The sequence below is a fragment of the Corythoichthys intestinalis genome, chromosome 9 (assembly GCF_030265065.1).
Source record: "Corythoichthys intestinalis isolate RoL2023-P3 chromosome 9, ASM3026506v1, whole genome shotgun sequence".
Taxonomy (NCBI): domain Eukaryota; kingdom Metazoa; phylum Chordata; class Actinopteri; order Syngnathiformes; family Syngnathidae; genus Corythoichthys; species Corythoichthys intestinalis.
This window is the reverse complement of record NC_080403.1, coordinates 5,218,292-5,353,496: the sequence shown is the minus strand read 5'-3', so window position 1 is coordinate 5,353,496 and position 135,205 is coordinate 5,218,292. Positions and strand designations below refer to the sequence as shown.

Here is a 135,205-nt window from a genome sequence, read left to right as displayed (position 1 = left end):
CCTCCTACTTCAAACGGATTGAACGTCTATGGCTGTCAGTGGCAGCCAATGCGGCAATGAGGCAATTTCGGGCCGTTTAAGGTCGTTTACCTGTTGATTTTCAGTTACTTCCGGTTGATTTTGGGGTACTTTATGGATCACTTCCTGTTAATTTTGAGTTACAGAGCAGGAAGTGACCTAGGAATCACCCAAATGAATAGGCAGTGACTCAAACTCAACTGTAAATGCCCTAAAATGAACAGCAAGTGAAATTCCCCGAAAATCGGACCGAATGACTGTGAATGCTCAGGTTTTGAATGAACATACGTTCCCAGTCTAAATGGATTGGGCATCGAGCACCGTCAACGGCAGCCTTAGAGTTAACTGAGACACTATTATGGTAGAAGATTTTGGTAGCAACTTGATGGTTCCTTTTTTTTTTTTTTATTTTATTTTTTTTTTAAACATTGACACCCTTTTAAAACGATATCTCGATTCTTGACAGGAGCATATCGATAACCTTTTGGGATACAAAGTATAACGATATACCACCATTTCGATATTTTGTCACACCCCTACTACCTGTTAGAACCCACTGCAGGCCTGTATGCCTTTTCCTTTTTTTTCTCTCCCAGTCATTAACACTAATTCCACACACCTGTCCTGCACACCTGCTCATTACCTCAGTCTCCCTACATAAACACCCTCAGCCCTCTAAGCCATTGTGAGTTTGTTAGCCCTCACTGCAACATACGAGCACTTCTAGTTACCCTGTCTTGCCTGATTTTGATACCTTTTTTTGACCTTGTGGATTTTTTGCCTCTAGCCTGCTCCTTGTCTGTACTTCTGCCTCGTTTCTGCGACCTGCTACAGGACCGGATCTGGATCGCCTTTGCCTGGGCCCTCGCCTTGCTCGTACCCCCCAGCTCGAACAGTCGTCTGTGCCTCACCAAGAGCCAAGACTTCTTATTCCGAGATCATTGTCAATAAATCTGCTCTGAGCACTGCAATATTGGGTCCGTTTATTCCATGATCTGTGTCACTACCAAGTATTAGGCTGAGAGTGCCAATACTTTTGTCCGGCCCATTTTTGGAGTTTTGTGTAAACTGACAATGATTTAATTTTTTTTCATTCTCTTTTGTGTTTTTTCATTGCAAGCAAAATAAATGAAGATATTACTACCAAAGCATTTGTATTTGCAATCATTTTCTGGGAGAAATTGAGCATTATCTTGCAGAAATGCAGGTGTGCCAATACTTGTGGCCAGCAGTGTACATAGAAAACGCGTCTCTTCTTACAGAATTTTCAAGTTACGAAACTACTTCCAGAACCAATTAATTTCCCCCGTAGTGGTACCACAACATATTAATCTTTTAATACTTAGTCACATATAAATGCAACAACTTCTACTAGCACTAGTGTCATAAAAAGCAATTTAGGTTTGTAATGTGATAAACCTGGAACCAAAGAAAGACAAGGAGCTGAGCATGCCATGTAGCACATTTGGCATCTCTTGAAAAGATAGATGACATGATTCATAAATGTTTCCGTTACACTATTGTGGATCACTATGACGGGTTAAGACATTCTCCTATGAGTACTGAAATAACACAAGAATGAACTTTTACCTAGCAAAACAATAATGCGTTTATTCTTCAAAGTCAAATAGGAACGGCTTCGGGAGCACAGTATGATTCAACTGATGGGATGGCATTTACATTTAAAGAAGTTAACACATGGACCATGCCATGGAAAATTGACAATGGCAAAAAAAAAAAAAAAAAAAAAAAAAAAGACTAGGGAAGCTTCTCAAAACATTGTTTTAGTTCATTAACCTCATTTGTGAGTCTGTCTACTCTTGAGAAGTCTTACTGCAGAGAACAAGATTTCAAGATGAGATTTGGTAAAGATTCGGTCATGGTTTGATGGCCCCTTCCTGCTCTGGCGCAACAGTGTGTAATTGCACAATACAAGGTTAGTAAAGACATGGATTAGTGCCTATATGGAAAAGATTTAGGCCTACTCTACATAAATCTCATAAAATAATCATATTACCTTTGTCTGATACTTACATGTAAAGCGTACAACAGTTAAATCAGATATAAAATCTTGAGTCAAATTGAACAAAATCAAATTTGTATGATTTATCTGAACATTACACCTGTATGGCCTACAGTTCCCTTAGTAGGGAAATATCAATAATATCAAACCTACTTGCTGTATATAAGCTGGGCAATCATCAGGGAAACTGAGCTGTTGCAAATATTGCAGAAAATTCTTTCAAATGTTACTCGTGGTCCCACAAATCTGAACATTTAGATAAACATGATCACTTGTGCCAGTAGGTGAAACCTACAGAAGCGCAAGTTACATCTTCAGTTCCGTGTTTCTGTTTGCCTTATGGTTGTATTTAAGATAACAAGGAATAAAAGTATTATTATCAAACTTGCAGAATAGGTTTGTAATATGAAACGAAAGAGCTGACTGAAATTTGACATTATGAGGTCAAACGTCACCATTTGTGTTTAAAATAACTCTCAAGGGATTATTTTCAAATTGGAGGGGTCATGTTTGTAATATGAAATGGAAGCGGTAATTACATTTTGGTGTAATGAGGTCAAAGCAGTGGTGGAACAAATGTGAACTAGGCTCAGGTGCGATGAGCAGTGGAGGGTCCAAAGGGGTCGGAGGCAAGGGGGTGCCGTGCAAGTGGACACGTATTCGCGGGCCCCTCCACACTTTCGCAGGTCCTCAAGACAATGGCATTATTTCACGTACACATACCTCATAAGTATTACTTGACCTTGATCAACCATTACTGAATGTTTTTTGGACCCTTATTGTAAAGTGTAGCACATGTGTCCCTTAACTAAGAAATTATGAATGCTTAAGTTCTCCCCCTTAACCTTTATTAACCATTACTGAATGCTTTTTGGACCCTGATTTTAAAGTGTAGCACATGTGTCCCTTAACTAAGAAATTAGATAACCCTATATATATTTTTTTAATTTTACCAATTTTACCAATTGTTACTGTTTGGTTATGCATTAAATCATGTTAATTAATATATTAATAAATGTTAGATAAGCAATTATATTAATTATTGTAATGTTACTTAAACAGTCGTTATTGTCTAAAAATGCATTAACTAATGTTAATTAAGGGACCCTTATTGTAAAGTGTTACCAAGGTTTCTTATGTGTCGATGTAATAAACCTTGGCCCCAACAACACAGCACAGGTTCCGTAATTGTCGGACTATAAGCCACTACTTTTTCCCCCTTGTATTGTAGCTGTACTGTGGCTTATAGTCCAGTGCGGCTTATTTGTTGATATATTTGGGTTAATAGGTAACACTTTCTTTGACAGCGGGGTCATAAGACTGCCATTAGACCATCATAATTATGACATGACACGAGCTTTAATTAATGCTTACGACAGATGTCATTAAGCCACTAGTCATTATGTCAATAACTCCATTTATGTCCAGCTCGGATCTTTTACATCCATTCAAAAGTGAGATCATTTCCCGGATGACACAAAATGATTTCGGTCATAAGCATTCATGAATGGTCATGGCAGTGTCATGTTATAATTATGACGGTCTTATGACAGTCTTATGGCGCCACCTGTTACCAAATACCATATCTAGCAATTAATGAAACAACTGGAATAGTAACTGAAGAAATAATTAGCACAGAACATGAATTTTGATTGTTATTTGCAACTGTAGCACTGCAATGCATGCTTGGAGGCATGATGGACAACAGCAGTGTTGAAAACAGGTGGCAGCAGAGGTTGACTGTCTCCCCCAAGGCAGCAGCGATGGCCAAATGAAGCTTCTTGAAGCAATGAAGCTTTGCAGCCAATTAGTTCACCATCACCTCTCTCCGGCCAGATATAATCGTGTGGTCAGCCGAGGCAAAAGCAGCGTTCCTTATCGAGCTCACAGTACCCATGGAAGAGGGGATTGAGGCCGCCTGTGAACGCAAGAAGGACAAGTACTCAGAGCTGGTTGCTGAGTGCCGCGAGGCTGGCTGGAAGACTGCCATCTACCCAGTGGAGGTTGGATGCCGAGGCTTCTTGGGGACGTCAACAACACGCCTCCTGAAGGATGTGGGACTCACGGGCAGAAGACTAAAGAAGATAATAAAAGACCTGGCAGAAGAGGCTGAAAAAGGGAGCTTTTGGCTCTGGCTCAGGAGGAAGGACAAAACTTGGGGGAAGAACACCTAACCCCCAGACAACACCCGCAGGGGACAACACCCATCAGCTGCAGGGGGTGATAGGGAGACGTCCCTGTCACTGCTCCGCCACCAGGAGACGTACCAGAATTAAAGGAGCGAAACGTTGGTGAATTGTGGTTTCTGGCTGATGACCCTGCAGCTGACTGATGGGCACCGGAGGAGGTGCGACAGGCAGTAATGCCCAGCAGAAAATACCATCTTCCTGTATAATCCTGAAGTTCAAAGCTTCATTGGGGTTCATTTGGTCTTATGATAGCTTTACGATGCCGCTGTCAAATAAATTGTTATTGGTTAATACTTTTTGTTGTAAATATCCCATAATACAGTGAGGGCAGCTGCGGCTTATAGTCCAGTACGGCTTATCTATGAACAAATGCCGTTTTCGTGTCAAATTTGGTGGGTGGCGGCTTATAGTCAGGTGTGCCTTATACAGTGATCCCTCGGTACTTCGAGCTTCAAACTTCGCGCCCTCAGTCCATCGCGGATTTTTTTTTTCCAATTAAAAAAATAAATAAATAAATACAGATGAGCTGTCCCCAGCTGATCGCGTAGGCTCACTCTCCCTCCCTCCCTGCTCTTTGTTCATCAGGTAGTGCGCTGGAGTTACTTATTAAAGTTAATGATGATTGACAGATGTTTGGGTTTGATGTTGCCAGAGAAACTTCAAGAGCCGCATGTGTCAATCCTTGTTTAACTTGTTAAACCTTTGCTGTGGCAGCTCATTGTGTGTAAGTGAGCAGCTTGTGTGGATTTGAGCTGACTCACTCAATGAAGTATTTAATATTCTTCTACTGCTTTATACTTGTTTAAAAATAATTCGGTGGGACATTAACATGTTTAAAACTAATCATAATTATTATACAGGTGTACCTAATAAAGTGGCCGGTGAGTGACTCACCGACCACTTTATTAGGTACACCTGTCCAACTGTTCGTTAACACTTAATTTCTAATCAGCCAATCACATGGCGGCAACTCAGTGCATTTAGGCATGTAGACATGGTTTAAGACAATCTCCTGCAGTTCAAACCGAGCATCAGTATGGGGAAGAAAGGTGATTTGAGTGACTTTGAACGTGGCATGGTTGTTGGTGCCAGAAAGGCTGGTCTGAGTATTTCAGAAACTGCTGATCTACTGGGATTTTCACGCACAACCATCTCTAGGGTTTACAGAGAATGGTCCGAATAAGAAAAAATATCCAGTAAGCAGCAGATCTGTGGGCAGAAATGCCTTGTTGATGCCAGAGGTCAGAGGAGAATGGCCAGACTGGTGCGAGCTGAATAAAAGGCAACAGTGACTCAAATAACCACCCGTTACAACCAAGGTAGGCAGAAGAGCAACTCTGAACGCTCAGTACGTCGAACTTTGAGGCAGATGGGCTACAGCAGCAGAAGACCACGCCGGGTGCCACTCCTTCCGGCTATGAACAGGAAACTGAGGCTACAATTTGCACAAGCTCATCGAAATTGGACAATAGAGGATTGGAAAAACGTTGCCTGGTCTGATGAGTCTCGATTTCTGCTGCGACATTCGGATGGTAGGGTCAGAATTTGGTGTCAACAACATGAAAGCATGGATCCATCCTGCCTTGTATCAACGGTTCAGGCTGGTGGTGGTGGTGTAATGGTGTGGGGAATATTTTCTTGGCACTCTTTGGGCCTCTTCGTACCAATTGAGCATCGTTGGAATGCCACAGCCTACCTGAGTATTGTTGCTGACCATATCCATTCCTTTATGACCACAATTTACCCAACTTCTGATGGCTACTTTCAGCAGGATAATGCGCCATGTCATAAAGCTGGAATCATCTCAGACTGGTTTCTTTAACATGACAATGAGTTCACTGTACTCAAATGGCCTCCACAGTCATCAAAACTCAATCCAATAGAGCATCTTTGGGATGTGGTGGAACAGGAGATTCGAATCATGGATGTACAGCCGACAAATCTGCACCAACTGTGTGATGCCATCATGTCGATATGGACCAAACTCTCTGCGGAATGCTTCCAGCACCTTGTTGAATCTATGCCATGAAGAATGAGGCAGTTCTGAAGGCAAAAGGGGGTCCAACCCTTTTACTAGCATGGTGTACCTAATAAAGTGGCCGGTGAGAGTTGTTGACAAATGTTTATGGACTAAATTCTTCACAGATATTCAAAAATTACAGTGTATATCTACTTTATAAAACCTATCTTATAATATTGTATGATTTGCTTTCCACTGACAACGATTGATGCCCAATTCATTCAAACTGGGAGTACGGGCTGTGAACGGTCATTTTTCAATGCAATTAACAGCTTCAGCTGTCCAATCCATTTAGACTGGAATGAATTGAATGGATTGGACGTCTAGCACTATTAATGAGTATTCATTTATTTATATATTCTAATGGTGGCAGTATTAGTCAGAAACAAAAGAATTGTGTCATGCTACAATCCCATTAAATGAATGTAAACATATGTTGCCTCCTATGCTTTCAGTAGGAGCCACCTAAATCTTTGTGTGAGAGTGGCTATTGTACCAGTAAAGGAGAGACTAATCCGAGGGTTCAGGTTGCTGGTTGTTTATTTAAATCAGGTCTTGGAACGCAATGCGGACAAAACAGCCAGCTGAAAAAATTAGTAATATATTGTCAATAACCTTTAGTGGTACATAAAATGCCAACATAATATATAGGACTGTCTCAGGAAATTAGAATACACAATATTCTAATTTCCTGAGACAGTCAGGAAATTAGAATATTGTATATTCTAATTTCCTGAGACAGTCCTGTATATATACACAGGACTGTCTCAAAGAATTAGAATATTGTGTATTCTAATTTTCTGAGACAGTCCAGTATATGTCATTGCATTTACTACATTCTAAAAAATTAATACATGTAGGGCATCTTTTCTTCTCACAATGTACTGTAAGTCTGTATCATAACCTAAGAGAAATTGTTGTTAAAATGGCCTCTGAGTATCTGGTACACTGTACTTGGCAACCAACACTTTTAAGTTTGACCAAACCCACTAAAGCACTGTTCCATGTGTAGGGTGACATAATCTTTGCTATGTAACTGACCCAACCCAGATTCAGATAATGAAACACCAAGTGGTGGCTGAGCAACAACAGAAGCAAGCAGGCATGGTACTGTGCAACACACATACACACACACCCACACACAAACACACAATGGACCAGATCAAATCCAGGTAGCCTACTTATTTAGAGGTCTGCACATATGGATGTCATGTAGACAAATAACAATGTCACATGTTATCCTTTCTTTGTTTATAAATGGCGTTTCAGGTAAGGTGACGGTCATCATGTCAACATACCACAAGGGAATGATAAGCATTTCCTTCTGTAGGCATTAAATTTATTGCAATGGATGGTTCTGGTTGTGCCTAAGAAGATTTCCTCAGTTCAACTGCTCAAAGTTAAGAGCCTTTAATAGACTTCTTTGATCAGATTTTGTAGCCATATTGCCGCTATGTTATGGAAGGTATGTTCTTCCTATCCCTGCATTTTCATGTGTCCGGTGCTTAAAAAAATTAAAGCAAAAATCTTGCGCATGAAACGACTTGTTGCCTTTGATAGTGTTATTATGATGATCTTTAATATTTACTACAAATACTGTATCTGCTGCTAGCCTGTTGCTAACAGTACATGTTGGCTCCACATAAAGACAAGTATTTTGTTCGTTTGTTTACAGGTGGAAACGCTGTTAGTGATCTACTTTGGATCTAGCATTGCCTCTCCGTCGTCTGTTTTGCCTTGCATTTTGATCACTGTCGACAAATAAATTGTCAACCTGTTTTTGGTGAGCCTTCTTTAAACCGTTCTAAATGGAGTCAGTACGAAGGGTTAACACTGGAGTGAATGCGCGGGGTTTGGCCTTCCCGGCCGACCTGCTGGTGCTGCGCCAGCGGGACGCCAACTGGTTTGGCTGTCGCGGTTCCGGTGGCTTGGCTGGGAGGCCGAATTCCTTTACAAGGGAAGATACGTAAGTTGATGAACATCGCAACAACACTTACTGTACGTTGATGGACATATATCGAGACTACGTGCGGCGGCGGCCTGGAGACGGTGGCTGACCTCACAGCGGACCGTCAGCTCGATCCCGAGATCCAACTTCGACCTTTTTAACTGCAGCAACTTTAAGATACGCTATTGGAGCTGGAATTACCAAGGACAGCGGAAGAAAGCCTGTCTGGATGCCGCCGAGGGTCTCCGTGATGTCCGGTGAAAGTTTGGAGAAGCTCCCTTAAACTCTGCTGTCTGATAACACATTCCTCGTATGCTCAACCTTCGTTAATCTTTTTCCAATAATTTTATAAATTGTGATTTATTGACCTGTTTTGCACATGCACCAATCGTTTTAAATAAAACAAGAAATTGAATCAGGTTGTCCAAATGTTTTGTTGCGATCAAAATCTGAAATAAAAAAGAATGACATTCTATTTTTGTTTATACTGTATGTACATACCTTGTAGTATTTCCTTGTAACAAAAAATCTGTGTCAGCCCTTCTGCATTCGGCAAATGAAATGTAATTGTAATTTCACCTCATTTTGGCCACTCAAGTGGCCGGCATATCAATCTTTACGTAACGTCAATACAGGCCTACAGGTTGTTATAATTTTGTCCACGAATGATCAACTAAGTGATAAGAACAGTCATACAATCTCATCGTCTCATCTACGTCGTGCTGAATCCATTTTTGGAGATTCTGTGGCTTGATTTTGCAGTTTTAACTTTGTCAACACACTGCTAACTTTAACTGCAACTCATGAGGCTTTTTCTAAACCGGACGTTCAAAGCAGAAATTTTCCAAGATGGCGCCGCCCATATTTCGCTCAGGAAACTTGTCTATATCCTAACTAAGAAGTTTTTCGGTTATATTTAATTTATTTATTTACTTAGGCACACGATGCTTAGTGGTCTCAAGACAAATTGTTTGCATTCCTGGATTGTTAAGAGATTATGAACAAGTTTGTATTTATTGTGTATGTATATGATTGAAGTTATGTTCATATATTGCAGTTTAAATTTGCTAAGAAAATCCAGACATTTATTGTGGAAGTTTTCAAAATGTTTTTTTATTCGTTTTTGAAAACAAAGGTTTGAATCGAACGGTATATCATCTGAACCAATACACGTGAAAGTATAACTCAATACAGATTTATTGTGCATTGATCATTTAGCCTATCAATTAATTAGGTTCATATTCCTGAGAAATGTACCCCTGACCCTCGTTCACCCAATCGACCAATTTTTTTGGTCTTATAAATGTCCCGTCCCCAGCAAAAAGTGTACATGCAGGTTATGCTGTCATATCGTCACGACCAATGTTGAGACCAAACCTACGCCCTTGATTTTAGGGAGCAATTTCTCTATTTAGATTATAGTGTATATCTTGAGGTTTTCATGGTAAACTTGAATATTCTCCCTCTACTGATCAAGAGGGTTTTTTGTTTGTTTGTTTTTGTTTTTGCCTTTCCAGGATTATATTAAGCCGATGCTTTCATGGTGGAATGTAGGTGTAAGTTTCTTTTAAGAATTCAAGGAATTTTTATTGTCATGCCATTATATATTTCCACATGTTATGGCATGAAATGATACCTGAGGCCTCAGGTAAGTCAGTCCTAAGACTTATAAAAGTAAGAACAGAACAACAAAATAAGTTTTGTAACTGTAATATGATATACTGTAAATAGAAGTGCAGGTGGCTAGAATTTTACCTACTATTTATGGGTGGTTGAGGCTGCATCTCAGGTTAAACCTGAGATGGTTCTGGTATTATTCAACTGCTTGAGTTCAAATTTTCCTTTTTGTTTTACTTTGAATTCACTAATATTAAGGGAATTTCCACTCAATGACTTTTGATGACAGACAATCATTGGCTCCATCCATGACAACAACCACTGTTTTTTTTTTTCTTCGCAGAAGAAGGACACTATTCATAGTTGGGTGTGCATCCAATTTGACCTAAACCTACAACTACCTAAGCTTGCTTGTACAACCCAATAGGCAACAATAGGCAACTTCCTGTTAAAATTTACGCATGGGTCCTTGAATGCTCTGGTTTTTGCACGTTCTGTTACAATAGTTACCTTGTCTGGGTATTTAATTGTTTTCAGGTGGACTGTTCTGGTTGTCTTCGAAGGTGTTTCATCTCTTATACAACTCCTAGCAAAAAGTATGGAATCACCAGTCTCGGACGAGCACTCACTCAGACATTTTAGTTAGTCATCTTTGTGAATCTCACTGGAACAGCACCAAACAAAAGTTCCAGCATCATCGCCTTGTCCAATGCAGATTCTTGACTCTTGACAAGGTGATAATGCTGGACAGATGACTGCCTGAAGACAGCATCAAAATTCCCTCAGTCCATGATGATATGGGGCTGCATGTCAGGCAAAGGCAGTGAGGAGACGGCTGTGATTAAATCTTCAATAAATGCCATGTTTACATTGAAATTTTAGACAGTTTTCTTATTCCTTCAATTGAAAATATGTTTGTCATTTTCCAAGATGACAATGCATCATGCCACAGAGCTAAACCTGTTACAGCATTCCTTGGAGGAAGACTCATCCAGTCAATGTCATGGCCTGCAAATTGCCCAGATCTCAACCCTATTGAAAACCTGTGGTGGACATGGGAAAAAAATGGTCCACAGCAAGGCTCCGATCTGCAAGGATGATCTGGCAACTGCAATCAATGAGAGTTGGCACCAAATTGATGAAGAATACTCATCAAGTCCATGCCTTAGAGACAGGGGCGGACTGGGACTAAAAAGCAGCCCTAGACTTTGACTCAGCCCAGCCAACAAGAATCGCTGTACAAAGGGAGACACAGACCCTCTAGGGGGGTCCGGGGGCATGCTCCCCCGGGAGAATTATTATTATTTCTTTTTTTACATGTTATTGTAAAATGCATCAATTTTGTGCACTTTGAGAGAAAAATGAAGCGGCTATGAAGAACTACACATTGCATTATTATGCATTTTAACTTGAATTCTCACTGAGAAATTAACAATTTCAATGAAATACAATAAACATTTAAAAAAAAAAATCCTGTATACATAACCTTCATTGGAAAGTATTAACCAGAAAACAAAATGATTTACAGTATAAATGATTAAAAAATAAATATCATATCAATTTAACTACCTAAACTTTAATGTAAAACCATTCATTTTATTAATATTTTGTTATATTTCTTCTGAATTAATATTGCTGCTGCGTGTGCATACGTTGTTTTACAGCTAAAATATTTTTTCTTAGGAGAGGGATAGTAGGACTAGCATACTGTAACTTGACACGATTGTAAACGGGGGCATGGACTAGCCGGCACTAACCCTGTAATTGCCATTTATTTCATTTAAACTGTAGCTACCTGGTGGATACCAAATGCCAATATACCTAGCAAGTAACGCTTTTCATCCCTACTTACTTGCCCTGCGCTTGTCTGGGGAACTTCCACCAGCTCATCATTACCCTCTCCCTCGTCTGTTGTCTCTCCCTGCACCAGCTGCACGTGGTACCGGCTGCCGCTCCCACTCTCACCATCGCCGGGGGCCTGGCTGTTGCTAGCCGGCGTGGCCGTTGCAGCCAGACTGCTGCTTGTGAACATGTGTGTCAACTTTTCGATACTATGCTCTCGAGTTTTTTCAGTTTTTTTCTCTCTAACCTTCTCTGCGCCACCCTTCTCTTTTTTAGCTACCGCCATCCATATTGTTTATCCACGCTCGTCGCTATTTTGCTTCCACAAGGATTAAGGTTTTACCAAAGTAGGCTACTCTGTGCTTTCTTCGTTCTTCTCCTATCAGATTGGCGGTTAACAGCCAGGCGCATTGCTGCCACCTGTCGGATTGGATGCGAACTTTAGATAATCATAGAGGATAGGGGAGACAAAAACAGTGATGTATGTATGGTGGCCATCGGCCCTCTGGACGGCCGGTGGTCATTCTGTGATCCTCCAGAAGCTCCAGATTACCAGCCCGCCCCTGCTCAGAGACTGCAAGATGTCATAAAAGCCAGAGGTGGTACTACTAAACACTATAGATGTGTTTTGATTGTTATTTATTTGTTTGTTTCTCATGATTCCTTATTTGTGTCCTCGGAATGGAATTCAAACTTTTTATCTGAGTTTGTTCTACATGATAAAATGTCTGAGTGAGTGCTCATCCGAGACAGGTGATTCCATACTTTTTGCTAGGGGTTGTATAAGAGTTGAAACGCCTTCGAAGACAACCAGAACAGTCCAGTTGAAAACAATTAAATACCCAGACAAGGTAACTATTGTAACAGAACATGTAAAAAACAGAGCATATAAGGACCATGCTTAAATTTTAACAGGAAGTTGCCTATATCGTGCTGCAACATTTTTGATAAATTCCAGACCACATACTTGTTATGTACTTCCTTAATCTAAGTAAATGTAAGGCTGAGACTTGAGTGGAACAACACTTCTTTATTCAATGTGCTTCTGATCATATGTGCCCCCAACACATCACAGAGATTCCTTTTATACTGTAATACCACGCCCACAGGACGTGCACACTATGGCAACAGCAGTGTGACATATATATGTTACAATACTTTTTTTTTTCAATCAAATGAGAATCAAATGGACCTGATTTAAAACTACGCATATAACATCGCCAAACATTGTTTTCCTACACCACATGGCATGGCATTAAAGCTGACCATCATTATAAGAACACACTATCTAGAAGTCAGCACGAAAGTTCATTGCAGCCCATGCATTGTCGGTACTATTTAAAAAAAGGAAGAGACTATTTGCATAGTTCCAAAATGTTCCAGAATGTTATTACTACAGTATATGTATTTTATTAATAACAAAAGTACGTTTAATCTTTTTTTAGTACTTGAGTTCCAGGAATCTACTGTAGTTTCATTAGAATGTTTAGATACAGACACTGACATTCACAGTGGTCCTTTCCCTATGCGGTGTCTAAAGAGTCAATAAAGTATTAAAAGTTAATACATCCATACAGTAACTTAGCATCGAATTTTAAAACTTTCCCATGTACACATGAGATGGATTATGAAAACAATGTATCTCTTATCGGGACTTGAATAGCTCAGGGTGAATTGTCAATGAAATATCACTTGATTATTTTTTTCTGCTGCACAGACTTTGAACTGAGTTGAACTCTTTTCTGGGCACACCCTCAGTACAGCAATAACTCCATTGTGTAAGTTTAGTATTATTGAATTCTTGATGATTATTATTAATGTTTTTATTTTGGAAAATCTCCTTTTGTTAGACAAGGAGTTCGGTTTAGCTAAAAAAAAAAACATTCCATGCACATTTATTTTCTCATCTGCCAGTAAGGAGGCCTTTTATTTACTTATTTATTTATTTAAACCTGTCATGTTCAGCTGTTTGACATGGAGAATGGAAGTCTAAGTGTCTGGTTGGTCTGAAGAGTTTTAATGTTTCACATTGAGAGTATGACATACTCCCACTGTGATAATTCAACATACCTCATTTATTATGAACAGGAAGGGGTTTTGGGGGAACAGAAGAAAAGAAACACAAGAAAAGAAAGAAAAGAAACACAAACAACAACACGAAATACAATGAACGCCTAAACCAGGGGTCCCCAAACTACGGCCCGCGGGCCGGATACGGCCCCAGCCACATTTGGTCCGGCCCCCTGAACAAAAAAAAAAAAAAAAAAATTTGTAAAAAAAAAAAAAAAAAAAAAAAAAAATTTTTTTTTTTTTTTTTTCCAATAGAGTTATTTATGTCCTGGCTTTTTTCTGTGAAGAACTGAGCAATGGTTATTTGGTTATTATCTATTTAATTAATACAGTATTATTATATTATATTACATGACATGATATTATATTATATTATATTATATTATATTATATTATATTATATTATATTATATTATATTATATTATATTATATTATATTATATTATATTATATTATATTATATTATATTATATTATATTATATTATATTATATTATATTATATTCAGGGGTGCACATAAGTGGTCCGCACATGCGTACTGGACGTAGACAAACGCGCTGGCCCTCAACGGCTTCCATACGCTTTTGCAGAGACGTCACCGGAGCTACCGAAAAAAAGGACTTTTGCTGAAAAGTGGCTACAGGAGGTACCATGGCTAGAAGTGAATGATGCTCGCACGGAAATGCGGTACAAAATGTGCCGTGAGAATCCCAATGTCGCCGATTAGAGCAACGCATTTTATGTAGGGTCAAAGAATTTCAGCCATCCAAACTTTGAAAAGCACGAAAAAAACAGAGAGCATGTGGCAATTAAGCAAACTATCGATGTCAAACAGGACCCCACTCGCCCTATGGACATGTGGCGGAATAGGGCGGAATAAAGGTAATGAACAGCGACATGCACTGACAAACGAGTTTTTGCTCGCATTTTACAAAGCTAAACATACACGTTCAATGAGGTCTTATGAGGAGGACATCCCACTTTTAAAAAGGCTTGGAGTTAATGTGGGAGCCGCATAATGCCCTTTATTTTGAATTGGTGCTTTTATGTTTATTTCTTTACATTTCACTTCAAAGTAATGGCAATTTTGTTGTGCCAGTTGATGTTAATCAAGCATTAACTGTTAATATAATTAATCAAAGTTAATTGGCTCTAAGTAAAGCTTGTCATAAATTTATCGCATCAGGTGGGTCGGCTCTCAAGCTCAATGAGGACCAAGTCACATCTCCAGGTCCTCCTCTGAGAACCTGGGCAAAAAAATTATGTGCACCCCTGATTATATTATATTGTATTATATTATATTATATTAAGGGCTGTCAAAGTTATCGCGTTAACGGGCGGTAATTAATTTTTTTCATTAATCACGTTAAAATATTTGACGCAATTAACGCATATGCCCCGCTCAAACAGATTAAAATGACAGCAGTGTCATGTCCACTTGTTACTTGTGTTTTTTGTCTCCCTCTGCTGGCGCTTGGGTGCGACTGATTTTATGCACCATGAGCATTGTGTAATTCTTGACATCAACAATGGTGAGCTACTAGTTAATTTTTTTGATTGAAAATTTTACCAATTTTATTAAAACGAAAACATTAAGAGGGGTTTTAACATAAAATTTCTATAATTTGTACTAAAATCTATCTTTTAAGAACTACAAGTCGTTCTATCCAGGGATTGCTTTGACAGAATATTAATGTTAATGCCATCTTGTTGATTTATTGTTATAATAAACAAATACAGTACTTATGTACAGTATGTTGAATGTACTGTATATATCCGTCTTGTGTCTTATCTTTCCATTCCAACAATAATTTACAGAAAGATAAGGCATATTTTAGAGATGTTTGAATTGCGATTAATTACGATTAATTTTTAAGCTGTGATTAACTCGCTTAAAAATTTTAATCGTTTGACAGCCCTAATTATATTATATTATACTATATTATATTATATCATTTTTATTTTATTTACTTTGGTTCCGTGAAGAATCCAGAAAGGGTTATTTGATTGTGGCTTTCTGAAAAACAATACATTTTTACATTTAGGCACTCCTGCAATCGTCACACTTTTTCTGTTACAAACTGACCCCGGCCCCTCATCAGAGAAGAGAAGGGTTATGTGGCCCTCACAGGAAAAAGTTTGGGGACCCCTGGCCTAAACTAACTGTTAATATGTTGGTGTTATCATCAGCTAGATGTATTTCCGGTTGACACCTTGTGGGGGAACTCTTGACCAGGGAAAGAAGGGGACGGGGGTGGGAAAGTCTATAAGCTAAATGATTGGGAGCGGTAGAGTGTACACAAATCAGCTCTAGAACCCAGTAATCGTGCGAATCCCTTGTGAGTAGAAGCCTGTTGGCAACCGACGCCTACGCCCAAAGCCTATTATTTATATGCATTATTGGAAAATAACAAAAAGCAAACAATTATACTAGTGGATAAATAACAATATGCAACAACATGAAAACATTTGGCCATAGTCATGGTGCCCAAAATTTTTGTATACTACTGTTGCCATTGGTCTCCTATTGGCACCATTGGCATGCCTAAACATTTTAATGCCTCTGTATTAAAGGGCGACCAATATAGGATTTTCAAATGCCGATGCTAATACCGATATCTAATTTTTTTTGGTACTCTTTTTTATGATTATACACACTAAGCATGAACAGTACATTACAGTATTTTCAAATAATTAAACCCACCGGAAAGTCACAAGATGTAAACAAGTGAGATTGAGCGTTTGAAAGGATGCTCGCCATGCTAATGCTAATGGTAACTCGAATGCTAGGCTAATGCTACGAGTTACATTTAGAGGGTAAGGATCACTCAGTAAACACCTTCAAAAGGCTAAAACAACATTACATGTTCTCTCATGCAAGATTAAAAAATCTTACAATATTTGCAAAACAGGCAAGTCTGAAACTTCCTGGAGCATCCTGCCTTAAAGCTGCTGCAGGTTCCTTCCGGGGTCCGACCATCGGTCAGCAGCAGAGACAGTTGCCCACACGGATGCCTGATCTTTTTTATCGGCTTTTTTTTTTTTTTTGCTAAAAAAGTCCATATATCATCTTGATATATGGGCCAGCCGATATATTGGGGGACCTCTGCTCTGTATGCCATGTGAAACTGGTCCGAAACGAAATGAATGACAAAATAAGGTATACTAGACAGACACAGGGTCTCTACAGGTTTCAACAAGCCAAATTTAAGACTTTTTTTAAGACCATGATGAATGCAATTTAAGGCCCATTTCACATAAATACCAGAAAAAAGTACAAAAGACGAAGGAAAATTGGAGCCCCGGAATTACTTGCAAAGTATAGTATAGTACATGAACTTATTCACAGCTGTTTCACATTGCAATACAAAATACTTAACATAACTGAAAACACCAGGAATTTCTCTGTTGTGAATCAAGATTTGTAAATTTGTAATCTTGTAATCTACAGCCAGTGGCCCCTTACCCATGGATACAAGTGCTGTAATCCGGTTCTGTTTAAAGTTTTCTCCGCTGCTATGCCAACTAAGCTGTCAACACACAAATGCACATGCATAGCAATAGCTGTTGGTGTTCGATAAATTCTGACCGGGCAGCACAGGTAGTTACGTTACGCGCTTTGGAGTTACGTTATAGCGTCCCCCAAAATCCAAACATTTAAAAACGAGACTGAAGTTCATGCATGTTCTAAATAAAAGTCATTTGATTTTAAGATCTTGCAGGGTCATATTTATTACCTTTTTTGAGATTTTAGGAGAATTTTAGACATTTTAGGGCCTTAAATTCAAATAATTGGATTTAAGACTTTTGTGGACTTTTTAAAAAGGTCTCCAACAGAGAACCAGCTTTCTCACGCTAGGCACTACATTATACTGCAAAATTTGTTGGTAGTCTTCAGACTTCATAATGCCATTCCCAGAGGCAGCAAAGCAACCCCAAAACATCAGGGACCCACCGCCATGTTTGACTGTGGGCACTGTGTTCTTTTCTTTGAAGGCCTCGTTTTCTTCCCCTGTAAACTCTATGTTGATGCCTTTTCCAAAAAAGCTCTATTTTTGTCTCATCTGACCAGAGAACATTCTTTCAAAGCGTTTTTGGCTTTCTCAAGTAAGTTTTGGCAAACTCCAGCCTGGCTTTTTTATGTCTCTGGGTCGGAAGTGGGGTCTTCCTGGTTATCCTACTATAGAGTCCCTTTTCATTCAGACGCCGACAGATAGTACGGGTTAACGCTGTTGTACCCTCGGACTGCAAGACAGCTTGAACTGTTTTAAATGTTAGTTGAGGTTCTTTATCAACCATCCGCACAATCTTTTGTTGAAATCTCTCATCAATTTTTCATTTCCGTCCACATCTAGGGAGGTTAGCCACAGTGCCATGGGCTTTACACTTATTGATGACACTGCGCACGGTAGACACAGGAACATTCAGGTTTTTGGAGATGGACTTCTAGCCTTGAGATTGCCCATGTTTCCTAACAATTTTGCTTCAGAAGTCTTCAGATAGTTCTTTTGTCTTTTTTCCTTTCTCCATGCTCAGTGTGGTAAACACAGGAACACAGGACAGAGGTTGAGTCAACTTTAATCCATTTTAACTGGCTGCAAGTGTGATTTGGTTATTGCCACCACCTGTTAGGTGTCACAGGTGCTGTTAATTACACAAATTAGAGAAGCATTACATGGTTTTTCAAAGGGTACCAATACTTTTGTCCATCCCGTTTTTGGAGTTTTGTGTAAAATGATAATGATTAATTTTTCAACACTTCAAAAAGCACTAGAAAATGTTTGAGAGAAAGCACTGGAGACTTCTAAAGTGGCCAGCAATGAGTCCAGACCTGAATCCCATAGAACACCTGTGGAGAAATCTGAAAATGGTAGTTTTACGAAGGCACCCTTTAAATCTCAGAGACCTTGAGCAGTTGGCCAAAGAAGAATGGCCTAAAATTGCAGCAGAGCATTGTAAGAAACTTATTGATGTATACCGGAAGCGGTTGTTCGCAGTTATTTTGTCTAAAGGTTGTGCTACCAAGTATTAGGCTGAGGGTTCTAATACTTTTGTCCAGCCCATTCTTGGAGTTTTGTGTAAAATGATAATGATTTTTTTTTTTTTTTCATTCTCTGTTTTGTTTTTTCATTGTAAGCAAAATAAATGAAGATATTACTGCCAAAGCATTTGTAATTGCAATCATTTTCTGGGAGAAATTGAGCATTATCTGACAGAATTGCAGGGGTGCCAATACTTTGACCAGCACTGTAGGAGTTGATGCTTTGTTTACCAGTTGAGTTAAGATTGGCACAGCAGTTAACTCTCTGAATGATACAGACAACGATATTACAGTTACTATCCATGTTTTTCCTTCTCGGAAAAGAAGGAAGGGTCTTTTAATATTTACAAGAGTAAATACACATCTTGATGATAAAGTTCTGCATCCTGGAGTGCAAATACAATCCAAGCTTTTACTGTTTTTATGGCCACTCACGTGCACTTCACAGTTGACCTTTCCCTTTCTTTTTTCTTACTTGGGTATAACAATTATCCACTTAGCCTTTTGGCGCTACACCAAGTCATGATTGTAACATAACTCATACTCACAGTCGCTGTAGTAAATGAAGTGTATGAAAAGGCAGCTTATATTTGTACTATAATTGATTATCTTTAAGGTGAATGAAAGAAGAAGAAGAAAAAAAAAACAATATTGTTGTAAATCCCCTCTATGAGTAGTCACCTTATTGAGATGGAGGGTTCTGTCTGTCCCAACAAGCTACATATGTTTCCTATAGCTCTGCGCTCCTGTCAAGTTTACCTATGGCAAACAGGTTCTTAGTGAGAAACCAAACCAAGAACAGCTCCAAACACCCTCATGAAGGAAAATGTATTTGAAAAAAAGTTTCCTAGACGTGGGTCTAGAAGAGGTGCTTATTGACCGGGCCTACACCCTGGCCTGCACCCTGCGCAAAGCGCCAGCATGGGTTTCACTTCCCATTAGCTCATCACCTGTGGGATTGGTCAAGGGGATTGTGTGAAAAGATAGCTGGTGAACAAAGGCTTTGTGGTCCGATCCTCGGTACAGAAGCTGGCTCTTGGGACATGGAATGTTACCTCTCTAGTAGGGAAGTAGACCGAGCACGTGCATGTAGTCAAGTTCCAACTAGATATAGTCGGGCTCACATCCATACATGGCTTGGGCTCTGGTAACACAACTCTTGAGAGTGGATTGGCATGCTTCCACTGTGGATTTGGCCACAATGAGAGACACCAAGGAGGTGTGGGCATACTTATAGCCCCCCCAGCTCGGTGCCTGTACATTGGGGTTAACCCCGGTGGATGAGAGGGTAGCCTCCCTCTGACTTCAGGTGGCGGGACCGTTCCTGACTGTTGTTATGTTTGTGCTCCAAACAGCAGTTCAGATTACCCACCCTTTTTAGTGTCCTTGGAGGGGTGGTGGATTGGCAGAGCGGGGTGTTGGTCCCCATTTTTAAGAAAGGCAATCGGAGAGTGTGTTCTAATGACAGAAGGATCACACTCCACAGCCTCTTTGGAAAGGTTTATTCTGGGGTACTACAGGAGAGGGTTAGTCGTAAAGTTCAATCTCAGATTCAGAAGGAGCAGTGTGTTTTTCTTCCTGGCCATGGAACGTTGTTGGGGTTAAAGGCCTCCCCTTTTCTCCTCCAAACATATTGCTGGGCATTGTGGCCAAACAGCTCGATTTTTCTTTCGTCTGACCACAGAACTTTCCTCCAGAAGGTCTTATCTTTGTCCATGTGATCAGCAGCAAACTTCAGTCGAGCCTTAAGGTGCCGCTGTTGGAGCAAGGGCTTCCTTCTTGCACGGCAGCCTCTCAGTCCATGGAGATGCAAAACACGCTTGACTGTGGACACTGACACCTGTGTTCCAGCAGCTTCTACTTCTTGGCAGATCTGCTTTTTGGTGATTCTCAGTTGAATCTTCACCCTCCTGACCAATTTTCTCTCAGCAGCAGGAGATAGCTTGCGTTTTCTTCCTGATCGTGGCAGTGACAAAACAGTGCCATGCACTTTATACTTACAAACAATTGTTTGCACTGTTGCTCTTGGGACCTGCAGCTGCTTTGAAATGGCTCCAAGTGACTTTCCTGACTTGTTCAAGTCAATGATTCGCTTTTTCAGATCCATGTATGTATATTTTTGACCCAGCAGATTTGATCACTTTTTCTGTTAACCCATAATAAAATCATTAAAGAACAAAACTTCATAAATGTTTTTTGTGACAAAGAAGTATCTGTTCCAATCACTCTATCGGAGAAAAATCAGAGTTGTAGAAATAACTGGAAACTCAAGAGAGCCATGACATTATGTTCTTCACAAGTGTATGTAAACTTTTGACCACAACTGTATCTATGGTCACGAGCTGTGGTCATGACTGAAAAAACAAGGATACAAGCAGCTGAAACTGAATGTCCTACGAAGGGTATTGGTCTTTTCCTTACAGATACTGTAGGCTGAAAGGCTTGGTCATCCGAGAAGTGCTTGGAGTAGAGCTGCTAATCCTCTGTAACAAAAGGAGCCAGATGATGCGGCTCGGGCATCTAATTGGATGTCCCACTGACTCCTCCCTGGTGAAGTATTCCGGGGAAGGCCACTCTGGGAGGAGGCTTTGTGGTCAACCCAGAACACATTGGGGAGGGTATGTCTCCCGGCTGGCCTGGGAACGACTTGGGGTCCCTCTAGAACAACTGGACTAAGTGGCTGGGGAGAAGGAAGTCTGGACTTTCCTGCTGAAGCTGCTGCCCCTGTGACCTGACCTCGGATAAGTGGGAGAAAATGGATTATTGTCACTTAAAACCGATTTTGGTCTGAATATCATGTTTTGAAGGTCTTAGACTTGTCATAGTCTTCAATCCCAGTAGTCTTAATCTTGCCTCGGACTGGCCGGTCGGGCAGATTCGGGACTCAAGACCAGCACTTCAATTTCATTATTGTCCTAAAAGAAAAATCATTTGGTCAAGAAACGAAACGACTTTAATTTTTTTTACTAACATTCCACCCAATCAACCCTTATCAATTTACTTACTGCAAACCAACGATAACCTATATCTACAGATATTTCTAAAATTTCTCGACTCTCAAAAGTCTTGGTCTCAGCTAGTTTTAGTTTTGGGCAAGTTTTGGACACAGATAGTGTGATCTTAACAACAATAATCAACACTACTGAAAAACTGGTTTAAAAAAATAAATAAATAAATAAATAAAATCAAAGCCTTTACTTTTTTTCTGTCCCATTATACACAGCGTCAGCCTCATTATCTCACATCGCGTGCAACCTTCCTTCCTGGCTTCAGGTCTGTGGCCTCCAGGAATGTGATCACGTGACCCTCACTTTGAAGTGTGTATGAATTGCACACCATTTAGGAATCATGTGCTTTTCTTCTAAGCCTGATAACACTTGTGTTAATGTGGATCACCTTTTATGATGCCATTTACAATCTACCAGTATACGCTCTCATGTTAAGATGTTATCTTACCTTTATATGCACTCGCAGTTTACTAATGAGGAAATTGCACAGTGATTCCTGTTTGTAATAAGAGAGGCTATGAATCATAGGATAAACAAGGTTGTGCAACTGCTTCGCTGTAAAGGGAAAAGGAAAAATGCATTCAAGACACACCTGTCTGTACACATGTAAAGAGGGAAATAACAAAGGAGCGAGGAGTAATTAACACTTCGTACAACAGTCCACATGAATTCCATTGTCTAACAAGTCGGGCAAGCTCATGATGCCATTCTATTTTGTTTCTTTCAGTTGTGGAAATTATGCATTTCATATCTATCCAACATTAACTAGAAAATTTGCTTATCTTGGCTTCTTTAAAGTCATATTTAATCTATTTTTATTTATTTATTTATTTATTTATTTATTTATTTATTTATTTTTAATTTTATGTATTTATTTATTTATTTTTTTGGGTAAGAATAGGCTGGTCTCTGACTTTGGAGGCCCTGGTTCAACTCCCATCATGTGTTGCCTCAGGACAACTTGCCAGCCAAATCTATCATGCAAATTGAAAAACGAATGGATGGATGTACTCAATAGAGGTTCATCATGTTAGGTGTATTTTGATCAACCAATTTAGAGCTTTTTAGATTTGGAATGTTTAGAATAGAATAGAATAGAATAGAATAGAATAGAATAGAATAGAATAGAATAGAATAGAATAGAATAGAATAGAATAGAACACCTTTATTGTCATTACACAAAGTGTCCTGAGATTCAAAGCTGCCCCATAGAGTGCACACACACTTACAAAAAGAATGGATTAAATAAAACACAATATAAAAAAAAAACTTGTAATAGTGGTACTCTTGCAGTATAGGTAAGGTGACCTGTGATAACAGCATTCAGTAATAAATACTGATTGTTAACAGTGCAAAAAAAAAAAAAAAACATTGGTAGGGACCATATAAAGGCAAAAACTTCATGTACACTTTTTGCTGGGGACGGGACATTAATAAGACCAAACAGATTGGGTGAAAGGGGGTCAGACAGTGGCGCGGGAACACCAGGGGGGAAGAAAAAACGTGTTTTGGTAGATTCTTTTTAAATTTTTTAAATAAATCAATAAATAAAACATATTGCAACAATAGCGTATTTGTCTTTGGGAATTAAACATACAGTATATGTTGAAAAAGGTTTTTGTTTATTGCAGGGTCATCACCTGACACTTGCTTGCTACCAGGTCATGTTGGATAAGGTGCTATAGGAACAGAAAAGTTAGCTACTGACAGAAGAGGAGTTAACATGGCACAAAAACGAATTTGCGATTTTTACGTTATGAAAACAGCAACATTTTCTAAAATTCAATATGAAGTCAAAAATGAAGATGATTATGATAGTTTATAATAGTGCCCAGCGAGGAAAAGTTAGCTAAAGATTTAGACCGTGGAGAACTTCAAATATCTTGCATTGTAGCCATACACATTATTCCCAGATAGCAAACCGACATTGAATAAACGTTGATTTCCCATCAAAATCATCAGTATGGTTGACATCGAAATTTTCGACGTCAAATGACTTTGAAACAATGTTGTTCTATGATATGTCAGGCGATGGTTTGGTTAACATTGTTTTATAGTTGATGAACTAATATTGACAAATAGTTGATTTATGATTGTCCAGGAAATATGACCGAAAAGTCATTAAATTATGGATGAGCGGGCGTTTTGGTCAATAACATAATATTGATTCAGCGTTGTTCCAATATTATTAATAATCGAAATGACCTTTTGGTTTTGTATGGATTTCAACATTGAAACAATATTAATTGAGGGTGCAAAAGTGACAGTGATTCAACGATATAAGATCAATAGCGGAATGTTGATCCAACATCTTTTCAACGTCGGTCTGCTATCTGGGTTGTTTGTTGTTGCTGTTGTGCTGCCACTGTGCAGAGCGCTGTTGGATATTCGTGGGTAATTTATTTGAGTGTTGTGAAAAGTGGTGTTAAACCGAGGCTTATTGGACCTTTTAGTTTTCAAATGTGTTTGTGTGTCATTGCGCTGTCTAGCTGCCGGGATTTGCATGATAATACCTGTGCGCTTTTATTTCCAATACAAAAACTCTAACACACACTGTAGGTGAAATAGAACGTTTTTGTAGTAGCCTAGTAGTAGTACGTAAACTGTCCATTAAGCATGTGTATTGCCATTGTGCACGCCTTGTATGGAGAAAAAGTGCCAGCATGACAAATTTAGACAGAAATGACTGTTTTTGGATGGGAAAAACTAAATAAGATCCTCAGCACTCTCTGCTGTGATTGACTTGCAGCTCCCCTGGGGTAATGGCTACATTTCTCACGAATATGAACCTAATTAATTGATAGGCTAAATAAATGAACAATGCAAAATAAATCTGCATTGACTTATACTATATAACTTTTACGTGTATTGGTTCGGGTGATACACCGTTCGATTCAAACATTTGTTTTCAAAAACTACTACAAACATTTTGAAAACCACCCCAATAAATGTCTGGATTTTATTACCAAATTCAAATTGCAATATATGAACATAACTTAAATTACATTAATATACACAAAAAATACAAATTTGAACTAATCTCTTAACTATCCAGGAATGCAAAAAATAAACATTTGTCTTAAGACCACTAGGTTAAACGTGTTATTTTCGTGTGAGAATGTGGGAATCCCTCCTTGCTTCATATAAAGGTAATTTACAGTGGGATTTTTTTTGGGGATGGGGGCAACATTTCAACTATACATGGAACTATATTTTGGCGTTAGCCTATACATTGTCCTTCACCACAAGAGTAATACATTGCTTTAATTAGTTGTCTCTTTCATCTCCTTGTCCCTTATTTTCATTTCTAAAGTGCATCAGTGGTTTGAGCAATTATGGGGAAAATATGATTATCCGAAAAAATATCTGCATAGGCTCCACATAAAAATATTTTAAAATAAATGATGTTGAAAATAAATTAATAAATACATTTTAATTCCTAAATAAATGCACAAGTGGGTATTTGGTTTCAAAAGTGTAGTCACAATATGCTCTAGCCTTCTTTCCTTCTAAGCCATGCCGTATACGAGAAGATTTTGACCGTCAACACTTTCCAGACTGGGAACTCTCTCTCTAAGCAGCTTCTTGCTCACGTTTTTCTGGTTCTACATTTTCCAGCAGAGTTCATTACATTTCTCACAGTTTATTCAACGTTAACCGTAGAAAACACATACAGTAAGACACTTCTCTCTAAGCAGCTTCCTACACAAGTTTTGCAGGTTAGCAAGTTCACACAGCTTAATGTTATGGTAGTTCTAATGAAGAGCGGACTTTTGGTAGCAAAATAAGTGGGGTGTTCCCCACCTCCATAACATTGACGTCTTTTTACATTATTTACAGTGGCTGCTGCTGCTGGCCGAAAAAAAAACCCCTCTCATGTCATTCCTCTTCGAAGGGGGCAGAGAAGGCGGTGTCAGAGCTGTGTGAGTGTGCGTGTGTGTGTCAAGTCATCAGCCAATCATACGTGCGTTACAAGAAAAAAAACATGGACCGACACGTTCAGCAAGTGAAAAGAGGTCAATTAAGTCTGAACCATAGACTTCATAATGATATTGACGGGAAACGGGGCGTGGAGCCGATTAATAGAGGGCCTGCATTGTTGCCGTGGCCGTCAAAGCTGACCGTGTGGACAGACAGAGATTTTTTTTTGTTGAAAATTCTTGTGAATAAATGCTTAAATTCCTGAATTCTATATAGATATGGACGCAAAACAGTCTCAATTCTTGGTTAAAAGAAAGAAAGAAAAAAAAAAAGCACAGTCAGCATTTATTTTACGCAAAGATGTTCAAGTACGATGCTAGTCTGTTGGTCAATGTGTATGTCATATGTTCTGTCATATGTAAACAGAGCTTTTCCGGTGAAAATTCTTGTGAATAATGGCTTAAATCCCTAAATTCTATATAGATATGGACGTAAAACAGTCTCGATTCTTGGTTAAAAGCAACAACAAAAAAAAGTGCAGTTAGCATTTATTTTACGTAAATATGCCGAAGTACGATGCTGGTCTTTTAGTCAATGTGGCGGCAGCCTTACAACAAATAGCTTTTTACGTTGAAAATTCTTGTGAATAAATGCTTAAATCCCTGAATTCTTTATAGATATGAATGTAAAACAGTCTCAATTCTTTTTCAGAAGACCAAAAAACCGGGCAGGTAGCATTTATTTTACGTAAATATGTCGAATAATGATGCTAGTCTGTTAGACAATGTGGCGCCAGCCTTACAACCAAGAGCTTTTTACGTTGAAAATTCTTGTGAAAAAACGAAAAATATAATAATTACCTTGAATCCTCGAACAAATCACTCCTGAGACAATCCTTCCTGTTTATATGTGGTACAGCTTTCGTGCATTTTCAACCCAGATCCGGCATTGGATCGCGGTATTTTTCGCTGCGACCAACTGCGAATAACTGAAGCGAACTGTGGGATGGCCCCCTACTTGAAGGCATGGCGCAGTGAAGGTCGAATCTGACCCGTCAAAATCATTATGAAGTCTATGTCTGAACATAATGAAAATAATGCACTTAATAATTGTTGGGTCAATTCTATCCTTACAACATATAGGTAGAAAATCTAATTTAAATAAACTCATTATATTATGCAAATAAGGTTGCATTAAAGTCGGTGGTGATAATTTGGGCATCCTGAATGTTATCTCCCTATCGCCTCTATGCAAATCTATGCCCTTGTTTATGATATACTAGTACATTTAAACAAAATAAAATAATCATCACGAGGATTGGAATACACTAATTTGACAGGTGAACCTGCATATTGTAATCATATTAAATACAGGTTATGTACAGTTTAAACAATTACCTTATAAATCAGCTTGATAAATATGTTTTTAGAAGAATAAATGCTATTCTATATTAACAATAACCTCATACAATACTTTGTTTTGTTGTGGGCATGAGAATTTATAATATCACTTTGCTGACAAACGAAGCAAGCTATCTGTAGTTTATGCAGACATCAGTCATATGAGCCTAATGACGAGTGCATGTTTATGCGCCTTATGAAAAATGATCAGAGACTTCAAAGCGCCATTAGGTAGCATTTGAATATGCAAGTTTTTCTAAAATTAGGTTTTTCATTCATTGAGCGTCAGGACTGTCCATGTGGTGCCGAAGCCAATCCCATCTGACTATCCCTTTACAGCAGAGGTGGGTAGTAACACATTACATGTACTTCGTTACATTTACTTGAGTAACTTTTTGAGAAAAATGTACTTCTAAGAGTAGTTTTACTAAGCCATACTTTTTACTTTTACTTGAGTATATTTGTGAAGAAAAAAACACTACTCTTACTCCGCTACTTTGGGCTGCACAAAAGTCATGACATTTTTCTTCTTTATTGTACATATTAGATTTTTTTCCTTTTTTGCTAGCGATGCTATATCCAAGAGTAGCGCTACTAATTTCACCAGTGAGACGTCGCAACAATAATCACATGACTCTACTACACCAATCAGACACAAGCTTGCCGTTCTTTGGCACGCATGCATTTTCAATCACGCGTCTCTAAAGCACCGTAACAAATTAAGTATTTGACATAGAGCGCTGCCCTCAACATGAATCGAAAGCGCGGATTTAAAACTCAGACAGTTTTTATTTGGCACTGATTGACCACGGAAAATCCTTTTAATTTCATAATAGTAACTATGAAGGAACTGCAGTATTCACTATTCAAACTATGAACTATTTTCTCCACTAGAGGGCAGGGCACTCATGCGCTTTGGACTAATAATGTTTCATTACTGTTTTTTTTCTCTCTTTAATTTAATGATTGTTTTTTTATGTCTTTGCCTTAATGTGGTTATGTAATGGGTTATTGTATAGTAACATTATAACAACAGTCCATATAGATAAGTTTGTGCTGAGAGAAAAAAAAAATCCATTGTTTAAAAAAAAAAAAAATCAAACAAAAATAAGCAGGTGCTCAAAATGCTAGTCATTACTTGAGTATTCTTTTCACTGGATACTGTTTTACTTGTACTTGAGTACATTTTTTGGATGACTACTTTTACTCTTACTTTAGTAATATTATTTTGAAGTAACGCTACTCTTACTTGAGTAACATTTTTGGCTACTCTACCCACCTCTGCTTTACAGTATGTTACATCCTGAACTGGTTGCCAGCCAATCGCAGGGCACATTAGGAAAAACAGCTTTTCACACACATAAACCTATGAAAAATTTAAAATATCGAATCAACCTAGGATGCCTGCTTTTGGGGTGTGCAAGGAAACCGGAGCCTGGAATTTAGCCCTTCATCTTAGAACTGTGAGGCATGTGTAACAAGATGTTCTAATGAGCTGCATCTTTAGTGAAAATGTAGTCATGGGGGAAGTTGAAACTGGTGGTTGAGCATTAACTATTACTTTATAACGTTGTATGCTGAATGGGCTTTTGTATGTGCTGAGGAATTGGGCCAAACTGTCCACCCATCAACCTTCAGCCCACCCCCATGTTACGGCCTCCCTGGCGCTTGTATCACAGTGTCCTTGATGACCTGTCATTGACATAAACTGGCTAGTTTCCATTATCCACAGCTGGACATTCCACACCATCTTTGGCCTTTTATGTCTTTGTTTCAAAACAGCACTACCTATATGGAATATTTGGGCTTTACTTATTATTTGGTCCAATTTTGCTACTTTTAAATGTTGTGGATAGGAATGGACAAGTAAGAACAATGACAACTATATTCCACACTGGTGTTTTGTTATGTGACCTTTGTTATTTATTTTGTGTTGTCACACTCAACCTTCACTTCTGTATCAAGGCTGTCAGACTTTGGACACGCCTGCTTGAATTTCTATCAGGAACAAGGATGTATTGGAGAAAATATATCGTCTCAAAATGTTGAGTTGCTCAAGTCAAAAAGTCACAGTTTTTGCTCACTGTTCTTGTTATCATTTTGACGCCACAGGGTGAGATCTTGCATGGAGCCCCAGATCGAGGGAGATTATCAGTGGTCTTGTATTTCTTCCATTTTTCTAATAATTGCTTCCACAGTTGATTTCTTCACACCAAGTGTTTTACCTATTGCAGATTCAGTCTTCCCAGCCTGGTGCAGGTCTACAATTTTGTCTCTGGTGTCCTTCGACAGCTCTTTGGTCTTGGCCATAGTGGAGTTTGGAGTGTGACTGACTGTGGTTGTGGACAGGTGTCTTTTATACCGATCATGAGTTAAAACAGGTGGCATTAATACAGGTAATGAGTGGAGCCTCGTTAGACCTCGTTAGAAGAAGTTAGACCTCTTTGACAGCCAGAAATCTTGCTTGTTTGTAGGTGAAGAAATACTTATTTTCCACTCTAATTTGGAAATAAATTATTTAAAACTCAATCAATGTGATTTTCTTTCCCCCCCCCCCACATTCTGTCCCTCATGTTTGAGGTTTACCAATGTTGACAATTACAGGCCTCTCAAATCTTTTCAAGTAGGAGAACTTGCGCAATTAGTGGTTGACTAAATACTTATTTGCCCCACTGTAAATCAATGCACTACACAAAGTAACCCCCCAATTCTCCTTCTTGTTCATTCTAAAGTACATTATTATAAGTTAAGAGGAACATTATAATAGATTGCCTTACAGTAGAATTCATCGAAAACATACTATAGATCCGTGTCTAATACCAGTTTATTGTTGAGTAATAAATAAATGCCACACAAGCTTTTATTCTCTATTACGGTATATTCTTTAATCCATCCATTTCCAATAGTAACTATCCTCACAAAGTTTTCATGGGAAAAGCAAATAAAGTAAGGACATATGAGTTCATGTTTTGAAATTAAGCTGACTGATCTTTATTCATACGACAACAGCATTGTATTGTGCATGACTCTCAAAGCTAGTGAAAAAACAGGGTTGAGTTAGTTTGAGGTCATATATTCCTTTTCTACCTTCAAAATGTTATGAAATATAAATCTCACAACAAAATAAATCTCTCACATATTTACGTCAATCATTTCCTCATTACCTAAATACCATACTTGGCTTGTTGTTTTGCTAAATATAAATCACTATGTTGCAAAGCGAGCTTTGAAACTTGTTCTTATAGTTGTGGAACAAAAATAAATACTTCCTCTTTGCTCCGACAGCTTGACAGATGGAAGGTGTGTTAAAAAAAGAAAGAAAGAAACACCGAATTCAACTTCCGTAAAACAAGCCTCCCAATTGTTCAGATTTGAAGACTTTGTGAAGCAGAAAAGCTTGTTGCTTACACATTCAGATGGTGTGAAATGAAACAACACTCAAGATAGGAGCCAAAGTGATGAACCAAAATGTCAAAAACTACTTATTTTACGCTTCCCTTTGGCAAATAGCCCAAAGCAAAAACTGTAAACAAGTTCACATACACAGGCATGTTTTTTCACATGGAAGAAGTGCACAGTTTTACTTTCTGTCACTCCACTTCACAATTTATTGCTGTTTATAATTATTCCTACAGCTACTTTCATTTTACTTTTTCCAGTTCCATGTGGAAATTTGCATTGCACACTTATCGATTTAACTAGAACATATAATCATAAGAGCAGAAAATGATCACGCTATTGAAATCAGGGAAATGTTTATCACCTTAAATTCTAATATACTACTTAATTAAATTTGATAAGTGAATCAAACTCAATTTACATCAACCTGTTGTGAACACATATTTGTGATAAGTAAGTCATAATTTGGGGCTGGAAAACATGCCTAATTTATGTATTTCTGTTAAGCCAAATCAGCACTTTTTTTTTTTTGTATCTAGTGTTCTTTGGGTGTTCTTTCTGACATGCACAGATCTGCCTCGTCTATTTCATGCTTTTCCCACACCAAAACATTCCTGCACATGTCCATGGTGAACCGAGCCGTCAACCAGAGCTCTCTTACACCCCTTCACTTACTTTAATGACTTCACATCGATTTGGTAAGTAAATATTTTACTCTTTTATAAACTGTCGTGTTGCCTTGTTGTATATGGCAACGTTACAGTTTATAAAAGAGTAAGATATTGTAGTGACTGTTGTTTATTTGTTCCTGCGCAATTAAATTGGCATGTGCTGTTCAGATTGTAGAATTTTTTCAGGTTAAAAAAAAAAAAAAAAGTTCTCGTGCACATGATTAATGAGCAGCACTAAAGATAACTTATGCATCACTTCAGTACTGGAGGCCCACAATAAATCAATTACTGTAGTCTAATTCATTGAAGTTAATTTAAGTACTTCAAACGCAAAATAAACAATTTACTATAATCCAATCAAAAGGTTGATTTGAGGTTCTTAAAACTTAAAATAATCAAGGAAATGGCATGTAATTGATTAAGGCAGCAAGTTTGCATTTAAAAACGAATAAAAATAAAGTCAAATTAGCATATTTTACAGTTTGGATGGGAAAATAAATGCATATACTGTAGCTTGCAAATGGGCTTTACAAATCAAAGATGTGTTATGAATGGCGTGACTGGGGGTAAGATCTAAAACAGTAATTTGATTTCAAAGCTCAATCAAATGTTTGAAATTTAAATTTAGGTATTGCTGCCTACAATTAAACCTAATAAAAATGAAATCCAACAATATTGTACATAAATGTAGCAAGGCTGCGGCAAGCACAATCAATTTTAGGTTATAAGTAGTATGACAGCACATCACACTATTGGTTGGTAGTGTTCTGCCCCACATTTTTGAGGATTAGGCTTTTGAATCTTGACAGTCGTGCATGTTTTCTAACTTCATTAAGTGGTCTGAATACAGTGATCCTTGTTTTTCATGGTTAATGGGGACCAGAACCTGCCGTGATAGGTGAAAAACAGCGCTCTAAATCAAGTACTTCATTTTTTACGGTGCTTTAAAGACACCACAGGATTGAAAAGGCTGCCACGAAGATAGAACAGCAAGCTTACGTCTGATTAGTATAATGGAGTCATTTGAATATTGTTGCGACGTCTCTTTGGTGAAATCGGTAGCCAACCGGGTATGGTGTCCCAGGCCTCAGGACCATAGGGGCCCCTAAATGACCCTTAATTCATTTTACTTTACATTCACATATTTCTTTTTTATTTAAATTCATTGTCTGATTAAATATTAGGTTCTACTCAATATATACTTAAAAACTTTAACATATTAAACATTTCAAATATATATTTTTTTCCTTTTTCTTGGTTAGTTCTTTAGTGGTGTTCTGTGAGATTTGGTTAATGCAAAATACCCCCATTAGCTCACCAAAGGTTGGGATTTGGGAAACACTTGTACGAAACAGTGCTTCCGGGCCACGAAAGGAGATCAGGGGTCTTGGGAGAAACAAGGGCGTAGGTTTGCATAGGGACAGTAGGGAAATAACACGGTCAACTTTTCAGCATGGGAGTTTGTTTTAAGCAACCTTATTTGCATTATTTAATGACTTGAGTTGTATAGGTCACTTAGCTTGTCTTCCCATATGTTGTAGGAGTCGAATTGACCCTACCGTTATTAAGTGTATTATTTTCATTACGTTCAGACTTACATTTACCCCTTTTCAAATGCTGAATGTGCCGGTCCATTTTTTCCCCCTCAAACGCACCTTTGATTGGCACACTTACACACGCACACACAGCCCCGACACAGACAACATCCTACCTCCTCCGCCCGCTTTGAAGAGGAGGGATATTAGAAGTTTTTTTTTTTTTTTCAGCCAGCAGCAGCCACTGTAAGTCATGTAAAATGCTGTGGAGGTGGGGAACATACCACTAATTTTGCTACTGAAAGTCCAATTTGCATCAGAATTAGCATAATTATTCAACTTTGAACTTGCTAATCGGCTCGAGTACGACGCTGCTTAGAGAGAAGTGTCCTGTATGTGTTTTTGTTAACGTTAATTAAACTGTGAAAAATGTAGTGAACAGAGTTTTACCCCTTCTCCCCAATTTTCATACCACTAATTTTGCTACTGAAAGTCCAATTTGCATCAGAATTAGCACAATTATTAAACTGTGAACTTGCTAATCGGCTCGAGTAGGAAGCTGCTTAGAGAGAATTGTCCTGTATGTTTTCTACTGTTAACGTTAATTAAACTGAGAAATGTAGCGAACAGAGGTTTACCCATTCTCCCCAATATTCATTTTTATTTTATTTATGTGGTCTTAAACAGCCCAAGGGAGCGTTCTTTTTTTTTGTAGAGTTTGGCTGTGCTTGTGAACAAAAGCAGTAGTGCACTAACTAAAGGAAGGCTCAATTTTTATTTACTTTTGTTATTCCCAGACTAAGAAGGGTTTTCAGTTAAATTTTATTTATTTAGACTGACAATATTGAATGATATTAAGACAAATGTTTATTTTTTGCATTCCTTGATAGTGGAAATTATTAACAAGTTTGTATTTATTGTGTATTTTAATATAAATTATGTACAAATATTGCAATTTAAATTTGCTAATTAATTAGGTTCATATTCGTTAGAAATGTAGCCCTGACCCCCGTTCAATAATCTATTTGGTGAGTTTGTTCTTATTAATGGTCTTATTAATGTACCGCCCATAGCAAAAATGAGAAATTTTTGAAAATCATATATTTTACTGCAATTCAAAATGGATTTTTCAGCACACAATTTTTTTAGGAACAATTTATACGGACAATGGATAGTGCATCGTAATGTATATGACGCCATTCGCAATTCACAATCGTTTACTAAAATAAAGACACTTTAACTTTATTGCTACATAGATCGTTTGTATTCTTGCAAAAGGACACTACTTACATCTAGCGGATATTTGCGGTACTGTATTTTAAAATAGCATATATAACAGTACTAAAACGCCTCGCCCACGATTAATTGACTTGTTTTATATCAACAATTTAACGTACTTTTCATTGTTTTAGCAAATGTTTTATAAAACAGATGTATTTATTTTTGGCGTTGGCGAAAATTATGGAGCGTCCCCTTTAAGAAAACTTGCCCGATAGCAACCGCCCAATCGCGGCGCGTAAACTGAAACTTGTTGTCAAGCAGTCGGCAGCTAATAGCTAAAAAAGATCTAGACTGTTTTCTACCTTTAAAGCCAACCATAGCTTTTTTGGGAATCCGATGTCACTTCTGACAAACAATTCGAAAGTTGTTACTTCTCCTGTCGTTCCCGGACCACGTAAGATGTCTCAGGCAATGGTAAGGAAGTTTATAAAGCTTTTCGTTAGCCGAGCCGGGGTGGAAGTGGCGTCTGTGATAATAGGCGACTGAGGCCCTTTGTGAGCCGTGAAATAAAGTTAAATTTACAATATGTAACATATGTGATTCAGTTCTTATCTTTCAGAGTAGACATTTTTATTTAGGTAGTGTCATACTTCAATGTATCGATGGAGGATATGCGTCATGAACGCTGTCTCATGCCACTTCTTTGATGAATAATAACGGTTGTAGTACAGCGAACTATGTCCCGTAAGGTTAATTATATTGTCACTGCAGTAATAGTCAAATACAGTACTGTTAAAGCAATAGTCACTTACAGTACTGTTAAACATAAGCAAAACAAACAAATCGTGAAAAGTTGACTGTCCTAAAGAGTCCCTTTAACTTTTACATGAATATCAATCAAATCGTTAATATCTGTGCGGAATGTTGCAACGGCTTATGATATAACAATATGTCCTAATAATGTAAGTACATCCATTCAAATGCTTTTCTAAACACTTACTCTGAGGTTGTGCTTGTTGGAAATAAGCACATGCATGTTTAATTAAAAATCTTTCTATCCTTGGATCCCTTTCACAGAAAGAATGTTAAAGTTAATGCCGTCTTGTGGATTTATTTTTATAATAAACAAATACAGTACTTATGTACAGTATGTTGAATGTATATATCCGTCTTGTCTTATATTTCCATTCCAACAATAATTTACATAAAAATATGGCATATTTTAGAGATGGTTTGAATGCGATTAATTGCAATTAATTAATTTTTAAGCTGTGATTAACTTGATTAATAATTTAATCGTTTGACAGCCCTAGTTTATAGTGAATGTGTTGATGTTGTGTGGTTGAAGACAGAAAATATGGCCTCCTCAAACCTGGCAAGACATTTCTGCCTGGAAGTCCATCACTGGACAATGAAACGACTGACTGACTTCATAGACGTCCTTTCTGGGCTAAAATATCTCACTGTTCCCTCAGTTAAAACTGTAATGGAAATGATTAATGGTGATCTCTCTCCATGCCTTGATAACACTACGCACTGAATAAGAAAAACGTGCAATGTAGTGACCGAAATATAAACCTTATTTGTTATCAAAGTCCTCCTGAGTAAGCCCAAGATATTGTGGGACCACGGTGGAGGCAAAGACATTGGACGATATTAAACGGCAGCATGCACAAGAGCTACTGGACTAAAAAGAGCCAGAAGAAAGAGAAGAAGGTACCAGCTCCGCTTCTTCCAAAGGAAATGAGGATGAATCCCTCCAACCCACAAAAAAAGAAGAGGATAGTAAAGAGGTCACCTCCATGTTCAGGCTATTGTTCCAATCCAAAGAGTGCTAGCTGAAGAAGTTGTCCATGTTCCTCCAGGAACAAACACTCAGTGTTGTTAATGATGGCGATAGAAGAGTGCTAGCTGATGAAGTTGTCCATGTTCCTCCAGGAACAAACACTCAGTGTTGTTAATAATGGCGATAGAGTATAACGGTGTTATATTTTTCAGTAGAGAGTAATCTAATTAATTACCTTTCTCATCTTGGCAACGCCGTTACCGTTACTGAGGATGTAAAGGCGTACGTTACTATGCGTTACTACGTTGGTTGAATGACGCGAGAAAAGTTTGAGAGACACAGACTCATGGAGATGAGAGAGCTGAGGGAAGGGAGTTGTGACGCCGTTGCAAAGGCGATGCTAGGTGGCTCCAATAATACTTGACTGTCGCCGATGGCCTACAAACTATGCCCAAATGATGCTACGGTAGATATCACATGTATATAGAACTACATGCGAAATGTCAGACACGGCGGCGTTAGCACATGTATAGAGAACTAGATGCGAAATGATAAGCTAAGTTTTTGTTTGCGCTAATGTTTTTTTAATGCATTCGTAATTTAGTTTATGGGTATATTAAGCCATTTTTTGTGCGAATATGTGTCTGAACCATTTGTTAAGAGAATTGTTTAAAAAAAAAAGTTACGGCATGCATGTAAAACGTGTTAAAATTGGATTCATTGTTTATTTTGTCTGTGTGAGGAGGAGGAACACAACTGGTGTCAAAGTGATTGAAGGATTTTTTTAGTACAATGTTCCTGCATGCATCTATATAAAACAAGCTGAGATCTCACTGTAGTATTTCAGCTGTTAAATTCGCCTCTGACGGGTAGGGCAATAATTTTGGCAGAACAAATGTTCTTGGGAAGCAAGTAATTAGAACCAATTCAGCGCAGCATCACCACCAAATGGGCAAACTATTCCTTAAAAGGCTGTTGTGGGTGCGGGATTTTGTCCAAACCCATCATGAGGACAGCCCTTCACCAATCTGGTGTCTAACAAGTGCAATCATTTGATTGCATTCAGGTGCTTCTTGTTTGTGCTGTAACCTCATTGGTTATTGGTTAAACTGTCTGTGCTGAATCAGTTGGAACAAAGACCAGGACACACTGCGGCCCTCGAGGACCAGTTTTCCCACCCGTTTTAGCGGAAAAGGGGCATTAGTAGTGTAATGCAAGTCAATAGTAATTTATACCCCTTTTGAGACTTTGTTTGGAAATGGAAAGAAGACTGCAAACATCACCAGTATGAATGCTCAATCTGCAAAACGGACTGTTCAGAGGGAATCCCATTAATATCCTCCCCGGCCTGACAATACTTTTAATTTTTTAAAAATGATTTTACCCCCTTACACGCGAGCTACTTAGCTGGAAAGCGTCACAGGCTCTCGTCTCCTTGACAGCACTGCCCTTTGCATTTTACGTGTGTTGGCTTATTGTCAGGCGGTCTATTGAGCTTCCCATGCACTTGAATGCGTGACCTGATATGTAAAATTTTACTGAAGAATCCGTAGGGAACTACAACAAAGCAGCTTTGATGTAGAATGTTGCGATGGATTAATAAGGCTGGATCAGAAAGAGAAAACGACAGGGATAATAAAATAATAAAATCAGAAAAAGCCACCTTTTTTGTCTTTATGGGTCCAAAACGATTATTATAATTGGTTGGTGAAAAAAAACAACAGTTTGGACATGAAGGTTATGGTGTCCTGAAAAAAAGGGACCTAACCACACCACTGTAAACAACTTTTTCTTTGAAACTTAAAGGCAACATCAAAGGCATTCAATATCGGTCTAAGTAGGCCCGGATCTTAAAGGGTTAAGCACATAAAGTAGTTTTATGTGTGAGCGTTATATTCATTTGGTGGCCACAATTTTGAAGTATTTTGTGTTCTAACTATACCCTTTTTTTTTTTTTTTTTTTAACCACAAATGAGTATTTTGTGTGTGTTGCACAAGGGCACCAAACAAGTAGTTGAGAAGCTCGCATTTCTTCAACAACTAGTTGCTATTTTTTTTTTTAATGTGACCCATTGGTTCCAAAGTTGAAGTCCTTACAGATGGAGTACATCGAGTACTGTATCAAATTTTTCGTTGCTAGCATTTACTTTTCTTAAATGTGTGTAAGCGATAATAAAAAAGGTTTTACACTGTGCAATTATTCTTACATTATTGCAAAACGGATAACATTCAAGCCATAATTGCAAAAAAAAAAAAAAAAAAAAAAAAAAAAAAGACACAATGCTAATAAAAGGCAATCTAATGCATGACGATTTTAATTAGTCTCTGTGCTTACATAGCATGATCCGACACTTGAGCATAATTTCAAGGGTCACAAGGATGCCGTAACAAGTGTGGACTTCAGCAGCAATATGAAACAGCTCGGTAAAAACTCTCAATTCTCCACCCATGTTCAAATCAGTGTTTTAATTGGACTGTCTTTTGGCACCTGTATGCATGCCTTACATCGTCATCCACCAGCCACCAGCTCCACAGACGGCATCGTGATGATCTGGAACTTAAAACCTCAGAGGCGTGCTTATCGTTTTGATGGGCATGAAGACTCCATCACCTGTGTCCAGTTTTCTCCCTCAGGACACCTGGTGGCCTCTTCCTCCAAAGACAGGACTGTACGCCTTTGGGTGCCCAACATGCAAGTATTTTTGTTGTTTTGTTTTGTTTGTTTTTTATTACCACGATACAGATCTGTTATTCCAATTTGTTTTGTTTTATTAATTCCATGTCACACATTTCAGTGCTTTGGATTTGACAAGGAAAGAAGAAAATCTATTATTTTTATTTTGTTGTAAAAACAATAAGAATAATAAAACTGAAGTAAAATGATCCGCCCATTTAAAGAAAGCTACACTGCTGGCCAAAAGTATTGGCACCCCTGGAATTTTGTCAGATAATGCTCAATTTCTCCCAGAAAATGATTGCAATTACAAATGCTTTGGCAGTAATATCTTCATTTATTTTGCTTGCAATGAAAAAACAAAACAGAATGAAAAAAAAAATCATTATCATTTTATACAAAACTCCAAAAATGGGCCGGACAAAAGTATTAGAACCCTCAGCCCAATACTTGGTGGCACAACCTTTAGACAAAATAACTGCGAACAACCGCTTCCGGTATACATCAATGATGAGATTCTTACAATGCTCTGCTGCAATTTTAGGCCATTCTTTTTTGGCCAACTGCTCAAGGTCTCTGAGATTTGAAGGGTGCCTTCTTAAAACTACCATTTTCAGGTTTCTCCACAGGTGTTCTATGGGATTCAGGTCTGGACTCATTGCTGGCCACTTTAGAAGTCTCCAGTGCTTTCTCTCAAACATTTTCTAGTGCTTTTTGAAGTGTGTTTTGGGTCATTGGATCAAATGGTGATACTTTTAGATTATTTGATTATCCCAAAATACCTTCCTTAAGGTCTCTACATGGTTTCCCGCAGCTCAGGTGGAGTTGGAGTTGTTGCTATAATGTGTAGAAAATAAGTAATGAATAATCAATGTGCATAATTTATTCTGACAGCTAGAGCAGTGGTCCCCAACCTTTTTTTTTTGCACCATGGACTGCTATGATGTGGACCATTTTTTTCACAGACAATGTGTGGCAGAAAATTGCAGTAAATATAAAATTACACGATGGCACTAAAAACGAACATTAAGTGCAAAAAATGTTTTAACTCCCCACATGCTGAATTGACCTTTTTTAACAGAGGCCTCTCCTAAAACTTCAACACCTCAGTCACGGCGGTCAACCACTAGAGGGCGACGTACACAAATCTCTACTTGGATTGGTCAAAAAGCACTTAGAAACAATTATTTATTTTTTCTCTGCAGCCCAGTAGCAAACGCACCTCGAACCGCTACTGGTCCCCGGCCCGGTGTTTAGGGATCACTTGGCTAGAGGACCTTTAAGCCAGAAATCAGGGTTCCCGCTGGTCCTTAAAAAGTCCTAAAATGTCTTAAATTTAAAATCCGGATAATCAAGGTCTTAAATTGTCTTAAATGTAATCGATCATTATAGGAATGTCATTTACAGACGATGTGTTTAATGCCAGGGAAATCACTGTAGCCTGCCGTAAAACTTCTAATTGTGTGTATTTGTTTTATTAATGGCCATGCACTAAATACGAGCGTTTGGGATTAATATGTGTTATAAGGTACGTTGCCCGCAGTCCCTTGAGTTGACGCCATGATGCTATTTCCTGGTTATTTGCGGTTACAGAGGTAAGCAGGAATATGCAGAGGCAGGGAAGTGTAAATTTTATCAAAAAAGGATGGAAAGTTTATTTGAGAGGCGGTTGGCCGCTGGTGAAAATAACAACAGTGCCTGATGCAGGGTACGGATGTGACAATATATCTTTATGTATTAAATATGTGCTTTGAGGGCCTTGAAAGGTCGAAAGGCGCTATACAAGTATAACACCATTTACCATATATAACTGTTCATTCACTGCCACCCTCCCAGTTCAAACGGATTGAAGGTCTACTAGTGATGAACTCATTCCAATTCACATCAGAAGGATTAAATACCTTGTTTTTTCTTTTTATTAGTTGATTGGTAGGAAGAATCTAGAATGATATCCTGACCCATGTATCAATAATTGTTGTATTGCTATCATCATTATCGTGAACCTTATATCACAAATCTTATCGTATCGTGAGGTACCCAGAGGTTCCCACTGGGGGTCAAAGCCGCAGAGTTGCACATCAGAAGAGAAAAACACAAGTTACGGTGAAATAAAGTTAGCTTTTTTTTTTTTCCTTATCAGAAATTGTTGTGACATGTTTTGGTTTTAAATGATATTTTTAAGGTCTTAAAAATGTCTTCAAAGGCATTAAATTTGACTTTTAAAAGGATGTAAGAACCCTGGAAACGGTCAAACTTGATGCTAAGTTTTCTTGCTCGTACAGTACTGAGCAGCCAGATCTTTGTTACAGGAAGGCTCAGTCAACAGTGTTCAAGGCTCACACCGCCACCGTGCGTTGTGTGGACTTCTCTGGAGACGGTCATACTATGGTCACAGCGTCGGATGACAAGACGGTCAAATTGTGGGCCCTCCCCCGACAAAAGTTCCTGTTCTCCCTCAATCAGCACATCAACTGGGTCCGCTGTGCCAGGTATGAAATGTTGGCTAACACGAACTCAAATCGAACTGCAAATATCAAATGTTCTTTTCGCACAGGTTTTCTCCAGACGGCCGCTTGATTATTTCCTCGAGTGATGACAAAACCATCAAGCTGTGGGACAAGAACAGCAGGGAATGTGTTCACTCTTTCTACGAACATGCAGGGTGAGTGCTTTTTATTCTACTAGTATCTGACCAAAGCAAAAACGTCTTCTCATTCGTTTTTTTTTTTTTTTTTTTTTTTTCCTTTCTGCTATCCTGTAGTTACGCAAACCAAGTAGAATTTCATCCAAGTGGAACTTGCATCGCTGCGGCTAGTACAGACAATTCAGTCAAGGTGTGGGACATTCGATCCCTTAAGATGTTGCAACATTACCAAGGTAAAGAGTCAATACACTTGATTATTTTACATAACCGTAGTCCTTTAACTTCAAGTTAAATAGTCCGTAAACTTTAAGGTAACGCGCAACTAGGTGTTTGCATTAGTTTGCATTCATGATGTCGTTTATTGTCTTTACACACAATTTAGAGGAAGTTATTTTGTCTGTCAACCACACTGTCATTTTATTTTGCTCCCTTTTAATAAGATAAAAAAACCTCCAATAAAATGGATTTGAGGTCATTAAGCACAACCACAATTCATAAATAAGGCACACTGGATTATAAAGCACACTGTCAATTTTTGGCAATAGTAAAGGATTTTAAGTACACTTTATAATCTGAAAATACAGTAATTAAATTTTATTTTGTTTAGATTGTCTTTGACTGGAAATCACACAGGGCAATCTCCAAAGTGAAAAAAACCCTAAAAAGTACATTTTGTTCAGAGTTCAAGTCAACTCTCTTGAAAAAATCAAATTATGATAATGCATAACTTTAGCTCAGTCAGCATCCAAAGCATTCACTCTAGAAGTGTGTTTTGGGACATCACTACTCACTACACAAGGGTAGAAGTGCACGATAATTATCGGTTCGGTTGATAGATAAGCGGTTCAGAAGATTAATAAATTATATGAATGTTATAGAGAGTGATTAAAAGTATGGTGATAGGGAGTGATTTAAAGTATGGCATTAAAGGTGAGACAGTGAAAAATGTGGGTGTGCCTACATTTTGTGCTAGTGCACCTTAAAGGGATCCATAGATAGAAAGGCTTGTAGTTCTTAAAAGATAAATGTTATTATGTGTTAAAATAATTTGATATAGAAACCCTTCTTGATGTTTTCGTTTTGATACGATTTGTAAAATTGAACAAGTAAGTCGCCATTGTTGTTGACGTCACAGAGCGGTGACGTCACATGGTTACGCTGCTGGGCTTCCACAGTATGACCTAAGCGACATAAACATGTCATCTGTTCAACCCTTTCAATTTGAACCCGAGAAGAACATCAACGAGCATGACATTTCACAAAACTAGCGGCAAAACCAAAATGAACAGGAAAGATGAGATGAGAGTAGGGGAAAAAAACGGGTGTTCTGCCAAAATGTGCTACACCGGCGAAACATCTACAAAAGGGGAACTTGACACCCAAAGTACTACCGTGCGCTTCCAGCTTGTTTTGTTTAGATGCATACAGACAAAACATACTAAAGATGCCTTAAGAAAATACTTAAATATAGTAATATCAAATAACGGTGGTCCTAATACGCTACGCGACGAATGTGGTCAACAGATCAACAATCTGCGTTAAAGCTACCACAACAAAGCACAATGCTCAAAAGGATGAGAGGGAAACACATGCAAAACGTATTTTGAGGCAATGAAAAGCTAATAACAGACTCAATAAAAACACAAATAGTATTGTAAGTACTCGCCGCTTTTAACCGGTGTGCGCAAGTTTTGGACGTCTTGCAGCGTAGAAGGAATTGAAGATGGGGGGGTACTGTAAAAAGTACAGTACTGTAACATTTTAGGAACATTTGTTCAAATGAAAAAAAAAAAAAAAAAAGTATTTTTTTTTGTTAGGTACCGGATCGGGACTCGGGACTATTGGCAGATTCTCAAAATCAGGTTTTTTAATTGCAAGCAAAATAAATGAAGATACTACTACCAAAGCATTTGTAATTGCAATCATTTTCTGGGAGAAATTGAGCATTATCTGACAAAATTCCAGGGGTTCCAATACTTTTGGCCAGCACTGTATATTTACAAAGGGTTGAATTGAAAAGAAGAAAGTAAGGAAGACTTGATTGAAAGGAAATCTGTCTATTTACCAAATTAACATCATGAAGTCACCAAGCTAAATCATGTTTCATTCATTCAATCAGTATTATCATCCCAAGTACCACTGTTGTTTTCAATCCCAATCTGAAGTTCTTTTACAAGCAGATTGTGCTAATAATGAAAATGAGGAAAAATAAAATCTAATTTACCTTAACTTCTTAACACCCAGCAGACTGAGACTTTGTTAATTAAAATCTCCAATATGCTTGAAGGACTTCACTGCTGAAATGTCATTTAGCACATTTACATACAGTGGGGAGAACAAGTATTTGATACACAGTCAATGGGAAAACCCATTGGCAGTGTATCAAATACTTGTTCTCCCCACTGTATATATAAAAAACACACAATTACATATCAATGACAGATATCCAGATATTTTTGCACTCTTCGTGAAAAAGATCCGAAAATGTATTTTTCTCGATGTAGGACATAGATGAATACTGTTTCACACTTTGCAACTGCATCATCATTGAGGCATCCCCTTGTCACTTTGTTCACATTCAAAATGAAATTGACATCAGGGATTCCCCTATATTCAACAGATTGTGGCGCACCGCCACACTAAAATGAAAGCCGCCACGCCTGGCAAATGAGATGTATTTTATTTATTTATTTAAATAAAAAAAAAATTTTAAGGCCGCTTCAAACTAGCGGCAGCCGAGTGGGAGGAGTTCAGCGGACACCTATTCATTGTGTATTGTAGCCTAATGTTCGTAACTATGCAGGCCCCCCCTTAAGAGACGCAAGGGGAACGAGTAGGAAGAATGGGAGAACGAGAGAGATAGCGAGAGAAAGCGGTCGCATGTTGTAGCAGCCCGCTGTTATTTTGTTATTGTTTTTCTTTATTATTGTTACCACAATAAAGTGGGTAAGCAAATACAGACTTCTCTCCTTCTTGCCCATATCCGGGGCATTACAATAATTTGGATCGGACTTTTCGGCGAAAGTGAGCGGTGGACGGCCGTCTTGGACGGAAAGCAAACTTTGACTAACTTGCGCTGAGAGACTGCGGAGAGGCGGGGCCCAAAATAAAGCCTTGCTCTATTTTCAGAGCGTTGGTCACAGTAAACGATTTATCAGTTCAAGCAGAGTAAAATGATACATATTCACGGTACAAGAACGTCGTTTCTGTGTCCATCGATTGGTAAGAAAAGGCTGTTTGTACGAGTGACGTGTGGGCGCTCCCGTCAGGGGGGACATTTCACGTGGAGTGGCTATTTTTCGGCACAACACCGGCGCGCCAACTTCAGACAATTACGGCTGACGAAACTTTGATAAATGCGCCCCCCCCACCCAAATTTCGCGAGCTCTGGGACACTCGAAAAATGACTCTCATACCTCTCCTTGCTAAGTTAATGGTACCTCGACGTGCCTTTGTGTGGAAATTTAGTTTACGAACAACGGGGAAAAAACTATTCACCTTCTCACCGAATCAAGTAAAACTCTTTACACGGCTATTAGAATTCCCCCAGTGCTCTAAATGGGTCAGTTGACAGAAGGACTGTTATTGTTGTGGTAATGTAGTACTTATGAGGGTCAAATAAAAGGAAAAAGGAGGACTACGACGGTGGTCTGCAACCCGCGGCTCTCGGGCCGCATGCGGCTCTTTAGCGATGCTTCGGAGCTTTTTTTTTTTTTTTTTTTAAATGGAAAAAGATGGGGGATGGAAATATATTTTTTTGTTTTAATAGGATTTCTAGGAGGACAAACATGACACAAACATTCTTTCAATTCATTAATATTGTAATGAAGTTAAACTTGTGGTGGCATAGTACAACAGAGTAGTCACGTGGTGCGTCATTCTCTATAGGATCCACTGCAGGGAAAACAAACATTTAATCATGAAGACTAATTACGTATTTCTATAGTAGGCTAATATAGCTAGTATCGATAATTATAAGGCTTGTAAAAGGCTTTTAATTTTTTGTGGCTCCAGACATACTGTATCAGTTTTTTTTGTGTTTTTTTGGGGGTCAAATATGGCTCTTTCAACAGTTTGGGTTGCCAACCCTGAGTCACTACGAGATGTAAGTCGTACTATTGCCACGAGAAAAAAAGTCGCATTAGTACATCGGGTAACGTAGCTGTAATCAGCTACGGATTTTACATACATGTACTGTAGCTGAGAGGTACAACATTAGCCTGGCTAATGAAATATTTCAAATATATCTTTGTTATGGTTCTTCTTGGGGGAAAAAATGAAGAAAAAAAAATTCGCTGTGGCACGACATGGTGAGGCTGTCCGACTCCGATGCAGCCCACCACCACAGCTTCAAAAAATCCTAGGGGAAACACTGGACATTTACTTGTGGTGGGCCCCCTACAACCTCCAATGGCATTTATGGGCAAAAATGGATATCTTTAATGCCCTAAACCCTGCTCTCGTGACCAACCAGAGGGGTCCATACTCAGCTTGTCTTGTGCGATGGGTGGCATCATATGCTAGTCCTCCTGTTCTTAAAGCCAGTCACTTAGGTGTACTGGCAAAGCCTTCTCCTTTTCTTTATATAATTTCTCCAAGTAAAATCAGTGTATGAAATGAGTATCCACTACACGACTGAGAACACTAGCACAATGGTGCAGACTGGGAGGCAGAATACACAAAATCAATGTACCGTATTTTCCGCACTATAAGGCGCACCTAAAAGCCTTTAATTTTCTCAAAAGCAGACGGTGCGCCTTATAAATCAGTGCACATTATATATGAGTTAATATTGGTTAATCATGGTGTAGCAGGTACCAGCTGGGCCCCCACTGGCAGATTATAGTTGATAATCCTAGTGAAGTTTGGAAAAACGGCTCATTAAATCAGGGACTTGGAAGGCGTGTGTCTCATTCTCCATTCATTTGGATTATCTTTATTAAGAAACAATTTATGACAATTCTACTGCAGTGACCATTTTCTTTATATCATTAAATAATCCTTTCAATATTAAGAAATAAATCAATGCTTCTTTACTTGCATTCTTGTGCATGTCATTTCTTACCAATTAAACATTTCACATCTGTTTTACAACTGAATTATGCCATCTTTATTCACAAAACATTCTATATGTAACATTTCCATATTTTGACTTTTCATAAAAATAAAATCTTAATACATATCTAAGTAGACACTTGATGACAGACTTAAGTCTCTTGCAGTTCAAAACTATTTACATACACAAATAGTTACAATCAATGGACACACATCATGTAACATGGCGACCGTCTCGCGTCTCAGTTATACTACGTTCTTTCAATACTGTAGTACTACAGGCCACAGCTTGCTATTAGCGTTAGCACCACCGTTAGCTTGCTACACTGCTACAAGGGACTATACTACTTTCCCAATGTTTCAGGTGACTGTATAAATTAAAATAAGCCCGCAAATGCCAAGGAGCCAAAAGGATACTAAATAAATAATACAACTTTATGAGGGTAACGGCCGTTTCCTCATGGATTGCTGTGCTAACAAGCATTGTACAGGGGTGGTCAAAACCATGTTAAAACGAAAATAACTACTTAAAGCCCAACACTCACACATCGTCCTTGTTACAACCTTGAGTAGTCATTAAAGAAATGGACACGAACCTGGTGTAGTTTGGAAAAACGGCACATTAAATCAGTGACATGGAAGGTGTGTGTCTCTTTCTCCATTCATATGGATTATGAGTTCGACCGTTGTTTTTGGCCCAATGTCCTCCGTGACTCGCTGATAAATGCTGCCCCGAGTGTCCATTTCGCCAAACAGCGAACAGTACTTTTACTGTTTTCCCTAGCATGACAAAACGACAAAATTAAATATTAGAATTAAAAAACATTTCAATATCCCAACAAAATACTTTTGGAGATGTCACAATGGCATAACATGCCCTTTAGTGCAGCACCATCTAGTGGATGTATAACGCAACCCCAACTACCACCACTACTACTATTAATACTACTACTGCGCCTTATAATGTGGTGTGCCCTATATATGAAAACAATTTCAAAATAGGCTATTCATAGTAGGTGTGCCTGATTCTCCGATGTGCCTTATAGTGCAGAAAATACAATACATACCTTATATACGACTACAACATATTACAACTGCCTCGGAAATTTTGGGTATAACCGATGTCATGAGCAATGACGGACTATCCAAAATACTTGCATTTAATTGGCTAAAACAATACTCATATTTATAAATGTCTGCTCTTAGCAATTTGGTGTAATTCCTCAAAATATTGGGTTTTATTGATGTTGTGTTAAACATCAAAAAATGACTTTTGCCTTTTTTCTTGAATTGTTAATCACGATTCTTTCAGTTAGGGTGCACGTGATCCAAAGCTTTCCTATTCTTTTAACCTATTGTAGAGAGAAATTAATCTAACTTCATCAGTTGTGAAAGCCTTGAATTGCCTGTGCCACGAAAAAGCATGTCAAGCACTCATAATACACGTGGTATTTTATGCTCCTGAATGAAATGGACCCCTTGGATGTGTGTGGAAGCGATCGCTATATTTATTTAGTTGTTTGAATCCCGCGCCATGAAAATGAGTAACTTCTGGCAACAGTCTCGAGTTGAGAAAGAGGGTGCTGTGACGTGTACGGGAAAAAGTCTTCACTATACAGCCGTACTGTTGTATGAGAAGGACTAAGAATTCAGCTGATTTTGCAGATTAATACGTTTATTTTTCGCATCACGCCAGCCAAACGGCTGCAGAAAAATCTTGCTGCACGAGGGACAGGCGTGTGTGCCTTTTTGGGGTTTCAAAAGGTTCCCATTCACCAGTGGATATTGGCCAAAACAAGCCCCACTACTGTGGGACCATTGGACTTACCAGTGAGTAAACATTGTGTTTTGTATTATGTCAAATACTAGGATCATTTTAATATGTAGGTAGCTTTCATGTTGTGGCTGACCTGTTCCTTGCCCCCTCGGCCGACGACAGGTGGCTTGTCGCACATCCCCCCGCCGGGAGAGCACTATACTCGGCTTTTTCCCCTCTTCATGTGCCCGGTGTTCTGTCAGATTTTCCGACCGATCAGAACTTGCAACTTTGAGTTAAAAATAGCCGCGAATACAGCGATTACAAAGCAAACACTACAAACTTTTTAAAATAAAGGACTACTTACGTTTGATCATGGATGGGAACGTAAAAAGCTCTCCTCATACACATTAGCTGCACATGTTAGCTGCACAACAACTGCAGCCGCTCGCCTATGACTCTCTCTGGCTGTTTACGACTTCGCGGTGTAGTAAGGCATTATTTTACCATATTGGTGTTGACTAGAGGTGTGCAAAATTTCCGATTCTTAGATTATTCGCGATTCGGCCGTGGAAGATTCGAGAACGATTCACAAACATCCAAATTCCGATTATTGAAATATGCCAAGTAAAGCGGAAGTACAACACACTCAGCGCGCCGCGCGGGCTTCGGGACGGAACGGAGCGGGAGTAGCTAAACATTATGCTTCTCATTAACCGGCCCCTCGGGTAATGCCAACGCTCAACTCACGGCTCTAGCTCAACTCATGCCACGAGATAAAAAAACACAACAACATACCTGCCTGCTGCCGAAAAGCTGCTACAAGTAAAGCTAAGCTACATAATGTTACGGTAGATATCATTTATATAGGACAAGATGGATTATAGACTCGGTAGCGGTAGCTGCACATCTGCAAAAAGCTAGATGCGGGCGTTAGTAAACGGCCGCCATCTTAAAGCAGTAAACTTCCCTGCAATGCTGTTGTAGCGAACCTTCCAAGCAAACCTAATTAACTTTTTATCTAAAATACTCCTAAATCGGTAAAATATTGACTTGAATCTATCTTTAAAATAGTTTTAAAACTTTCACATGTCAAAAGTAGACAAAAGGGAAATTATGGAATAACGGGAGCAATTTTAACAATTTTAACCGTTGATTCACAACATTAAATTAATTGAATGTAGTTTAAAGCTGCTGATACAGAATGGGGACTGGAGTTTTTTTATTTAATGTTATTTTTGTATATTTGTTTACTGCTATATGTTAACTTGATACTGAAATAGTAGTTTGGTTTAGCCTGAGAGTATTTTTGAACAATTTTGGAACTAAAGTACAAAACTTTATTTAAAAAAAAAAAAAAAAAAAAAAGGAGGGGGGTGCATCAATAATCGTTTTATAATCGAATCGGAGCCTCTGAATCGTAATCGTAATCGAATCGTTAGGTGCCCAAAGATTCCCAGCTCTAGTGTTGACCATTTGGCCGCTACATGCTCCTCCGACGTCGGCCGGTTTGTTCAGCGGTCATTGTCCAGCTGCTTCCCCGGCGAGCTCTCCTGTCCGTAGAAGCAGGGAAACGAGCTGTAAATTGCTCTCCGCCGGGCGGTTTGCCGATCGGTGAAGACAATCGACAACCCAGTCGTCATGTGAAATGATCCGGGCTAGTTATGTGTGATTTTCTGCTTCGAAGACTTTGAAACGTCACTAGGTTCGGGTTAGCATGTCGGTTAGTTGTCACGCCTCTTGGTTTGTTTATTCTCCGAAGCCAGGGAAGGGAACTGACATGAGCCCGATTTAGGTGGTATAAACTATCATTCGAGAGGTGCGACAGTAAAGTTGAAGTCGACAGTTTTGACCATTATGGAGAAATTTTGCCATGTCGTCTTGAATAAATGCAGTTTTATTATTTCATATTCCATTTAGCACAAGACTGTTATTTGTCATGACCATGCCATTTATTTAGCTATTCGGGAAAAATACTTGGATAAAAATAATATCCTGTAAAAATATTGGAGTAGAGATACTGAAACAAAGACATTTTGCGGCTCTCTTCATCATGTTTTTCCTCGTTCTGAATAATTCCCCCTCAACGGGCTGACTCGTCCTTCTCAAGCCATTTATTTAGCTATTGGGGAAAAATACTTGGATAAAAAGAATATCTTGTAAAAATATTGGAGTAGAGATACTGAAAAAATGACATTTTGCGGCTATCTTCGTCGCATTTTCCTCATTGTGAATTATTCCCCCTCAATGGGCTGCATAATAAATCAGATGACATCGTGACCTCGCTGACGTCATCCACCTGTATTATAATACTATAATGGTAGGCGTGGCTAACCGGCAAATTAAAAGACTAATTTCTTGTCATCTGTGCTTTGCTAAATTGTTGTATATAGTCGAATCGTCTCAAAATATGATTCTAATTCACATAATAATCCCATTTAAGACTTTTTTTCTCCTGTCGTACACACTTTAAGGTGCTCAGTGCATTATGATAGTGTTTGAGTCAGCAGAGAAGGCTCTGAAGGCACCAACGGAACACCACTGCTTCTGTAACTGGCAAGCGTGCTAAAATGGTTTTTAGAATATTCCATGTAGATGATGGCATGGGATAAATACATTCCTTCTACATTATTTCCTGTTGACTTTATTCATTTTAAGAGTAAAGTATGTGTTTGGAGGTTTCTGATACCTGTGTTCTTTATGTATGTTTAGCAGCCACAACCTAAGGTACATCACTTGTAATAAGAGCCAAGACAAGTGCTCCTTCAAAAATGTATGCCTCACATTTAAGAGGTTAAAACTGAACCATAAGAAGTGAAGAACCTGTGATACAGTTCATGTTTTGGTCATTACAATGTGGATGTGCTGATGTAGCTTGTGAGTTCAGTTGAGGACAGCCTTTTTGCTGTGCGCTATCATTGTCTAGCCAGCAGAGGGCGCTTCGGCTCCGTGGAAAAGCTTCTTTGCTCTGTCAAGAATCCACTCACTACAGTAGATGCCATCATGAATCAAATGTGATCATCAAAGCTTGACGTCATCGTTTGTTAGAACGTAAACATCACGTTGAGCCAGCTCTAAGTCAAAGTGCAAGGAGCTTGTTACACAATGGTGGAAGACGAGAAAACAGGCAATTCTGCAAAAATCAATTACGTACAGGTTTGCTTGCAGTTATACATGTAGGTTAATTACAACTGCTGTTCTTGTGTTGTCTGGCTGGCTGGCTTATTCAGTTGCATTTACACACGATTTACTGGGTTTTTAAATGTACATGTACCTCATACGTTAGTTTTACATTTGTTTATAAGTGTGTTCTCTTCAGTCCACAGTGGTTTTGTGAACAGTTTGTCTTTCCATCCATCTGGTCATTACCTCTTGACTGGGTCCAACGATTCCACAACGAAGATACTGGATCTTGTGGAGGGAAAACTGTTGTTCACACTGCATGGACACCAGGTACAATACACACCCACGACAAACAAAACTTCAAATTCTGGACTAATTTAGAGTTAAGCTAAAAATGCTGTACTTAAGAGAAACAGACACTTAAGTCAGGGGTAACCAACCGTTTTTCGGAGGGCTTCTTCAGAAATGATAAAAGAGGTACAAATTTGATACATGCCTCTGATATGACACACTGAGATTATCTGTTTGTATGCTTTCTAAAAAATATTAATCTATGAAAAGGTTCTGATTGTAGTTAGGGCTGCATTGATCTAATATGAATGACTTCAATTTTTAACCAAAATGCTAAATTAATCTAACGTGAACTCATTTAAATAAATAAATAATCTTTTTTTGAAAGTAAAGTTCCCTGTCAGTTAACTCCTCAAATGAACGTTTCACTATATATGGATAAATGAAGGTCTGCCATGACTCCACTGATTTTCAAACTTGGGTACTTGGAGGTGTGCAGGAGATGAGGGTGGTGGTGGTTGGGTGTTGCTCCCTTGATCCTGCAACGGAACCCTTTCACCTTTCAGTGCCCACCTTTGTCTGCGTCCTGTTCTGCTCTAAACTATGGTCGGCATGTTTCTCACTCTGGTGGAGGTAGGTAGACTGTCGCTCTCTTGGATTTGGACCACTCCTGTGTTGAGCAGCCATTTGAGAGCGGTGGTGTGCAAGTGATGGCCTGTGGTTGTAGGTGTTGGACATGGTGGTGCCAGGTCAGGGCATCTTGGGGGATCGCCCTAGGTCTTAGGACACAGATGGTATCCCATTCACTGGTAGCTTCATGGGTAGGGTTCTGCATCGTTTGAATTTCAACGGTTCCGATTCTACGTTTCGATTCCGGTTCCAAACGATCCTTGATTCTGAGGGGTCAAAAAAAAAATTGTATAGTTTCTATTAATTTCTTGAGTATTTTTAAATTATATGAACTTTTAAGTAACCTTGCTATGAAATTGAACTTGAATATATGATATGAATATGATGTTTCTTTCCACAGGAGTGCACTTTAACAAAGATTTTTTTTTTTTCAAAAGCTCACTGAGAAAACATTTACTCATATTGTTTTACCTATGTTTTAGAGCAGAAGTGTCCAAAGTTTTTGCAAAGGGGGCCAGATTTGGTGTGGTAAAAATGTGGGGGGCCGACCTTGGCTGACGTCCTTTACGTAGAACAATATATTTAAGCAAATTTTAGCAAGCCATTCTGTGTGTCACATTTGCTTTATAATTGTTCTTAATAATTTTAACAATCTCGCAACTAGCCTTTGTGGCGTTCTCTTTCGACTTTTGGGCTCTTGCAAAATACTGCTGCTGTGAAATTAAACTAGGTTCAAGTTGCTTCAATTTCTCGCTGCGTATTTTCCCTGTAATCTTGTCGTACATGTCAGCGTGTCTTGTTTGCTAATATCGCCTCACATTGAACTCTCTAAAAACAGCGACTATCTCTTTGCAAATGAGGCAGACACAAATGTTGCGTATTTTAGTGAAAAAATAGTCTGATTTCCACCTATCCTTGAAGCGTTTGCCGTCGCAGTCAACTTCCTTTTTTTTGTTGTTGATTGTCGGCATTTTAGAAAATTGGGAAGTCAAGGGTCACACGGGGTAATGTTGCTTAGAGTACAGCTGCTTTTTAGTGGGTAAATGAGGAGCAGCATTTAGTGTGTAAGCTACTTCATTTTCTGGTTGCAGTACTGTTGACCAATTTATTAAGTCGCTGTGCGGGCCAGACATTATTGATCTATGACAGAGGCTGAGGGCCGGAGGAAATTTGACCATGGGCCGCATTTGGCCCCCGGGCCGCACTTTGGACATGGCTGATTTAATGTGTAAACTACTTCATATGCTGGTAGCAGTACTGCTGACCAATTTATTAAGTCTGTGTGCTGGCCAGGCGTTATTGATCTTATGACAGAGGCTGGGGGCCGGATGAAATTTGACCACGGGCCGCATTTGGCCCCGGGCCGCACTTTGGACATGTCTGTTTTAGAGTGTATTATGCTGCAGGGATTTTTACATGTTATTGAGCCCCCACCAATGGGCTAACCTGGTGCAGAATATCAAACAAACAAAAAAACAAGTAAACCCAGTCCAGATTAGAAGTGGGTACAGTATAAAATCAGAAACAATTTTTGTTGAGGAAAATCATCATATCTTCCTTCTCAGGCAGTAAGCATGAGTGTTCTGTGTCTCCTGCATTGGAGAACACATGTTCACTGGGTGTAGATGAAACTTCAACGCATAAATATGAGAAAGCGAGATCTGACAGCGAAGGTTCAGTCTTTTGTTCCACCACAATGCAGCAGGGTCCTCAGACAAAACATCTGGTGGCTGGTGCTCACAGCAGAGTAGATAAATAAATGTCACGTATCACTGTAGTGAAGTACGTGAAAGAAAATCTTAATGGTGCACGTTTAAGGTCAGATTAATACATTTTAAAAAAGGACTACGAGATTAGTCGTACTATTGCTACGAGAAAAAGTCGCAAATATTACGTAGGGGTAAGTGAGCAGCTGCGCATTTACATGTACCTTAGCTGGGAGCTACGATGAAGTATTAGTACAAATTCTTTTGTTGATTATAATTTTATGTAGATGAGGCAAAATAATAAGGATTTTCTTATTTGTAAAACCGATTCGAAAACAAAAGATGCTTTTAATACTGTTGATTTTAATGGAGGCCGCAGCACACTACGTTAAGTACGTAGCTGCTTATATAGCTACATTAGCCCGACGTTCTATTCCTTCCAGCCATCCATTCATCATCTACCGCTTAATTCGGGGTCGGGTCGAGGCAGCAGAAGACAGATGTAATATATTGTTCTGACTGGTTAGAGGACCGGGACTGGCACGGCGTGTCAAATACTATGCTATGCACTACTCGGCACTTGTATTCCATGAAGCCGGAGGTGTTTAATCATATTGGTCGTGCAGCCACCTTTGCGTGATATAGTTGTGTTGCAAATGGTGCACTGAGCTGATTGGTCTTTTTTTTGTAAAGTTAAGCCAAATGTTTGAGCGCCGCTGCACAGTGTTCATGGTTGAAATCAAGTTGCAGTGCATAATCACATCCTTAATGCGGCTTCTTCGTGGTGTTCGGCAGCTTTTTTTCCGGCCGGCGGTCAGGGCATCGAAACTTGGAATTGAAATTAAAAAATTCGACTGGTTCTGGGAGAATCGGAATGTTAGTCTCAGTTCCCATCGATGCTCGATGCCCAATGCTATTCATGGGGTGGGTGAACGAGCTTGGCTCCCCTCGAGGTGTTTTAGGTGTTTGCCAGTCCAGCAAACTGCTTGACTAATATGCATTCAACAATGGGCACACTTTACAAAACGGCATCACTAGACATATTGTGACCTAGCTACTGTATTGGTGCCAGGATTTACAATAACAGTGAATATTAAGATGACTACTCAATAATTCTCTCAATTGAAAAGTCTTAAAGGGAAAGACAACATCTTTATCGTGCATACTATCTGAAAGAATCTTAATTATTATTATTTATTAATAATTATTATTCATATTGAAAGTTATTACAGTATATTTAATTATAAAATAATTTTTCAGTATGCATACTTACTCAGTGTGAAACTTGAGCCTGTTTAGATGTGCACAAAGCCCATATGCTTATTCTTCACCAGCTCTCAGTCTTTCTCTGTTTTTATTTATTTTTCTTTTATAGCAGTTGCACTTGAAAAAGCTCAGAATTATAAGACGGGGACTTGTCTTTAACCGCATCAGGGCCGAGCATCTCGCAGACAATGACTTTTCAGGCAGGTAGTATTAATGTCTCTGTCACGTTGTGGAACTTTTTGGATTTAGCAACAAGTTCAGCAACAAGGTAACTGGCTTTGAGGGCTTTCCCATTTAACTTTGTGGTTTTTCTGAAAAAAAGTTGCCTGTTTCTCTGTGTTTTCACAAAGGCGAACAAAATAGTCCATCGACTTGGCGAACAAAATAGTCCATCGACTTGTTTTGAAGCGACGCGTGTTTCGTTTGAAGATGACTTTTAAACTTACTTGGCACCATGGCACTGTTGGATAGCTGCTTGTGTCGCTTTCAAGAACTGCTCGGATTTCTAGCCATTAGCCACCTTGCTGTCCTCAACAATGTGTTGGAATAAAACACAGGTTGGAGGATTGACGGTGGTCACTAATGGATAAAATAGAAAGTACACTTTTGAGTATATCGACACATAACGAGTCTAAACAAATGATGTGCAGTAGACGTGCTAGGGTCCACATTGTCGCAGATAGCAAAGTTGCTGATGGCCAGAAATCTGAGCCGTTCTTGAACGCGACACAAGCAATACCTCGCTCATCCGTACGCGACCGAGAACTTTCTACCTACCCCTTCATTCCTTCCTACTGCATCTCCGCCCGACGACGTTTAAAAAAAATACATATACATGTATATATAACTGCAACATTGGATAATTTCTCGCTGCACACCTGACGATCTCTCACGTCACACTAGTGTGACTAGTGCACACCGGTTGAAAAACACTGAAATGGTTAAAAAACGTAAATGAAGAGTAGTATTTCCTGGCATTAGCAATCTGGAATCAGCTGGCAGTGAAGTTGTTTTTAGCAGCCCTTTTAATTTCTGTCTTAGTCTTTTGGACGAAAATACTTATTAGTCGGAGACATATTTTAGCCATTTCAGAAGGTATTCGTCTTTGTCTAGTTTACATCAGTTTTAGTTGACAAATACTCAAAGTTGTTGTCCAAAAATGAATAAAGGTGTCCAACAATTTCGAATGAACATTCAGATCAAATTTATTTGTATTACCCTTTACAAAAAAACAAAAGGTCCTCAAGGTGCTTTACAACAACAAAAAAATATGACAGATGAGCACATATTGTAGCATCTACAAAGTTGATGTCAATTTCCTGAAAATACACACTCGGCAGGAAAGCATTATTTTAATAAATTACACCCACTTGGATGCCACAAACTGTATATTAAAAAAAAAAAAAAAAAAAGAGCGTTAAAGAGGATGCTTGCCACGCTAAAGTTAATGCTGATGCTAACGTGAATGCTATTCTAACGCTACGTCAAGATAAGAAAACAAATCTTACCACGTGTTTTAAAACAAGCCAGCCTAGCTTGAAGGCTGCCAGTGAGTGTGTGTGTGTGTGTGGGGCAGCACATCACACGAGGGACACGACCCAAACACTACTACGATGCAGGCTACTATGATACTACACTTAGAATAAGAATATATCACATATGACAGAAACTAACATTTTTATCTCGTTACTGTCTCATCAGACGAACAACAAAGTCATTAAATATTAAACAGGTCTCCTCTCGTTCTTAAAAACTTTTACTCTCGTTTTTAAAAACACAGTACTTTTCTGTGGCCTTTAAAACATTACTCGCCTAGTATGGCATCTACACACAGCAATCTGATTGTCTTTTAACTTGTATTTCTTTTCTATGTACTTCCTGCATTATATGCAGCACTTAGGCTTCCCTCGTGAATCTTTTAAATGTGTTATACAAATAAAGCTGATTGGTTAAAACAGTATTGGCATGCCAACACAAACAATCAAATTAATCAATCAAAAGCGAGTATCCCAGATTGTCTACATTTCAATTGTTATGTCAGTAAAACCCATTGATCCTTGTGCGTCAATTTAAGAGTATTTTTTTTCACAGAAAAAAATTACTTTCATGGAGGACTACAAAATCAGAAAACATTTTCTGTTGAGTTCATTTTCAAGTTACTTCTACCACATTCCCATGAAATCACAATGTCCCATCATTATTGTCAAAGCTTTGTTGTAACAGGCCTGCAGGCAATTCTTTGGAGGATACGTTGTTATCAAATTGACCTCTAGTTTAGGTGGTAATGAGCGTTGTTCTGTACTCTGCGTGCCAACTTCCTGTACGCTTTTTTCCTTGAAAGTGTGTATACAGTATGTTCATTTTACTTTTTTCCCCATTTGTGTGGAGTTATTTTAGTACTTGCCAGGCAAGCAGCCCACTCATAATGACTCATCTCCGAAACAGGACCGTGTTTTTTCCTCTGTTCATGTGGATTCTCTCCTCCCCTTCCTCCTCCTCTGTTTCAGCTCCTTTCTTTAATCCAAGGTCAACACAACTCCTGTCTGATTTTACACTTTTGATCGTCTCACTTTTAGGACTGGCAGGCCGAAAAACCAGTGGAACTATCGATCAAACACATCTTTAGGTACCGCGTGGGATGTCTTTATAGCTGACTTGGCACTAGTCCACTCTTTGCACTGATCTTGACCAAGAATACATCATATCCCCCTTTGTCACACCTCAGATGTTGTCATTTCATGCTCATACTCGACAATTATCTCATTGTTCTTTTTGGCTCAGCACTGATTCCAATCTGTTGAAGCTAGGAGCGCATGGTGGAGTTCTTTTGAATTAAAAGGACACTGCCCTTTTTTGATTAAGAAAATACATTGTTTTAAAGTTGTCAAGAAGAACCAGTATGTTTTGTTTTATCATTTTAATGTTGTTTACCTTTTAAAAACACACACACACACACACACAAAAAAACTGTTATCTGAGAACACTTGCCACCCACACTGCATCCTGGTTGTGCCTGCTTTCAAGGAACAAGGCGGCTTGCCGGCCTGGTTTCCTGCCAATTAGCCATTCCGTCGGCTGTTAAGTGTACACTTCTTCAGTCCAGGCTGCTCAGTACAATATGATAATAGACTGGAGAATGTACGAATGTCAAAGTTTTCTATCTCGACAGCAGGGTTTATGCGCCCAGGAATACCCCTGAAAATGTATTGACTTTTTTTTTTAATATCTTGAAAGGTATTAAGAATTCACATTTTCTATTAAATCATAACAAAGACATGGAAATATCGCGTGGATAATATTTAAGATGTTTCAAATATAAAATAATTCATTCACCACCAAACTAGGGATGATCTGATCACGTGATCGGAAATCGAGTGAAAAGGATGGCCAATTGGTTCTAAGCTTCACGGTGGTTCATTTGGTATTATGATAGTCATATGATGCCGCCGGTTAATATCTTTTGGTGTTAATATCTTCGAATACAGTGAGGACAGCTGCGGCTTATAGTCCAGTGCGGCTTGTCTATTAACAAATGCTGTTTTCATGCCAAATTTGGTGGGTGGCGGCTTATTGTCAGGTGCGCAATATAGTGAAAAATTACGGTAGATTCCCATCTTCCATCACAAAGACAAAAAAATTTCTACTCGTTTTTTTTTTTCTTTATGATGTTCAGTTGCTCATAACTCAACAACATTGTTATACATTTTTGGTAGTGACTGAGTTAATATAGTTTAACCATGGTTAGAAAATCATTTTATTCTGTTATTATTTATGTTTAATACAATATCCCAACTCTTGTGGAACTGAGGTTGTACTAGTTTAAACAACTGCCTCTTACACGAAGGTCATTTAAACTTGATGTTATCTTTCCCTTCAAACACGCTTTTGAAAAAGAAAACAGAAAAAGTATGTTAAAAGTGTATGAATGATAGATTTGTGACTTTAATGCTTAGATTGGATTGAATTACAGTTTAAATTAAATGAATTTTATTTTGGACAGTATGACGCTTGATTCCATTTCAATGACCTATTATGGGAAAATAAATATAATAAGGTTTCAGTGTATTCGATGTTATATGTGACCACCCTTTTTGATGGTTCCTCCTCCATCTGAGAAAACTACAGTATATGTACAATATCCCGTAGTACGGTCCTCTGTTTTCATTTGTGTGTGGTACAACAAGCATATTAATATGTGCTACTTCTATTGTTTTAAACAATACTTAAAGCTAAGAAAGAAGACTCTCTTAAGTTTCAAATGAGTGATTAATGTCAAGTACTTTTCTGAAGCAATAGTACATGAGAATTATAACACGTGGTGCATTTTTTTAGATGAAATGTGGAGTTGTGTTTAGGGCATAAGTTGGCAGATGGTATGAGTGCCGGTTAGAATAAAGAGAAAAATGCATGTATCGTTGAATGCCTATCCTGCGAAAAGTACAGTAATCTGTTTGTCTAGCCATGCCAAGTGCCAGTCTAGCAGTAGGCATTAGTCAGAGCAGAAACAACATACTGTCTGTCACGTTGTCGCGTTGTCATAGTAACACTGTCTGCTTCGCTCAGGTGCTTCTGGGAAAGTATTCCTCACAAAAAAAAAAAAAAAAACTCAGACTGTCTGGGTGTCAGTTGTGCATAGGGTACAGCTCCCTTTTTATGACTTCCACACACCTTGTTTGTTTCTTTTGAATTCCTTTGTCGTGAGCCCCAGGTGATCATTGCTTGCTCTGATCAGTTTGACCACCAGCCCACCTGTGTATGTCCCTGCTTTCTTTATTGTTACCACCATACAGGCGCAGTAGTTAGGAGTGGAGTCGTTGGCTGAGACTAAGATACAATGTGATCTCATCTCTATTTCTCCACAGGGTGCAGTAAATTGTGTGGCCTTTTCCAGAACAGGAGAATATTTTGCCTCAGGAGGTTCTGATGATCAGGTGATAATAAAATAGGGAGAATCTGATTTAGCCTGGGAAAATGCTTATTTAAAAAAAATACTGTAATAGTGAAACTTTACAAGAAAACTTACAAGCTGCTTTTGGCAAAAGATGTAACAATGATACAATGACTTGCAGGTGATGGTGTGGAAGAGCAATTTTGACAACAGCAGTGACACACTCAAGAATCAGCAGTCCACCAACCAGGTAATGTTTCCTCATCAGAATTGTATACAGTGATCACTCGCTACTTCGCGCTTCAAACTTTCGTGCCCTCAGTCCATAGCGGGATAAAAAAAAAAAAATACAGATGAGCTGTCCCGAGCTGATCATGTAACCTCACTCTCCCTCCCTCCCTGCTCTTTGTTCGTCAGGCAGTGCACTGGAGTTGCTTTTTAAAGTTAATGATGATTGACAGATGTTTGGGTTTGATCTTGCCAGAGACACGAACTTCAAAGCGCTACATGCGTCAATCATCGTTTAACTTGTTAAACAGTTGCAGTGGCAGCTCATTGTGTTAAGTGAGTGGACTCGCTCAATGAAGCATTTAATAAAGCCAAGCATTTTTCTACAACTTTATTCTTGTGTAAAAATAATTCGGTGGGACGGTAACATGTTTAAAACTAATAATCATTACATTTGAAGTGCTTACAAAGCATTTCTGTAAAAAAAAAAAAATATATATATATATATATATATTGTATACTTTTTTAATTTGGGGGAAAAAAAGTGAAAAAACATGTTTTATATGTATCTTTCCAATGCTCAATCTGAAAAAATACATTGAACGCACTCAAAAAGATTGCATATTTTACATTACGTAGTATTTTACTTTTGTGTTTGAATATTTTTTCGTATTATGTAGCGAAACCTTTTGTAAACTGAATATTTTGTTTACAAAAGTGTGCGTATACCGAGGTACCGCTGTAATTATGGAGTGTTAAAGAGCATACGACACCAGAAAAAAAGTCTTAAATGGCATTATTATGTGAATTAGAATCATATTTTGAGACGATTCGACTATATGCAACAATTTAGCAAAGCGCAGATGACGAGAAATTAGTCTTTTAATCTGCCGGTTAGCCACGCCTACCATTATAGGGCTTTAGCGTCCCCAACAGGTGGATGACGTCAGCGGTAGACTGGGCTCATCGGTTTTACTATTCAGCCCATTGAGGGGGAATTGTTCAGAACGAGGAAAACGAGACGAAGAGAGCCGCAAAATGTCATTGTTTCAGTCTCTCTACTCCAATATTTTTACAGGATAGTCTTTTTATCCAAGTATTTTTCCCCAATAGCTATATAAATGGCTTGAGAAGGACCAGTCAGCCCATCGAGGGGGAACTATTCACAATGAGGAAAACGCGACGAAGAGAGCGGCAAAATGTCATTGTTTCTGTCTCTTTACTTCAATATTTTTACAGGATATTCTTTTTACCCAAGTACTTTCCCCAGTTGCTAAATAAATGGCATGGTCATGACAAATAACTTGTGCTAAATGGAATATAAAATAATAAAAATCCATTTATTCAAGACGACGTGGCAAAATTACTCCATAATGGTCAAAACTGTCGACTTTACCTTTACTGTCACACCTCCCGAACGATATTTTATGACACCTAAATCGGACATATGTCATTTCCCTTCCCCGGCTTCGGAGAATGTAAACAGACAAGAAGGAGTGACAGCTAGCCGACATGCTAACCCGAACCGAGGGATGTTTCAAAGTCTTCGAAGTGGAAAATCACACATAACTAGCCTGGATTATTTGACATGACGACCCGGTTGTCGAGTTTCTTTGCGGATCGGCAAACCGCCCGGCGGAGAGCGATTTACAGTTCGTTCCCTGGAGGAGGGTGGCTGGAGTTGTTGTGTAGCTAACGCGCTAACAGCTAACTGCTAATGAGCATGAGGATAGCTTTTTACATGCCTATCAATGATCAAACGTAAGTAGTCCTTTATTTAAAGGAATTTTATAGTGTTTACTTAGTAATAACTGTATTCGTATTTGACATAATACAAAACAAGATGTTTACTCACTTCCTTGTAAGTCCAATGGTCCCACAGTAAATATCCACGGTGAATGGGAACCTTTTGAAACTCCAAAAAGGCGCATACGCCTCTCCCGCATACAGAATGATTTTTCTGCAGCCGTTTGGCTGGCGTGATGCAAAAAATAAAAGTATTAATCCGCAAAATCAGCTGAATCCTTCGTCCTCATACACAACAGTACACTGTAGCGTGAAGAGGACGTCTTCTACCGTACACGTCACAGCGCCCTCCTCCTCAATGCGAGACCGAAGCCGGAAGTCACTCATTTTCCTGGCGCGGGATTCAAAAAACTAAATAAATATAGCGATCGCTTCCACACACATCCAAGCGGTCCATATCATTCAGGAGCATAAAATACCGCGTGTATTATGAAATAAACATGCTTTTTCGTGTCACAAGCGCTTTAAACACTGAGGTCAGAAAAGATGGACATTGGACACCTTAATGACATATTCTTCTTTAGACTGCAAACTTCTTTAAACTAAATCAGTAGCACTTTTTAGTTGCAACAAACAACTATCCATTGAGCCTCACTTGCTTCAAGACATGGTTATTCGACACACAATCAACAGAATTATGACTGATAATGAACATTAAAATGCCAGAAGTATTAAAAATGCTACAATTTACAGGTAAAATAAGGCTGAGCAATATGGCCTTTTTCTTCCAAAATCTGATCTTGAATTTAATTTTTATCTTCTTGCCTAATTGATATTTTAAATAACACTGACATTGTACCAAAGCAGGTCTGCTTATCCACATTTGGAAGTTGCTGTATTTCTTTCGTAACTGTTTTTCTTTCCTAGCAGATATCTGCCATTCATTATCACATCAACTTGATCCTTGATAAATTAACAATCAAAACTAATCAAGAGTCACATGTAAAAAAAAAAAAAATACTTTAATATTTCATCAAATAGCCCTGACATTTCAAGAAACTTGCCTCTTGCAAATAATTCTAACACAGTTCTTAATGTTCTTAATGGTAAATGCTAGATTTTCCCATTTTAAAAGTCAATAGTGTCAGCCTGTAAAATGAGTTGGTTTGATTCTGTTTACAACGGCTGTCCCGCCCCCCACCAATCAGCCGATGGGTTTCCACGTGGCAAACTGCGCACTTCTACCGCGAGTGCAGTGGGTCTATACCTGGGTTCGATCAAACCCCAGGAGTTCGGTGAGTAAGTCTAAGGGGTTCGGTGAACGTAAAGAAACGCAGAGCCCTATTTACGTACGCTAATTAAATCTAGGCAAAGTGGATTTTCAGACAAGGTTTAGGACTGCTTTGCTCCCAATTTACAGGCTTATTTCATTTCTATTAACTGCTAGTCCTCGATCTGATGGGAGGAGGGACTGGTTTGCTCAGTGAAAGGTTGACTCGCACTCGGTATGAGGGAATACAACAGCAATTGGGCAGCGTGGTCTCAAATTTTGAGCTGTTTATAAAACATGCTGTCAAAATTATAGTTTTGAACGGGAATTTGCTGAAATATTGACTTGCTAGCTTGGATATATCGTTTTTTAATGTAAAAAAAAAATGCACTTGTGAAATTTATGGGGTTTGGTACGTTAGGCAAGGTTAAAACCACTGCGCTAGTGTGAAAGAGTCTTGTATTGGTGCCACAATGCAACAAAACTAACTTGTTCAATTTAGAACTGTTTAGCATAACTTCGCGCAAGTGACTCCATGCCTTTTTTGCAGTAAAAGCCAAAATGAGCCCAAATTTCAGACTTATAAAGGTGCTTTGGGGAAACTCGGATTTCCATTTCCGCCATGTTGAAGCTTTTTCTTCGTGGCGCCAAACCCTGCGAGATTATAGTGTAAACAAGCCACCCGGGATAACTCTTGCAAGATCTTGTTTAACTTCAGCAAATTGCAAGGCAAGGCTGCTGCGCGCTGCCAACTAGTGGACCGGAGAAGAAGTGCAGCCACTGTTGTTTATTTCCACCAAAAACATGTGTAAAGATCGATACAGATTTTGAATCAATACGAGAATTGCGTGACGTGAATCGCAATATAGCTCAGAATCTTTTTTTTTTTTTTTTTTAAACACCCTTTTCCCCTATCTATTGTTTACACCTATTTCTGTAATGTTATGTCGAGAAGTATCACAGCAGATAGGTGCAAAAAAAAACTATGTGCAGCAAACTGTTCACATACAATTTAAATAGTATGCTTCCATATTAGCATAATGTAGCAGGTTCACATACAGGTTTATGCAAATATTTACCGACAGTGTAAAAATAAACACATAGTACAGATGCCATGGTGCTGAATGTTTTCATGCCGCCTTTCCCCTCCAAGCACATTGCAGCCTTTGAAGTTTGGTGTATTTCACCACTTCCGTATCTCAAGCAGGGGGACAAATATCTCTCTGGTCCTGCACTTTCACTTTGATGTGAAATACTTTTTTCCCTATTTCATGACCTCATGAAGTTATTTGAATATTTAAATGATCTCTGCCAATATTAGGACAACATTCTTTGATGTGATATTCATATAGACACAAGGTTGTGTAAGCCTCCTGCAATGAACACAAAGTTCCCAAAATGCCTTTATTACACCTCTGGCAAAGCAGATTTATGACAGAATGCAGTCATTTTCCTTTAGATTTGCAGTGCTTGCTTCCATCCAATGGTTCATGAAAATATTCTTTTTGTTTTCTGTAAAATAAACCGGACAAGATGCTATCCTATGTTAATTTGACCATTCAGTTGTCCGTATACCACATCAGCGTCACAGTCAATTATGCTGAAAAGACCCAGACCAGAAAGACTTTTAAGCCATTATGTGCATGTGTCTGTTTTTAAGACAACAATGCAGTTCAACTTCATTAGCTCTATTAAAAAAGTAAATGTGTTGTTGCACAAACATGTTTTTGCCTGTGGCATTGAGTGCAAATGTTTTCTGTTGCAGATGTGTGTTATTACTGGCGGTAGGGTTTCCAAGATAAGCTGAACGAAATCATAGAAAATTATTTTAATAGTTGATGTCAGTTTTTTCAGAGGCTTTTTACCCCTCCAACTGCCTTTTCTGCTCTGTAAGCGGGCCCAAAATGCACAGGAAGGGTGGCAGGTTAGATTAAGGACCGCATATAAATTTCGCTAGGTAACCAGCGGATTCTCATTTAATGGTGCGGCAGGAGTGAGTGTAGGTGGTGACTCCTTGGATCTTGGGGAGCCTGATGATGAGTTGAAGGGCTCTGCTGTAGTCTCCGAAGGAGAAGGCTTTTTCGGAGGAATTTGGAGGCACTGGTGGGGGGAAAAAAAGCACAAATAAATAAAGTACACTCACATGAGAACTGCCTTGAATGTTTGCAATGATGTTTGGCCAACGGCTCAGGAATAATTTTTAACTGGAGGCTGATTCCTGATCACCAATAAAAGACAAGGGGAGTAGGGAGCATGGCTGTAGGGCTGAGGTCACTGGGGGCAGCCACCTTGAGGGAGAGAGGAATAAAAGGCGGAATCATACTGGCAGGTCCAAATCCTGGATCCTGGAAATCTTGAAAGGCCACAAAAACTGGCAGCGAACTTGTACGACTGAAGATGATAACCACAGTGGGGAGAACAAGTATTTGATACACTGCCAATGTAGGCAGTGTATCAAATACTTGTTCTCCCCACTGTATACTGCCGATCCAGCCTGATACTTGGGAGCTGGGTAAGGCTCAGACATCTGCATTTACACACCTCCAATTCAGCAAAGATAATCAGTGACAACCTGACCATCACTTCCCACTCCTGGACTGGGAAAAAATGCTGGATGAGAGCCATTACAACCTATAAAGGATGACAGCTGGTGCTGAACAGGTGAAAGTCTGGGTAGGAGTGTGACAAATATCAAAATGGTGATATATCATGATACTTTGCGTTACAGGTCACTTCCTGTTGAGTTTGAGTCGTTACTTATTCATTTGGGAGATTCCCGGGTCACTTCTTGTTCTTTAACAGGAAATCAACAGGAAATGACTGAAAATCGACAGGGTAATGACCTGAAATGGCCCAGAATTACCACATTCCCTGGCATTGGCTGCCACTGATGGCCATAGAATTGGGAAGGGACCGTTTGAAGTGGGAGGGGTTCATTCGCTGCCACCCTCCCAGTTCAAGTGGATCGAACGTTTCTTATTGATAAACTTACAGCAGAATGATGAAGATAGCTTGTTTTTCTGTTTATTAGTTGTTTTGTAGAATATCCTAGAAGAATTTCCTGACCAATGTATCGATAATCGTTTTATCGCCATATCGTGAGATCATCATTATCGTGGGCTTTGTATTGCAAATCGTATCGTGAAGTACCGAGGGGTTCCCACCCATAGTGTATTGAACCCAGGGAAAAGCGAGTTCCAGGAAACCAGATGGTGTGCAGCAATGCAGTCAGTGTGAGCCTTTCATAACTCTCCGGAGTTAGGATGAAAATTGACATCCATCATCCTAAACTATCTAGGGATCTGTGAAGCTTGAACGCCCTATTAACAACAGAAGAACATAATGAAAAAACTTTGAAAAGTGATCAATGATAGTGAGACAACCCGGCCAAAAGGCCAAACTCCGCGCGTTCACCTTAGTCTTAAGCGTTGTAGATTTTGCCTCCTTAGCATCAAAAGGGGCTCTTGGAGTCTTATCAGTCGTGTTATCAGTTGGATATCGGGCGTTCTCCGGTGGTCGTTGTCTTGGCACAGGGCGTCCCGCCATTAGATCTGAACTGTCCGGTAGAGCTGATTGCGGGAGTTGGTGATGCAGACGTGGGCTTGTTAGCGTCAATCTTTCTCAGTCAGTTGCATGACGCAGACGTTGGGCTTCAGTGATAAGTAGGCGTCATGCACCTCTTATGCCCCATATTCTGCTTGTTTTCCTTAAACTATGGTATAAGGGCTATTTATTTTATATTGAGTGTGTTAGAATGATACAAACAGTAAATACGAGAAACGAGCAACTGTGACGCACGAACTAAACAGCCCAAACTGCAATTGATTATCCTAAACACACCCTTCTTCCAGCTTAGGCCCACCTGCGAGAGCCTTCGAAAGACTGAATGTTTAACTAAGCATTGTCGCTTTTCTCGGGAACCTTTTGTTGACTTGTGATATGGTGACCTTGGATCCTCGCCTGGGTCCCTCTGTGCTGTATGATTGCTGTCGACCTGAATAAATTGTCAACTTGTGCTAAGCCTTTTTCCAGCTTTGAAAATGGAGTCAGTACAAGGGGTTAAGACTAAGGTGAATGCGCGGAGTTTGGCCTTTTGGCTGGGCTGTCGGTGTTTCGCCGGCTCGCGCTGGTGCAGCTGCGGAGGTTTTGCTGCAATGATTCCGCAATCTGGCTTAAGGGTCAGATTCATTCAGAAGCAAGCAGGAAGCATGGTTGGTTTGGGGTCTTTCAATTGCCAGGGTGACTAGCAGATTGGAGATAAAAGTTGAAAGATTTGAAGGTGCAAAAACTTTTGAAACTGGAAAATTAAAGATGGCAAACAAATCTGAAGGTGAGACAAAGATAACTCTGTAACTAGAGAAAAAGGTTTTATGCTTTAAAAGATTCAAGAACAAACCTTTTACATGTTTTTCATCTTAGGGGTGAATAATTAGATTAATTGCAGTATTAAAATTGCTACTCTTCCATTATTCGAGGATGAATCACAATGAAATTTGGTATGTCTAACTCTTCTAAGAAGTTGAACAAGGTCGTAGAGCATTGTAGCTGTTAGATGAGTTTGAATATTTAAATGCTGTCAGATCTCTTTCACACTTATAAAAGTGGCATGTGGTTAGAGGGGGTGGAGGGGAGCTTTAGAGAAGATTTAGATTACTGTTATTTCAACCTGCTGTAGTGTTACTTTCAAGAACAAGGGCAATGCCAAGGTCCTCACTTTCACAACACTCAGTATCCTCCTTTCTCCTTGCCCATATTGATTGCTTGCCTTCCTGCAGACCAGAGTCACACACAAAGATCAGTCTTTGTACTTTGTAATTTCTCCTCCGATCATCTGCTTAAGCAAGTGTGTACATGTGCATAAAAGCAAGTTTAAGCCTATTTACTAAAATTGTTCTCTTGCTATTTAAACAACAAAAATAACACTTAATAACTTTTCAACCTTCATTAAACATATTCCTAACTTTTATGATTAAACATCGACTTACAAGTTACAAGTAGATGAATGACATCTCTGCCACTGCCGTAGGGCATCTGTATTACTTTCAGTGGCACTAAGCAACTTTGAGGAGAATAGTCTGAACCCTGCCACCCTGGTGGATCCGCCCCATCAGTTTTAAGACAATGCTCGCCATGCTAAATGCTAATCTAAAGCGAAGGAAAGACTAATGTTACGAGTTACATTTAGTGTGTGATAATCACTCCACATAGACCTTTAAAGTGCCTGTGACATCATAAAAAAAATCTTGAAAAAGCACGATTATGTGAATTAGAATAATATTTTGAGACGATTCGATTTTATACAACAATTTGGCAAAGCGCAGATGATGAGAAATTACTCTTTTAATCTGCCGTTCAGCCCCGCCTGTCATTAAAGTGCTCGAGCGTCCCCAGCTGGAGGATGATGTCGTCAGGGTCACGATTTCATCTGATTTAGAATTCAGCCCATTGAGGGGGAATTATTCAGAACGAGGAAAATGCGACGAACAGAGCAGCAAAATGTCATTGTTTCAATCTCTCTACTCCAATATTTTTACTGGATATTCTTTTCAAAACCGTCGACTTCTTGCACCTCCCGAAGGATATCTTATGCCACCGGAGTTAGTCCAGCTTTTGTCATTTCCGTGCCTTGGCTTCGTAGAACGTAAGCTAACCAGTAGGCATGACAGCTAGCCGACACGCTAATCCGAACCAAGCGGCGCTACCAAGTCTTATTCTCGCCTTTCTAAGCGAAAAATCACACAAAACTACCCAGGATCATGCCACACGGTGGTGTGGTTGTCGATTGTCTTCACCGATCGGCAACACCGCCCCCCCGGCGGCGGGCAAGTTATGGCTAGTCGTTTCCCTGCTGCGGGCAGGAGTGCCGGTGAAGCAGCTGGAGAATGACCGCCAGACAAACCGAACGACATAAGGAGCGCGTAGCTGCCAGGACAGAGGGTGGCTGGAAGTCTGGACGATATGGAGAACCGCACGAGCATAAGCAGAGGATACTGCTCTCCCGGCGGGCACACGAAGAGGACCGGGTGGGGGGGGAAGCGGCCGGTTGTTGGCCGAGTGGCCTTCTCGGTGGACAAGGAGCATTGTCACCAACAAAATGCAAGCCACCTCCTTATTAAAACTTGTGCCATGATCGCTGTATTTGACATAACAAACACGATGTTTACTCACTTCCTTGTAAGTCCAATGGTCCCACAGTTGTCAGACTTGTTTTGGCCAATCTCCGTGGTGAAAGGGAACTTTATGAAACTCAAAAAGGCTCACACGCCTTTCTCTGGTGTAGCAAGAAAACCGTGCAGCATTGGCTGACGTGATGCGAAAAATAAATGAATTAATCCGCAAAATCAGCTGAATCTGCAGTCCATCTGCATGCTAAAAAGCAATGCTGTATTGTGAGATGCTGACCTGGGTGATGTCACCTTCGCATCCCTCCTCAATCCAGGAAGTCACTCATTTTCATAGCTCGGGATTCAAAAAGTTGAATATATAAATCGTACGCTTCCACACACATCCAAGCGGTCCATTTCATTCAGGAACATAAAATACCGAATGAAATATGAAATAAACATGCTTTTTGCTGTCATAGGCACTTAAAAGGCTAAATTAAAATTGCATATTCCGTCCTGCCAAAATAAGAAAACGATTCTTACCATGTGTTTCAAGCAAGCACGTAGGTAAGTCTGGAGAGGACACCGGTGAACGGAGTGGGCCGCAGCACACCACTTGAGTGACACAACTAAACAATGTCACGATGCAGGCTAACCACTAGTACAATAAGAAAATGTCACACTTTGTTAGCGTATTAGGGAAACTATGGTGTGTTTTCATCTCATTCTGGTCTCGTCAGACGAAAACTGGCATTCGTCTTGTTACGTTTTACTCTCCCAAATGACCTTGTTAGTTCGTTATCATCTCGTCATGAAAAATTTGTCCGTCGACGAAATAGTTTCGTTCTTGTGATCATTGACGAAAACAACAATCGTCTCAACACTGATGCACACAACAATTTAGTTACTTTCTGGATCGTTCCATTCATCTTCCTTTTCATTAATTGTCACCTGCAAGTTGAAATGGTTGCACTGATGCCAGCTGACGCTCTAGAAAAGTGGCAGCTTCCTAGGTTTTACTTTTAATGTATTATTAATCCATTCAGAATTCATTATTTATAATGCCTCTTTCATCTGCCACGTGTGTGTATCGCCTGAGAGGAAGGAAGAAGACAAAAAAATTTCACCCGCTTGCTCAAGTAGTATTCTGTTAAAAACTGATTTCAATTACTTTATAGATTTGGGTGTGAACAACCAATAAGTCGGGTTGTTTTAATAATTGAAGGTAAATCTTATTTTTCTGAGCAAAAGTGAATATATCAAATGATCTAACCAAAATTGGACAAATACCTATATGCATAGACGTTTTATGTGTGGGAACACCCACTGCACTCGCCAAATTTGTATGCTTTACATTTAAATGAATTTGACGATAACTAATCAAATTGGCATATTAACACTTTGTTCACTGGGACAAAGCTCCACAGAATTAAGGCACGGGATTTAGATTTAGACTAGAGTGCCCCTGTCTGTGTGTAACCACTAAGATCAGCATTCACTTAGAGCCCAAAACATCCTTAAATTTCAATTAATGAGATTACAATTAATTTGATGAGGAAGAAATTGACTAATAAGAGACGCATAAGGAAGGGAAAGGCTGCTTGTGGTTTCTGCTAAACCACTCTGAATCAAATCCACAGGGAATTCTAAAGTAGCTCAAATATGCTGATCTGTTTATGCGTTTGGATGTGAGGCCACATGAAGATTTGCCAGTCATGGGCACGCCACCAGAAACATGGAGGCCTGTTTGTTCAACACAATAAGTCAGCTTTAAAATGATCTCTTCCCTAGCTGAGGTCCCGAGAGAGTGTGGTTACATTTGCAGTGTTTCTGATTCCCTCAGTGCTCACCATCACAGCTGAGCAAGTCTTTGCTGCTGTTTGAAAATAAATGATTGTTTGTGTGCGTGCGTGTGTGTGTGTGTGTGTGTGTGTGTGTGTGTGTGTGTGTGTCGGAGCACCATCCATAGCTGACAGGCAGATCAGCTCTCTCTTATCACATCCGCCCTAATCTCCCCTCCTCCCCCTCGTCTCTAGCTTCACATCTGGGTCTTTCTCCCGCTCACGTGTACAGGCAGACGAGCTGCAGGCTTGCAACAGGCTTCCCTTCACAGATCGACACACACGCACACTCCACTCCACTGCACTCTACTGCATGGCTTTAGGATCTGAAGGGACAGAAGATTTCTGTGACTTCATGAAGTTCTGTTTCATATTTCATGTTTTTTTTTTTTTTTTTTTTTTTTTTTGTATCGCTGCAGTATAGTTCAATGCATGTACAGTAAGAATTCCTTGAAGTTTCTGAAACAAGTCTTTGATCCCTTTTTTCAATTGGTAAGGATTCAAAGTCCAAAATCTTCCACACCTGAATGATTTCATGTGGACTATCCTCACCTCACCACGAGTTGTAGGTCGTGACCGAAAGAACAAGATCCCAGATACAGGCGGCTGAAATGAGTTTCCTCCACAGGGTGTCCGGGCTCTCCCTTAAAGATAGGGTGAGAACCTCGGTCATCCGGGAGGGACTTTGTGTCGAGCCGCTACTCCTCCACGTTGAGGTGGCTCTGACATCTTGTTCGGATGCCTCCTGGACGCCTCCCTGGAGAGGTGTTCTAGGCATGTCCCAGCGGCAGGAGGCCCCAGGGACTACCAGGACACACTGGAGAGCCCATGTCTCTCGGCTGGCCTAGGAACGCCTTGGGAGCTCACTGGAGGAGCTGGTTGAAGTGGCTGTGGAGATGGAAGTCTGGGCTGCCCTGCTAAAGCTGCTGCCCCCGTGACCCTACCCCAGATTAAGCGGCAGATGATGGATGGATCTCGTCATAAAAGAGTGATTGTTAATTGGAACATTTATTAGTGTTTTGCGCACACTACAGTCGCAGGGAATCTTGTATTTCGAGTGCAACAAAAAGTAGTTGTTCCTCCATAAAACCAGTGAAGCATCGCAAAAAGCTTTTGGGGTGAAACAAACACAGAACGTCATAAGTTAAGCCATGAGCATTGAGATACCACTTTGTTGGCACCAGCTGGGATGCTTTTTTTTTTTTTTTTTTTTTTTTAACCAAGGTTTCGTCGGCTGTGATTAGTGCGTATCCGTCTGCCGAAACCGCCTGATGTCATAGATATCAGTATGCCTGGCCCTTTGCTATTTGATGCGTTGTTGATGTCAGCGCGGCAAAGCTGTGAAAACAGAAAAAGGCTAGGTTCATACAGCGAGGTCTTACTGCACGAATCTGATTTGATTGGCGTGAGGCATTAAATTGACGGTCTGAACGTGACAAGTTGCATAGAAATGGACCATTTCAAATCCGATCTGGGTCGCTTTCGTATGTGGTTTAAATCCGATCTGGGCCACATTTTTCCAGAATGTAGCGGCAGTCTGAACTGTCGAGTCTCCCAAGTCACAATCATGCAGAAATTACGTCAGCAAAGAGCGAGAGTGGCAGGCAGGAAGGCATCGATAGCTGTGGATTAGCGGTATAGCGCCTAGCTTGAACTCTGCTTCTACACAGGAGGCAGGCTTGATCACAGTCATAAAAAAAATTAAATGAAGTAAAGTATAAGCCTGATTATGCTCGGTTTTTGTGCGCTAAATAAGCAATATTTCACTATTGCTTACATGGCCGAGTCGGGGCAAACTGACGCACAAACATAAGGCTTATGTGTTTGTCATGCACGCAAGTGAATGTGTTCTATCAATCCACATAGACTTTGAAAATATTCAATGTCTGTTATTTCTGTCCTCTTTTCCTCTTTTTGGAAATCAAAATATGACCACCCTGGAATGACGGATGACAGCCAGCATATGTTGTCATTTGTTTTGATGCTTGTGCGCATGCGTATTACCTGAAAGGGCTCAGTGGACAAAGGCAGTCTGAACGGGCATGCCAAAAAAAAAACAGATACGACAAAAAATCTGAATTGTGCATTAAGACCTGCAGTATTAACCTAGTTTTAGTTTCTGTTTGGGCTCCACCCTTTGAAAATTCACTTAAAGACTTGCCACTCCATCCAAAACAGCCCTCCAACATAAAGAATGAATGGGTTGCTGTGCACCCTTTCACACTGGGCTGCCGCTAGTGTGAAACTTCCTTGAGGGACACATTTGAGAGTGGGTTGGTGTGAACCTGAATCACTTTTGCCTGTTTCGATTGACGGAAAACCTAAGGTCAACTAAGGCTACGTCTACACTAGGACGGATAATGGCCTAAAACGTGTCATTAGTTGGACTATACGGCATGTCGGCTACACTAGTATGCCTATTATCCAGATTAGTTGTTAGACGGATAATGTAGCTGGATAATATTACCCACCGCTTTATATTGACTGCTGTCTCCGTACAACAATCGGATACTAAGGAAGCGACGTCATGCAGTCGCCATTTTTAGTGCGGCATGACGGCATCGTGAACAATGGAGGCGGACGATCATGACGTGGCATTCCTGCTCCTCTTCTTTTCCACACATTTTTCTTGTACCTTCAAACTATGTCGCAATAACATGCTTCAATTCAGTGCCCATTTGTGGTCCTCCCATCGTGGATGACGCGGAGATGAGCGTTTTTTTACAGACCTCGTCTCCCGCTTTGTCTCTGATCAGCCAGCTGCGAGGCTGGCCCCTCCCAACTCCATGCCGACCGAACATGAGTATATAAAAATGCGTAGAGAAAAATTAAAACCCAAAAAGTGACCAGCGTGGTATCCCCGGTCAAAGAGGCGCGCGATAAGTTTTTTTCCATGACATTTCTGCCTGTCAGAACTGTTCGCCTCTTCCAGGATCGCCACTGTTATGCAGAAGCACTTCTGGTTGCGGGTTCCAGGAAATATGTGCAGCGCCACACAATATGCTTCTATTGGTTAATTTCCAAGTGGTGAGAGCGCAACTGAGCATCGATTGTAACATCCCAAGTAACGATGTCTGGCTTGCGTTGTTTTCCAAAGATTTATTTCAATCACAACTCGACTTCTGCTCGTAAAAGCCGAGCGTGGTCTTCCTTCACTCTCGCTCCTGCGTGATGCGTTCAATTGCGTTCACAAAAAAAAAAAAAAAAAAGTGATCACAAAATAATGACAGTCTAGAAGGCGTAGTAATTTCGAAATTTGCCGCCAGCGAGTAATGAGTTTCTGGTTCAGAGGTTCACTGCGATGACGTGACATATGAGGCTGTGCCTTTTTACCCATGCGTAGTTTGCGCAAATGCAGGCGTACCTTGCAGAAGCGGGGGGGGGGGGGGCTTAAATGCACCTTAAACGTAAGTGTGGACAGGTATAAAAATAGTCGGCAAAATACCCTGGAGAAAATTATCTGTCCTAGTGTAGACGTAGCCTAAGGCCACATTAGGACTGCAGGTCAATTCCGATTTCTTTGCCTATATGCATCACGTATCTGATTATTTATACGCAGTATGAACAGTCAAATTCCTTTTTTTTTTTTCATATCTGATCTCAGCTCATTTGTATATGGATAAGAATCAGATGTCGGTCGTGACACCTTTGCAATACGAACGCATGTCCGAATGAATGCAACATGCCATCAAAAAGGGAAAAATGTCACCACTGTTTTAAAAAACAAACAAAAGACACGAACAAGCAATGGCGGACAAAGGTGGAGAAAATGTGCTTTACTCCACCACAGGTGAAGCTATCAAGTTAAAAAAAAAAAAAAAAAATTGCTCTGTTGTCATAGGCACAAAATCCTTACAGTTGCCACAAAAGTGTGATGGCTTGGACCTCCTGAATTTGCACATCTAAGTTGTCTGCTTGTGCTCTAAAATTAACACTTAGGTCCTGCTATGCACCTATAAGGCAGTTAGAATCCCATAAGGGCAGACGTTGTTGAATTTATTGTTGGTCTTCCTTGGAACATGTGTAACTTATAATGCTAGTGCTAGCTGGGTGAAAGCATGCCAATGAGGCAGGCTGCATGACTTCACAGCTTTGGCACCTCAATAAAATGCCCCTATTAATGGGTAACACCTGGGCTGGAAAGAGCCTTGTAGCTTGCAAGAATTTTTTCAATTTTTAGCATCCTTTTGTATGACGTTGTAAAAATCTGCCATGCGTTTGCGTCCCAGCTTGTGTCCGTCGCCTCTCATAAAACGTTCCTCCTGTGTCTACATATGTGTCTGTGCTTGTGTAGTTTGTGGTGCAGCATGTAGGGACCATTGACGGATGGCTGCTTTAGAATCAGTTTCATTTAAGCCTCAGGAAATTTTCCACTGTTGGCTTTTCCACTCCAGGTGATTCATTAGTTGGGGTGGTTACTGTGTGTGCTGAGTTGGCATGAACATACAGTTTGTGTTTACATTTGAAGCACATCAGGGTATTGCCTGACAGGATGTGTGCGTGTCGGGGGGGGGGGGGGGGGTTAAGGCAAATCGTTAAAAAAAAAAAAAAATCTGTAAACTTATACAAGACTGGCTGAGTAAAAGTAACACTTCACAATTTTAGGAAGTGCTTTGTTTGGGCTAATGCAGCGTAAAAATGATAAATTATTTCAACAAACGTGATTAAAAAAAAAAATGTATGTCAGTTCTTGAGTAAAAAATGTAAAGTTTCAATAATGCATCAGTGTAGAAAGCTAGGAATAAACTGTCCAATAGAAATTTAAGAAGAAAGCAAAGTAAACTGAGTGCAGATGTGAAATCTTGAGGATAGGGAATGGAAAAGAACAGATTGTTAATAAATCAGAATGCCACATACTCTGCTGTTGCTTAATGGATATGATAATGTGAATCATATGCTAAGACCAAACTATATACTGGATTGTAACAAATTGAACGCTCATGAGGCCTAATGGACAATATTGTTTGTATTATGTTGAATCATAAGTAAACACTTCAGAGGGAACTTGAGGACATGTTCACACAGTGGTGTGATAAGAATATGTAGATTTCATACTGAGCTGTTTTACATAAATTGTTTTGGTTGGCCTGGGGCTATACCTCAATATTAAAGCATTAAAGCAACTGTTGTCATAAAATCAACTAGATGCATCCATGCGTTTCAGTACATGCCAATACCGAGTTCCTACACTTTATAATACCATTGTCTTTCAGTTTGAATGATCTTTCAGTTTTAATGATAATGTGTTTAATGAAAAGTTGGTAAGAAACACAGAATATAAACATTTCTTGAACATGGGATAAATTTTACTTGAGTATCATAAAAACAGAGACAAACAACTTCTCACTTCGGACATTAACCTGACAGCCAACTGCAGTGGTACCTCGACATACGAACGCATCGACATATGATCCTTTCGACATCCAACGTAAAATTTTGTCATTTGTCTCGACATATGACGACATGCATGAAATACGATGATTTATAACGGCGGCGCAATTTGATTGTTTTCCCACAAGACGGCAGCATGGCGGATTTTCTTGTGAGAGAAATATGCCTGGGTTGGGCACTTTTTTTATAGTCCAGATGATTACACAGACTATTAAACCTGATTTGTGCTTCTGTGTCCCATTGACGCCGTAGACCCTACTTTGTCATTGAGCATTCAAAGTTTTGCGTCAACCGAACGTGTTGCGCTGTAAGTCACCACCAAGCCATAAGAGGAGTGTGGTTGTTGTCTTTGTACGATTTTGGGGGACTTGTAGAATTCCTTTAGTTTTCCTCCGGTTATAGACCCCACTCACCAACGTCACACAATGACGTGTCGCTGTATCCGGCCACCATATTGTCCGTCATTGTTTATCCGTATTCTCAATGGTTTCAATATGTCGTGCAATTTATAGTGCAATTCATGGAAGCCCCGGTGCTTTCAGACACTTTAAACTCATTGGATGCGTTGCATAAAAGGCGTTATGTGGAAAAGCTTCAGTCTATCCATTCGCCAGATCCATATTTGATGCCTAAATCGATATTTTCCGACCCGCTGTCTTCGCCGTCTCTGCCTGACATCTGCTACCCTGATATCTACAACTATCTTGTCCACAGAAACTCAGCTTATTCTCACGAAACTTTGAAAAACTTTAATAGCAGCACTCTAAGCAACATTACCCCGTGTGACCCTTTACTTTCAATTTTCTAAAATGGCGACAATCAATAAAAAAAAGTTGACTGCGGTGGCCGACGCTTCAAGTATAGGTGGATATTGGACTATTTCTTCAATACAATACGCAACAACTGTGTCTGCCTCATTTGCAAAGAGACAGTCCCTGTTTTCAAAGAGTTCGATGTGACGCTATATTACCAAACAAGACACGCTGACATGTACGACGACATTACAAGGAAGATATGCAGCGAGAAATTATAGCACCTTGAAGCTAGTTTAATTTCACAGCAGCAGTATTTCGCAAGAGCCTGAGTGTCGAAAGAGAACGCCACAAAGGCGATATTGTTGAAATTATGAATTTAACAAAAATAATAAAGCAAATGTGACACACAGAAGGGCTTGCTAAAAATTGTTTAAATAATATTGTTCTACATAAATCAGCCAAGGTAGCCCCCCACATTTTTACCACACTAAATCTGGCCCCCTTTGCAAAAAGTTTGGACACCCCTGTTTAACTGATGATCCGTAGACGAGGCCAGCTTCTTTCACTTGGTACCAGCTAAATATTATTCAAAAAATAATGATGGCGGAAGAAATAAACATCTTGAATTTGAAACTATGTTGTTGGCGATTAGCCTCACAATGATCTTAATTGTGGTTGTCAGCCCAAAACCCTCTAAACATATATTAAATGCATCTTAAAAGGTATAAAATGACTACTACATAGTCTGTGGTGATCGTTTGGTGCCCAGTTTTCTCGTCGAATTCTCCGGGTCTCTCGGTATACGGTAGAACTTCAAGTCTCTCCGTCTATCTTCTCTGTTACTGCAACCAACCGCCACACACGCCTTCACCATTTTGATTATGAATGTTAACGAGCAGAAAAACACACCATAATAGGAGGAATTTATGTAGCGGTAATGCGTAAACATGACGAGCTGACGGACAATATGGTGCGGAGGCGTGGTTGTGACGTCATGTGAGTGGGGTCTATAGACAGCAATGGCAACGGTGATGGAATGAGTGTATTTGCAGCTGTAACTAATGAATATTGAACAACAAATGCTGTTAATAAAATGTTGATGCGTTGGGACACAGAAGACTTTTGCGAATGTTTGAAAAAGGCGGTGTTTTTGCGCTGAACCAGATATATTGTTCTGGGTAAAACCAATCAGTCCTTTGATGTTCACGTCAGCGCGCGTTAACGTGACGCATGGTCAAAACGTCAGGATACGGCGTAGGGTCGTAAATCGGGTCTGAGTTAATAGCAAATGTCCGCTGTCACCGCTACGCATAAATCAGCCTTCAGTATCGTCACCGGTAGGGATAATTATATTGTTGGGCCCTATACAAACAAGATGTTGCCAAAGGTTGATCTAGTCTTCTGCACAAAGCAGACGTCTGTTCTTTTGTGTGAAAAGGAGTTGTATTTCTGTTGTGAAGTGCAAAACACTAGACTGTGACATATTCTCCTGATAAAAGTACTTGGGGTTAACACAGATTTCTTCTCTTTTTCGTAATTGATAATGGAAATTTTGTTTAGGAAGTAATCCTGCCACAACTAATGTATAGTTTTAAAGTAGGGCTCGCAAATCAAGCGTTAGATCTCGATTCTTCTCAAGATTTTTTGGGTTTTTGTATTATTTTGTAAACTCGTAGTTTAAAGAACTAAGAGTAGTTACATATTTTATTAACAACAAATAAGATTAGCAGCAATCAATACTCTGCCTTTTACAAGATACACCTTTTATGGTCAATATTTGAAACAGTAGACCCCCAAATTACAAAAATACAAAGTCCGCTTGCCTCCATGAAATAGCATTGCACATGCATGGTTTACAATTTAGAGTAAAGGTTAGGGTTTTTTGTTGTAGTTATGTTTAGTTTCAATTTCAATTGAATGTTGGAGTTTGGACTTCAGTTTAGGCTTTCAGGTTGGGGTTAGGGTCTTTATGTTTTGCACTGCAGGCTATTGACCATGTTTCTCCCCTGCTAGGCACCGCAACCTATCCGAACAGCTGCCAAAACAGGTCGTGGTCACGGGGAAACTATGCATAACAACACCCACAGGATTACAATCACCAACATCCCAGGAAGCACAAGCAGCAGTTCCACCTCCACCAGCGCAAAGGTCCATGGCCAGCCATGTAAACCATCACACGAAGTAACCAAGCCCCTGGAGAGACCTCCAACCCCCGGTTTAACCAGCGCGCTTGAAAACATTATAGGTCAATTGGATATTCTCACAAAGGTAAGAGGACGTCAGGCTCATCTTTCATGGCATACGGCAGCCATAATTCAGCAACATGTACACAGAAATACATTACATAACATATTATAGTGCTTGGCACTCCAGCCAACTGCTTGATTAATCACATTTAGTTCAGTTCAAGGAAACATTGCAAACCAAAAACTTGAATTCAATATGGATTTAGTTGGTATCCTTGGTTTTTATTCTAAACAACACCCCTTATGTGTTATTTTATCTAAGTTTGGATTATGAATTATGGATCCCTTGAAGATGTCAGGAGGTATTTGAAGAGCCCCTTTCATGGCTGTAACTATTTTTCAGCAAAGTTTCTATCTAAATTCCTTGTAAAGCCTGTTTCTTCTTATTTGGATGTTTATCTTGTGTTCTCCATGGTTGCAAATGTTATCACTGACACATACTTCCTAAATCCTAGCCCAAGACTCAATCCCTGTTATTTTGTGATTTGAATACCTGTGATTTAGTAGCTTATCAAACATAGCTCATAGAAAGATCCCTCCAATCATGCAAAGATGTATTTAAGGTGGCCGATTACATGTCGTTTCTCTTTAAATATCCAGGGATGAGTGATATGACATGGCAACCTCAAAACAGGTCTTAAATCACATGAATTAAGATTGTTTAACATCATGTATTAAGGGAAGGCTACAAGAAGCTATTGCTTACATTTCACCTGTCAGTTTCCTCTGTGAGAAACATAATGAGATATTTTGTCATTATTATTTTAAACACAATTCTTATCAAAGAAAGTGGAAGTGGAAGAAATGAAAGGCCAAGAAGTATATCAAGAGATGAAGTTTGGTGTGAATGATCAAGGACAACCTACAGACTACCACTAAAGACCTGCTACATAATTTTGCTGCGGCTGGTGCATCGTTCAACAGTTCAGCGCAGTTTGCACAAGGAAAAGCTAAATGGGAGTCGTACATAAGAAGCCCATCTTACACACAAGACACAAATAGACCCGCTTGAAGTATGCAAAATACGATACCAAATTTCTGTTTCAACACCAATACCAATATACAGTGCCTTGCAAAAGTATTCGGCCCCCTTGAATATTGCAACCTTTCGCCACATTTCAGGCTTCAAACATAAAGATATGAAATTTAATTTTTTCGTCAAGAATCAACAACAAGTGGGACACAATCGTGAAGTGGAACAACATTTATTGGATAATTTAAACTTTTTTAACAAATAAAAAACTGAAAAGTGGGGCGTGCAATATTATTCGGCCCCTTTACTTTCAGTGCAGCAAACTCACTCCAGAAGTTCAGTGAGGATCTCTGAATGATCCAATGTTGTCCTAGATGACCGATGATGATAAATAGAATCCAACTGTGTGTAATCAAGTCTCCGTATAAATGCACCTGCTCTGTGATAGTCTCAGGGTTCTGTTTAAAGTGCAGAGAGCATTATGAAAACCAAGGAACACACCAGGCAGGTCCGAGATACTGTTGTGGAGAAGTTTAAAGCCGGATTTGGATACATAAAGATTTCCCAAGCTTTAAACATCTCAAGGAGCGCTGTGCAAGCCATCATATTGAAATAGAAAAAGCATCAGACCACTGCAAATCTACCAAGACCCGGCCGTCCTTCCAAACTTTCTTCTCAAACAAGGACAAAACTGATCAGAGATGCAGCTAAGAGGCCCATGATCACTCTGGATGAACTGCAGAGATCTACAGCTGAGGTGGGAGAGTCTGTCCATAGGACAACAATCAGTCGTATACTGCACAAATCTGGCCTTTATGGAAGAGTGGCAAGAAGAAAGCCATGTCTCAAAGATATCCATAAAAAGTCTCGTTTAAAGTTTGCCACAAGCCACCTGGGAGACACACCAAACATGTGGAAGAAGGTGCACTGGTCAGATGAAACCAAAATTGAACTTTTTGGCCACAATGCAAAACGATATGTTTGGCGTAAAAGCAACACAGCTCATCACCCTGAACACACCATCCCCACTGTCAAACATGGTGGTGGCAGCATCATGGTTTGGGCCTGCTTTTCTTCAGCAGGGACAGGGAAGATGGTTAAAACTGACGGGAGGATGGATGCAGCCAAATACAGGAACATTCTGGAAGAAAACCTGTTTGTATCTGCACAAGACCTGAGACTGGGACGGAGATTTATCTTCCAACAGGACAATGATCCAAAACATAAAGCCAAATCTACAATGGAATGGTTAAAAAATAAACGTATCCAGGTGTTAGAATGGCCAAGTCAAAGTCCAGACCTGAATCCAATCGAGAATCTGTGGAAAGAGCTGAAGACTGCTGTTCACAAACACTCTCCATCCAACCTCACTGAGCTCGAGCTGTTTTGCAAGGAAGAATGGGCAAAAATGTCAGTCTCTCGATGTGCAAAACTGATAGAAACATACCCCAAGCGACTTGCAGCTGTAATTGGAGCAAAAGGTGGCGCTACAAAGTATTAACGCAAGGGGGCCGAATAATATTGCACGCCCCACTTTTCAGTTTTTTATTTGTTAAAAAAGTTTAAATTATCCAATAAATGTTGTTCCACTTCACGATTGTGTCCCACTTGTTGTTGATTCTTGACAAAAAATTAAAATTTTATATCTTTATGTTTGAAGCCTGAAATGTGGCGAAAGGTTGCAAGGTTCAAGCGGGCCGAATACTTTTGCAAGGCACTGTATATATTGGTACTTTTCGATACTTTTTGCAAAAAGGTGACACAGTCGGATGTCAATACTTTCCTTTATTATAAAACAAACTTTAGGAACAATGATTTAAATACTTGACAACAAATATACCTTAGGAACAAAAGTAATTAAAAGAAATACTTTAGAACAAACAAACTTTCGGAACAAACTGTAGTGCAAAGCTAATCAATTGAATGCATTGAGAAGAAGCAATTTGAAATCCATTTTTTTATTGCACAATGCCTGCATATATACATAATAATGGACAACTATTATGAATATGAATGAAATACACTGCTCTAGGGATGTCTCGATCCAGTCATGTGATCGAAAATCAGGCCAATCGTGCCATTTTTCAGAGGATCGGAATCAGTGAAAAGGATCGGCTTGGTAATTAAAAAATGTTTTTCTGCTTCATGCTTGTACAGCTTCTCCCTCTACTTCCTGCTGCGTTTCTTTTGTCAGCAGTGCAGCTGGAGTTTGCTATTTAAAGTTAACGGTGGTTGACAGGTCTGTAGCTTTGATATGGCAAGTGAAGTACAGTAACATGTTTGAAACGTTTGTTCAAAAAAAAAAAAAAAAAAAAAAAAATTCGGTATTGGATTTGTATTGGCAGATTCTCAAAAACAGATGACTTGGACTCAGGTGCAAAAATATATAATCCGGACATCCCTAAACTGCTCACAAATTAATATAATGAACTTCATGGACAATAACCAAAATACTCATCTAGCAGGAGAATCAAAATGATAGCAAGTAAGCTCACCTCAGCTCAAAGGAACAGACAATTGTCATTAGCGGCTAGCTTCCAGCGGTTAGCTTGCGGCGGCTGACAATACGGCAGATTATAATTTCTTGGGAACGGAACCATTATTAATGCACACTTCAACAACTACATTTATATTTCTCATTTGCACATGGATTCTGTACAGTAGAAAGTTAACACAACTAAGGCTGGTCAAAGAACAGCCCTGCCATAGTGGAAGGTCAGAGAGCTAGATTAGAGTGAGCTGATGCTCATAATTAATGGGGTTGATTTTCATAATGCGTTAATTTCCTGAATCATTAATTAAACAAATTAAAGTTCTAAACTGACAGCACTACAAAAAACAATTACATTTGGAGAATAAAACATCTTAATTTCACCGCCTGTACCTGTTTTAGCATTACTGAAGGTTTACTACTGGGGTGGAGGAGCATTATACAGTGGTACCTCGACATACGATCGCTTCGGCACACGATCTTTTCAACATCCGACGTAAAATTTGACTGGCCGTTTGTTTCTACATCCGTCGACATGCTCGAAATACGACGACATGACAGCACCGCAGAGGGATGCAAGGCTGACTTTCTTGTGAGAGAAATCAACACAGGTTTCAAAAAGGTTGATACAGGTGGTGAAACAAGGAGAAAGGTGACACTTACCTTCTAAATTAAGATGCAAATTATAGAGAAATATGAGCGTGGGGTGCGCATCCGTGAACTGGCTCAAAACATCTCTACGGTCCTCCTCCGACCACCGTTCGCCCGTCTTTATAAGTTAAGTTGACAGTTTTTATTGTGGTTACATTGCCAAAGAAATCGCCAGCTTTGTCACTTTTTTATCATTTGTTTCACAACTTATCCAACACAAAATGACTGCTGTCCGCTGCAATTGACTGTTCTCAAGAAAACATTGAAAGCGAAAGTAAACTCAACCGCACCGCTCCTCTCTGTTACGTCAGTCACACGGTGCGTTCAGGTACAGAAAAAAAAACGTCTGCCACCTTAGAACCCCATTCGTTACATTATTACAGCAATTATTATTATTATATTATTCTGATTTTATTTATAATGAATGTGTTTTGCTATGTGTAAATGCCATTTGTAATAGTACCAGCAGTATTTATTAAGGATTTAGTGTAGGTTTTGGGGCTGTGGAACGAATTTATGGAATTATAATGTATTCCTATGGGAAAATCCTGCTCGACATACGACCATTTCGACCCTGACATTACAGTGAGTGCAGTGAACTGCTGAACAATACCTGTCGTTGTTGACATAGTTCGCGAATCCACATGGTTGTCCTTCCTATGTTTGGAGAGGTTTGACGTTTTGCCGCCTTTTGCAAGGATGACTTTGCAGCTCCGCTTGCTTTGTGGTGGTGCTGTGGCTCTTTGTCATTTGGTGTGAAGCCGAAGCATTTCCAAACTTTACTTTGGGCCTCCATTTTAGAAATGAGAACGGAATTTTCAGCCGCTGCCATCATTCGTCCTCGTTCTCTTCTCATCTGTCTTCGGCCTTCACTCTCTCTCAGCTAGTGAACGTAAAGAGGAGGGGCTTAGGCAACAACCAAACTACATCACAATTGCTTGCCCCGCTGTGCTTAAAGAGACGGGCTCCAATTTACTAATTCAAGTGCATCTAATAAAATTAAATAAAAGTACTGTTTGAGTTTAAATGCTAGTAGAGTATAGTTTTAAAAACTAGTACCAGTACAACGTTAATGCAGAAGCACATTTGGATAAGCCAGCTTCATTTTGGAACAAGACTTGCTACTCCACAGTAAAAATTTTTGGCACATCCACCACGCTGTGGAGCTGTGATGTAAGGGTCCAGGAATCTTGGTAAAAAATAAATGTTGCATGGATTCCATTCAACATCAACAGATTATTACCTTGGTCTTTCCAAGGGAAAGAACAAGGTTATGTTGTTGTACAACTTTATTGTACTTCTTTATTATTATTCTTTATTATTATTATTATTCAATAATTGTTGACGTTTTTTTCGGCGCGCCGCGCAGCCCGAACCATAGCACCGATCGGCACCGTTCAAGTATCGGCACGACCGGAATTTTCGCGCGACGATGGGAATTTTTCAAACGGCCCCGAAAAATTTTCCGTTCGCCCGTAAACGGCAAATTTCCGAAAAAAAAAAAAAGTTTCAAAACGCTACTTGTCCTACAATTTTTGACCAAATCACATAATTTGGGTATCAAAAATTCCGGGACGGTGAGGGGCATAAAAGTTGTATACAGAATTTGACAAAAATTTACGGTTCCCCGGAAATTTGCCAAAAACTTTCCTATTCATTTTGAATGGAAAAAAAACGTGCGCTTCACAGCCCGAACCATAGCACCGATCGCCATCGTTCAAGTTTTGGCATGACCGGAATTTTCGTGCGACGCAGGGTCTTTTTCAAACGGCCCCGAAAAATTTTCCGTTTGCCCGTAAACGGCAATTTTCCGTAAAAAAAACAAAAGTTTCAAAACGCTACTTGTCCTACAATTTTTGACCAAATCACATAAATTGGACATCAAAAATTCCGGGACGGTGGGGGGCATAAAGATTGTATACAGAATTTGGAAAAAAATTACGGTTCCCCGGATATTTGCCAAAAACTATCCCATTCATTTCTAATGGGAAAATTTCCCATTCACTTCCAATGGGATTTCCATTGGAATTTACATCATTGATGCCATTGACGGCCATAAATGTCGAATCTATTGATGCCAATGTACTTGGATTCAATTGACTATATGGATGTCGATGCCAATGACGGCCATGGACGTCCAAAATTTTTCCCATTCATTTTCAATGGGGAAAAAACTACATTTCCCCAAATCAACAGAAAATGACCAGATATCAATAGGACGTGTCCCCCAAACGTCCCCAACTCCATTGACGCTTATAGGGGGTTCTGCCATTGACGGCCATGGACGTCCAAAATTTTTCCCATTCATTTTCAATGGGGAAAAAACTAAATTTCCCCAAATCAACAGAAAATGACCAGATATTAATAGGACGTATACCCCAAACGTCCCCAACTCCATTGACGCTTATGGGGGGTGCTGCCATTGACGTCCATGGACGTCCAAAATTTTTCCCATTCATTTTCAATGGGGAAAAAACTAAATTTCCCCAAATCAACAGAAAATGACTAGATGTCAATAGGACGTGTCCCCCAAACTTCCCCAATTCCATTTACGCTAATGGAGGGTGATGCCATTGACGTTCATGGACGTCCAAACTTCCCATTCATTTCCAATGGCATTTCTTCATGTTTGTTCATTCTATTGATGCCAATGTACTTGGATTCCATTGACGCTTATGTAAGTTGATACCATTGACGTCCATGGACGTCCAAAATTTTTCCCATTCATTTTCAATGGGAAATTTTTTTTTTTCCCTAAATCAACAGAAAATGACTAGATATCATTCGGACGTGTCCCCCAAATGTCCCCGATCGCATTGCCGCTTATGGAGGGTGATGCCATTGACGTCCATGGACGTCCAAACTTCCCATTCATTACCAATGGCATTTCTTCATGTTTTTTCATTCTATTGATGCCAATGTACTTGGATTCCATTGACGCTTATGTAAGTTGATACCATTGACGTCCATGGACGTCCAAAATTTTTCCCATTCATTTTCAATGGGAATTTTTTTTTTTCCCCCAAATCAACAGAAAATGACTAGATATCATTAGGACGTGTCCCCCAAATGTCCCCGATTGCATTGCCGCTTATGGAGGGTGATGCCATTGACGTTCATGGACGTCCAAACTTCCCATTAAATCCCAATGGCATTTCTTCATGTTTGTTCATTCTAGTGATGCCAATGCACTTGGAATTCCATTGACGCTTATGGGGGGTGCTGCCATTGACGTCCATGGACGTCCAAAATTTTACCCATTCATTTTCAATGGGAATTTTTTTTTTTTCCCCAAATCAACAGAAAATGACTAGATATCAATAGGACGTGTCCCCCAAATGTCCCCGATTGCATTGCCGCTTATGGAGGGTGATGCCATTGACGTTCATGGACGTCCAAACTTCCCATTCATTTCCAATGGCATTTCTTCTTGTTTTTTCATTTTATTGATGCCAATGTACTTGGATTCCATTGACGCTTATGTAAGTTGATACCATTGACGTCCATGGACGTCCAAAATTTTTCCCATTCATTTTCTATCGGAATTTTTTTTTTTTTTCCCAAATCAACAGAAAATGACTAGATATCATTAGGACGTGTCCCCCAAACTTCCCCGATTCCATTAACAATTATGAAAGGTGCCGCCATTGACGTCCATGGACGTCCAATTCTCCCATTCATTTCTAACGGCTTTTACTTTGTTTTTTGCCAATGACTGGCATTATGATCCATTCTATTGATAGACCTGAGTGGGGCTAAGATCTGTATCTCCACAGAGGAAAGACCAAGGTGTGTAATTTCTCCCGAAATTGCAGTTTCTAGTTGCGAATAATGTTCAACAAACCGTCACAAAGTTAGGCTGGGGCTAGATATTCTAACAATACAACGACCAACAACATCACTCAAAATATACTCTAGAATTCATACCAAGGAGCAAGAACAATGTTCTAGAAGAGTTGTGTTCTTCAATGATTACTATAACGAAAATATTTTGTCAACGAACAATTTTTTTCAGGACGATGACGATAACGAGCTAAAAACGTGTCTTGGGAGACTAAAACATAATGACACGAATACCAATTTGTGTCTGACGAGACGAAAATGCACCATAGTTTCTGTCACATATTCACAATGTGTGACATTTTATATGTCGTTTGCCCGCGTCGTAACAGTTTCTGGTTTTGTCACTCATGTGACGTGCTGCCCCCCACACACCCGCTAGTGTCCTCTCCAGTCTCCCCATTGCTTTTTTTTGAGACACACAAGGTAAGATTTGTCATCTTATCTTGGCAAGAGAAAATATGCAATGTTGCTTTAGCCTATAAAGGTATGTGCTGAGTGATCATCACACACTAAATGTAGCTCACAGCATTAGCATAGCATTCACGTTCGCAGTAGCATTAGGCTATTGCTAACGGCGAGCGTCCTTTTACTCTTGGACCACTTTTTTAACATGCAGTTTGTGGCATCCAGGTTGGTATAATTAATTGAGTGGTATAATTAATTGAAAATAATGTACTATTTCCCTGCTGAGTGTGCATCACGTGATGGATTTGTTGATGCTACGTGCTCGTCTGTCAATGTTCATTTGACACTTTTTTAAAATTATTTTTTAAGTAAAACCTTTGAATTTTACAGACGAAAATACTTGACTAAACTTTTACTAAAACTAGATGAAGACAAATACATTTTAAATGAGTAAAATATGACTAAGACTAATAAGTATGATTGTCCAAAAGACTAAGACTAAGGCTAAAATTAAAAGGGCTGCCTGCAGCCAAAAACAACACTGTGTTCTAGGAAGGCCATCCCAGTCGCCAGGCTTGAATATCGTCAAAAATCAGTGAGATGATCCGGAGCGAGCTGTACATGCTTGTCAACCATCCGACTTAACTGGGGATGTTTTGTAATAAATAGTTCAACATACCACTATACCAGGGTTTGGTAACCCGAAATGTTGAAAGAGGCATATTCGACCAAAAAACAAATATGTCTGGAGCCGCAAGAAATTAAAAGCCTTATTTAATCCTTATAATGAAGGCAACATGTGCTGTATGTATCTAATACAATGTATCACAAAAGTGAGTACACCCTTCGCATTTCTGCTGATATTTAAGTATTACTTTTCATGGGACAATACTGACAAAATGACATTTTGACACAATGAAAAGTAGTCTGTGTGCAGCTTATAGTTTATTTTCCCCTCAAACAAACTCAAAATATAGCCATCAATATCTAAACCCCTGGCAACAAAAGTGAGTACATCCCTAAATGTCCAAATTGAGTACTGCTTGTCATTTTCCCTCCAAAATGTCATGTGACTCGTTACAGGAGTTCTGTCAGCATAGCTGCAAGGATTGAAGAGGTGGGGGTCAGCCTGTTAGTGTTCAGACCATACGCCGCACTCGACATCAACCATGTGCTTCGTCTTCAGCAAACTGTTTGCGGGCTTCTTCCAGAAGTGGCTTCCTCCTGGGGCAACAGCCATGCACACCAATTTGATGTAGAGTGCGGCGTAATGGCTATATATTGAGTTATTTTGAGTGGAAAATAAATGCGTAATGGCTATATTTGAGTTATTTTGAGTGGAAAATAAATTAACTCTATTATATAAGCTGCACATAGACTACTTTTCATTGTGTCAAAGTGTCATTTTGTCAGTTTTGTCCCATGAAAAGATATACTTAAAACATTTTTGAAAAAGCTCCAGGGAGTTACTAGGGCAGCGCTAAAGAGCCGCGGGTTGCTGACCCCCGCACTATACAGAACCCAGAAACTGACTGGAATGTCTGGAATCTGTGATTTTGGCAAAAGAAAGATCTACTGATTCAGGTTTTTTTTTCCCTGTTCAGTTGCCCATTTTTACTAGGGCTGTCAAAATTATCGTGTTAAAGGGCGGTAATTATTGTTTTTTGATTAATCACGTTAAAATATTTGACGCAATTAACGCACATGCCCCGCTCATATTAAAATGACAGCAGTGTAATGTCCGCTTGTTACTTGTTCTTTGTTGTTTGGTGCCCTCTGCTGGCGCTTGGGTCCAAATGATTTTATGGGTTTGGGGAGTGAGCATGGTGTAATGACATCAACAATGGCCAGCTACTAGTTTATTTTTTGATTGAAATTTTTACAAATTTTAATAAAATGAAAACATTAAGATGGGTTTTAATATAACATTTCTATAACTTGTACTAACATTTATCTTTTAAGAACTACAAGTTTTTCTATCCATGGATCGCTTTAAGAGAATGTTAATAATGTTAATGCCATCTTGTTGATTTAAAGTTATAATAAACAAATACAGTACTTATGTACCGTATGTTGAATGTATGTATCCGTCTTGTGTCTTATCTTTTCATTCCAACAATAATTTACAGAAAAATATGGCATATTTTATAGATGGTTTGAATTGCGATTAATTATGATTAATTAATTTTTCAGCTGTAATTAACTCAATTAAAAATTTTAATCGTTTGACAGCCCTAATTTTTACACTTGTATAATTTTGTTTTGTTGCATTTACACAACTTCTGTCCCTCATTTTTTGGGGCAATATATAAAAATGAAGTTGCTGATCCAAACGCAAAATGATTTATAAATGAATATAATGGAAATTGTTAAGGGGTGTCCATTGTATGTAGTGGAGGTAATGTAATGTCTACAAATTCCAAGCTGGTGTTGTCTAATAAGGACAGACCGCTGAGGAACCTTTAGAGTAAAACATGAGTGGTCATGTATAGAAACCTGCATGGGATTCTGTTGAAGAAATGCAGCAAATAGCTCGTTGAGGCAGGCTGCAGCATGCATTGTCACTCCTTTCACATTTCACCATTAATAAGTTTTCTAAAAGTCTGAAAACCGAACACCTGACATAACAGCTGGAATCCTAGACACAATGACGTGTCACTGAATACCGCACACTCTGTCCTTTGCTGTCATTGCATGTCAACCCGACAAAGACACATTGAATGGCATTTTTCACTACAACTTCTCTTTATGATTTTGCAATACAATAATCTTGAAATTAAATGAGGCAAATGTGGTCTTATTAAAAGACCCCCAAGTTTTGAGTACAGCCTTAATAACGGCCAACATTTGTTTTCTTCCATCACCATTCAGCTCTTTGTAACACTCCCTTTCAAGGAATCTGAGAGAAGCGAATGAATTATTCAGCATACGTCAGGAGCTTCTAAAGACGTACTTTGCTGCTTTAGCCCTTTTTCCATTTATTCCCATTCCTCGTCATAGTCACCCCCCTTCTACATGTACAGTACTATCTTTATTTAAGTGCTATGTATTTCTCTATACGTGTCCTATATATGGTTTGTTTGTTTTTCTTCCATTAGTTGTGATCAGTGTGGCCTTGCTGTGGCTTCTAGTAACATATTGCCATACATTCTGAAATTGTTACAGGGAATGATCTCATTTAACGGATTAAAGAGTTTTCGTTTGTAAAAGCTGCCGGTTAAGCTTTTCGTGTTAAGATCAATATAATCAGAACCTGATTCGTCAATCCTCTCCGTCTCAATTTCAGACTACATTTTACTAACTGAAGACTTTTTCAATGGTACAGTGGTACATAGGGATATTAAACCTTCGGTACACGAAAAATTCATTTTACGAAAAAATTTCAAAGCTTTTATTTATTATTTATAATACAAAGAATAATAAGTACTGTAATAGTTCATTTCCACTAGTAGCAATGCAAAAATGTAGCTAACTACGTTTGACTATAAAACAAAATATTAACATCACGTGTTACATATTGCTCATGTATATGAAATAAAATAATGCAATTTACAAACAATGCTTTATGAAGGCACAAACAGCGAGATGAAATGGCAAGCAATGGGGGCCAACGTTAGCTCATATTTTTGCGATCCATTTTTGCTATGAGCTCAAGTAGTCATGTGGTAACGTCTGTAGAATGAGGTGTAACGGAGTGGAACTAGATTACACTTAAATGCCACGATGGGGCGACAAAGCATTACAAACAAAAACGCACTCGGAAGACATGACAGCAAATTTAATGTGGTTATTTAGTATAGCTTGGAACGAGATAGGCCATTTACATGTAAAGCGAGATTCAAACGAAAAAACAATGGTCCGAAAGAACGAATTAAATCCCACTGTATTAGTTTATCAAATGGTCTACAGTGGGAATTTGATTATTAGTAACTGTAAAGATTAGTTCAATGGGAAGAATATTTTCCCCCCCATGCTTTATAAGAAGACCTTTATCTTTTCCACAAGCATTTTGATCTTAATGCCCTTGAGCTTCACCAACAAGCTAATGACCAAAAAGGACCAAGCGAGTGCAATGCTTTACTTTGCAATGGATTGCTGTTGACCACAGACACACAAAAATAAAACCTACCTGCCAAACATTGGCGTTGTAAATTTCAGTTTGCCTGTGATGTGTCATAGTAAACTTGACACAATAATGCCGAAACCTACTGTACCTAAAAAATATACTAAAGCATTTTAGCGTCGCTAGTACGATAACGCCAGTCTTTTAGTCAAATGTACCAAAGCAATGAGATTTTGCATGAAACACAGTGCATTAACGCTGAAGGCTATGGGAGATGTTGCATTCAAGACTGAAAAGAAAAACTGCTCGTTCTATTTTAGGGGAACAAAGATTTGTTTTCTGTCCTAAATGAAAACTACAGGTCCTGTATCATGTTGCTGGAGCCCAGGGGCACGTGCACAATCACACATGTACTCGCACAAACAACATTAGTAAGGCTGAAGAGTAAGTGGCCATATCAGGTTGGTAAGAAAAACAGGGTATTATTGATCTAAAGAACGGAGACTGGGAGAAAGAAGATACACATGCCTTAACTCTGCTTCAATGTATTGAATAGTAGAAGATGCCTCGTTTGATGAGCCCAAAGAGAGAGGGGGAAAAAAGCGTGCCTGTCACTACGGGTGGGAACAAATGAGTGTCTTTCTTAACTCATTGCTACCCCCCTGCCCCAATCAAAACGGTTAAACACAGTGTACACCACTTGTCCAAAAGACACTCATCACACCCCCATAGAGTCAAATACTCTAAGCTACCATTTTGACCAGTGTCACCACAAAAAGAAGCCAAGTAGACTTACTAGTAATGGTATTATGAGCCTGCTTAGTCTGGCTAAACCTGCGCTAAGCTGTCGCTAAATGTACTCACAGAACACTATTGTAAGTGATCGGTGCTACAGTTCGAACGAGATTCTTGCTCTACTTTGTAGTATGTGGCATCGTTTTTTGCAAGATCGGAACCGAGCCAATAGTTATGCATTTCCAGTACCATCGTGCTTTTCAGCTGCTGTAAATCAAACCACTAGGCAAATATGCCCACTGAGTGATACTACTGCTCTTTAAAAAGTAATGATAACAGCGCATCGTGTAATGTTCTTGAGGAAGTACCAGCAGAGGTTTTGAAACAAAAAATGTTTTTTTGCATTATTTTTACTGCTAATATATAGGCATCGGATCAGTATCAGCAAAACATATCTTGAAAAAAAAAAATCGATCGGTTTGGAGGTAAAAACAAAAAAAAAAAAAAAAAAATCTGCATCGGCACATCCTTACAACCAAGTGGGGCATGAAAATTTTAAGTTTTTGAAAGTTCCATAGGCAATTTACAGATTTCTCCAAAACTCATCTATATTATTTGAAATGAATGTAGTAAAACAGTGTGACTATATTGTCTTTGAAAATTCCTTTACCTTAGACATGTTCCCATCGCAAATTTTTTCACCCGTCAGTCACCTGATTTTGAGAATCTGTCGAGACAGTCCTATCAGATACCAAATTTTTAAAAATTATTATTATTATGTATTTTTTTTGTACAAAATAGGCCTGTGCAATATATCGTTTGAACGTCTCTATTGCAATGTGTGCATGCGCAATAGTCCCATTGCAGGATTGTTTTTCAATGTAAACTTTTGCATTGCTTCATAAAAGCAGTAATTGTGCAGATTGATGGCTTCCTAGATCCCTTTCATCTACACTAAGTTACCTGATTGTGAGAATCTGTCGATACCTAGTCCCAGTCCGATACCAAAAAAACAGACTTTAGAATGTGTACTGAGTTTAACAATGACTAACACATTTGTGCCTTTGATCGTAGAGCTACCGAGGCATCTCTGGCCAGATTAAAGCTACAAACATGTCAATCATCGTTAACTTTAAGTACCAAATGCCAGCTGCACTGGTGACCAAAAACCTGTTTGGTCGCACCGCTTAGCGGGAAGGAGGGTGAGAGGCTGTACGAATATGAAGCAGAAAAACATATATAAATATATATCCATCCATCCATCCATTATCTTCCGCTTGTTCCGGGGTCGGGTCGCGGGGGCAGAAGCTTTAACAGGGAAGCCCAGACTTCCCTCTCCCCAGCCACTTCAACCAGCTCCTCCGGCGGGATCCCAAGGCGTTCCCAGGCCAGCCGAGAGACATAGTCTCTCCAGCGTGTCCTGGGTCGTCCCCGGGGCCTCCCGCCGGTGGGACATGCCCAGAACACCTCTCCAGGAAGGCGTCCGGGAGGCATCCGAACCAGATGCCCGAGCCACCTCAGCTGGCTCCTCTCTACGCGGAGGAGTAGCGGCCCGACACCGAGTCCCTCCCGGATGACCGAGCTTCTCACCCTATCTCTAAGGGAGAGCCCGGACACCCTGCGGAGGAAACTCATTTCGGCCGCTTGTATCCGGGATCTTGTTCTTTCGGTCACGACCCAAAGCTCGTGACCATAGGTGAGGGTAGGAACGTAGATCGACTGGTAAATCGAGAGCTTTGCCTTTTGGCTCAGCTCCATCTTCACCACTACGGACCGGTGCAGAGTCCGCATTACTGCAGACGCCGCACCGATTCGCCTGTCGATCTCCCGCTCCCTCCTACCGTCACTCGTGAACAAGACCCCAAGATACTTGAACTCCTCCACTTGGGGCAGGATCTCATCCCCGACCCGGAGAGGGCACTCCACCCTTTTCCGACTGAGGACCATGGTCTCGGATTTGGAGGTGCTGATCTTCATCCCAACCGCTTCACACTCAGCTGCGAACCGCTCCAGTGAGAGTTGGAGGTCACGGCTTGTTGAAGCCAACAGCACTAAATCATCTGCAAAAAGCAGAGATTCAATGCTGAGGTCACCAAACCGGACCCCCTCAACGCTTCGGCTGCGCCTAGAAATTCTGTCCATAAAAATTATGAACAAAATCGATGACAAAGGGCAGCCTTGGCGGAATCCAACCCTCACTGGGAACGAATTCGACTTACTGCCGGCAATGCGGACCAAACTCTGACACCGGTCGTACATGGACCGAACAGCCCTTACCAAGGGGCTCGGTACCCCGTACTCCCGGAGCCCCCCCCACAGGACTCCCCGAGGCACACGGTCGAACGCCTTCTCCAGATCCACAAAACACATGTAGACTGATCGGGCGAACTCCCATGCACCCTCGAGGACCCTGCCGAGGGTGTAGAGCTGGTCCACTGTTCCACGGCCGGGACGAAAACCACACTGCTCCTCCTGAATCCGAGATTCGACTTCTCGGCGGACTCTCCTCTCCAGCACCCCTGAATAGACTTTACCAGGGAGGCTGAGGAGTGTGATCCCTCTATAATTGGAACACACCCTCCGGTCCCCCTTCTTAAAAAGGGGAACCACCACCCCGGTCTGCCAATCCAGAGGCACTGTCCCCGATGTCCACGCGAGACGTGTCAGCCACGACACCCCTACAACATCCAGAGCCTTCAGGAACTCCGGGCGGATCTCATCTACCCCCGGGGCCTTGCCACCGAGAAGCTTTCCAACCGCCTCAGTGACTTCAACCCCAGAGATCAAAGAGCCCACCACGGAGTCCCCAGACTCTGCTTCCTCAAAGGAAGGCGTGTCGGTGGAATTGAGGAGGGCCTCGAAGTATTCTCCCCACCGGCTCACGACGTCCCGAGTCGAGGTCAGCAGTACACCATCTTCACTATACACAGTGTTAATGGTGCACTGCTTTCCCCTCCTCAGGCGCCGGATGGTGGACCAGAATTTCCTCGAAGCCGTCCGGAAGTCGTTTTCCATGGCCTCGCCGAACTCCTCCCATGTCCGGGTTTTTGCCTCGGCGACCGCCGAAGCCGCAGTCCGCTTGGCCGGCCGGTACCTGTCAGCTGCCTCCGGAGTCCCACAGGCCAAAAAGGCCCGATAGGCTTCCTTCTTCAGCTTGACGGCATCCCTTACCGCTGGTGTCCACCAGCGGGTTCGGGGATTGCCGCCACGACAGGCACCAACCACCTTACGGCCACAGCTCTGATCGGCTGCCTCAACAATGGAGGTGCGGAACATGGCCCACTCGGACTCAAATGTCCCCCACATCCCCCGGGACAAGGGAGAAGTTCTGCCGGAGGTGGATGTTGAAACTCTTTCTGACAGGGGATTCTGCCAGACGTTCCCAGCAGACCCTCACAATACGTTTGGGCCTGCCAGGTCTGGCCAGCATCTTCCCCCGCCATCGGAGCCAACACACCACCAGGTGGTGATCAGTTGACAGCTCTGCCCCTCTCTTCACCCGAGTGTCCAAAACATGCGGCCGCAAGACCGATGACACGATTACGAAGTCGATCATCGAACTGCGGCCTAGGGTGTCCTGGTGCCAAGTGCACATATGGACACCCCTATGTTTGAACATGGTGTTCGTTATAGACAAACCGTGACGAGCACAGAAGTCCAATAACAGAACACCACTCGGGTTCTGATCGGGGGGGCCGTTCCTCCCAATCACGCCCCTCCAGGTCTCACTGTCATTGCCCACGTGAGCGTTGAAGTCCCCCAGTAGAACAAGGGAGTCCCCAGAGGGGGCGCTCTCTAGCACACCCTCCAAGGACTCCAAAAAGGGTGGGAACTGCTGTTCGGTGCATATGCGCAAACAACAGTTAGAACCCGTCCCCCCACCCGAAGGCGGAGGTAGGCTACCCTCTTGTCCACCGGGGTAAACACCAACGTACAGGCGCCAAGCCGGGGGGCAATAAGTATGCCCACACCGCCTCTCACCATGGGCAACTCCAGAGTGGAAGAGAGTCCAACCCCTCTCGAGAGGATTGGTACCAGAACCCAAGCTGTGTGTGGAGGAGAGTCCGACTATATCTAGTCGGAACTTCTCTGCTTCACACACCAGCTCAGGCTCCTTCCCTGCCAGAGAGGTGACATTCCATGTCCCAAGAGTTAGCTTCAGCAGCTGGGGGTCGGACCGCCAAGGCCCCCGCCTTTGGCTGCCGCCCAACTCCCTACGCACCCGACCCCTTTGGCCCCTCCCACAGGTGGTGAGCCCATGGGAAGGGGAACCCACGTTGCCTTTTCGGGCTGAGCCCGGCCGGGCCCCATGGGGACAGGCCCGGCCACCAGACGCTTGCCTTCGAGCCCCACCTCCAGGCCTGGCTCCAGAGGGGGGCCCCGGTAACCCGCGTCCGGGCAAGGGAAACTGGGGTTCATTAATGTTGCTCATCATAAGGGGTCTTTTTGAGCCATACTTTGTCTGGCCTCTCACCTAGGACCTGTTTGCCATGGGTGACCCTACCAGGAGCTTAAAGCCCCAGACAACATAGCTCCTAGGATCATTCAGACACGCAAACCCCTCCACCACGATAAGGTGATGACTCACGGGGGGTATATATATATATATATATATATATTATTTTTTTTTTTTTAATTAAAAACCCAATCTGTTTTAACTGATTTCGATCCTCTGAAAAATGGCGCAATCGGCCCAATTTCCGATTACGTGAGTAGATCGACACATGATCCAACATCTCCAATGTGGTCATAGTGAGTGAAACAAAAAATTCCCAAACAGAGCTATTTAATTCATCTAGTGAAATTTCTTCTCGTTTTAATGTTGCAATATATTTTGCAATATTTCGCAAACCCCCCAAAAAGGTGCAATGTCAGTTTTTTCCAATATCGTTCAGCTCCAGTACAAAAGCTCCAAATATGTTTCAGTGCTATACTCCTTACAGTACTTCCTCTGCCACTTTTTCTATTTCTTGGAGTGTTGCGGACTATAAAACTAATTTTAGTTTCTTTTGGCAATACCATTCTATTTCTGGATTATTTTGTTACTTTTTAGCCCTTAAAAGTATATAATATATATATATATATATATATGTATATATATATATATATATATATATATATATATATATACATATACACTCACCGGCCACTTTATTAGGTACACCTGTCCCTGGGACCGTGTGCTTTGGTCAGATGAGACCAAGATTGAGCTTTTTGGCAACAAACACTCTTAAGTGGCTGGTGAGTGTGTATAAATATATATATATATATATATATATATATATATATGTGTATATATTTTATTGGTACACTTGTCCAACTGCTCGTTAACACCTAATTTCTAATCAGCCAAACACATGGCGGCAACTCAGTGCATTTAGGCATGTAGACATGGTTTAAGACAATCTCCTGCAGTTCAAACCGAGCATCAGTATGGGGAAGAAAGGTGATTTGAGTGACTTTGAACGTGGCATGGTTGTTGGTGCCAGAAGGGCTGGTCTGAGTATTTCAGAAACTGCTGATCTACTGGGATTTTCACGCACAACCATCTCTAGGGTTTACAGAGAAGCAGTCTTTTCCGCTTCAGCCATTGTTATGTTATGTCCTATTTCTCTGCTCTTTCGATTGCAACTGCGCATGTCTGTGACGTTACTCCGGTGAGGAAGCGGATCTGGGTTCCTCGTCCCCCCTGCATTGCTTTGATTGTAAAGTAGCTTCCTCTACAGGTAAACATGAGAATAATAATACAAATGGGGAAACCAAATCTGTTGCATCACCGGAATTGCGCAGGGCAGATTTTTGAACGTACTTATATTAGAGCCTGTTTTGGGCCTAAAAAATCCAGCCCGACCCGACCCGGCCCGCGCGTATTAAAGCCCGTCCCGGCCCGAGCAATTAACTTACCTTGCAGGCCGGGCCCAAAAAAACCCGAAATTTCATTTTTTATTTTTATGCCCGAGCCTGAAAACCCCCCGAAATTTTACGTTTTATTTGTAGGCCCGCGCCCGGAGCCCCCCGGAAAATGTACGTTTTATTCGTAGGCCCGAGCCCGTTTTATTTGTGAGGACTCAGGTGGGGGTGGAAATGCGGGGATGAGATGGGCAAATCAATATCTTTTATATTTTTGTGTCTGTTCTATCAGGTGGATAGTTCATGCGTCATTTCCTCGGCAAAATGCAAGACATTTATTTTAATTTCTTTCCTAATGTAAAAAAAAAAAAAAATCCTAATGTTTACATAGTCTACCTATTTTTCTGATCATTATAAATGTATTTCCACAGCGAAATAACGCTGGAAAGGTTTGCTAAATATATTTCTATGTGGGATATTTTGCTCACTACGCGCCTCTATGACAATGCATATACAAAAATAAACAAAAATAATTTTTAAACTACATTCTTTATTTTAATGACTCACATTAGAACACACAAAAGAACAACCTGCCTTAAGGAGCACTGAAACAAAATAATAACATTTAAAGGAACACCACGATGTCCTGCTTAGCACAAAGAGGTGCAGCCCTCGAAACAAATGATAATAACGATGTTTGACTAATATCTTCTTTTAGGCCAGTACAGTTTTTAAAATGCCTGCTCAGCGTCAAGGTGCCAGTCTTTCTGCTCTGGTACGAGAGCAAAGCGCCACATTTATTGCATTCGGCAAGGCCGACACGGTTTTCTGTAGCATCTTCCACTATCGATTTAAATCCTTTCCACACACCAGTCGTGGATTCTTGCCTTTTCAATCCCACCGTCTTTAGTTTGCTTTTCACCTCTTGCTGCTCTATATCGAATTTCGATATAGAAAAGGAAAATACGAGGATGCAGTTGCAACTCGCGGAGAGGCCAAAGCGTGAGGGGAAGATTAAAAGGAGGGCGGGGCCATGGTGTTCATGTGCGCAAACAATGCACTGGCTCTGCTGCGGCTCATGTTTGGGATTACCAAAGCGCCTTCTCTCTGTTTTATCCAATTTATTTATTTTTATAACAAATATTCCTTAGTTTAACATCCATATATCGTTTTAGTATACAAATATATATTTATTTTTTTTTTAAAAAGTGAGCGAGAAGTCTGACCCGACCCGAACGTAAATCATTGACATTTTGGGCCCGACTCGGCCCAAAATTCGGTACGGGTTCGGGCTCAAGATCTTGGCTATTATTCTTATATATTTTAAAATGCGCTGAATCAATTCGGCTTGTTGCCCGTATCGAATCGTCCATGCCCCGCATCGGGATGCATAGCCGCATCGACTATTTTGACACCAGTAATATATAAATATTTTTTTTTCTTCTTTAAATTAAAAACACGATCAATTACACCCGATTCCAATCCTCTGAAAAATGGCCCGATTTCCGATAACGTGATCGGACCGGGGACATCCCTAGATAATGCAGGTAGTCCCCAGGTTACAACATACCTGACTTACCTGATTTCGACTTTAAGAGTCTCGTCCGCCATTTTGTCTCCAGTCTTTTTTTTTTTTTTTAAATAATGTTGCCTTTTGTTTTGTAATGCATGCTTTCATTTTGGCGATGGGAGCACAGAGCGGTTCGTACTTCCACACGTGACTAAGAGCGCATGTAGACACAAAGAACGTATTTGCGCACACGAAGAAGTTACGCAGCTGAGAGAGGGCAAAGATTACAGCTGCATGTACTTTGATTAGTCCAGTAGTGTTTTGACTTTCTAAAATTCTGAATTTTCTTTTTTTTTTTTTTTTTTTTGCAATCGGAACCAAATCACAAAGAGGTTAATACATTAGTTTCTGACGGAACCAAATCACAAATAGGTTAATACATTAGTTTCTGAGTCAATGTTTTTAATTAGTTATACATAAGATTCTCCAATCCAAGTTGTACTTTTGGCGGACTTTATAATATCATTTCACCCAATGGCAAAATAAAAGCTGCATTTTCTTTTTTCTATTGAGCTCAATTTGAACAGTCCCTCACAGCCCACAAAAGCCTCATGGAAAAGCTCTGTTGGGTATCAAACCAAAATCACTGAGGAAAAATCTGATCATAATCAGGGTTAACAATATTCATTCAGCACTGGACAGTTTCATTAGACATACGGTAATCAGTTCTGCAAACATGTTCCCTTTGCCTTGGGTGGCGTAATCAAAAACCTCAGCGGTCCCCTAATTAGTTCAGTATTAAGGGCAAAAGTCAATTCCATGCAAAATGCTACGTTAGCTTGGTTCAAAACTTCCAAACTATGAAAGGAGATTTTATGCTTGTAAATCAATTTAAGAGGAACATAAATAATAATAACAGTAATCAACTGTTTTTCTGACTGATGGCAAGCTCAGAGTCCATTTGCCTCAATTGTCTTTACACCACACTCATGTTCTCCTGTCCATCCACCTCTTCTGATTGACCTACTATAGCCACCCTTCCATTTTTCACATCCTCCTCCCCCCTATATAAATAGCATATCGGCATTGTACTGTATGCACCCAGTCAAGTGGAGAGTCCATCAAAGTAATACAGCAACCTATACAGATTTTTTATTTTAAATATGATGCACACAAGGTCGCATTTGGAGAAAATTTTAGACTTTTAACTGCGTACTGTTGTCAGAAAAATTACCGTACATGTTTTTTGAAGCCAGTCCTGCAAACAAACTATTTTGTTTGAAGCATTCAGGACTGTTTGAGACACGTCAATCTGCCCATTGCTCTATCCAAAGTCGTGAGCGTCATTGCCGCAATGTGTTTGTCACCAGGCAACACAGGGGAGACATTCACAATCATGTTAGTGTTTTCAGCCTCCAAGAGATGATATTTTCTTCTCTGCCGAACCATTGTCATGAAAGTGCCGCCTGAATGATTTGTTGTCATTATTATATTGCCTAGCTTTGCAATGGGATGTTCCTCAAAATTCAAATAACAAATAATTCAGGAGCGGATACAAAGTAAATCAAATGAAGTTGAAGCAAAATAACAGGCAAGATTGCCTTTTTGCTGCAGTCACAAATAATTTAATCAAGTAGTGGCCGAGCCCCAAACTTGTAGGAGCAGTGGCACCAGTAACATACATGGGGGCAAATAAGTATTTAGTCAACCACTAATTGTGCAAGTTCTCCTACTTAAATAGGTTAAAGAGGCCTGTAATTGTCAACATGGGTAAACCTCAACTCTCAAAAACTGAAAATCACATTGTTTGATTTTTAAAGAATTTATTTCCAAATTAGAGTGGAAAATAAGTATTTGGTCAGCTACAAAAAAAGCAAGATTTCTGGCTGTCAAAGAGGTCTAACTTCTTCTAACGAGGCTCCACTCGTTACCTGTATTAATGGCACCCATTTTTACTCATTATCGGTGTAAAAGGCACCTGCCCACAACCTCGGTCAGTCACACGCCCAACTCCACTTTGGCACCTGCACCTGGCTGGGAAGACTGAATCTGCAATAGGTAAACGCTTGGTGTAAAGAAATCAACTGTAGGAGCTATTATTAGAAAATGGAAGACATACAAGACCACTGACAATCTCCCTCGATCTGGGGCTCCATGCAAGATCTCACCCTGTGGCGTCAAAATGGTAACAAAAACGGTGAGCAAAAATCCCAGAACCACACGGGGGGACCTACTGAATGACCTAAAGAGAGCTGGGACCACAGTAACAAAGGCTACGATCAGTAACACAATGCGCCGCCAGGGACTCAAATCCTGCACTGCCAGACGTGTCCCCCTGCTGAAATAAGGACACGACCAGGCCCGTCTGCGGTTCGCTAGAGAGTATTTGGATGATCCAGAAGAGAACTGGGAGAATGTGTTATGGTCAGATGAAACCAAAATAGAACTTTTTGGTAGAAACACAAGTTGTCGTGTTTGGAGGAGAAAGAATACTGAATTGCATCCGAAGAACACCATACCCACTGTGAAGCATGGGGGTGAAAACATCATGCTTTGGGGCTGTTTTTCTGCAGAGGGACCAGGACGACTGATCTGTGTAAAGGAACGAATGAATGGGGCCATGTATGGAGAGATTTTGACTGAAAATCTCCTTCCATCAGCAAGGGCATTGAAGATGAGACGTGACTGGGTCTTTCAGCATGACAATGATCCCAAACACACAGCCACGGCAACAAAGGAGTGGCTTCGTAAGAAGCATTTCAAGGTGGCTTAGCCAGTCTCCAGATCTCAACCCCATAGAAAATCTGTGGAGGGAGTTGAAAGTCCGTGTTGCTCAACGACAGCCCCAAAACATCACTGCTCTAGAGGAGATCTGCATGGAGGAATGGGCCAAAATACCAGCAACAGTGTGTGAAAAGCTTGTGAAGAGTTACAAAAAACGTTTGGCCTCCGTTATTGCCAACAAAGGCAGGATCCCCGCGGGTTATTAAAAGTATTAAAAAAGCATTGAATTTAGTTTTCCATGATTAAAGGTATTAAAAGTATTAAATTAGCTGTTGTAAGTCTGGAATTTTTTCACCGTGGTCTTAATTTACAAGAACATCTCTGTGCAACCTAAATCATATCCGTGACGAATTTTTTTTTTTTTTTTTTTTTTTAATCCATAACGAAGAAGACGCATAGAATTTTTACGATGCATTGCACTACAAATCGAAATGCAACTCATGCGTGAGAAACCACCACAACCGGCAAAACGGAGAATCCACCCACCTCTGCATCGGGAATGCGTCCGTTTGTCGGTGGAACGAAAACCCTGCAGGCAGAAGTATTGTGGATTCTGAACACCAAAACAGACCACCATTCATATACTTCAAATGAGTCAATTGGTGATCTGTTTCGGATATTACGTCATTTTTGGTCGGCATCGGCTGTCTCAATGTTGGTCATATTGCGTTTTGTTCCAGAGGGAGCATTCCCGATGTCGTAACTGTCTTTTGTAACGAATTTTCAGTTGGCAGAAAAAAAAAAACGCACATTTTCTTAATGTTTAAATAGTCTACATATTTTTATGATCATTATAAATGCATTTACAGATTATAATAACGCTGGAAAAGTTTGTTAAACATAATTCCAGTGGGAGCATTCCCGACTTCGTAACTGCTGCCAATTTAAGCTCATTAAGACTTTAAGATAGAAGTAAAATCGGGCCTAAAAAATCCAGCCCGACCCGAACTGCGTTTTGTGTGATAACATTTGTGACGATGTCTGCATAAAACCGTCTTTTGTAACGAATTCTCAGCAGGAAAAAAAACCCCAATTTTTTTTTATGTTTAAACAGACTACATATTTTTATGATCATTATAAATGTATTTGCACGATGAAATAACGCTGGAAAAGTTTGTTAAATATAAATAAACATGCGGTTTTGCGGACTCGCAGAGGGGAAGATTAAAAAGGGCGTATAGGCACGCTCTGGCTCTGCAATGACCATACAGCGCCTTCTTTTTTTCATCCAAATTATTTTATAACAAGTATTCCTTAGTTTATCATTCATACATCGTTAATATATAGTTTTTTCAAAAAGTTAGCGAGAAAGAACCCTGGCCCGGCCCGACGTAATATTTGACATTTTAATTTTGGTCATGTTTTCAGTTTAATTTAGCTGTTTCCAGCTTGCTATGTTTATAATTGCAATGTTTGTTTGCCGCTTTTCCTCTTACTGCGAAGAGGGAGGAAGTTACATCGGCTGCCGCTATGATATTTAAGTCATCAGCCATCTGCTGTGACCCGGGAATTTAACGCCTGCTTTCACGCACACTGCTTTCCATGTCAGTCGACACGGGAAATTGTTTTCACACACAACTGCTGCACGGTTTAGTCCCGCGATATTCCCATTGTTTTGGAGTATGTGATAGGGGCTCAAGTTACATCCAGATACTTTAGGTTGCAGTTTATGGGTCATGCGAAGGCAGTGGACCTGCTTAAACATTTCGATTTGCCTTTCGAATGAATGTGAATTTCGCCGTTTTAACTCAAGAGTTAGCCATGTTTACTGGGTTCTTGGCAGGTGCACTAGCGGCTAGCCTGTTACAGAAGATGGCTGGTCTGAGTCCTGTCCTCCTCCTCTTTTTGTCCATAATTATTGTGTGCGTGTGTGGGTTTACAAAAATTCTGACAGACTTTATAATGTTACTTTAAATGTGTTTAAATTGTATCTTCAATATATGTGCATTCTTTTGTCAAACACACTTAGTAATTGAGGTTAAATTTGATGTTCAGTGGTTTATTTATTTAATATGATTCAATATGATCTAAATAATGGGTGCAAGAAAAGTTTTAATTTTCAGTTGAAATGGCATTAAAAAAGGTCTTAAAAGTCTTGAATTTAGATTTATAAATTCTGGGGGACCCTGAAAGAGTACATAACAAAGTATTGAGATGAACTTTTGGTATTGACCAAATACTTATTTTTCACCATGATTTGCAAATAAATTCTTTAAAAATCAAACCAATGTGATTTTCTGTTGTTTTTTTTCCACATTCTGTCTCTCATGGTTGAGGTTTACCCATGTTGACAATTACAGGCCTCTGTAATATTTTCAAGTGGGAGAACTTGCACAATTAGTGGTTGACTAAATACTTATTTGCCCCACTGTATTCATTAGGGAGTGCCTGGACACTTACTTGTCTGTTGTTTACCTTGATTGAAGACATTTAACAGGTGTAAAAGAGATCTGCACAACTTTTTATACATAAATATGGTTGAACTCATTACTATCTTGAAGCTCTTTGTACATCCTCCTCATTGTTCATAATGGAGTCAAGCCAGAATTAGTCATTTCACTTTTTATTTAACTGTACAATTCCATTGAAACCTGAGGTCTCATTTCCAAGGAATATGAGCAAAGACTAGAATATGAATTGCATTCACCAAGTAATTTGAACATGCAGGTGCTGATCTAAATGTAGTCAACCCTCAACCATTATAGTTTTATAAAACACACATTCACTCATTCACAGTTTTCTCCATGGAACCTATCCTCATGTTGCTGCTGAAAAACTCCCCCTTTCAGAGATTAAGTACACTTTAGTAACATTCTAATGCCACATGGTCGTGCCAAAGCTCTGGCTGAGAGGAAATTATCACTTGATGTGAAGGAAGTATGTTGAAGTGATTTATCTTGACTATGAGATAAACACATTTTAATGTCAGAGAGAAGCTAAGGTTAACATGTATTGTTAGTGAAAATTATAGAATGTCTTTGCCATATGTCCGTCCACTTTACACTGCAGTTGCAGTTTTGTAATGTGAATGCCATTTATTTTTCAGTAAGTGTTTGTGTTTAAAATTAATGTTATATGTAATGAGTAGAAATAAGTGCAAGGACAAATAAAGATAAATTATTCTGTATCAGAAGAGGTTTTTCGAAAAAACAACATTTTGAGTTTTAACTACCTCCCAGTAGGAGACAGCGGCATGTCACAGAGAGGAATAGAATAGAAAGCCTTTTGTCATTGTACAGAGTACAATGAGATTTTTAATGTTTACAAGGCGTTTGTGTGTAAATATTATTTTGAGGGTTAAATACCATATCTATTGTATATTGATTGTCATTAGACTAATGGGTTTTCGGGAGCAAAGAGAAAGTAAGTAGGAAGTATATTTTGTATTTTAATGAACTGTCTGCGTAATATGGAGAGTAAAAAACAGCTCGAAAACAAGCAATGGAATGTTCGCTAAATACTAATACTGGAGATAGGCATACAGTGATCCCTCGCTACTTCGCGTGAAGTTTGCGCCATCAGACCATCGTGGATTTTTTTCAGTTATAAAATAAATATAGAAATACAGATGAGCCGTCCCAAGCCGATCACGGAGTGTCAGTCTCCCTCCTGTTGCTCTTTGTTGGTCAGGCAGTGCATTAGTTGCTTATTGAAGTTAATGATTGACAGACGTTTAATGTTTGCACTTGCCTTAGATGCTTGGAAGCTGAAGCTTTAGGCGCCGCATGCGTCAATCATCGTTTAACTTGTAAAACAGTTGCAGTGGCATCTAATTTTGTTTAAGTGAGCAGTTTGAGCGGATTTGAGTGGACTCGCTCAATGAAGGATTTAATAAAGGCAAGCATTTTCTCCTTCATTCTTGTTAAAAAATAATTTGGTGGGATAGTAACATGTTTAAAATATATCATAATTATTACATTTCTATTGTTTGTAAGTGCTTAAAAACATTATATATATATATATATATATATATATATATATATATATATATATATATATATATATATATTTAATACTTTGGGGGGGAAAAAGTGAAAAAAACATGTCCTATATGTATCCTGTTCCAATGCTAAATCTGAATAAATACATTAAACACATTAAAAAAAAAAAAAAAATTAAATGGGGAGGGGGCACTACTTCGCAGTTTTTCATTTATTGCAGAGGGTTCTGGTCCCCATTAACCGCGAAAAATGAGGGATCACTTTATATGCATTTCTACCCCATTTAATCAATTAAATGTCAAAACTGATCACCAAAATCATTTTTATTTATTTTTTTTTAATCACTTAGGCCTAGTTTCCATTATTCCATTCCATGTTCTGACACTCTATCTTGTAACCAGTCCACAAACACTTCCTTCGAGGAACCGGGGCAGAGCTTAGGGGTTTGTGGATCTTAAGGGGGTGGTGCTTAGGGAGGTATGGTGCTTAGATAGGGGTGAAGCTTATGGAAGCCTCTAGGGCAGGGGTGGGCAATTAATTCCACAAAGGGCCGCAGTGGGGGCGGGTTTTTGTTCATACCCATCAGGAGGACAGCCTTTCACTAATCTGGTTTCTTACAAGTGCAATCAGTTGATTGCAGTCAGGTGCTCCTTGTTTCCACTGAAACCTCATTGGTTATACTGTGTGTGCTGAATCAGTTGGAACAAAGACCAGGACCCACTGCGGCCCTCGAGGACCGGTTTGCCCACCCCTGCTCTAGGGCATGGGTGTCCAAACCTGTCCTCAAGGGCTGCTGTGGGTCCTGGTTTTTGTTCCTACCAATCGAGCACAGACAGTTTAACCAATGACGTTTGTGCTAAAACAAGCAGCACCTGACTGCACTCAACTGATTACACTTGTGAGACACCAGATTGGTGAAAAGATGCCGTCTTGTTTGGTAGGAATGAAATCCAGCACCCACTGCGGCCCTATGTGGAATAGTTTGGACACCACTGCTCTAGGGCAGGGGTGCCCAAGTCCGGTCCTCGAGAGCCCCTATCCACCTTGTTTTCCATGTCTCCCTCCTTTAAAACACCTGAAAAAAATGATCAATTTCTGCAGGAGCCTGATAACGATCCTGATTATTCTCTCGAGGACTTGGGCACCCCTGCTCTAGGGGGCCCGGTTTATGGGCGTAAAGGTGGTGTGGTTGGGTGAAGGGAGGGTCAAAAAGAAGGGTGCGATGATTCGTGTAGCTGTAATATAGTATTAAAGTATCTCTGCCAGCCCACCGAGATCGAATGACCATAGGCGAAGTCTGTAGGTTGACCAGTGAATTGAGTTTCGCCTTTTACCTCAGCTCCTCCTTCACCACAACGGTCCCATTCAGTGACCGCATGATGACAGACAATGCGCCTATCCGTCTGTTGATCTCATGCTCCCTTCTTCCCTCCCTCATTAACGAGACCCAGAACACTTAACCCCCTCCAATGAGGCAAGGACACTTTGCGACCTGAAGGGGGCAAGTTACCTTCTTTTGGCCCAGAACCAAGGCCTCAGATTTGGTTGCTGATCATCATCCCACTTATTTCACACTTAGCTGCAAATTAAATCATACTCACCTCTCGAGTACCATAGAATATACCGTACCAGGGAGGCTGAGGAGTAACCGAAGGATAGAAAGAGGCCAGTAATTGTGCAAGTTCTCCCACTTGAAAATATTAGAGAGGCCTGTAATTGTCAACATGGGTAAACCTCAACCATGAGACACAGAATGTGGAAAAAAAAAAAGAAAATCACATTGTTTGATTTTTAAAGAATTTATTTGCAAATCATGGTGGAAAATAAGTTTTTGGTCAAAAGTTCATCTCAATACTTTGTTATGTAGCCTTTGTTGGCAATAAAGGAGGCCAAACGTTTTCTGTAACTCTTCACAAGCTTTTCACACACTATTGCTGGTATTTTGGCCCATTCCTCCGTGCAGATCTCCTCTAGAGCAGTGATGTTTTTGGGCTGTCGTTGAGCAACACGGACTTTCAACTCCCTCCACAGATTTTCTATGGGGTTGAGATCTGGAGACTGGCTAGGCCACTCCAGGACCTTGAAATGCTTCTTACGAAGCCACTCCTTTGTTGCCGTGGCTGTGTGTTTGGGATCATTGTCATGCTGAAAGACCCAGCCACGTCTCATCTTCAATGCCCTTGCTGATGGAAGGATATTTTCACTCAAAATCTCTCGATACATGCCCCCATTCATTCTTTCCTTTACACAGATCAGTCGTCCTGGTCCCTTTGCAGAAAAAAAACCCCCAAAGCATGATGTTTTCACCCTCATGCTTCACTGTTGGTATGGTGTTCTTCGGATGCAATTCAGTATTCTTTCTCCTCCAAACACGAGAACCTGTGTTTCTACCAAAAAGTTCTATTTTGGTTTCATCTGACCATAACACATTCTCCCAGTCCTCTTCTGGATCATCCAAATGCTCTGTAGCGAACCGCAGACGGGCCTGGACGTGTACTTTCTTCAGCAGAGGGACATGTCTGGCAGTGCAGGATTTGTGTCTCTGGCGGCGCATTGTGTTACTGATAGTAGGTCCCCCCGTGTGGTTCTGGGATTTTTGCTCACCGTTCTTGTTATCATTTTGACGCAATGGGGTGAGATCTTGCATGGAGCCCTAGATCGAGGGAGATTATCAGTGGTCTTGTATGTCTTCCATTTTGTAATAATTGCTCCCACAGTTGATTCCTTTACACCAAGCGTTTTACCTATTGCAGATTCAGTCTTCCCAGCCTGGTGCAGGTCTACAATTTTGTCTCTGGTGTCATTCGACAGCTCTTTGGTCTTGGCCATCGTGGAGTTTGGAGTGTGACTGACTGGGGTTGTGGACAGGTGTCTTTTATACCGATAATGAGTTAAAACAGGTGCCGTTGTTACAGGTAAGGAGTGGAGCCTCGTTAGACCTCGTTAGAAGACGTTAAACCTCTTTGACAGCCAGAAATCTTGCTTGTTTGTAGGTGAACAAATACTTATTTTCCACTCTAATTTGGAAATAAATTCTTTAAAAATCAAACAATGTGATTTCCTGTTTTTTTTTTTTTTCTTCCACGTTCTGTCTCTCATGGTTGTGGTTTACCCATGTTGAAAATTACAGGCCTCTCTAATCTTTTCAAGTAGGAGAACTTGCATAGTTGGTGGTTGACTAAATCCTTAATTTGCTCCACTGTAGGTCAGATAGGGGTGTGATAAGGTAAAGTGAGTGCACAAGCAATATTAGTAAAGTGTCGTGGGGCACCCAGTGTTTGGAGAAATCACCTGTGAAGCAAGTACTTAATCAGTCAATGTACCCATTTGGAGCACGTTATAATACCCGTCCCAGGTACTCTACACTGCTGTGAGGCTTGTAGGTCGTCACAACAGTAAGAGACCTGTTCCCAAACTTACTTTTGTTCACCGGACTCCCAACACGTGGCGACGCAGCCGGCTGCTTCTCTTTCCAGTTAACGACAGAAAAGTGTAGAGTACCGCCTCGCTTGAAGAGCTGGTTACTAGATCCCGAACTTTGAGTGGAAGTGAGGCCGACTGTACTGAGTCGGTTTCTCTCAACTGTCCACATAAGCTCTGGCTCCTTCCCTCTCAGAGAGGTGACATTACATGTTCTGGCCACCAGATTAAACGTGGGCGGACTGGGTGTAGGAGGCAGCTGCTTTTGACCATTACCCCGTCCTCTGTGCACCCAACCCCTGCAGCTCCCTCTGTGGGTGGTTGGCCCACAGGAGGGCAGTTCCACGTTGTGCTTTGATTTGAGCCTGGCAGAGCCCCGTAGGCAAAGGCTTCGCCACTAGGCGCATGCAATTAAGCCCCAGTCCTGGCTTCTGGGTGGGGCCCCGGCTGGGCGACATTTGGTAATATCCTGGTCGTTGATGAATTTTTTTGTTAGGCATAGAGGTTTTTGAATTCCTCTTTTTCTGGCCCGTCACTCCTGACCTGTTTACCATTGGAAACCCTACCAGGGGCATAATGCGCCAGACAACATAGCTCCTAGAATCATTAAACTCCACCACAGTGATAATGTGGCCATTCAAAGTGGAGTAGTTTTCATTGTGTTCTACTGATTACACCAGTCATATCACATCTATCCTATCTGAAGTGTCTTGTGTGATGAAGAGGCAAACAGAGCTTTTCTAAGCAATACTGTTTTGCACTCAGTGCACCTTAATCATACACAAACGTCCACGTTGACACACACGCAAACACCAGAAGTGCTGTCATTCATTGCCCATCACTGTCACATTTTGCTGCACATCTTTCTCTAACATGCCTCCCATGTCCTTTGTCTATCCACCTCCTTCCATCCCTCTTCATCCTGCTTCCCTTTATTATCACCATCCTGCCTCATCTCCTCTTTGTCTGTCCAGACTGTGTCCATGTTGGAACATCGGCTGTCGCTGACTGAAGAAAAGCTGAAGGAATGTTTACAGACCCAGGTGGATTCCCAAGCGTTTCTAGACGAAGCAAGCTGGACGCCGGATGCTCAATACTGAGATGCTGCAAAGACAAATGTTGTGGAGGGGTTTGCTTGAAAGAGTTAAGAGAGCCCCTCTTTTCTACTGATAAAGATGTCTGCACTAGGTCTTTTTCCTATTTGCCTGTTTTATGTTTTTTGCAAACTTGCACAAAATGGCAACTACAAATGACACTTTATCTAGAGCCAACATCAAATGTGTTGCCTGATTTTTTATTATATATTTTTTAATTGGTCTAATCTAAGCGTCTTTCAAATGTAGCATCATATAAAGGCCAATTAATGACAAAAAAAACATCCTTCCTTCTTACCATACATTTTGAGTGTGTCCATGTTTAGCTTCCACTAGGTTATGCCCCTTATAAATTCTGCACCACATTTCTCCTGAACAGCTGTATTTGCGTTTTTTAACAATTTTTACAAAGCACCGTTATTATTTAATCACGGTGACTTTTTCAAAAGGCCCGAAATTCACGAGAATTATAGCTTTAACATGCTTTAAATGTTCTTGCCTATCACCCTTGCCATTTCCTCGTGGATCAGTGGTGAGCTAGGTAGGTTAGGTAAAACTGGCCAGAAAGACAATGTTATTTGTTTTAACTAGAAACTGCAATTTCGGGAGAAATTACACCTTGGTCTTTCCTCTGTGGAGATACAAATCTTAGCCCCACTCAGGTCTATCAATAGAATGGACCATAATGCCAGTCAATGGCACTAAACAAAGTAAAAGCCATTAGAAAAGATTGGGAGAATTGGACGTCCATGGCCGTCAATGGCATCACCCTCCATAAGCGGCAATCCAATCAGGGACATTTGGGGGACACGTCCTAATGATATCTAGTCATTTTCTGTTGATTTGGGGAAAAAAAAAAAATTCCCATTGAAAATGAATGGGAAAATTTTTGGACGTCCATGGACGTCAATGGTATCAACTTACATAAGCGTCAATGGAATCCAAGTACATTGGCATCAATAGAATGAACAAACATGAAGAAATGCCATTGGGATTTAATGGGAAGTTTGGACGTCCATGAACGTCAATGGCATCACCCTCCATAAGAGGCAATGCAATCGGGGACATTTGGGCGACACGTCCTATTGATATCTAGTCATTTTCTGTTGATTTGGGGAAAAAAAAAAATTCCCATTGAAAATGAATGGGAAAATTTTTGGACGTCCATGGACGTCAATGGTATCAACTTACATAAGCGTCAATGGAATCCAAGTACATTTGCATCAATAGAATGAACAAACATAATTAAATGCCATTAGAAATGAATGGGAAGTTTGGACGTCCATGGATGTCAATGGCATGACCCTCCATAAGCGTAAATGGATTTGGGGAAGTTGGGGGGACACGTCCTATTGATATGTAGTCATTTTCTTTTGATTTTGGGAGAAAAAAAAAAATTCCCATTGAAAATGAATGGGAAAAAATTTGGACGTCCATAGACGTCAATGGCAGCACCCCCCATAAGCGTCAAGGGAGTTGGGGACGTTTGGGGGATATGTCCTATTGATATCTGGTCATTTTCTGTTGATTTGGGGAAATGTAGTTTTTTCCCCATTGAAAATGAATGGGAAAAATTTTGGACGTCCATGGACGTCAATGGCAGCACCCCCCATAAGCGTCAATGGAATTGGGGACGTTTGGGGTATACGTCCTATTAATATCTGGTCATTTTCTGTTGATTTGGGGAAATTTAGTTTTTTCCCCATTGAAAATGAATGGGAAAAATTTTGGACGTCAATGGCCGTCAATGGCAGCACCCCCTATAAGCGTCATTGGAGTTGGGGACGTTTGGGGGACACATCCTATTGATATCTGGTCATTTTCTGTTGATTTGGGGAAATTTTGTTTTTTCCCCATTGAAAATGAATGGGAAAAATTTTGGACGTCAATGGCCGTCAATGGCAGCACCCCCTATAAGCGTCATTGGAGTTGGGGACGTTTGGGGGACACATCCTATTGATATCTGGTCATTTTCTGTTGATTTGGGGAAATTTTGTTTTTTCCCCATTGAAAATGAATGGGAAAAATTTTGGACGTCCATGGCAGTCAATGGCATCGACATCCACATAGTCAATTGAATGCTAGTACATTGGCATCAACAGATTCGACATGCATGGCCGACAATGGCATCAATGCAATGTAAATTCCATTGGAAATCCCATTGGAAGTGAATGGGAACTTTTCCCATTCAAAATGAATGGGATAGTTTTTGGCAAATTTCCGAGGAAGCGTAATTTTTTTCTAAATTCTGTATATAACTTTTATGCCCCTCACCGTCCCGGAATTTTTGATGCCCAAATTATGTGATTTGGTCAAAAATTGTAGGACTAGATACATTTTGAAACTTTTTTTTTTTCACGGAAAATTGCCATTTACGGACGAACGGAAAAATTTTCGGGGCCATTTGTAAAGTTTCCTGTGTCACGCGAAAATTCCGGTCGTGCCGATACTTGAACGGTGCCGATCGGTCTAACGGTTCGGGCTGTGAAGCGCGCGGTTTTTTTCCATTCAAAATGAATAGGAAAGTTTTTGGCAAATTTTCGGGGAACCGTACATTTTTGCCAAATTCTGTATATAACTTTTATGCCCCTCACCGTCCCGGAATTTTTGATACCCAAATTACGTGATTTGGTCAAAAATTGTAGGACTAGATACATTTTGAAACTTTTTTTTTTTTTCGGAAAATTGCCGTTTACGGGCGAACGGAAAATTTTTCGTGGCGGTTTGAAAAATTCCCATCGTCACGCGAAAATTCCGGTCGTGCCGATACTTCAACGGTGCCGATCGGTGCTACGGTTTGGGCTGTGCGTTGGCTCAAAAAAACGCGGAGAATAAGATGAATAATAACTAGAAACTGCAATTTCGGGAGAAATTACACACCTTGGTCTTTCCTCTGTGGAGATACAAATCTTAGCCCCACTCAGGTCTATCAATAGAATGGACCATAATGCCAGTCATTAGCACTAAACAAAGTTAAAGGCATTAGAAAAGATTGGGAGAATTGGACGTCCATGTCCGTCAATGGCAGCACCCTCCATAATTGTTAATGGAATCGGGGAAGTTTGGGGGACACGTCCTATTGATATCTAGTCATTTTCTGTTGATTTGGGAAAAAAAAAAAAATTCCCATTGAAAATGAATGGGAAAAATTTTGGACGTCCATGGACGTCAATGGTATCAACTTACATAAGCGTCAATGGAATCCAAGTACATTGGCATCAATAAAATGAACAAACATGAAGAAATGCCATTGGAAATGAATGGGAAGTTTGGACGTCCATGAACGTCAATGGCATCACCCTCCATAAGCGGCAATGCAATCGGGGACATTTGGGGGACACGTCCTAATGATATCTAGTCATTTTCTGTTGATTTGGGAAAAAAAAAAAAAATCCCATTGAAAATGAATGGTAAAAATTTTGGACGTCCATGGACGTCAATGGTATCAACTTACATAAGCGTCAATGGAATCCAAGTACATTGGCATCAATAGAATGAACAAACATGAAGAAATGCCTTTGGAAATGAATGGGAAGTTTGGACGTCCATGGACGTCAATGGCATCACCCCCCATAAGCGGCAATGCAATCGGGGACATTTGGGGGACACGTCCTAATGATATCTAGTCATTGTCTGTTGATTTGGGGAAAAAAAAAAATTTCCCATTGAAAATGAATGGGAAAAATTTTGGACGTCCATGGACGTCAATGGTATCAACTTACATAAGCGTCAATGGAATCCAAGTACATTGGCATCAATAGAATGAACAAACATGAAGAAATGCCATTGGAAATTAATGGGAAGTTTGGACGTCCGTGGACGTCAATGGCATCACCCTCCATAAGCAGCAATGCAATCGGGCACATTTGGGGGAAACGTCCTATTGATATCTAGTCATTTTCTGTTGATTTGGGGAAAGAAAAAAAAAATTCCCATTGAAAATGAATGGGAAAAATTTTGGACGTCCATGGACGTCAATGGTATCAACTTACATAAGCGTCAATGGAATCAAAGTACATTGGCATCAAAAGAATGAACAAACATGAAGAAATGCCATTGGAAATGAATGGGAAGTTTGGACGTCCCTGGACGTCAATGGCATCACCCTCCATAAGCAGCAATGCAATTGGGGACATTTGGGGGACAGGTCCTATTGATATCTAGTCATTTTCTGTTGATTTGGGGAAAAAAAAAAAATTCCCATTGAAAATGAATGGGTAAAATTTTGGACGTCCATGGACGTCAATGGCAGCACCCCCCATAAGCGTCAATGGAATTGGGGACGTTTGGGATATACGTCCTATTGATATCTGGTCATTTTCTGTTGATTTGGAGAAATGTAGTTTTTTCCCCATTGAAAATGAATGGGAAAAATTTTGGACGTCCATGTAAGTCAATGGCGGCACCCTTCATAAGCGTCAATGGAATTGGGGAAGTTTGGGGGACACGTACTATTGATATCTGGTCATTTTCTGTTGATTTGTGGTAATTTTGTTTTTTCCCCATTGAAAATGAATGGGAAAAATTTTGGACGTCCATGGCAGTCAATGGCATCGACATCCATATAGTCAATTGAATCCAAGTACATTGGCATCAGTAGATTCGACATGCATGGCCGTCAATGGCATCAATGCAATGTAAATTCCATTGGAAATCCCATTGGAAGTGAATGGGACTTTTCCCATTCGAAATGAATGGGATAGTTTTTGGCAAATTTCCGAGGAAGCGTAATTTTTTTCCAAATTCTGTATACAACTTTTATGCCCCTCACCGTCCTGGAATTATGGATGCCCAAATTGTGTGATTTGGTCAAAAATTGTAGGACTAGATACATTTTGAAACTTTTTTTTTTTTCCGGAAAATTGCCGTTTACGGGCGAAGGGAAAATTTTTCGGGTCCGTTTGAAAAATCCCCATCATTGCGCGAAAATTCCGGTCGTGCCGATATTTGAACGGTGCCGATCGGTCAAACGGTTCGGGCTGTGCAGCGTGCATTTTTTTTTCATTCAAAATGAATAGGAAAGTTTTTGGCAAATTTCCGGGGAACCGTAAATTTTTGCCAAATTCTGTATACAACTTTTATGCCCCTCATCGTCCCGGAATTTTTGATACCCAAATTATGTGATTTGGTCAAAAATTGTAGGACTAGATACATTTTTTAACTTTTTTTTTTTTTCGGAAAATTGCCATTTACGGGCGAACGGAAAATTTTTCGGGGGATTTTGAAAAAGTCCCTGCGTCGCGCGAAAAATCCGGTCGTGTCAATACTTGAATGGTGCCGATCGGTGGTACGGTTCGGGCTGCGCGGCGCGCCGAAAAAACGCGGAGAATAATTTGATGATATAATAATAATAATAACTAGAAACTGCAATTTCGGGAGAAATTACACACCTTGGTCTTTCCTCTGTGGAGATACAGATCTTAGCCCCACTCAGGTCTATCAATAGAATGGACCATAATGCCAGTCAATGGCACTAAACAAAGTAAAAGCCATTAGAAAAGATTGGGAGAATTGGACGTCCATGGCCGTCAATGGCATCACCCTCCATAAGCGGCAATCCAATCAGGGACATTTGGGGGACACGTCCTAATGATATCTAGTCATTTTCTGTTGATTTGGGGAAAAAAAAAAAATTCCCATTGAAAATGAATGGGAAAAATTTTGGACGTCCATGGACGTCAATGGTATCAACTTACATAAGCGTCAATGGAATCCAAGTACATTGGCATCAATAGAATGAACAAACATGAAGAAATGCCATTGGAAATGAATGGGAAGTTTGGACGTCCATGAACGTCAATGGCATCACCCTCCATAAGCAGCAATGCAATCGGGGACATTTGGGGGACACGTCCTATTGATATCTAGTCATTTTCTGTTGATTTGGGGAAAAAAAAAAATTCCCATTGAAAATGAATGGGAAAAATTTTGGACGTCCATGGACGTCAATGGTATCAACTTACATAAGCGTCAATAGAATCCAAGTACATTTGCATCAATAGAATGAAAAAACATAATTAAATGGCATTAGAAATGAATGGGAAATTTGGACGTCCATGGCCATCAATGGCGGCGCCCTTCATAAGCGTCAATGGAAATGGACTAGTTTGGGGGACACGTCCTATTGATATCAGGTCGTTTTTTTGTTGATTTGGGGGGGGAAAAAATTCCCATTGAAAATGAATGGGAAAAATTTTGGACGTCCATTGACGTCAATGGTATCAACTTACAATGGAATCCAAGTACATTGGCATCAATAGAATGAAAAAACATAATTAAAAATAAATGGGAATTTTGGACGTCCATGGACGTCAATGGCATCACCCTCCATAAGTGTAAATGGAATTGGGGAAGTTTGGGGGACACGTCCTATTGATATCTAGTCATTTTCTTTTGATTTTTGGAAAAAAAAAAATTCCAATTGAAAATGACTTTGATGCGGGAGGTCGCAGGATCGAACCTCTGTCAATACCAAGTTAGCTTTTGTCAATGCCTGTATCACATACATGATAACTTTATATACATATCACACAACACTACATTTAGCAGATGGATAGCTCAGTGTTAATATCGCTGACCTTGGTACGAGAGGATGGTGGTTCGATCCCCGGTCAGTTTCCTACTTTATGCGTATACCTTTACGTCGCCGACGTAAAAAGAGCGGATGACGCCAACGTCCATCGAGAGGACAGCGCCGACGATCAACGAACGGATGGTGACGACGTCCAACGAGCAAACGGCGCCGACGTCAAAAGTTAGCGCGAGAGGCTGACGTCACCGACGTCAAAAGAGCAGATGATGCCGACATCCCACGTGGGACAGTGACAACATTCAACAAGCAAACGTCAAAAGTGCAGAATGCGATGTCCAACGAGCCGACGTCCAAGACGTCAAAAGAGCAGATGACGCCGACATCCCATGTGGGACAGTGACAACGTTCAACAAGCAAAAGTCAAAAGTGCAGAATACGATGTCCAACGAGCGGACGTCACCGACGTCCAAGACCTCAAAAGAGCAGATGACGCCGACGTCCATCGAGCGCACGGTGCCGACATCTCACGTGGAACAGTGACGACGTTCAACAAGCAAACGTCAAAAGTGCAGAATGCGCCGTCTAACGAGCGGACGTCACCGGCGTCCAAAGTGCAGAATGCGCCGTCCAACGAGCCGACGTCACCGACTTCCAAACTGCTGACGGCGCCGACGTCCAACGAGCGGACGTCACCGACGTCCAAAGTGCTTACGCTGCCGACGTCCATCAAGCGGACGGTGCCGACGTCCAACGTGGGACAATGACGACGTTCAACAAGCAAACGTCAAAAGTGCAGAATGCGCCGTCTTACGTCCAACGAGCGGATGGTGACGATGTCAAAAGAGTGGACGACGCCGACGTCCAAAGTTTGGCGACGTCCAACGAGCGGACGTCACCGACGTCCTAATTGCTGTCGCTTCCGACGTCCAAAGTGCTGACGCTGCCGACATCCAACATAAAGACGGCGCCGACTTCCAACGAGCGGACGGCGCCGACGTCCAATGAGCGGACGGTGACGACGTCCAACTAGCAAACGTCGCCGACGTCCAACATGCGGATGACGCCGACGTCCAGTCGACGAAGTCCAACGTGCGGATGACGCCGACGTCCCATAAATTCCCATTGAAAATGAATGGGAAAAATTTTGGACGTCCATGGACGTCAATGGTATCAACTTACATAGGCGTCAATGGAATCCAAGTACATTGGCATCAATAAAATGAAAAAACATAATTAAATGCCATTAGAAATGAATGGGAAATTTGGACGTCCATGGACGTCAATGGCATCACTCTTCACAAGCGTCAAAGGAATTGGGGAAGTTTGGGGGACACGTCCTATTGATATCTGGTCATTTATTGTTGATTTGGGGAAAAAAGAAGAAATTCCCATTGAAAATGAATGGGAAAAATTTTGGACGTCCATGGACGTCAATGGTATCAACTTACATAAGCGTCAATGGAATCCAAGTACATTGGAATCAATAGAATGAACAAACATGAAGAAATGACATTGGAAATGAATGGTAAGTTTGGACGTCCATGGACGTCAATGGCATCACCCTCCATAAGCGGCAATGCGATCGGGGACATTTGGGGGACACGTCCTAATGATATCTAGTCATTTTCTGTTGATTTAGGGAAAAAAAAAATTTTCCCATTGAAAATGAATGGGAAAAATTTTGGACGTCCATGGACGTCAATGGTATCAACTTACATAAGCGTCAATGGAATCCAAGTACATTGGCATCAATAGAATGAACAAACATGAAGAAATGCCATCGGAAATGAATGGGAAGTTTCGACGTCCGTGGACGTCAATGGCATCACCCTCCATAAGCAGCAATGCAATCGGGGACATTTGGGGGACACGTCCTCTTGATATCTAGTCATTTTCTGTTGATTTGGGGAAAAAAAAAAAAATCCCTTTGAAAATGAATGGGAAAAATTTTGGACGTCCATGGACGTCAATGGCAGCACCCCCCATAAGCGTCAATGGAGTTGGGGACGTTTGGGGTATACGTCCTATTGATATCTGGTCATTTTCTGTTGATTTGGGGAAATGTAGTTTTTTCCCCATTGAAAATGAATGGGAAAAATTTTGGACGTCCATGGACGTCAATGGCAGCACCCCCTATAAGCGTCTATGGAGTTGGGGACGTTTGGGGGACACGTCCTATTGATATCTGGTCATTTTCTGTTGATTTGGGGAAATGTAGTTTTTTCCCCATTGAAAATGAATGGGAAAAATTTTGGACGTCCATGGACGTCAATGGCATCACCCCCCATAAGCGGCAATGCAATCGGGGACATTTGGGGGACACGTCCTAATGATATCTAGTCATTTTCTGTTGATTTGGGGAAAAAAAAAAAAATTCCCATTGAAAATGAATGGGAAAAATTTTGGACGTCCATGGACGTCAATGGTATCAACTTACATAAGCGTCAATGGAATCCAAGTACATTGGCATCAATAGAATGAACAAACATGAAGAAATGCCATTGGAAATTAATGGGAAGTTTGGACGTCCGTGGACGTCAATGGCATCACCCTCCATAAGCGGCAATGCAATCGGGCACATTTGGGGGACAGGTCCTATTGATATCTAGTCATTTTCTGTTGATTTGGGGAAAAAAAAAAATTTCCCATTGAAAATGAATGGGTAAAATTTTGGACGTCCATGGACGTCAATGGCAGCACCCCCCATAAGCGTCAATGGAATTGGGGACGTTTGGGATATACGTCCTATTGATATCTGGTCATTTTCTGTTGATTTGGAGAAATGTAGTTTTTTCCCCATTGAAAATGAATGGGAAAAATTTTGGACGTCCATGGACGTCAATGGTATCAACTTACATAAGCGTCAATGGAATCCAAGTACATTGGCATCAATAGAATGAACAAACATGAAGAAATGCCATCGGAAATGAATGGGAAGTTTCGACGTCCGTGGACGTCAATGGCATCACCCTCCATAAGCAGCAATGCAATCGGGGACATTTGGGGGACACGTCCTCTTGATATCTAGTCATTTTCTGTTGATTTGGGGAAAAAAAAAAAAATCCCTTTGAAAATGAATGGGAAAAATTTTGGACGTCCATGGACGTCAATGGCAGCACCCCCCATAAGCGTCAATGGAGTTGGGGACGTTTGGGGTATACGTCCTATTGATATCTGGTCATTTTCTGTTGATTTGGGGAAATGTAGTTTTTTCCCCATTGAAAATGAATGGGAAAAATTTTGGACGTCCATGGACGTCAATGGCAGCACCCCCTATAAGCGTCTATGGAGTTGGGGACGTTTGGGGGACACGTCCTATTGATATCTGGTCATTTTCTGTTGATTTGGGGAAATGTAGTTTTTTCCCCATTGAAAATGAATGGGAAAAATTTTGGACGTCCATGGACGTCAATGGCATCACCCCCCATAAGCGGCAATGCAATCGGGGACATTTGGGGGACACGTCCTAATGATATCTAGTCATTTTCTGTTGATTTGGGGAAAAAAAAAAAAATTCCCATTGAAAATGAATGGGAAAAATTTTGGACGTCCATGGACGTCAATGGTATCAACTTACATAAGCGTCAATGGAATCCAAGTACATTGGCATCAATAGAATGAACAAACATGAAGAAATGCCATTGGAAATTAATGGGAAGTTTGGACGTCCGTGGACGTCAATGGCATCACCCTCCATAAGCGGCAATGCAATCGGGCACATTTGGGGGACAGGTCCTATTGATATCTAGTCATTTTCTGTTGATTTGGGGAAAAAAAAAAATTTCCCATTGAAAATGAATGGGTAAAATTTTGGACGTCCATGGACGTCAATGGTATCAACTTACATAAGCGTCAATGGAATCCAAGTACATTGGCATCAATAGAATGAACAAACATGAAGAAATGCCTTTGGAAATGAATGGGAAGTTTGGACGTCCATGGACGTCAATGGCATCACCCCCCATAAGCGGCAATACAATCGGGGACATTTGGGGGACACGTCCTAATGATATCTAGTCATTTTCTGTTGATTTGGGGAAAAAAAAAAAATTCCCATTGAAAATGAATGGGAAAAATTTTGGACGTCCATGGACGTCAATGGTATCAACTTACATAAGCGTCAATGGAATCCAAGTACATTGGCATCAATAGAATGAACAAACATGAAGAAATGCCATTGGAAATTAATGGGAAGTTTGGACGTCCGTGGACGTCAATGGCATCACCCTCCATAAGCAGCAATGCAATCGGGCACATTTGGGGGACACGTCCTAATGATATCTAGTCATTTTCTGTTGAATTGGGGAAAAAAAAAAATTCCCATTGAAAATGAATGGGAAAAATTTTGGACGTCCATGGACGTCAATGGTATCAACTTACATAAGCGTCAATGGAATCCAAGTACATTGGCATCAATAGAATGAACAAACATGAAAAAATGCCTTTGGAAATGAATGGGAAGTTTGGACGTCCATGGACGTCAATGGCATCACCCCCCATAAGCGGCAATGCAATCGGGGACATTTGGGGGACACGTCCTAATGATATCTAGTCATTTTCTGTTGATTTGGGGAAAAAAAAAAATTTCCCATTGAAAATGAATGGGAAAAATTTTGGACGTCCATAGACGTCAATGGTATCAACTTACATAAGCGTCAATGGAATCCAAGTACATTGGCATCAATAGAATGAACAAACATGAAGAAATGCCATTGGAAATTAATGGGAAGTTTGGACGTCCGTGGACGTCAATGGCATCACCCTCCATAAGCAGCAATGCAATCGGGCACATTTGGGGGAAACGTCCTATTGATATCTAGTCATTTTCTGTTGATTTGGGGAAAAAAAAAAATTCCCATTGAAAATGAATGGGAAAAATTTTGGACGTCCATGGACGTCAATGGTATCAACTTACATAAGCGTCAATGGAATCCAAGTACATTGGCATCAAAAGAATGAACAAACATGAAGAAATGCCATTGGAAATAAAGGGGAAGTTTAGACGTCCCTGGACGTCAATGGCATCACCCTCCATAAGCAGCAATGCAATCGGGGACATTTGGGGGACAGGTCCTATTGATATCTAGTCATTTTCTGTTGATTTGGGGGAAAAAAAAAAATTTCCCATTGAAAATGAATGGGTAAAATTTTGGACGTCCATGGACGTCAATGGCAGCACCCCCCATAAGCGTCAATGGAATTGGGGACGTTTGGGATATACGTCCTATTGATATCTGGTCATTTTCTGTTGATTTGGAGAAATGTAGTTTTTTCCCCATTGAAAATGAATGGGAAAAATTTTGGACGTCCATGTAAGTCAATGGCGGCACCCTTCATAAGCGTCAATGGAATTGGGGAAGTTTGGGGGACACGTCCTATTGATATCTGGTCATTTTCTGTTGATTTGTGGTAATTTTGTTTTTTCCCCATTGAAAATGAATGGGAAAATTTTTGGACGTCCATGGCAGTCAATGGCATCGACATCCATATAGTCAATTGAATCCAAGTACATTGGCATCAGTAGATTCGACATGCATGGCCGTCAATGGCATCAATGCAATGTAAATTCCATTGGAAATCCCATTGGAAGTGAATGGGACTTTTCCCATTCGAAATGAATGGGATAGTTTTTGGCAAATTTCCGAGGAAGCGTAATTTTTTTCCAAATTCTGTATACAACTTTTATGCCCCTCACCGTCCCGGAATTTTTTATGCCCAAATTGTGTGATTTGGTCAAAAATTGTAGGACTAGATACATTTTGAAACTTTTTTTTTTTTTCCGGAAAATTGCCGTTTACGGGCGAAGGGAAAATTTTTCGGGTCCGTTTGAAAAATTCCCATCGTCGCGCGAAAATTCCGGTCGTGCCGATATTTGAACGGTGCCGATCGGTCAAACGGTTCGGGCTGTGCAGCGTGCGTTTTTTTTTCATTCAAAATGAATAGGAAAGTTTTTGGCAAATTTCCGGGGAACCGTAAATTTTTGCCAAATTCTGTATACAACTTTTATGCCCCTCACCGTCCCGGAATTTTTGATACCCAAATTATGTGATTTGGTCAAAAATTGTAGGACTAGATACATTTTGAAACTTTTTTTTTTTTCCGGAAAATTGCCGTTTACGGGCGAACGGAAAATTTTTCGGGGCCGTTTGAAAAATTCCCATCGTCGCGCGAAAATTCCGGTCGTGCCGATACTTGAACGGTGCCGATCGGTGGTACGGTTCGGGCTGTGCGGCGCGCCGAAAAAAACGTCAACAATTATTGAATAATAATAATAATAAACTAGAAACTGCAATTTCGGGAGAAATTACACACCTTGGTCTTTCCTCTGTGGAGATACAGATCTTAGCCCCACTCAGGTCTATCAATAGAATGGACCATAATGCCAGTCAATGGCACTAAACAAAGTAAAAGCCATGAGAAAAGATTGGGAGAATTGGACGTCCATGTCCGTCAATGGCAGCACCCTCCATAAGCGTCAATGCAATCGGGGACATTTGGGGGACACGTCCTAATGATATGTAGTCATTTTTTGTTGATTTGGGGGGGAAAAAAAATTCCCATTGAAAATGAATGGGAAAAATTTTGGACGTCCATGGACGTCAATGGTATCAACTTACATAAGTGTCAATGGAATCCAAGTACATTGGCATCAATAGAATGAACAAACATGAAGAAATGCCATTGGAAATGAATGGGAAGTTTGGACGTCCATGAACGTCAATGGCATCACCCTCCATAAGCAGCAATGCAATCGGGGACATTTGGGGGACACGTCCTATTGATATCTAGTCATTTTCTGTTGATTTGGGGAAAAAAAAAAAATTCCCATTGAAAATGAATGGGAAAAATTTTGGACGTCCATGGACGTCAATGGTATCAACTTACATAAGCGTCAATAGAATCCAAGTACATTTGCATCAATAGAATGAAAAAACATAATTAAATGGCATTAGAAATGAATGGGAAATTTGGACGTACATGGCCGTCAATGGCGGCGCCCTTCATAAGCGTCAATGGAATTGGACTAGTTTGGGGGACACGTCCTTTTGATATCAGGTCGTTTTTTTGTTGATTTGGGGGGAAAAAAAATTCCCATTGAAAATGAATGGGAAAAATTTTGGACGTCCATTGACGTCAATGGTATCAACTTACAATGGAATCCAAGTACATTGGCATCAATAGAATGAAAAAACATAATTAAAAATAAATGGGAAATTTGGACGTCCATGGACGTCAATGGCATCACCCTCCATAAGTGTAAATGGAATTGGGGAAGTTTGGGGGACACGTCCTATTGATATCTAGTCATTTTCTTTTGATTTTTGGAAAAAAAAAAAATTCCAATTGAAAATGACTTTGATGCGGGAGGTCGTAGGATCGAACCTCTGTCAATACCAAGTTAGCTTTTGTCAATGCCTGTATCACATACATGATAACTTTATATACATATCACACAACACTGCATTTAGCAGATGGATAGCTCAGTGTTAATATCGCTGACCTTGGTACGAGAGGATGGTGGTTCGATCCCCGGTCAGTTTCCTACTTTATGCGTATACCTCAGAGTGGATTGGACGTCGCCGACGTCAAAAGAGCGGATGACGCCAACGTCCATCGAGAGGACGGCGCCGACGATCAACGAACGGATGGTGACGACGTCCAACGAGCAAACGGCGGCGACGTCAAAAGTTAGCGCGAGAGGCTGACGTCACCGACGTCAAAAGAGCAGATGATGCCGACATCCCACGTGGGACAGTGACAACGTTCAACAAGCAAACGTCAAAAGTGCAGAATGCGATGTCCAAGACGTCAAAAGAGCAGATGACGCCGACGTCCCCGACGATCAACAAACGGATGGTGACGACGTCCAACGAGCAAACGGCGCCGACGTCAAAAGTTAGCGTGAGAGGCCGACGTCAAAAGAGCAGATGACGCCGACATCCCATGTGGGACAGTGACAACGTTCAACAAGCAAAAGTCAAAAGTGCAGAATACGATGTCCAACGAGCGGACGTCACCGACGTCCAAGACCTCAAAAGAGCAGATGACGCCGACGTCCATCGAGCGCACGGTGCCGACATCTCACGTGGAACAGTGACGACGTTCAACAAGCAAACGTCAAAAGTGCAGAATGCGCCGTCTAACGAGCGGACGTCACCGACGTCCAAAGTGCAGAATGCGCCGTCCAACGAGCGGACATCACCGACTTCCAAACTGCTGACGGCGCCGACGTCCAACGAGCGGACGTCACCGACGTCCAAAGTGCTGACGCTGCCGACGTCCAACGTGGGACAATGACGACGTTCAACAAGCAAACGTCAAAAGTGCAGAATGCGCCATCTTACGTCCAACGAGCGGATGGTGACGATGTCAAAAGAGTGGACGACGCCGACGTCCAAGACGTCAAAAGAGCAGATGACGCCGACGTCCATCGAGAGGACGGTGCCGACATCTCACGTGGAACAGTGACGACGTTCAACAAGCAAACGTCAAAAGTGCAGAATGCGCCGTCCAACGAGCGGACGTCACCGACGTCCAAAGTGCTGACGCTGCCGACGTCCATCGAGCGGACGGTGCCGACGTCCAACGTGGGACAATGACGACGTTCAACAAGCAAACGTCAAAAGTGCAGAATGCGCCGTCTTACGTCCAACGAGCGGATGGTGACGATGTCAAAAGAGTGGACGACGCCGACGTCCAAAGTTTGGCGACGTCCAACGAGCGGACGTCACCGACGTCCTAATTGCTGTCGCTGCCGACGTCCAAAGTGCTGACGCTGCCGACATCCAACATAAAGACGGCGCCGACTTCCAACGAGCGGACGGCGCCGACGTCCAATGAGCGGACGGTGATGACGTCCAACTAGCAAACGTCGCCGACGTCCAACATGCGGATGACGCCGACGTCCAGTCGACGAAGTCCAACGTGCGGATGACGCCGACGTCCCATAAATTCCCATTGAAAATGAATGGGAAAAATTTTGGACGTCCATGGACGTCAATGGTATCAACTTACATAGGCGTCAATGGAATCCAAGTACATTGGCATCAATAAAATGAAAAAACATAATTAAATGCCATTAGAAATGAATGGGAAATTTGGACGTCCATGGACGTCAATGGTATCAACTTAAATAAGCGTCAATGGATACCAAGTACATTGGCATCAATAGAATGAACAAACATGAAGAAATGCCATTGGAAATGAATGGGAAGTTTGGACGTCCGTGGACGTCAATGGCATCACCCTCCATAAGAGGCAATGCAATCGGGGACATTTGGGGGACACGTCCTATTGATATCTAGTCATTTTCTGTTGATTTGGGGAAAAAAAAAAAATTCCCATTGAAAATGAATGGGAAAAATTTTGGACGTCCATGGACGTCAATGGTATCAACTTACATAAGCGTCAATGGAATCCAAATACATTGGCATCAATAGAATGAACAAACATGAAGAAACGCCATTGGAAATTAATGGGAAGTTTGGACGTCCGTGGACGCCAATGGCATCACCCTCCATAAGCAGCAATGCAATCGGGGACATTTGGGGGACACGTCCTATTGATATCTAGTCATTTTCTGTTGATTTGGGGAAAAAAAAAATTTCCCATTGAAAATGAATGGGAAAAATTTTGGACGTCCATGGACGTCAATGGCAGCACCCTTCATAAGCGTCAATGGAGTTGGGGACGTTTGGGGTATACGTCCTATTGATATCTGGTCATTTTCTGTTGATTTGGAGAAATTTAGTTTTTTCCCCATTGAAAATGAATGGGAAAAATTTTGGACGTCCATGGAAGTCAATGGCGGCACCCTTCATAAGCGTCAATGGAATTGGGGAAGTTTGGGGGACACGTCCTATTGATATCTGGTCATTTTCTGTTGATTTGGGGAAATTTAGTTTTTTCCCCATTGAAAATGAATGGGAAAAATTTTGGACGTCCATGGCCGTCAATGGCATCGACATCCATATAGTCAATTGAATCCAAGTACATTGGCATCAGTAGATTCGACATGCATGGCCGTCAATGGCATCAATGCAATGTAAATTCCATTGGAAATCCCATTGGAAGTGAATGGGACTTTTCCCATTCGAAATGAATGGGATAGTTTTTGGCAAATTTCCGAGGAAGCGTAATTTTTTTCCAAATTCTGTATACAACTTTTATGCCCCTCACCGTCCCGGAATTTTTGATGCCCAAATTGTGTGATTTGGTCAAAAATTGTAGGACTAGATACATTTTGAAACTTTTTTTTTTTTCCGGAAAATTGCCGTTTACGGGCGAAGGGAAAATTTTTCGGGTCCGTTTGAAAAATTCGCATCGTTGCGCGAAAATTCCGGTCGTGCCGATATTTGAACGGTGCCGATCGGTCAAACGGTTCGGGCTGTGCAGCGTGCGTTTTTTTTTCATTCAAAATGAATAGGAAAGTTTTTGGCAAATTTCCGGGGAACCGTAAATTTTTGCCAAATTCTGTATACAACTTTTATGCCCCTCATCGTCCCGGAATTTTTGATACCCAAATTATGTGATTTGGTCAAAAATTGTAGGACTAGATACATTTTTTAACTTTTTTTTTTTTTCGGAAAATTGCCGTTTACGGGCGAACGGAAAATTTTTCGGGGGATTTTGAAAAAGTCCCTGCGTCGCGCGAAAAATCCGGTCGTGCCGATACTTCAACGGTGCCGATCGGTGGTATGGTTCGGGCTGCGCGGCGCGCCGAAAAAACGCGGAGAATAAGATGAAGATATAATAAATAATAACTAGAAACTGCAATTTCGGGAGAAATTACACACCTTGGTCTTTCCTCTGTGGAGATACAGATCTTAGCCCCACTCAGGTCTATCAATAGAATGGATCATAATGCCAGTCATTGGCACTAAACATAGTTAAAGCCATTAGAAAAGATTGGGAGAATTGGACGTCCATGTCCGTCAATGGCAGCACCCTCCATAATTGTTAATGGAATCGGGGAAGTTTGGGGGACACGTCCTATTGATATCTAGTCATTTTCTGTTGATTTGGGAAAAAAAAAAAATTCCCATTGAAAATGAATGGGAAAAATTTTGGACGTCCATGGACGTCAATGGTATCAACTTACATAAGCGTCAATGGAATCCAAGTACATTGGCATCAATAAAATGAACAAACATGAAGAAATGCCATTGGAAATGAATGGGAAGTTTGGACGTCCATGAACGTCAATGGCATCACCCTCCATAAGCGGCAATGCAATCGGGGACATTTGGGGGACACGTCCTAATGATATCTAGTCGTTTTCTGTTGATTTGGGGGAAAAAAAAAAATCCCATTGAAAATGAATGGGAAAAATTTTGGACGTCCATGGACGTCAATGGTATCAACTTACATAAGCGTGAATGGAATCCAAGTACATTGGCATCAATAGAATGAACAAACATGAAGAAATGCCTTTGGAAATGAATGGGAAGTTTGGACGTCCATGGACGTCAATGGCATCACCCCCCATAAGCGGCAATGCAATCGGGGACATTTGGGGGACACGTCCTAATGATATCTAGTCATTTTCTGTTGATTTGGGGAAAAAAAAAAAAATTCCCATTGAAAATGAATGGGAAAAATTTTGGACGTCCATGGACGTCAATGGTATCAACTTACATAAGCGTCAATGGAATCCAAGTACATTGGCATCAATAGAATGAACAAACATGAAGAAATGCCATTGGAAATGAATGGGAAGTTTGGACGTCCGTGGACGTCAATGGCATCACCCTCCATAAGCAGCAATGCAATCGGGCACATTTGGGGGAAACGTCCTATTGATATCTAGTCATTTTCTGTTGATTTGGGGAAAAAAAAAAAATTCCCATTGAAAATGAATGGGAAAAATTTTGGACGTCCATGGACGTCAATGGTATAAACTTACATAAGCGTCAATGGAATCCAAGTACATTGGCATCAAAAGAATGAACAAACATGAAGAAATGCCATTGGTATTTAATGGGAAGTTTGGACGTCCATGGACGTCAATGGCATCACCCCCCATAAGCGGCAATGCAATCGGGGACATTTGGGGGACACGTCCTAATGATATCTAGTCATTTTCTGTTGATTTGGGGAAAAAAAAAAAATTCCCATTGAAAATGAATGGGAAAAATTTTGGACGTCCATGGACGTCAATGGTATCAACTTACATAAGCGTCAATGGAATCCAAGTACATTGGCATCAATAGAATGAACAAACATGAAGAAATGCCATTGGAAATGAATGGGAAGTTTGGACGTCCGTGGACGTCAATGGCATCACCCTCCATAAGCAGCAATGCAATCGGGCACATTTGGGGGAAACGTCCTATTGATATCTAGTCATTTTCTGTTGATTTGGGGGAAAAAAAAAAAATTCCCATTGAAAATGAATGGGAAAAATTTTGGACGTCCATGGACGTCAATGGTATAAACTTACATAAGCGTCAATGGAACCCAAGTACATTGGCATCAAAAGAATGAACAAACATGAAGAAATGCCATTGGAAATGAATGGGAAGTTTGGACGTCCCTGGACGTCAATGGCATCACCCTCCATAAGCAGCAATGCAATCGGGGACATTTGGGGGACAGGTCCTATTGATATCTAGTCATTTTCTGTTGATTTGGGGAAAAAAAAAAATTTCCCATTGAAAATGAATGGGTAAAATTTTGGACGTCCATGGACGTCAATGGCAGCACCCCCCATAAGCGTCAATGGAATTGGGGACGTTTGGGATATACGTCCTATTGATATCTGGTCATTTTCTGTTGATTTGGAGAAATGTAGTTTTTTCCCCATTGAAAATGAATGGGAAAAATTTTGGACGTCCATGTAAGTCAATGGCGGCACCCTTCATAAGCGTCAATGGAATTGGGGAAGTTTGGGGGACACGTCCTATTGATATCTGGTCATTTTCTGTTGATTTGGGGTAATTTTGTTTTTTCCCCATTGAAAATGAATGGGAAAAATTTTGGACGTCCATGGCAGACAATGGCATCGACATCCATATAGTCAATTGAATCCAAGTACATTGGCATCAGTAGATTCGACATGCATGGCCGTCAATGGCATCAATGCAATGTAAATTCCATTGGAAATCCCATTGGAAGTGAATGGGACTTTTCCCATTCGAAATGAATGGGATAGTTTTTGGCAAATTTCCGAGGAAGCGTAATTTTTTTCCAAATTCTGTATACAACTTTTATGCCCCTCACCGTCCCGGAATTTTTGATGCCCAAATTATGTGATTTGGTCAAAAATTGTAGGACTAGATACATTTTGAAACTTTTTTTTTTTTCACGGAAAATTGCCGTTTACGGACGAACGGAAAAATTTTCGGGGCCATTTGTAAAGTTTCCTGTGTCACGCGAAAATTCCGGTCGTGCCGATACTTGAACGGTGCCGATCGGTCTAACGGTTCGGGCTGTGAAGCGCGCGTTTTTTTTCCATTCAAAATGAATAGGAAAGTTTTTGGCAAATTTCCGGGGAACCGTAAATTTTTGCCAAATTCTGTATACAACTTTTATGCCCCTCACCGTCCCGGAATTTTTGATGCCCAAATTATGTGATTTGGTCAAAAATTGTAGGACTAGATACATTTTGAAACTTTTTTTATTTTTCGGAAAATTGCCGTTTACGGGCGAACGGAAAATTTTTCGTGGCGGTTTGAAAAATTCCCATCGTCACGCGAAAAATCCGGTCGTGCCGATACTTCAACGGTGCCGATCGGTGCTACGGTTTGGGCTGTGCGTTGGCTCAAAAAAACGCGGAGAATTATTGAATAATAATAATAACTAGAAACTGCAATTTCGGGAGAAATTACACACCTTGGTCTTTCCTCTGTGGAGATACAGATCTTAGCCCCACTCAGGTCTATCAATAGAATGGATCATAATGCCAGTCATTGGCACTAAACAAAGTAAAAGCCATTAGAAATGATTGGGAGAATTGGACGTCCGTGGACGTCAATGGCGGCACCACTCATGAGCCTCAATAGAATTGGAGAAGTTTGGGGGGACACGTCCTATTGATATCTGGTCATTTTTTGTTGATTTGGGAAAAAAAAAAAAAATTCCCATTGAAAATGAATGGGAAAATTTTTGGACGTCCATGCACGTCAATGGTATCAACTTACATAGGCGTCAATGGAATCCAAGTACATCGGCATCAATAGAATGAAAAAACATAATTAAATGCCATTAGAAATGAATGGGAAATTTGGACTTCCATAGCCGTCAATGGCGGCACCCTCCATAAGCGTCAATGGAATTGGGGAAGTTTGGGGGACACGTCCTATTGATATCTGGTCATTTTTTGTTGATTTGGGGAAAAAAAAAAAATTCCCATTGAAAATGAATGGGAAAAATTTTGGACGTCCATGGACGTCAATGGTATCAACTTACATAAGCGTCAATGGATACCAAGTACATTGGCATCAATAGAATGAACAAACATGAAGAAATGCCATTGGAAATGAATGGGAAGTTTGGACGTCCATGAACGTCAATGGCATCACCCTCCATAAGCAGCAATGCAATCGGGGACATTTGGGGGACACGTCCTATTGATATCTAGTCATTTTCTGTTGATTTGGGGAAAAAAAAAAAATTCCCATTGAAAATGAATGGGAAAAATTTTGGACGTCCATGGCCGTCAATGGCATCGATATCCATATAGTCAATTGAATCCAAGAACATTGGCATCAATAGATTCGACATGCATGGCCGTCAATGGCAATGCAATGTAAAGTCCATTGGAAATCCTATTGAAAGTGAATGGGAACTTTTCCCATTAGAAATGAATGGGATAGTTTTTGGCAAATATCCGGGGAACCGTAAATTTTTTCCAAATTCTGTATACAACTTTTATGCCCCTCACCGTCCCGGAATTTTTGATGCCCAAATTATGTGATTTGGTCAAAAATTGTAGGACTAGATACATTTTGAAACTTTTTTTTTTTTCACGGAAAATTGCCGTTTGCGGACGAACGGAAACATTTTCGGGGCCATTTGTAAAATTTCCTGTGTCACGCGAAAATTCCGGTCGTGCCGATACTTGAACGGTGCCGATCGGTCTAACGGTTCGGGCTGTGAAGCGCGCGTTTTTTTTCCATTCAAAATGAATAGGAAAGTTTTTGGCAAATTTCCGGGGAACCGTAAAGTTTTGCCAAATTCTGTATACAACTTTTATGCCCCTCAATGTCCTGGAATTTTTGATGCCCAAATTATGTGATTTGGTCCAAAATTGTAGGACTAGATACATTTTGAAACTTTTTTTTTTTTCCGGAAAATTGCCGTTTACGGGCGAACGGAAAATTTTTCGGGGCCGTTTGAAAAATTCCCATCGTCGCGCGAAAATTCCGGTCGTGCCGATACTTGAACGGTACCGATCGGAGGTACGGTTCGGGCTGCGCGGCGCGCCGAAAAAAACGTCGACAATTATTGAATAATAATAATAATAATAATAATAATAAAAAGTACAATAAAGTTGTACAACAACATAACCTTGTTCTTTCCCTTGGAAAGACCAAGGTAATAATAATAATAATTATAATAATAAAGTTGCACAATAACAATACCTTGTTCTTTCCCTTGGAAAGACCAAGGTAATAATAAGGCGAATAAAGTTGCAGAATAACAATACCTTGTTCTTTCCATAGGAAAGACCAAGGTAATAATAAATAAAGAAGTACAATAAAGTTGTACAACAACATAACCTTGTTCTTTCCCTTGGAAAGACCAAGGTAATAATAAGAACAATAAAGTTGTACAATAACATTACCTTGTTCTTTCCTTTGGAAAGACCAAGGTAATAAAGTTGTAGAATAACATAACCTTGTTCTTTCTTTCAGAAAGACCAAGGTAATAATAAGGCGAATAAAGTTGCAGAATAACAATACCTTGTTCTTTCCATAGGAAAGACCAAGGTAAATATAGTATTTTAATCACAGTCAATGTGCATGCACACCCTTGGTCAAACGTTTGGTAAGTCTGAAAATTCATAGCTGCGGGTGTATATGGTCCATGGATACATCAGATTCTACTGTATGCTTAATCTATCGATCTAACAAACATAATAGCTTTAATTATCTTTTGTCGTTAGCCTGGTTACAAGAATGTCACCATCTCTTTATGATGTTTTAGCCAGTGTAGCTTGAAAAGTGGCTCTGGATCCTAACAACTCTTTGTACATGAGACAATAAAAACTTGAATTATACATACCTCTCCTTTCAGTGAAAAATAATCTTGAGGTGCTTTTTATACATTTGTATTTGGTTCCAATTCTTGGACTACAATGTGAAGGTTCCTGTTTTAGCCAAATCATGTCGTTTTTTTTCTCTACACATTTTTTACCCATTCATTCACCTAATTAAAATTAAAGAGACACCAGATGCTCCCTCATAACCCTCAGCAAGTTTGTTTGTTTGTTATTGATATTGCCACCGAGATGAGGTAATCAGCAGTCACGCTTTACGGGGACCGCTTCCTCCACCAATTGTTCCCTGGAGCCAGAGCGGTTGTACAATCCTGACTTCCCTGTATTTTGTTGTCCTCAGTCAGCAGAGATGTGGAGAGTCGTGAGTTTTGTCATCCCAAACACTCGGTGAGTCACTTTCACCTTTTCCCTTGCCAGATTTTTGGAGATGCTGTTTATTAGGCAAAGCTTCCGCCAAGTGGTACACTTTAGCTCGCCAAGTTTGGTTCCCCTTGGGGTGGTGTGTAGGCAGTTTAGTAGATCATCCAGTGACACCACCATACACATTGTTTATCAAAGTTTTGGGAGAGTTACTTTTAAAGGTGTCTACAGATCCATTAAAAGTGTAAAGGACCTTTTTAAGGCAACTAACATTTATTCAATAACATTCTTGCCAACAATGTTTCAGAGTCTGTGACAAAGTGTAAGATAATTGTGCAGGGGGTGAATATTTAAACTAGACAATGACCCTAAACCCTGCTCCAAATCTAAGACATTTATGTAGATGAACAAGTACAACTTTCTGGAATGGCAGTCTCAGTTCACAGACCTGAATATTATTGAAAATTAGTCTAATTTGATTGCTGTCCATGCTTGACAGACATCAAATCTGACTGAGCTGGAGATCTTTAGTAAAGAACAATGGTCAAAAATACCTTCAACCCGAATCCAGACCCTCATTGGAAACTGTAGGAAGCATTTAGCGGCTATTATTTCTCTAAACGGAGGCTCTACTAATGTTTTTCTTTTGGGGTGCCAAAATTTATGCACTGGCCTATTTTTGTTTGAACAATTAACACACTTTCTGTTTATGCTATCATCTGTAAATGATTTATTTTACCCAAATTTGTTCTAAACAATGTGACATACAAAGGAAAATCTTAAAAATGAACAAGGATGGCAAACTTGTGCATACCACCATATACAGTATCATACTAAGATATTTAAAAGGCTTTCTATTGCATACAGACATACTGGAATTAAACAGTGATTTATGCAAACAAAACAAAAAAAAAATCAAGCTCCATTCATAATCTTAGTACCCAAACTACAGCACGACTACTTGGGTCCAAGCTAAATTAAAAAGTGCCACTAAAAAGGTAAACGTTTG

At 40.3% G+C, this 135,205-nt stretch overlaps 1 protein-coding gene across 2 annotated transcripts; it reads left to right on the top strand.

Moving 5' to 3' along the window:
* Nucleotides 1-34,225: 34,225 nt before the first annotated feature.
* poc1a (POC1 centriolar protein A) lies at nt 34,226-111,924 on the top strand. Of its 2 annotated transcripts, none has more exons than XM_057845324.1 (11): nt 34,226-34,396; nt 38,048-38,132; nt 38,229-38,400; nt 40,692-40,871; nt 40,937-41,044; nt 41,144-41,259; nt 51,157-51,290; nt 59,716-59,784; nt 59,923-59,991; nt 79,090-79,344; nt 110,963-111,924. In XM_057845324.1, the coding sequence occupies exons 1-11, from the start codon at nt 34,319-34,321 to the stop codon at nt 111,086-111,088; spliced, it is 1,392 nt and encodes a 463-aa protein (XP_057701307.1). In that variant the 5' UTR covers nt 34,226-34,318; the 3' UTR covers nt 111,089-111,924. The 2 variants fall into 2 exon arrangements, with proteins under 2 accessions (XP_057701307.1, XP_057701308.1); XM_057845325.1 differs by lacking the exon at nt 34,226-34,396 and adding an exon at nt 34,410-34,884.
* Nucleotides 111,925-135,205: the final 23,281 nt, after the last annotated feature.

What these genes read in the sequence shown, in the direction of transcription:
- poc1a (XM_057845324.1), top strand. Translation starts at nt 34,319, where the DNA reads ATGTCACTTCTGACAAACAATTCGAAAGTTGTTACTTCTCCTGTCGTT. An exon ending in CAGGAGGTTCTGATGATCAG is followed by an intron (nt 59,785 to 59,922) that starts GTGATAATAAAA and finishes AATGACTTGCAG; the next exon opens with GTGATGGTGTGGAAGAGCAA. An exon ending in AATTGGATATTCTCACAAAG is followed by an intron (nt 79,345 to 110,962) that starts GTAAGAGGACGT and finishes TTGTCTGTCCAG; the next exon opens with ACTGTGTCCATGTTGGAACA.